Source organism: Mytilus trossulus, chromosome 14 (assembly GCF_036588685.1).
Source record: "Mytilus trossulus isolate FHL-02 chromosome 14, PNRI_Mtr1.1.1.hap1, whole genome shotgun sequence".
Classification (NCBI taxonomy): Eukaryota; Metazoa; Mollusca; class Bivalvia; order Mytilida; family Mytilidae; genus Mytilus; species Mytilus trossulus.
In genome coordinates, this window is record NC_086386.1 from 76,037,103 (window position 1) to 76,168,671 (window position 131,569).

The following is a 131,569-nucleotide window of genomic DNA, read 5'->3' on the forward strand; positions in this document are numbered from 1 at the left end:
CTGAGTCGTTCCACGCTTCGTTGTATAGTAAATTAGATCTTTAAGCATTGTCTATAAAATAATTTGATGTAGATTCAATTCATTGTTGTTTAAACTGCCGATGTTTGATTGGTCTAGCCGAGAGGGTGACATTCCCAAAAATTGTCACCTGCTCAGCCATGTAATAGAGTAAATTAACACCCTCGTATTACCTAATCAAAATATGAAATTTTAACATGAAGTATAATAATACTTTTATATTACACTTTTTTTATATCAGTTTTTAATATTCATTGCCTAAATTGTTCATTGTTCATATCAGTGTTTCCGTATATATTATGTTGCATTGCTCGTATGGTGTTTCCGTATATTTTACCCATTTGATCCGATAACACCCCATACAGCAATAAAATTATACTTTTATTGCCATTCATAACTTTTAACAGACCAATTAACAGACCGGGTTTTATACATCCGACCCATTAACAGACCAGATTTTACATACAGATTGATTTATGTCACCAAAATACAGATTTGTGTGTAGATTTTTCTCACAATGATATCAATTTGGGTGACAAACATAATGCCAGTCTTTTTTCGATGTTCAAAATATCACATGCAAGTAAATTCAACCAACGGGTTTTCTGTGTACATTTTGTGTGTGCGAAATGTGTATAAATTTATTGATGAGTAACACGCCTTTTCATTTTATAGATCGAATATCGAAGCTAGAAAAATAATAATTACACCACTGGATTCAGTACATTGAATTGTTTTGTAAGACATGAATAATTTTTATGATAAACATATATTTATAAAATAATACAATAAACATGCAGAATTTGCAATGATTTCCTCGATAATACCTGATTAACAGACTTTAGCCAACCCGATTAACAGACCAACCGCCGATATAGCCACATACTCAATATAGATTAACCGACCAATATCTCGGTTAGCCGAGTGTCGGCCGTGCCCTTGCACGGTCGGTTTAAAAAAGAGTATAGACGATACTGTTTTGTATCGAATATTTTAAGTGTCAAAAATGTTCTGCAAAATTTTAACTTGTATCTGATTTTGACATGAAAAGTCGAAAATTATCACATAAAGCAAATCAATTACAAATTTTGAATAATTTGCTATATTTATTTGTTACATCTGGTTTGTATTTGCCAATACTTTTTTTCTATAAGTGACAATAACCAATAGTTTTCGGTTAAATTGTTTCTGTTTAGCACAAACATGTCATTTATTTACTAAATGGATATTGTTAACTGCACAGCAGTGTAATTATTTGGTTTCGATTAAATGATCTCTTGTATTAAGCATGTCAGTAATTCATTAATTTCAGCCAAGTATTGCTCATTGAAATTATCGGAAGTAAACATAATGTGGGAGGACAATTGTTGAAGAATATTTAGGAACTTTACAAAAAAATGCATATGCAAAAGAACATGCATGAAAAAAAACATGTAAACAAATGTGACGTTCCTTGCGGAAGCCAGTGTCACCTTGGGCCAGAGTAACACAAAAGGATTCACGGATATAAAATCAAACAAATATTCAATTTCAATTGTTCGCTTATTCACTGTATCCATCTTATTGTAATAATAACAACTTGTATAACTAATAATAAGGATTTTGATAAATATTTGTTTAAATTTAACCCATATGATTCCAAACATCAGCTGGATCGTACTTGTATACGCATACGGTCCGACCGTACGCGTATGGTCTGACCGTACGAGTATATGTATACGGTCCGGACCGTACGTGTACGGTCCAAATACTCATACGGTCTGGAACATAGATATAATCTAAATTAAGACCTTTAAATATACTCCAAAAAAATCAACGATCAAAGTGTTCTGCACTTCCGAAAAGACGCAAATATATGGTCAATTTCTTTATTTCGGATATAACAATCTAAATAACGAAAATGATAATTTGATTTAACCTTAACAGTGTTTCAGCATGTCGATGCCATGGATCAAGGGAACATTTCAAAACACCCTGTTAAGTTATGACTTCAAGTTCGTTCAAAAGTATTTCTACTTTCTTAAAAAGTCCTTATTGATGAAATTTCGGGGATTTTCTTCCAAATATGCAAATTTCAAACCAAATTATCTCAAAAAGTAAGTCATGAAGGTACTTTTTTCGTTGCATATTTGCAAAGAACACATTGAAATTGACCTTCAATCAAAATTTTAAGAAAAAATTAACGAGGGATCTCTACTGTATCGTATGCCCTTACCGTTTCTCTTTTTCTCGAACGCGACCATATTTAGACGTATCCCCAAATGTGTACGTACATAACAATGCGATATGTTCCACGGTTTATCCATCTGAAGCACCTGAAATAGTCCTAGGTTTTTGGTGTGCATCTTTTTGTTCAGTCTTTTACTTTTTTATGTTGTGTTTAGTATAGACTGCGGTTGGCTTTTGGTCGTTATTGACTTTTATACAAGACATTGTCAGTACGTTTTCGAATTTTTTTTGTTTGTAATTGACTATCGTTTTTGGTATCTTCAGCAATTTTTGTAGTTGTTAAAGTACACAGCACTTTCGTTAAAACATTGTGTCAGTTGATTATGCCTAAACGCGATGAGTGTTTATATTTGTTGACTGGATTGGTTCTAACGGGAAGAAGAAATAAGATCATACTCTAAGCTGTCACACCACTCCAGCACTACTATACGGGAGAGCTTAGTTAAGGCGTGTTTCCGCTGGGTCGACGCCACTGCTGACGGACGTTTCGTCCCCGGGGTATCACCAGCTCAGTAGTCTACACATAGGTGTTGACATGAAAATCAATATCGTGGTCATTTTTATAAGTTTCCCGTTTACAAAACTTTGAATTTTTCGAAAACTATGGATTTTTAATCCCAGGAATAGATTACCTTAGCCGTATTCGACACAACTGTTTGAAGTTTTGGATCCTCAATGCTCTTCAACTTTGAACTTGCTTGGCTTTAAAAAATAATTTTAATATGAGCGTCACTGATGAGTCTTATGTAGACGAAACGCGCGTCTGGAGTACAAAATTATAATCCTGGTACTTTGATAACTAATTACCATTGAAATTTTACTATATGGTATAACCGTGTGACAAAGTTGAATCGATGGTAAATCGTACTTGCAGATAGAAATTTACACAGTCACATACAACAATGAATATGCGCTCTGTAATATTCCTGAAAGGCTTCTTTATAATTATTCCGACACACAAAATATTTAATTATTAAATCATTATAGGTCAAAGTTCAGTCTTCCACACGGAACATTGGCTCACACCGAAAAGCAAACTATTAAAGGCCCAGAATGACTAGTGTAAAACTACTCAAACAGGAAAACCAACGATATAACCTGCATTAAACTCCATATTGAACATCGGATTCCTGGCTTAGGACAGGTGCAAACAAATGCAGCGGGTAAATTCATTAAGTGGATCATCAACTGCTACATGTATGTTAACAGAATGTTTAATATAGAAAAAAATATTCGATAGTTATAAAAGCTATAGTCAATAGACAAGAAATCCCATCTAAAGAGACAATATGACAAGTCAAGACCCGAAGATAACTGTAACAGCTGAACGTACATGTGAAAAAAACCCAATTCTGTTGGGTTTTTTTGACAGTCTAGCAAAATAAACTGTCAGGGTGTTTTGAATATATATTTACTTCATAACAAGAATGTGTCCCAAGTACACGGATGCCCCATATGCACTATCATTTTCTATGTTCAGTGAACCATGAAAATGGGATAAAATCCCTAATTTGGCATTAAAATTAGAAAGATCGCATCATAGGAAACATGTTGACTAAGTTTCAAATTGATTGGACTTCAACTTCATCAAAAACTACCTCAACCAAAAACTTTAACCTGGAGTGGCTGGAACGGACGGACAAACGGACGAACGGACGAACGGATGACAGGACGCACAGACCAGAAAATGTAATGCCCATAAATGGGGCTTAATAAAAATACAAAATAAAATCCCTTTGGTTCTTCCATAAGCCTGGAAATATATAGTGAAAGTTAAAATACTATACACATGTTACATGTACATGACCGATGTATTCTTCGTACTATAACATAGTTTATTTATTGTATTATCATTGTTCTTTTACAGACTGCATCCTACAACCTATTAAACTCAATCCTTACAATGTCTATATTACATTAAGAAGAGCGCTTAAACATTTTACGAGGTTTTGCTAATGGTCTTAGAATTTCTGATATTCGTCTGCATAACCTTTAAAGTGAGATATAATCTTTGGCACACAATTATCATATGGAGACAGAGACATGTATTGACTAAAGAGGTTTTAAGATGTGAAATATGTACACGATATATATATTCTTGCAACGATTTATTGGCATGCAATGTTTTAGTTTAGTACATCAATTAGACATCAACAAATATCGTATAGACAAGAAAGGGTATGTTCTGTTCCTTAAATTCCGTAGCCGGGGCTGGGAATCTGCTAAATATAAGCATTCGATATCCACAAGACTTAATTAGTTAATGGCTTTGAACTAGCTGGCAGTAAATGCGAGTACTCTTACGTCTGTAGACTTATTATCTTTTTTTTTTGGGATGTACAAGTACCCGGTCACGTCCACTCTGTGTATTTGTTAGATGTTTTTCTATTTGTATCCATATGATGAGTTAAGCCTTTTTCAACTGATTTTTATAGTTCGTTCTTATGGTGTACTGTTCCAACACTGTCCCAGGTTAGGAGAGGGTTGGGACCCCGCCTATATATTTAACCCCGTCATATTCTCTACGTATGTATGTGCTTGTCACTAGCCAGGACCCTGTAATTCACTGGTTGTCATGTGTTGCTGTCTTTGTCTTTCGTTCTGATTTTTTGAAAATAAAATTAGGTCGTTATTTGTCTTGTTTGATTTTTTTTACATTTGTCATTCCGTGGCCTTTTGTACATGTAGTTGACTATACGGTATTGGCCTTGATGTTATTTTCCCGAGTCGACGTATTTTGTTTCGTAAGGACAAATTACTAATGACCACGAGAGACTCTATCTACGAATCAATAAAGAAGTGGGGCCAGAATTTATCTTCGGAATTTACTTCACTCGAAGCCAGTTTTAAAAAAAAACGTTCAATCTTCTTTAAATCGTTGCAAACACTGTTATTTACAAGAACATTGAAGTCAACAAATTTAATATCAGCCAAATTAAATTCTTGCAATCAAATCTGATAAACAGAATCACGTATTCTTGTTTGAGACAACATGATCATGATGTATTTCTGAAAATGTGACAATAATTATACATATAAGAGATAGGTAAAAATTAATAATTAAAATCGTTTAGCAAAAATTGAGTAATAATAATTCATAAAAACTAATAAATACGAAAACACATTCAGTACATGTACTATAAAAACTAAATGTTACTTTACAAATCCTTGTCAGATTATGAATACATGCCAAGAAATTCTCGCTAAAAATTCCGGTCGACCTACTGCGGCACCCATTAGAAGTTAAAGATTTGATCTTATTCAATAAATGAATTTATGACCTTCATGTACGTGTCGTTTAGAATACGGCAATATACCAAATGGTCAATATCACTGAATCATTCATGTAATTTGCTCCATGCCGGTTATTTGCAAAAATCAGTTCAACGGAGGCAATTTATTGGCATGGGAGAAAGGAAGAAAGACTATTTACAATTTGTCTTACATTTGATTTTCTCTCTTTTAATTTGATAAAAAAAATCTTTCAAATGAAGAATTCATAAGATAAAAATTTTCCCTTTGGACCACCTCTACCCCACCCACCTTTTTTTTTTTTTTTTGGCAAAGGATGCCGGGGTAATCCTCTCTGTGTTTGAATTATACACGAAATATACTGACCAACTTTAGAAACGCAACACTAGATTATTTTTGTGTTATTTTTGAATGAATGTGTCCCCGTCAAAAGCGATGACTGCATGTTACAAACGCCAAAATAATTGTCAGAAAGGTCAACAAATTCTGTCTGACATGTTTTGGGTTCTGTTTTACACTTTCTGGTTTTGCATTTGTTCAACCCATTAAATGGTTTTGGCAATTATGCGGTTGGAACTTGATGGCTTTTAAGGTTTTCCTTCGGTCGATTTTTGGCAATTCAGTTGATGGGAAACATTTATGGTATGAATCTGTACTCTATGGCACACGGCAATTTGATTAGCAGTTGACGTTGCGGCCGTAAACAGGGGGTCTCATTGGGGGGTTCCGATCCCGGATCCCGCTTACTGTTTTGTCAGATTCCCGTATCCCGCTTACACTATGTACGTAAGCAATTTTCATTTTTTTGTCATTTCCCGGGTCCCGCAAGACCTAATTTCCCGTTTTCACGACACAATAATTTGAATTTCACGTTTCGCGCTTACGAAAAATTGGCAATCCCGCGTCACGCTTAGACCCCAATGAGACCCACTAAACATGTCTGGCAAATGACGTTGCGTAATCAAATTCTGTTGACGTTTCATTGTCACTAAACGTTACGTTTATCTGTTCATTGATGGCCAGGAACAAATCTTGTCTACTTGTATCGTTGTCGGAAGGACAGTAAGACGAGTATCTGAAGTCATACAGTATGATTGCAGCACGTTTATGTTTTAATGTTTGCAGTATTCCTAAGGGGTAATTCAGTTTTTTGTTTCTCAGTCTTGGCAAAATATGGAGATGCAACATTTTTAAACTGGTTCAAGCGAGGCAAAGGATTGAAAGAACTGTTTCACAAAGCAAAACAACTGAAACAATCTTTCATGGTTCCAAAATTTCGTTTAAGAAATTCGTGCGACTTCAAAAATTCGGTATGTTCAATAACCACAGGTAAGTCAGATTTTGATTGTTTTTACGGAGAAAGAAGTATGTGAACATGCAAAGTAGTTGTAAGAAAATCAAACAAGAATTGTAAAAAAAAAATCAACAAAATGAGTGTTGCGTTTCTAAAGTCGTTCAGTATATTTGCCAATGCCCCTTTTTCTCTTCTATGAATTCTAACCCTGAGTTTTCTATCTGTTACATGCCAAGAAATCCTCGCTAAAAAATTCCGATCCTTACCTACGGCACCCAGCATTATAGTAGTTAAAGATTTGATTTCATTCAAGAAATTAATTTATGACCTTCATGTACGTGGCGTGTCATCCATGTAATTTGCTCCATGGGTATTTTCAGAATTTAAACGGAGGCAGTTTCTTGGCATGAATATAAAGCCACTTTCCCAGTCAGCAGACTAACAATGGGCCAACGTTGGCAAATGGTCGGCCCGTTGGTCGACCGTTGGTGTTGGCTTCACAACATTGGCCCAACGTTGGCAAATTGTCGGTTCGTTGGTCGCAAGTTTATGTTGGCTGCACAACATTTGCCCAACGTTGGCAAATTGTCGGTCCGTTGGTCGCAAGTTTATGTTGGCTGCACAACATTGGCCCAACGTTGGCATATTGTCGGAACATTGGTCGCACGTTGGTGTCGGCTGCACAACATTGGCCCAACGTTAGTCTGTTGTTGTAAATTCATATTATTATCTCATGTTGGTTATACATAATCGGGCAAATGTTGGCATTAACATAGGGCCGATATGAAATTTTGTTAATAGAATTGATAATATAATATTTTACGCTTTATTTCTCTTGGGAGGCGGATAATTTCGATTGCAGCAGTCTTTATGAAAAGTTAATGTTATACCGAAAGTGTTTATCAACTGAAATTACATTTACAACTCTATATGTTGGGCCAATGCTGGCCCAACATTGCGTGATCATATATTATACTCTATATATAAGTCAGGTAAGATGTATAGTACTGGAATATTATTACGGTAATAAAAAAAATATATATCGTAAACATAGATTGCCTGGTTAAAAATTAAAATTTATTGCAATCATTATTTATAATAACTTTATTCATACAGTGAAACATAATAATAGCAATTATATGCAGAGTGATATTTGATACAGCCAGTCTGTTAATCAAGCCCATTCTGATAAGGTTGACCATATGTTTGACAAATTTCAAAGATAGTTGCTATGGTAATTAAGTTTATAGGAAATCTGAATGTAATGGGATGGTCACTTTTGTGATTATTTCCTGTTGTGTATTTGTAAGAAAGCAGTGATAAGAAGAAAACAAAAAGAGAAAATCATGCCATCTGAGATTCAAAGAGAAAGATAGTAACATGTAAGTTGTAACTCTAAAAAATCTAATATATACGATTCAGAATGACAAATACATGTACAATATGATTTTTTAATCTGAGGAATGTTGTTAAAAATCAAAACATATATTAATTTCTATCATTTTATAATGCTGATCTTGAAGTTTATACGTTTCGGGCGAAATATTTTCTAGATTTTAAATCATTTCAATCCTATTAATTATCATGAAATGTTTGCCACTGAACATTAGTATCTTCAAACAAATGGTAAATTATATAAATCTATAACCACAACATGTATGATCATTACTGAAGTTAACTGAATAAAATTGTCTTAAGATGTACCTTATTCCGTAATGTTTCAAAAATGTGGTATAATGATTTCTACTTCATTAAAATATGAATGAATTTGTTAGTTTTATTGTATTTCTAAATCGCATGCAAACAGATACGATATATTTGTGAAATCATATACACACTTGAATGTGTAACAGTGTTTTTATATATCAAATATATAACTATTCATTAATACACATCTAAATTATTCTTTATATATCATGTATATTACGAATATATAAAGTATGATACACAATTCTGAAATAATAGTAATAAGGGTTTGTTATACCCACAAAACCGTCTAATACTAATGAATTTCTGACCATTAGACAAATAACCAATATAAAAAAATGGTCATTTAAGATTTTAGTTTGTATTAAATAGTGTTGAAACTATTTAGAATATACATTAATTTATATTACATATCTAGAAGGGAGATTACGCACGCATGATTTGACAAATACGCAATTCAAGTTTACTTATAACTTTATAATTTACAGAGTCGGTTAGAAAAAAACATATCTGTAAAGAGTCTTCGGATAAGGAGATAGATGATGCAGCTAAAGATTGGCGGCGCTTAAGCCTTGACAGAGAAGGTTGCAAGAAACAGAGAAGGGGAAAAAAAAAAGAATAACATATATAAATAATAATGACACTGTTGAAGTTCAAATTGAGGAGGACACTACTCGTGGTGACGACCAATGATATCAAATTTAAAATAAATAAAGTTTCATCTTCTGAATTATTTAATTTTCATTTTGGATCTGGAACCAATACAACTAAAATTACATCTCCGAAAAAACTATTTGTATGATCGCCTAGCCATAAGCCATACATCATTTGTTCTGTTAAAGAAATAAATGAAATTGATATGAAAAAAGAAGATGTGGTATGATTGCTAATGAGACAACTCTTTACAAGACACCAAATGACACAGAGTTTATCTGTTCGATCCATCAAACATTGCCAAAGAAATATCTTAGCGTCACACAATAAATAAAATTAAAGAGGCAAAGTTCATGAAAAAAACAAGGACAGTAACAACAATGGGTAATACAAAAATTCCGTTCCGGAGTATTTATCATATACAGCTCCTCATGCAGCATCCATTGTAATTTGGTTGAAACAATAGACCAAGGTATTGCCAATATAAAAATGAGAAATACCTACCTTGGACCAACATAGTGCCAACATAAGAAAAGATATTTCTACGTTGGTCCAACGTTGTGCCAACATGGATTTCGTTTTTCATACAATGGGCAGTGGCGTAGCTAGGTCATTTTTACGTGTACGCCCGAACCTTGATGAGGGGCCTGAATGAAAAAAAGAATCGTATAATAACAATATGTCACCCGACATCCGTCAGGACGACATAACTAATTTCAGCTGATCTATTTGATTGTTATCCATTATCTAATTTATCACAAATAATTCGAAATATATATATTTTTCCGTGTTTGGTTTCAATCAGATATTGATCAAAATTGATAAATGGTTTCATTTGTGTAGTACAACGGCAAATTCAAAAGGGACACTTAACTGAAATAATAAGCATATTTCTTACTGAATAAGATAAGAATGACCAAAAGAATGACAGAACAAAGAAATATAGAAATGATGCCCCCCCCAAAAAAAAAACCTCCCTGTTGTCCCCAATCCAGACCCTCATATATATCACTGTGACAGATAGTTTTGTTAAATATATTTAACTGGTTTTGTCTTCAAAAAGAATATTTTATTTGTACACAAAATGTTATTAATATATGTAATGGACGATATATACCATGCCTTCTCAGCCGAAGTCGTAATCTCATTTCAATGAAAAAGGTATTTGAAAGCTTGCCTCCCTGTCAATATGTTATTAAACGGTGACCAGGCCAGTCTGATTAAAATTTCGCCTGTCAGTATAAAACTGAAAAATGAACGATAACAAATGATACAGAAATTAACCATGAAAAAAAAAAATTCAAAAAAGTTTACTGACGAAGGTTTAAAAAAATAATTGATATGTAACAAATTTTAACCCAAGATTGTAAACTGATGCAAAAAAAAATCCTTTTATTCATAAAATACAGAACTCATCATATATAATTTCTTCATTTTGCTCTCAATACTCGTTTGGCAATAAACAGTTTTTGTCCAGCTACCGTAAAATTTTACGAAGGTTTGACAAAGTTATTGATTGGTATCTTCAAACTTTAACCACGTACCACGTAATGAACCTACATGTACATATAGTTATATTATTGACACCGCCGACGATATTTAGGACCGAAATGTCTCGCTTTCGCGACATAAATGTCAATAGCTCGACAAAAAATGCAAACCACATTTCAATCCATTGAGGAAAGACTTAGAAGATTGATGTACTGTTAACCAATTCTTTCATTTTTATTTAGATGAAAATATATTGTTTACCCAATTCAAGTGTACGCCCGGGCGTTTTGACGTAAACGTAGCTACGCGCATGATGGGCCAACGTTGGCTCTATGTATTGCACTTATACGTTGGGCCAACGTTAAAATACAACGATGGGCCAATGCAATGATGTACGTTGTGCCAATGTTGGGCCAACATACTCATGTTGTCTGGGTTTACATTGTCACAGTTTCCCTTTTCTTTTTCTTTTTTTAATATTTCCGTTTCGATCAATCATGTTTTGATTTCTTTATTTAATTTCTTTTGTTATATATTCTCAAATTAGTAGGATAAAAGATTATATTTGTATTTTATTCTATCAATTCATTTTTTAAAACATGTAACTTACAATACAAACGCGGCGAATTAAATTAAGTCCGTGTGTGTTGTTATCGTAAGAGTACTTTGGTAGTTAGATGGACTCTTGTTTGTCCAACGTTACCTCCCTTGGTAGCAACTTCCTTTTCCGTTTATTAACACATTGAAAGTGGGTTTAATTTTTATTTAAGTTATAATCTGTAGCCATCTGAACAAAATGTTCACCATACAAGTACTTTCTCCAAATAAAACAAAGCATAGACACAATATTTTTCAAAATATACTTTCTTTGTTGCCTGTTCAAATGGTGTAAACATCGAAAACCTGACATTCCAAGGCAACCTTTCACTGTTTACTACTCGGTATTGACGGCAAATTACTTACTTTTTTTTAACATTTTATATAACAACAATTGAGTTAGCCTGTGAAGGAATAATGAATATCAGCCGATGTACAATTTATGCAATGATATTCATCGTAATTCGTGAAATTACACTTTAAACGATGAAAGTTTTACTTTCAAATGTTAACTTCAATGAGTATTGCATCCCACACGAAACATCCTACATTGTATGAAATATTTGTCATGTGATTTTGAAGGCAACCATGTTTCATTTTCAAATTCTTGGATGTTTATTTGTTCTGAAAGGTCTCAAAGTGTAAACGTCCCAAGTTGATCCGACCCCAGGACCTTTGAAGAGTAAAATAAAGTTGAAGACTTTACATACATGGAAGACTTGATGACATATTTGTATCTGTGTAAAATTGTAATACATATCGATGAGAAAATTAGCTTGATACATATATGTACTGTTTGTAAGGTCAGAATTGTAAACGGAGAGAATGCCCCAGGATAAAAAGTCTTGAGAACAGAGTTAGAGAGTCGCAAATTTGAAAGGACCAAAAGTCTTTCTGCAGAGATTTTTTTCTTCCAACTCCAAACTTCCTAGGTTATTTGTAAAGGCGTTTTCACCTTAACCCTTTCAAAGCTATACATGGCATATGCCGCGATGGCATATGCCGCGATGGCATGCACTGTTCCCCACTGCTATTCGATGCCACGATGACCAAGGATTTTTCATAAGGACTCTTATACCATTCAGTTTTCATTTGGGTTCTCTCTAATTTTTCCTATTCAATCGTGGATATACAATGTCTTATTTGCACTTAATTCCGTTAAGTTTTCAATTTGTTTGCGGGCGTGACATAAAACAGCGAATCAAAGAATTCAACTTTATTTTTAACTAAATAAATAAATATAGGACAATGCTGTTGATTAAAAAATACTCCATTCAAGGATCATTTGCAATCATTATTATGTGAATCAAACTACATCTTATTTTTGTATAAGCAGATAAATGAGTCCATTCATGTATCATTAATTAGTTGACTTATATATTTATATTTTGTAGAAATGGCTCCCAGAAAAGGTGCTGGCAAGGGTGAGAAAAAGAAGAAGGTGACAAACGAGGTCATCACAAAAGAATGCACCATTAACATACACAAGAGAATCCATGGAATGTAAGTTGTCAAGTCGTATAACTGTGCTGTTGCAAATTTTAAAGGACTATGGATAATATCATGTCACTTTTTAGCTCACCTGACCTGAAAGGTCAAGTGAGCTTTTCTCATCACTTGGCGTCCGTCGTCCTGCGTCCGTCGTCCTGCGTCTGTCGTCCGTCGTCCGTAAACTTTTACAAAAATCTTCTCCTCTGAAACTACTGGACCAAATTCTACCAAACTTGGCCACAATCATCCTTGGGGTATCTAGTTTAAAAAATGTGTGGCGTGACCTGTCAAACCAACTAAGATGGCTGCCATGGCTAAAAATAGAACATAGGGGTAAAATGCAGTTTTTGGCTTATAACTCAAAAACCAAAGCATTTAGAGCAAATCTGACAAAGGGTCAAATTGTTGATCAGGTCAAGATCTATCTGCCCTGAAATTTTCAGAAGAATCAGACAACCTGTTGTTGGGTTGCTGCCCCTGAAATGGTTATTTTAAGGAAATTTTGCAGTTTTTGGTTATTATCTTGAATACTATTATAGATAGAGATAAACTGTAAACAGCAATAATGTTCAGCAAAGTAAGACCTACAAATAAGTCAACATGATCAAAATTGTCAGTCGACTCCTTAAGGAGTTATTGCCCTTTATAGTCAATTTTTATCAACTTTTCGTCATTTTTTGTAACTTTTCTAAAAATCTTCTTCTCTAAAACTGCTTTGCCAAATTTTACCAAACTTGTCCACAATTATCATTGTGGTTTATAGTTTAAAAAATGTGTCCGATGACTCAGCCTTCCAAACAAAATGGCCGACATGACTAAAATTAGAACATAGTGGTAAAATGCAGTTTTTGCTTTATACCTTTGAAACTAAGACATTTAGGGCAAATCTTTCAAGATTTTAATGTCCATCAGAATAAGATATATCCCCTCACAAATTTTCAGTTGAATCAGACAACCTGTTGTTGGGTTGCTGTCCTAAAATTGGTGATTTTAAGGAAATTTTGCAGTTTTTGGTTATTATCTTGAATACTATTATAGATAGAGATTAACTGTAAACAGCAATAATGTTTAGCAAAGTAAGATCTACAAATAAGTCAGCATGATCAAAATTGTTAGAGGACCCCTTAAGGAGTTATTGCCCTTTATAGTCAATATTTAAGAACTTTTTGTCATTTTTGTAACTTGAAAACTAAAACTACTTGGCCAAATTTAACCAAACTTGGCCACAATCATAATACAAGGGTATCTATTTTTAAAAAAAGTGTCTAATGACCCCTCCTACCAACGAAGATGGCCGACATCAGTAAACACATTAACAGGTGAGCGACACAGGCTCTTGAGAGCCTCTAGTTTGTGTGTGCATTCAAAATGAAAACAAATTTGTTCCTTAATACAGAGAAGAAGATGTGGTGTCCTTGCCAATGAGACAACTCTCCACAGTAGGCCAAAATGGCAAATGACACGGAAATTAATAACTATAGGACATCGCACAGCCTTCAACAATGAGCAAAGGCCATACCGCATATATATAGTAAAAGGCCCTGAAATGACAAATGTAAAACAATTCGAAAGTGAAAACCAACGTTCAAATTTATGTACAATTTTTTTTTTTAAACGAATATTTAACATAATTAACACCATCAAACGAGTCGACAATCACTGAATTTTGCGACAGGCACAAACATACAGAATGTTTCTGGTTAAAACATGCTACATCTAGCTGGATCCCAATCCTCCCTCTGACATGGAACATAGGTATAACAGTACTTTGTTGCTGAGGATTTTGTTAGAAAAGCAGACCATTTCATTGTTAGCTTTTTGTAAATATTTCCCAAAAAGCATTAATATATTAGATTCTGAAATGGTGTGTTAGGAAATGTGTTTGTCTTATATAAATGAAGAAATAGATAGCAAGATATTCAGTTTTCTTTTCACTTTCACTTTCTTGACCGCTTAAACTTATAATTTACTCAAATGTTTAGTCAGTTTCATTACTTGTGATTTCTCTGAAAAGTTTTACTAATGTAGGTTATTGTACTCAAGTTAAGTATTTTTAAACTGATATTCAAAACATAAATTAACTAAATCTTAATGAAAAAAGTAGTTGTATTGTGGTATTGTTGCTCATGAGTCAACTACCCAACAAATTATTGTTCACCATTAATATTCAGTCTTGAACAATAAGAAAAAATCTTTTTTGAGGTTCGGTTATAAAAAGCTTTGATATGTCAAAATGGGAAACAACATTTCATGGGGTGCCAGGCATATCAGACTGTTAGCAGAATTAAAGTAGTATCTGGAAGGCTGATAATATAAAATTTAGAAATATATTTTTATAGAAATATTTAAATTAATTATTTATTTTCAGTGGATTTAAAAAGAGGGCCCCCAGAGCCATCAAAGCTGTCAGACAATTTGCAGAGAAGATGATGGGAACCCCTGATATCAGAATTGACACAAGACTGAACAAACACTTGTGGTCTAAGGGAGTTAGGTATGCATAGACTAAAACAATCTTTTACATAGAACAGTCAGGGGTACTACTTAAACAAGTGATTTCAGAATCACTTCTTCAAGTGATTTTGGCTGTGAAATATTAAAAAAAATATCTTTAAATAGACACAGGCTTTTTAAAATTACTGAAACAAGTAATTTGAAAAGATCACTTCAATAAGTGTTTATAACTTTTCTTGATATTTTTCTCACAAGTTTGATTTTTTTATTGGTAAAAAGACTATATTTCCATTGAAAAAAACAACTATGTACTTCTAGAAACTGTTTTTTTTTTCATAAGCCTGTCAGTTTTTACAATTTATTTAAAATATGCATTTTCTGGAATAATTTGTAGATCAGGACAAAACTTTGAAGCATATTATTCTAACTCTGAAGAAAATCAATCGGGTTTCCTAATATTGTTGACCTTTGTCTGATAGTCAGAGTAGTTCATGTATATTTGATAACAGAACAATTCCATAGGGTACTTTTATAAGCTTTAGCGCGCTAACTTACTGCCCAAGCGCACTGGTGAAGTTAATATCCATAGAAAAAGGGATAATTGATCTATGTAGGAAAATTATAGAAAAGTTCGTGAAAATATGGGAAATGCCACAATCACTTAAATAGGTGATAACTGAATTTATCAAATCACTGAAATAGGTGATAATGAAATCACTTGTGTAAGTAGCACCCCTGACTGTAGAACACTTTTAATTGGAAAAGTAAAAATATTGATTTTTATGCCCTGACTTGGAACAGTGTGTTTTAAATAGTTGCACATCTTTTCAACTGAGTGTCAATCTTTTGGTTTCCAGAAGATATTCAAAGTGCCACATGTACCACTTCACAAATCTAATAGGAATTAAACACAATTTCATGATCCATAAATACAGGTTAATTTTGATGGTTGATGCTTTTTGCAATAATCCATTCCTTCAAAAATCATGTCCCTTAAAGTGTGACCTTTAAAATTGAGATTTGATATTTAGATGATAAATGAAGTACCCTTGACTTTAATTATAATCTTTATATATGAAGCAAACTGTCACGAATTTGTGAAATGCAGATCGAAAAGTTCTAACATTTCATTAACAACAATAGGTTATATGTTACATTTTTTTGGCCAAATTCATATTTACAACCTTAAAAGATCAGACAGAAATTATTTAGACATTGAAAATAACCCATTTAAATTTGACTATGTTTTCTTGTACATTACATTGTGTATAGATCTACGTCTTCTGGTTCTATTAAAAATACCTGTAAAATGTGTAATCCTGACAGATACATGTATGTGATCATGGGCAACAATCATAAGACAAATAATTTCAGTTGATTTTTGTTTTTCAGGAGCGTCCCCTTCAGAGTAAGAGTACGTCTGGCTAGAAAGAGAAACGACGATGAAGATTCTGTTCACAGACTGTACACACTCGTCACATTTGTACCTTGTGCATCATTTAAAGGTATGTATTGTGTGGTTTCCATAATGTGTACTGTACATCCCATGTTGGTCAATTTAAAAGTAACTTTTTACTCTGTTGAGAAACAATGAAACAAGGTAATTGCAGATTATTGTTTAAGTGGTAACCTTAGATTGTTGCATACATCTACGAGATTCCTGTATTTTGGTCTGATATCACAATGAGTACTGCTTGGTATATCTTCTTACTGCAGACAATGGTCATAAATATATGTTTTTGTTTATTTTTTCTTGAAAGAAATATGTCTGTAGTCATTATTAAAAGTAATATCAACAACAATCAGTTTATTTTATGACGGAAGAGATTGTATTGAATTTTCAACTTGTTTTAGTTACAGTTTTCCTCACATTTTCCAAGCAAATTAATATCTTATTTTATCGTACAAGAGTGAATGTGAAAAAAAACTACATTAACAAACAAATTTGACTACATAAATATTTTAGCATTGATTTCCAAAAATATTTACGTACTACTATTACACTAAAAGTAAAAAAAAAATAAACATACACATGGAGAGTTATCTCATTAGCACTCCTTCCACATTTTCTTACATCTACACACAATCATCATAATGAAACAAAACATTTACCTTAAGGTATTACATTTGTGATAGTAAATGTATGTTCAATGTGTGGAGAAATTTGTTTTGTTGACTGATTTTGTCTTTTCTTTCTTTGTAGGAACACATACTTTGAATGTGGACAGTGAATAGACTGTAATAAAGAAAAAATCAAAAAAAAAATGTTTGTTTTTGTACTAGCAATTTCCTTTTCAAATCAACACAAAGCCTAATGGGAGACAACACAATATTCCATGGCGATTATTTTTCATTTGATATTTTTAGACCATCTAAGGTTGATTCGTTTATTTTCATGTCATGATGTGTTCTAATTCTGGAGGATTGAGCGACCTGGATGATTCAGTCCCTCCCGGTTCATATTTCATTCCTGACCTTTAAATGGTAACATGCATATTGTGTGATTTAATTGATCATCCACAGTTCTGTCAGCATTTTCAAATGTCTTGAATATTGTATTGTTGCAAATTGGGATCTACAGCAATCACCCATCACTTTGATTTGCAGACAGACAAGTTATTAATTTCTCTGTTTTGTATAAGAAAATTTAAACAATAAGAAGTTTGATTTCTATTTTTTATTCAAATATTTGTCTCCATTTAGAATTAAGGATTGATAGATAGATCATTGGTGTTTAATTTCAAAAAAAGTATTCATGGTATGATTTCTAATGGGGAAATCTCCACGAGGGACTTAAAATCATATAAGTTACAACTATCAGTCACTTTCAGCACTAATGGTATACTGTAAATTCAGAAATTATTGCGTGCATTTATTATTGCGATTTTGTCATTTGAGACTAAAATGCAATTTTATTTTTTACGATTTTGAGAAAAATCCTGTTTAATTCATATAAAAAGTTTCTAAATGCGAGTTTAAATTATTGCGTTTACAACTCTCGCATTTCTCGCAATAATTTATGAATTTACAGTATCATAGTGCCTTGTTCAGTTGTTTGAGGAAGCAGAAGTTCCAATAAAGAATCACTTCTTAGATCTCAAGAGATATCTTGCATTGTACCCGACTATTTCTTAGTTCAATTGATAGGTGGTCCAAGGACACAGTTATCGTCCTTTGGTTTTCTTTGTCTACAAATATAGTCCCTAGTGTAAACAGTGTATAACTTGCATGTTTTATTTGATACGCTTTCCAAATTTATTTCTTGATATTAAATGCATGAAATATTAAGTTGGGGGTTGTAATTACATGTTTAAAAATTTTGGGTGCTGAATCTTTGTTAAGTGATTTGGTCCAGTTCAAAAAGGTCAAATTTTATCACGTCTGAAGCTGTCAAACTGATTTTAACACCCTCTTAACACAGAATTGTCAATATTTTGAGTTAGAGCTGGTAGAATTTTCTATAATTTTGATTTTATTTGTCTCACTGGTAGTACACTTTGCTGTAAGAATCTTTTTGAGAAAGAGCAGGTGTGATTTTTATACGACCGCAAATTTTGAAAAAATTTTCGTCGTATTTTGCTATCACGTTGGCGTCGTCATCCTCGTCGTAGTCGTCCGAATACTTTTAGTTTTCGCACTCTAACTTTAGTAAAAGTGAATATAAATCTATAAAATTTTATCACAAGGTTTATGACCACAAAAGGAAGGTTGGTATTGATTTTGGGAGTTTTGGTCCCAACATTTTAGGAATTAGGGGCCAAAAAGGGGCCAAAAAGGGCCCAAATAAGCATTTTCTTGGTTTTCGCACTATAACTTTAGTTTAAGTTAATAGAAATCTATGAAATTTTGACACAAGGTTTATGACCACTAAAGAAAGGTTGGGATTGATTTTGGGAGTTTTGATTTCAACAGTGTAGGAATTAGGGGCCACAAAAGGACCCAAATAAGCATTATTCTTGGTTTTCGCACAATAACTTTAGTTTAAGTAAATAGAAAATAATGAAATTTAAACACAATGTTTATGACCACAAAAGGAAGGTTGGTATTGATTTTGGGAGTTAAGGTCACAACAGTTTAGGAATTAGGGGCCAAAAAGGGACCCAAATAAGCATTTTTCTTGGTTTTCACACCATAACTTTAGTATAAGTAAATAGAAATCTATGAAATTTAAACTCAAGGTTTATGACCATAAAAGGAAGGTTGGTAATGATTTTGGGAGTTTTGGTCCCAACAGTTTAGGAATAAGGGGCCCAAAGGGTCCAAAATTAAACTTTGTTTGATTTCATCAAAATTGAATAATTGGGGTTCTTTGAATCTAACTGTGTATGTAGATTTTTAACTTTTGTCCCTTTTTCAAATTGGTCTACATTAAGGTCCAAAGGGTCCAAAATTAAACTTCGTTTGATTTTGACAAAAAATTAATCGTTTGGGTTCTTTGATATGCTGAATCTAAAAATGTACTTAGATTCTTGATTATCAGCCCAGTTTTCAAGTTGGTCCAAATCGGGGTCCAAAATTAAACTTTGTTTGATTTCATCAAAAATTGAATAAATGGGGTTCTTTGATAAGCCAAATCTAACTGTGTATGTAGATTCCTCATTTTTGGTCTTGTTTTCAAATTGGTCTACATTAAAGTCCAAAGGGTCCAAAATTAAACTTAGTTTGATTTTAACAAAAATTGAAATCATGGGGTTCTTTGATATGCTGAATCCAAACATGTACTTAGATTTTTGATTATGGGCCCAGTTTTCAAGTTGGTCCAAATCAGGATCTAAAATTATTATATTAAGTTTTGTGCAATAGCAAGTCTTTTCAATTGCACAGTATTGCGCAATGGCAAGAAATATCTTATTGCAAAATATTGTGAAATAGCAATTTTGTTTTTAATTAGAGTTATCTTTCTTTGTCCAGAATAGTAAGCTAGAAATATCTAATTGTAAGAATTTTTTTTATTTGGAGTTATCTTTCTTTGTCCAGAATCAACTTAAATCTTTGTTATATATACAATATACAATGTATATTCACTTTTTACTACCAACTGATAAATTAAAATAATCTTTACCATTCAGTGATAACAAGCAGTTTTTTTACATCTTAATATTTTATGATGTATTTAAATGAGTAGTTATTGTTGCAAACTCCATTAGAAATTTTAATTGAGATTAGTTTTGGAATAAGGGAAAGGGGGATGTGATTACAAAATTGGGTTCAATTTTCTCATTTGACAAATGTTTGAAATTTCATAAATAAAAAGAAAATTTCTTCAAACATTTTTTTGAGAGGATTAATATTCAACAGCATAGTGAATTGCTCTAAGAGAAAACAAAAAAATTAAGTTCATTAGAACACATTCATTCTGTGTCAGAAACCTATGCTGTGTCAACTATTTAATCACAATCCAAATTTAGAGCTGAATCCAGCTTGAATGTTGTGTCCATACTTGCCCCAACCGTTCAGGGTTCAACATCTGCGGTCGTATAAAGCTACGCCCTGCGGAGCATCTGGTTTTAATTTGAATTTATTGTTTAAAAGAAATGCATTACGAAATAACTGTGTTCTCGGGCCAGGTGAGGACTTGTGAAGAAAGGATAAGTTGACCTAAAACGGAGAAAGGAAATAGAGAATGTGTCGAAGCGACAACAACCAGACCATAGAGCTGACAACAACAGCCGAAGTCCACCAATGGGTCATTAATGTTGCGAGAAACTCCTGCATCCGGAGGTGTCCTTCAGCTGGTTCCTATAAAAATGTATACTAATACAGTGATTATGGACGTCATACTAAACTCCGAATTATACACAAGAAACTAAAATTAAAAATCATACAAGACTAGCAAAGGCATCGCATGTATATTAGAGGGAAATTTTAAAATGCTAAGTGCATATTGGTCAAAATGTCAAATGAATGAGACTCGAGTTTTGACATAGAGACTGTCATTTGCTAAAGAGAGGTAGTGAAAAGACCAATTAAATAAAAAACATATATTAAAATTACAAAAAGACAAAAAACCTGGATCAGGTGCTCAGAAAATATTTGGTACACATTAATGACACAGACGTAATAATGTTAATAGTCCATTACTGGAATTTAATTAAATTTTTTATCACACCTTCATGTACATATATAAATTAACAATGGGTTAACAAAATTTCTTCGTTTAAGTTGATGTGTGTGATGCGTTCAAATGCACCTATTAAATTATTATTGAATCAATATTGTTACCATAGTTCATCGAATTAAGTTTCCGTTCAATGTTGTATTACACTTGGCTTGTATATAAGAAATTGAATCCTCATATTTTGTTGGATGTTCTTTTAGTCCCATTGGTCTACCAATGAAGTCGAAGTTAGGTTTGCACTCCGTTTGTCATTCCAGCAAATCATATTTTCACTTTTTTCCATGCTTGAAGATATTGATTTTAAATTTGGTGTAATTGCAGACCAAGTTCGAATTTAGTTCCGTCTTGTAACTTTGTGCAGAGTTATGGTCCTTTAACTTGGAAAATTCAATTCTCATAAAATATAATCAGTTTCCAACATTTGTTGTCATTCTTCAAGATATTTTTATATTTTATTAAGAAATAATTCATGGTGTTTGAATATATCGTAATTTTACCTCGGGTTTGCCCTTGATGACAAATATTTTAGGCAGTGGCTATTTGACCGGCACCGGCTAAATAGCAAATTTGCTATTTGACAGGCACCGGCAATATAGCAAATTTGCTATTTAGCCGGCACTGAATAAAACGGTTCATTGATGTGATTAGCAGAGAATGAAAAATTAATAATAATTTAAAATCATTTTATCACAAAAATATGAAGCATTAGAAATATAGTACAATAAAAACAATATTGAAGATGTTCATAAATAAATAATTTATAACTTTACAATATCAATTAAGGTGGTATGGGAGTCTAAAATAAAAATGATAGAATTTGTTCATACTTTTCAAAAACGTAGTATCTATTGATATATGTTGAAATATATAATAAAAATGATAGGTCATCGCGCATTTTCTCAAGCTACAGGACGTGACAAAATGACACATTTTGTATGGATTATACAGGAAAAAACACCATTTTGTGATTAGAAACTAAACAAGATGATAGAATTGTTAAATACTTAAGGAAAAGATAACTTTCAGAAAATGCTTTGACAATATCAAAAGTCAAAATAGGGTCACCATACGTTTTTTCCGGCTAAAATGCAAAATAGGAAAATTCCATTTACAATCCTTTTAAAATGCACTGTTTTAGAGTAACCTCCCCTTAAAATGCCAATTTAATATTGTTAAAAACAACCAAAAATAATCAACATTTGCAAAAATATTAATATTCATAAGTTATATTTTTACAAATTGGTTCTTTTAAATGACAATTCACATTGAATATCTGCATTCCTGCATCAAATTTTGCTAACTCAGTAATAGAAAATCTGGACTTGGTTCTCTGTTTTTTACAATCCAAGATTGAGGAAGACACCCATACCACCTTAAAAGCATGAAAACACATTTGTATTCATTACTAAAATATATGTTTTTTTTCTAAAATACTTATAATTCTGTGATACATCATTACTCCGCATTACCAGATTTTGCTGAACACTTTCTGATTGCCTTACTAGTAAATTATTTGCGAACTGAACGAGACCTCAAGACAATTAGTGGTATATTTCAAAAGAGGACTCTGTTTCAGCATTCTTGAATGATTCACCTGAATATAGATATCAAGAGTTGGTGAAACCATATGCTTGTGCATATATCCTGAAACAGTTTTAACTACGGTCTGAAGTAAAACTGGAGCATGCAGAAAGAGAGCGGTGATAGAGAAATGAAATGGACAAATACAACAAGCAGTCATCGGTCTTCAAAAAAAGAGTACACGAAAAGCAATTGTTGACCATTTCATAAGAAAAGTTCCAAAGAAATCGGATTTCTTTTATTAGACGGTTTGTTGGAAGCGGTTTAGCAAAACATGCTACTAATAACAACATTTTAATAACCGAGGATCAAGTTGAAGCAAGGGTGACCTGAATTTTAAACTGCCTCTTGTTTGGACTCAATTGTAAACATTAATTTAATCAAAAAGTATTGTCGAAAAGATGCATGGGAAGCTATTAAGAGCGTTTATAAAGAGAAATAAAAGAATCCTATGCACACATGATGCAGATTCAAAGAAAGCCAGTGTAATGTGTAGTTCCTGTTTGGAGTGGCAACATTTATCTTGTGCTAAATTAAAACAACTTTCAAAGGCAAAGAACTGGTTTTGTAACAATGGCAAATGATGATGTGTCCTTTTCAAATTCGTAGCAAACAACTTTAAATATTGTCTTTTTTAAGATGACTTGTATGTAGTTTTACATAACACTATTCTTATAGCATGACAGGATATTAAAACCATAGATTTTACACAGATTTGGACATCAACTTTTTTATAATATTTTTGAAAAGAATATACATTGTATTTAAAAATGTATTATATACAAATGTGTTTTTATGCTTTTAATTAATATTATAAGTTTATAAATTATTTATTTATGAACATCTTCAATATATTTTTTTTTATTGTACTCAGTGTATTTTTAATCTTGCATGAAATTGTGATAAAATGATTTTAAACTATTATAAGCTTTTTTATTCTCTGCTAATCACATCAATGAACAGTTTTATTCAGTGCCGGCTAAATAGCAAATTTGCTTTTTTGCCGGTGCCGGTCAAATAGCAAATTTGCTATTTAGCCGGTGCCGGTCAAATAGCCACTGCCAATATTTTACCCTGGGCGATATTTCGATTCTAATAAAGACAAGTACGTAATTCTTTTGGATCGAAGCGCTCTAGGTGAAGGAAAATGTTTGCCGTTTCCATAAATAAACTAAACTATAAAATCGGTACAACGATTTCCCGAGGATAACATGAACTAATCAATATCCAAAAGGACAAATTGATTTATCCAAACAAACATCGTGTTAACTTATTCTACTTTAAAGGACCGTAACCGGTAGTGGACTATGTATTGCCATGCAATACTTGCAGAATTCTTGTATTTTCTGCTGTGTATCGACGAGTTCGGCCATATTCAACAGATTTTTATAGTGCATGTTTTACTGTTACACTATTTTTGCAGGGTGAGTTAGGCGCCTGTCTGTAATAAGGGGGTTTTGATTAATGCCGGTCATATCCGTGTTTAATGAGGGGGTCTTTAATATACTGTTGGTATATATTAGGTCGTTAGTTATATCAATTGAATTGCCAGTCTCATATTTCACATGTTGACTGGTGCCTTTTTTGGTCGACTATATGGTATGATGTTTTTCTATTTGTTGAAAGCCTTACATTGTCTTTAAATTGCGAACACCTTTTAATATTTTTTGTTTCGGTGTCTCAGGCAGTGGCAATCATACCACATGTCCTTATTCTTATATAATAAGCTTATATGATCGGGACCCAGCAGCTAACACGTTGCAAAGACGCCAACAACAAAAAACAATAAGCTAATACACATACAGAATAGTAACTAAAGTATAACATGTTCACTTTCTCGATACTAATCTAACTTAAATATATAAATACAGCCAGGGGTATACAAAATACATCTGATGACCGTGCGTCCTAATAACACCTCTGGAGCCATCCACATAGTGTGAGAAAAGCTGCCTTTTGTTTAAAACTACACATCTCCCTCTAGATGTCTTTCAACTATTTCATTAGTGTGGTTACTGTCTCATTGACTTATACAAAATTCACACGCTCGCCGTTTATTCATGCATCACTTAATTTTCCGAGTACACAGCTGACTGACAAAATAATATGTTATCCTTTAAATCTGATAGATCATGATAGCACTACCAGAGCCGTGGTTCAGGACGGTGGTTTATAGTGGTTAGCGCATTGGACTAAAAACACAAAAGTTCCTGGTTGGATTCCCGTTCTGGAATGAAAATTTCAAAAACTGGATTTTCGGCTATTCCTTGACACCATTTGCGAGTATGGTCTTGATGAGAAACGATGACAGTGAGTCCGTCGAAAGGGGACGCTAAATTGATGACACGTGTTAAGAGGAACAACCGATCTATCATGTCTATTGCGCGTAAATTACACCCATGTTGATTTCGAAAAAGAGTAGGCTAATGTCGCATCAAGGCAGTACTCGCACAAGCAAAGTGGAAAGGGATTAAAATAAGATGTAATAACTTGTTTCCTAATCCACTATATAGATAAATACTAAACTATCAGTTTTGTTGTGTATCAAATATAGCGGTTTGATTCTTCTATTCTAATATGACGTCCTTATTACGCTTTGTTAACAAAGCCGTGTTCTAATGAGCACAAACAATATGTTTGACACATGCGCACGGTCTTACTGTTTATATTAACGCTATTTCCATCGTTATCCTTTTAAATATTAACATTTAAGCAGCTAACATGAGCTTTTATTATATATTTTTATCCAACAACATATATTTGCCCTGCTCGTAGGTTTTAAAATTATCAAATATGAAATGTAATATATAGACTCCTCGGGAGGACACGGGAACGGCCAAACATTCTTACGGTATTTTCGTACGTTTCGACCTATAAATATATTGTATTTGTCATATAAGAATCGAAATAATTCCTTCATGTCATGCTCTATGCTCATTTTAACATGGGTAGGCATTATATTTGTCGATAGTTTACACTGAGCGTTAGCGAGGCGTAAAATGTGGTCAACTTGATATATTTCTTAAGTAGCAAAGAAATCTCGCATATTAAAGCAATTATATGGCAGCAAAGCTAAGGCACTTGTGACGAAGTTATTAACACATGCAGCGCCAAACATTAATTTCAATCAGTGTTATTCCACAGTCTATTTATTTCATCGTATTTGGCTTAGTTTACCAATTTATAAAGGTAGATCTTCGTGTTGCTGTTTAAATAATAGAGATTGCATGTGTTTTGTTTAATCTAATTTATTTGCTGTTCTACACTTAATAAATAGATCAGATACTGTACTAAAGAAAATGCCTTACAGCAACGCCATAAACAGTACAAGAGGACATATCTGAGGGTCGTGATTGGTATTCTACAACTCAGTTCTCTTTCTTATTATAAGCATTTTCTATATTCCTATTTAGCCCATTTCCTCTCCTTTTTATCTGTGTTCTCTTTATGTTTTAGCCATTCATTCTGTAAGTTTTAACTATTATTCTCAACTCTATAAGCATCTTTCAGACTGTCATATCTGTGTGTATGGCAAAGCAATGCAATTATCGAAATTCAAATTCTGTCGTCATGGTCTTCGTTACCGTCAAAGAATTTTATGAAACACTGGCGGAAGATTTTTTTAGGACATTGTCTGCATACATGAATCAGCATTTTTATGTAATATTTTTTTTTTCTGATAAGGGAACGGACCATTTAACTTCAAAGAGGGATGGGTTTCCCCAAAAAATATTCTAATTCCCAAATTCCATGAAAAATATATTCTAGCAGATGACAAACACAAATATATATTCTTATAATCCATGATTTTCCCCATATCTTTAATCCTGGTACTTTTGATAACTATTAGTAGTGTTAAATTTTCAGCGAAAAAAAGTTACTTGATTGATAGCGTCTAAAACACAATTAAAAATGTTGGCGCTTTGCGCATACAAATATTCTGAAAAAAATCAACACCCTCTTTTTTTTATTTATGATAAATTGTAAGCTAAACGTGTGTGCTTTGTTTGTTTTTGCATTTCGTCAATTCTTGATTTTATAGGCTTCTATTTTTTGTATTTTGTGCTCTTGGCATCTTACAATGTAGAGTCTTCTTACTCATTTCAAACAATAATAATACTTTCGATTAACATAATGTTAACAGAGACGATTATATGTCTCAGACTCTGATGTTAATTATGCCAAAAAGATATAAAAACTGGGATAAATTTCATTCGTTTCCGGGAAACCAATCATAGTTTTTCGGTTATTCATTTGTGTTTTGAAATGAATGAATCGTTTCCGGTTATTTACAAATGCAGACAATTTTTTAGATTTTAAGCAAGTGTATATATTCTTGGAGTGTTCTTGGAGTGTGTATATAGTTAGACTTTTAACCATATTACCCTCAAAAGAGGGGTGTTCCTAACAGAGGAAGCTTATACGAAGAAAAGAAAAAAAAGAAGACAATTTTCACTTTTTACCCCAAACAACTACAAATCAGTTCCAATTATTATGATTTCATAGCAGGTAATGAAAAATCACATAAGTAGATGAAATTAATGCATAATCTATACTAATACTCCTCATATCATATGAAATATCATAAATAATGACGAATAAACAAGCCAGAGCTCAGGGCAGAGGCAGAGACGTTCAGGGAACAGTTAAAATAATACATGTTCCTGTTTTACTCTACATTAATGTACATCATGTACATCTTCTTTCATGCATCATTAAACAGCTCACTAATAAAACTTCACGCTGATGATCTCCAAGGTTGAAAAAATCTACATCAATACCAAGGCCATTAATATGAGGCAGGCATAACCTGTAAATGGGGACGAAGTCTGTATGAATTATTTTTTTGTAACTTAAATATTTGTTAAAAAAAAGAAACGGAAATACCGTAACGTTTCCAATTTTGGTTCTGTCATGTCTGTTATTAGGGATTTTTTGTTGTGACGTTAGTTTAGTTATGACGTCATATGCAATGTAAACAAAGAAACGCTATCATCAGGTAACTTTTTGATAACAGGAATTTAAAAAAAAAAAATGAAATTGGTATTGCAGTCCTTCCTATTTATGCTAGACTGATAAATATATATTTTACTCAAAGATTCATACACACGAGACCGGAAAAAGGAAGTATATGGACCATAATTTGGTATTTTCGGCCTTTGGTTTTTTTTTTATCCTTTTTTATAAGTTCTAAAATTTTAACTTTTATTTTGTGGGTTGTGTTGGTGTTAGAATAGTATGAATGGAACAATTGAGTTTTTTCAAGAAAAAATTGATACATTTTGATTCACCGTTTACGTGACATGAAACCAAACAGGAAACCAATCTTTATTTTCTTTATTTTGCAGAATATAATTCAAAAGGCATAAATAAACACCATTACTAGTGTTACTTGCTTCATGTTAATATTTAAAATCTATTTTCAATGTTATATTAAAGTTTTTTTTAAACCTGACAGGAAACCATAAGAAACCGAAAGCATTTTTTTAGTTTTATTTTATTGCAAAATCTGCTTAAAATAATCTGAACAGTATACTTTTTCTTAAAATCAATCTAAAATGTAACAGTATTATAAAACTCCTAAATATGTGCTTGTTTTGAAAACAATTAGTACAATTTATTCAGAATTTTCCATATTTTCTCCATTGATACAGGATACCATAATCGTTGTACATGTATCTTGATGTTTAAGCAAAAAAAAATGTATTTATATTTGGTTTTGATATTCCAGTTATATACAATTTATTCCAAATCATTGGCAATGTAACATTCTTTAAATCCAGTAAAGAAAAAAACTTTTGACTTGGAATTAAAATCTTAAAAATAGGCACAATGTGATACTTTTGACCTGTACACCATCTACATGGTTTCCACATTTTAACCTACTTTAGTGGGCTAAAATCAATAAAGTACTTCCTTTCAAGTCATGCATGGTAAAAGTTTACTTCTCCTTTGACAAGTTTATTGCGTTTCTGATAAGTGTTTGCAGAACATGAATAAAAAATATTAATTAAAAACTGTGACAGGATTCCAACTTTGTACATTCTAAGTGTAACGGTATATTAACATGTATTTGTTATTAAATTATATTTATTCACCTAAAATATCCAGTAATATTTACTGCTGAAGTTAAATCAATCCAACGAGCATTGGTACAATGATAAGAGACGTAATTTCGATTGATTTTTCCAAGGACTTTTCACGTCATTATCGGGAAACGAAGTGTGTTCTAACGTCTGTCAAATATAAAATCGATTTTGTCAAGTCATTGGGCATTTATTTTCACCCAGGATCGTATGTAACATTATGCATATAGGAAAAATAACAGACCACCGGCACAATCTCTTTGACAATTGTATTTTTCTCTTTTAAACAAGACGAAACAAGTCTACAGATTATGTTTGCTAACATCCCGTTGGAAACAAAAACAATGTTTAGACCTAGTATTTTGTACATCCGGCCGTAATGGCGTTATCACATGTTAGTCACGTGTTTCACGTATGACCGGAAATGGTTAGAACTTAAGGACAAAAACAATTTTAATAAATAACTGGACTTCTGTTTCGTGTGAAATGTAACGCATAACGACAACGTAATTTTCTTACTTAATTTTACGAAGATCAAAACAAGAATGTAAATCATCTCGGATTTACCTGTTTGAACATCTCGAGAGAGTTCATATTTACATATTGTTTTTAAGAATTCTATTACAACAAAGCAGATTACATCATCTAAAAATTGCGTTATGAAATTGGACACAAAAATCACGCCACTGTTCTTACATCTGCTACATAAATACTTATAGTTCTCTGCATTTTCTTCTCACTATTCTTATTGGTCGATGTTCTTTGTTATTTGAAAGCAAAAGTTACGAATTTGCCGGTGACGATTATCTATAAATCAGTCAGCGTTATGCTCTTCGGAAGCAATAAGTAACGCGAGAAACGACACAAAAATACGGTTGTAGAATCTTTGAAATTCGTATATTTTAATTTTTTTTCTAGGGAAGAGTAGCATACACTTGTATGTTGATAAAAATAATGGCATCTTTAGATGTAGTTGCAACTTTTCTTACAGTAATTCATATTTTATCACTTTTCTATAGTTATAGGAAACGGAGCCCAATTTCAAATTATGGTCCATATTGTAGATTTCTGCGCAGGTCCAGGATTTCAAAACACGACAAAAAAAAAATTGAATGATTTTGAGTTCATTAATACATGTAATACAATGACAAATTCGGGAAATTTTCCCAGAATTTTTTTTTTATTGAATTTTCTACTGTTATTGGGGACTTCGTCCCCATAATAGTCCAAATAGGCCATTAACAGATATCTGATAAAAGATAGGTTTGTTTGCCTTAACCCTACATGTACATTGTACCTACCCAGAAAATAGCTGTAGACTCAAAATCTTTTATTGTTCTGAAGTTATTTTTTTTATTCAGATAGGCATCCATGTATGTCATGTATGTATGCACTGGTAAATGTCAAAATGAATGTCTCCGATATCTGAAGAACCCCTTGAAAGCTGCCAGGGTACAGTGGCACTCATGTACACTCCCTAACAGGATTATTGAAGATGTGTCACTAACATATGTTTATACGACAATTATGTTTACAAGGACAATCAATCCCTACCCAACACAAAGGGAGTGCTTGGACACCAGGCAGTCTGTTGCACAATGATGCATGAAGACTAATATGCTAATATTAAACATTAGATATTTTTTGTTTTGATGACAAAGATTATTTTATTTTTTTAAATTGGTCTTTAACATGTTTAACATGTTTAAACCTAGTTTTAAGCCAGAAGAGAGTAAAAACATTGTACATGTGGCCCAATGATGACTGATGTAGACACTGTCTACGATCATATATGATATCAAGTGTGTTTGCCCTGATTACATGTTCGCCCTGAGTTGGTTGGCCTTTAGAGTCTGTTCACACTGCATTAATTTTGTTTTGCCTACTTTTATAAAAAAAAATATCAATTATATTTTAAGCTTATTGATATCATGAATCAAGTGAGTTTAATAAACTTATAGGAAAGGTGTACTGACATACATAAGTAGTCCCTTAACACATTAGCTCCATGGAGCTTTCGTTAGTAGAAGCCATATTAACTATGTGTATCAGTGAGAAAAATGTAAAAGCATAAAAATATAGTATATATACCAATACACATAATTAACAGCGCCTGGTGATGTTTGATAGCCTGACCGGTTTTGGTCCATAAAGGACCTTCATCAGAGGCAGAATGGTGGATTAATGTTCGCACCCTATTTATATAGATATGGTAACCGGTGGTTGTGTTAACCGGCGGTTGAGTTAACCAGCGGTTGAGATAACCAGCGGTTGAGTTAACCGGTGGTTGAGTTAACCGGCGGTTAAGTTTACCGGCGGTTGAGTTAACTGGTGAAAAATCCCAGTGAAAAATCAATAGGCAATATAGGAAAGGTTATTGATTTTTCACTGGCATAAGAGCTCTAAGCGTAAGCCTAGCGATTACCTGAAATTGATGTATATATGTAATACCTACATTACAAACTTAAGGTGTTGAAAACTTTTTAACACCGAGGATTAATATTCATCTACCTTTGATCTTGAAAGGAGTACTAAAGGCTTAAGTGAAGCATTCTCAATAAGAACCCCCCCTAAACCAAATTTTGTTTGGTTAGGGGGGGGGGTAATAGTTTTGACTTGATGTTTTGGTGTATCACAAGCTAAAACGTCAAGACTGCATGACTACCATGAAATACTATTATTAGACTTGATATTTAGGTGTATCATAAGCCAAAGATCAAGACTGCATGACTACCATGAATTACTATTTCAAGACTTGATATACAGGTGTATCATAAGCCTGAGGTCAAGACTGCATGACTACTAGGAAGTACTATTTCAAGACTTGATATTTAGGTGTATCATAAGCCAAATATTAAGATCACATAACTACCATGAAATACTATTCCAAGACTTGATATTTAGGTGGATCATAAGCCAAAGATCAAGACTAAATGATTACTATGTACTTCTTAAATTATTAAAACACCCTTTATCAAATGCTAAAGCCCAAATATGGTTATATCAACAGGTCACATGTTTACCGTATAGTGTAAAAATGTTTACCGTAACATGTCAAAAAGTTTACTGTAACATGAACATTAGCTAAATATAGATAATTGTAACCATGGAAAATCCCACTGGGATTTTTCACCAGTTAACTCAACCGCCAGTAAACTCAACCGCCGGTTAACTCAACCGCCGGTAAACTCAACCGCCGGTTAACTCAACCGCTGGTTAAAACAACCGCCAGTTACCATATCTATATAAATAGGGTGCAAACATTATTCCACCATTCTGCCTCTGATGAAGGTCCTTTATGGACCGAAACTGGTCAGGCTATCAAACATCACCAGGCGCTGTTAATTATGTGTATTGGTATACATACAGTACAGCCTGTGACTTCCTCTTAGTAATGTCCACCCTCTTGCATGGTCAACATCCAATGGTGGACATCTATTGGGGTATTCAATCTTGAGATGTTGGCCATTTATTGGGGGTCATAAATCACAGGCAGATTTTTATCTAATTATGTTACCTGTTAAAATCAATCAGGGTTGAAGTTTTCAGCTGGTATGTTTCGTTAAAATTTACCTGTACAGGTAACTTAGGTTTCTTTTAAAATTGACATTTTACCTTTTTTTGAAAAGGTAGAATAAAATATTGATTTAGTCTGTTAATTTATTTTTATTTTTTTGTCTTTAATGTTATTTATTTTTTCATTTTTTAATTGTTTTTTTCTTTCTTTTTTATATATTTTGTTTCTTTCCTTTTTTTCTTAGTCTTTTAATTTCTTCTTAGTAAGAATCTTGAATAGAAATGGCAAAAAGTCAAAGATCAAGTTATTGACTAGCATTTGAAATAAACATACTTTTAATAATAACTAATAATCATGCAAGTGATATTTTAAATTAAAAAAAATGAAAATAATTAAACAATTTGGTTTCTTAACAAAATAAGATGATCATTTCAAACCTTTTACAATAAATTTTGATAACATCTAATATTATTCAGGAAAACGACAAGTACTACCATCATGACCATTATATGGTTTAGGAAAAAAATATTGTTTATCTAAATTTTCTTCAAATCTCAAAACAAAGAGTTGTGCACAAACAATCACTGAAAAGACTTATTTTCCAAAGGCCCACCTAGTTATCATCAAATTTTGATAAATGTTCATTAAAAATGCTAATCATAATGAAAAATGTTCTTATATATCTGAATCAAGTGAATCTGATGAACAGAAATTATTTAAAGAAATTGTCTTGAAACTTACATGACTTATTAAAATATTATATTATCTTCAGTTTGATTAATTTCTTTCAAAATTTGTCTCCAGAAAAAATAAAGTGCACTTCTAAAGATGGTGACACTTTAATAGTCTATTATTAAATCATTTTTTCAGTGTATTATATTGTCGATAGTGCTGGACTGGCATGATACATATTCTTGGTATACATTTACAAAGAATATTTCAATCAACCTAGGCCTTTTAGATAAAGTTAATAATTGCCATGATCATGATGATTGCAGGGACTTGAATGAATTAAGACTTTTAAAGTTATTAATAAAAAAAGAATTTACAGAAAAATCTAAAAATAAAAACTTAGGTAAACTTGATTGTATCAATTGGTAGAGAATTTTTGGTCATAATTTAGAAATAGAAAATAGTGGACAATATAAAATTCCTAGAAAGGATAGAATGTATAAAGTGTGCCTCTTGTAGGTCAATGAAGAACACCTATTGCTTGATTGTAAAATTAACAAAACAACTTTGAGATGATCCATTTGAAAATTATTTACCTTCTCATTAAAATGTCTCTAACCCAAGAAGAAAAAAAAAAGAAATGCTTAACCTCTAAATCATGGGTCATGTTTAAAATATCATATGACAATAAAAATTATATCAAATTTTGCTGTATTGAATATTTCTAATACTTATAAATATTTTATTCAGTAAAGAAATAATGAATTGCATAAATTTTATCTAGGTAAGTCTTAAAGACAATCTTAATCCTAGGTTAAACAATGTTGAATGCAGATCAGTCTATCTACAATAATAAACTATTTTGATTTTAGAAAATTAATTTGAGAAACACCTTGTCAATATATAGAAAAAGGCAGGCATTGTAAATGTTTGCAGTATATTTAAAAATGATATTCATTTATTCTTCACTACCAAAAAATAGACTTAATATAAAAATTAACTTAAATTGATCAAAAATTATTTAAAAGGCATAATATCAAAACTTATAGTCAGGAGACAACTATTTTTTAATTAAGCTGTTTGTTCAACTTGTTTTATCATTTTTGAATTTCTTGTCATCATGGTCATAATCACAGTTATTAAATTTGACAAACACATACATGTACATTTTACCTGAGACACCTGACCTGTAAGTTATATAATTTTAACACTTCAATGCATTCAAGATTTCTCTTTATCCTTGACTAGATTTTGATTAATACCTTGTGTATTAAAAAAGCAACATGGGGTATGATGATGGACGTATAGGGCCACCATGGTCAACATATTTTTTATGGCCACCATTAATAAGATAAAGTCACAGGTAGTACTGTACTATATTTTTATGAGTTTTATAAACTTATTTAGATTTTTAAATACATGTACATGTAGTATAAATTCTCGAAATTCATGGAAATACAGGGAAAGATTTTGAATTTACTGGGTTGTTCTGGAGCATTGATTGTTCACTATAATACCGTATAGCGGGTTATTTTCGCGGGGTGGAAATTTTCGCTTATTTTCGCGGACAGAACTTAATCGCCAAAATAAATTCCGCCAAATTAAAAGTGTACATACAAAGGTATTAATAAAAGTTTTTAATCCGCCAAAATAATAACCGCCAAAATAATAACCGCCAAAATAATAACCGCCAAAATAATAACCGCCAAAATAATAACCGCCAAAATATTTCGTATACCTTGTTCAATGAAAATCGCGAAATTTTACACCCGCGAAAATAACCCGCTATACGGTACATGTAATTGTCTTTAAGGAAGTTTGCTTGTCATGTTTTGGGATTTTTGTCAGATTTTCCGAATCCTCTGGTTTTATCCATTTGAATGCATTAAAAAATTTGCCCATTGACCCCCTTTTTAGCTCACCTGACCTGAAAGGTCCAGTGAACTTTTCTCATCACTTGGCGTCCGTCGTCCGTGAACTTTTACAAAAATCTTCTCCTCTGAAACTACTGGGCCAAATTTTACCAAACTTGGCCACAATCATCCTTGGGGTATCTAGTTTAAAAAATGTGTCCGGTGACCTGGCCATCCAACCAAGATGGCCGCCATGGCTAAAAATAGAACACAGGGGTAAAATATATATTTTGGCTTATATCTTTGAAACCAAAACATTTAGAGCAAATCTGACATGGGGTAAAATTGTTAATCAGGTCAAGATCTATCTGCCCTAGAATTTTCAGATGAATCGGACAACCCGTTGTTAGGTTGCTGCCCTAAAATTGGTTATTTTAAGGAAATTTTGCAGTTTTTGGTTATTATCTTGAATACTATTATAGATAGAGATAAACTGTAAACAGCAATAATGTTCAGCAAAGTAAAACCTACAAATAAGTTAACATGACCAAAATTGACAGTCAACCCCTTAAGGAGTTATTGCCCTTTATAGTAAATTTTTAACAAATTTTCGTCAGTTTTTGTAACTTGTACAAAAATCTTCTTCTCTGAAACCACATGGCCAAATTAAACCAAATTTGGCGATAATTATCATTGTGGTATATAGTTTGAAAAATGTGTCTGATGACTCCGCCTACCAAACAAAAAGGCCGACATGGCTAAAATTAGAACATAGTGGTAAAATTAAGTTTTTGATTTATATCTTTAAAACTAAGACATTTAGGGCAAATCTTTCAAGATTTAAATGTCCATCAGAATAAGATCTATCCACTCGCAAATTTTCAGATGAATCTGACAACTCGTTATTGGGTTGCTGCCCTAAAATTGGTAATTTTAAGGAAATTTTGCAGTTTTTGGTTATTATCTTGAATACTATTATAGATAGAGATAAACTGTAAACAGCAATTTTGTTCAGCAAAGTAGGATCTACAAATAAGTCAACATGATAAAAATTGTAAGAGTACCCCTTAAGGAGTTATTGCCCTTTATAGTCAATTTTGAACAAATTTTCGTCAGTTTTTGTAATTTGTACAAAAATCTTCTTCTCTGAAACTACATGGCCAAATTAAACCAAACTTGGCAATAATTATCATTGTGGTATATAGTTTGAAAAATGTGTCTGATGACACCGCCTACCAAACAAAATGGTCGACATGGCTAAAATTAGAACATAGTGGTAAAATGCAGTTTTTGATTTATATCTTTAAAACTAAGACATTTAGGGCAAATCTTTCAAGATTTAAATGTCCATCAGAATAAGATCTATCCCCTCGCAAATTTTCAGATGAATCTGACAACTCGTTATTGGGTTGCTGCCCTAAAATCGGTAATTTTAAGGAAATTTTGCAGTTTTTGGTTATTATCTTGAATACTATTATAGATAGAGATAAACTGTAAACAGCAATTTTGTTCAGCAAAGTAGGATCTACAAATAAGTCAACATGATAAAAATTGTAAGAGTACCCCTTAAGGAGTTATTGCCCTTTATAGTCAATTTTGAACAAATTTTCGTCATTTTTGTAACTTGTACAAAAATCTTCTTTTCTAAAACTATGAGCCATATTAAACTAAACGTGGCCACAATCATCACTATGGTATCTTTTTAAAAAAAGTGTCTAATGACCCCACCTACCAACCAAGATGACCGACATCAGTAAATACAGTAACAGGTGAGCGACACAGGCTCTTGAGAGCCTCTAGTTCTTTTTATAAATCTTTTACATGAGTAATGATAAGCCATCTGTTTAAAAGACTTATAAAATTTTAATTATTTTTTAATAGTTTTTGAGAACTTAAACTTGTCAATGATGAAGCTATGAAAAGTCAAGAGAGAATATTTTCCCGTCATAATTTCAATGGCTTATATCACGAACACATATACATTGACCTATATATATATATTTTAATCTTTTGATTCATTTATTTATCCCGGCCTTTATCAATATAAACTAGTGTTTTGAAAAGTTACTTATTTGGGAACTGAGGCTAAGCAAACTCCCTTATTTAAAGGGACACATGACATGCATGAAGTTAGCTGTGTCTAATTCCTGTTCACCGATTTTAATCAAACTCCCATATTTGATTCATAACAATTTAAAACATTTATCCAAACTATAAAAAGTAAAAACTATACAATTTTACAGGGCGCAGGCATAAAAATATGTAGATTTGTTTCATGTATATTTTAGTCTAGATGAGTTGATCTCTTAAGTCATCCATTGACCATATTTATAGCAATGTACACATAATTATGGATATAAATAGATGAAGCCAACTGGAGCGGTTGGATTTTACTGTGGTCTATTTAATTTCAAACTATAGATAAAAAAGTAAATGTTTATCATCATTTTTATCTGTATAAATTACTATGAGTTTTTGTGGATCACATCAGTTGATCACATGATTTACTTTTGTTTCACTTTCAATGTTGACAATGTGTTCCTTTGAAATAACAATACACATACAATTCACATTTTATCCATCTCAAGCTTATGGGTTAAATTGAAGTTAACATGAATACAGATTCAATGTGGTCGAATTATTCACTTGCAAGTGAATGATTCATAATCAATGTTTTTTAGCATTTTAGCTTATCTTGACACAATTGAATCATTGTGGCTGCTAAAAGCGAGTTATTATTTCACCAGGGACCACGCTGTTTTAACTGGCGACGAAATACCGCTGCTGGTGATGTTTCTGGCGCCAACGTTTTCATATGTAAAAATTTTCATTTCTTGACACTATCGATCTTCATTTTAATTGGTAAAAGTTAGAAAAATAAATTGTACAAAATTTTACCTGGCGACAAGTTTATGACTTCATTTACAACCCCAAGCTAATCACGTTACAACAGGTGTCATAATCTCATGCTGTTGTTATGTAGGTAATCCATTTATCGGGTGGGTCATGATCATTAATGATCATCCACATTAATTAATTCAAATGGAAATGGTCAGTCCAGATTTTGTCAATTACATTTGTTTAATTTTTTTTAATAATAAATATTGTAGCCTTACACATCTTCAAATATCCTTCAATGAAAAATAAAAAGTAAACATTTTGCAGTATAAATTTTACCTTTTGAAATCGAATGTTTGACATTGTTAATTTATTAAAATATTTATATCAAACGCAGTTGATTGATTGTAACAGAGAATACATATCATTGGTTTGAAAAATGATGTAACTTTGACCGCAGAAGCAGAGTTCATAAAATTAATGGGTCACAATATATTTTAGATTGTCTTGTTTTGATGACAAAGATTATTTTATTTTTTTAATGCAATTACAGACATTTTCATGAGTTGTCTACTCTTTTTTCCTTAATCTGTAATAACATATAATATATCATTAATATTTTATCTTTAGTGGGCACTTAAGAAGTCTTAAAACTTTGCACAGTAGTTTAATACTGTAAATTCAGAAATTAATGCAAGGTTTTTAGTATTGCGAAAAATGCGACTGAGTTGTAAACGCAATAATTTAAACTCGTACTTTGAAATATTTCATATGAATTTAACAGGATTTTTCTCAAAATCGTAAAAATTAAAATCTAAAAGTCTAAAATGAAAAAATCGCAATAATAAATGCACGCAATAATTTCTGAATTTACAGTATGTATATTACCTTGATATCTAATTTTCTAATTCCATTAATACAATTTTGATGAACCATAGTAAATCAATATATGAGACAAGGCCTTTAAGGGAAAACTAACCTGTAATAACAAGGCTTAAGTTATTACAGACATATGACATATTACACATGAGTGTAAATTCACATTGCGATAAGACATGTCACAGTACTTGTCTATCCCAAATTCATGTGTTTCGTTTTGATGTTATATTTGTTAATCTGGTGGGATTTTGTCTGATGCTCGGTCCGTTAATTGTTTCTGTGTGTGTTAAATTTGAGTGTTATGTCCTTGTTCTCCTCTTATATTAATGCGTTTTCCTCGGTTTTAGTTTGGTCCCGATTTTTTTTTTTCCCGTGGATTTATGAGTTTTGAACAGCGGTATAATACTGTTAAGTATACATAAAGAAAATTATAATAACAGTAAAACTTCAGTCAGAGCTCAGACATAAATAAGTCTGAATCTGCTTTTGACTCATAGAGGTTCATGAACTTATGAAAAATTTAAACAAAATAAAGGTTGTATAAATTGTCCCTTTGAAATATGTTACATACACAGTTTTTTTTATATGTAAGCCCTCAATATGACATGTATGTTATTTTCTCTAATAACTTATTTAAGTTAGACCCTTGACTGTTAATATAAAACAACTGAAGACCAAGTAACCTGGACCTACATCATGTACATGTATTTATTCTTATTAATACTTTTTTTTTACAATTTTGAAACAATTATTAACAGTTAAAATACCACTTACAACAAGATCCAGCTCAAAACTGAGTAATTAACATAACACAATAATTTTAGTCATTTCCTGATATAAATGTAGAAAATGGAATTAATTTATATTTTTTGATTTCAGAAATAATTTCACAGATCTGAATGGTGAAATAATATCAATAAACATAGGGTAAGTAAAATACACATCAAAGTTAGTTTTTTCAGATGTCAGTTAAACAAGTTAAGGTTGAACTATAGTTACAATACTACAGTAAACAGTAATTGAGGAATCTTAGTATGATGATTTTTTTTTTTAAAGTTTTACTGTAAATTCAGAATTTATTTTACTTGCATTTATTTATTAGGATTTTGACAAGAACCCTACATATAGTAGACAATAGGATTGAAAACATGCAAAAGATATATGATTTCAAAAACACTTTCAGTATAAGAGGGATAGAATATCACTTCACTGGAAAAAAATTACCCGTGAAATACCATGTCTGGAATAATATCACAAGAGGAAAGAATAAACCGTTACATACAAGCACTGTACTGCCTTCAACAATGAGGTAAACCCCAAACTCTACAGTTGGATATAAAAGGCCAAAGATGAAAAATATGAAGCCATAATATTCAATTGAACTGACAGGCTCTTGACTTGGGACAGACACATATAGAATGTGTGGGGTTAAACATTTTAGAAATGTGGTTCAAAAGTATGGATGTGTACATTTTTACAACCAAAATATATTTAAAACTTGGTATAAAAAGAAGGAAACAATTTGACAGAAAATAAAGTGCTCATTGTTGAAGGCTGTACAGTGACGTATAGTTGTTAACGATGTTTGTGTCATTTTGGTCTTTTGTGGATAGTTGTCTCATTGGCAATCATACCACATTTTCTTTTTTATATTATTTGAAATCTAATAAAGTCTAAGTGTGTATTGGGATGATTACTGTAACATATGACCCTAATATAACTTGTACGGTATATAGAACAGTGTTGTCCAAAGAAATTTAATTAAGCATCCTGGTAAGCATTTAAAATACAATGTACCATCTTTTTTCTAAAAATTATAGCATAACACCTATAACATACTTTATAGCGGGTTATTTTTGCAAGGCGTAAATTTTCGCGGATAGAACAAAATCGCCAAAATAATTTCCACAAAATTTTAAGTGTACATGCAAAAGTATGGTTAAATGTTTTGAATCCGGCAAAATTATAACTGCCAAAATATTTTGTAAACCTTATTTAATGAAAATTGTGAAACTGTAAAAAATAACAGGCTATAGATCTAGTCAGAGTAATCTATGAAATGAACAATTCATATAGCATCACATTATTATGAATGTTAAAAGGTCCTGGGGAGAACAGTGTTATATGATACTACATTATACTATTAAGTATTATACATAATGTTATATTATTAGTACATACAGTTATTATTGTGAAGGTTGTCCTTGTTAAAACAAAACAATCTTTCAAAAGATAAAATTTAAGGATTTTCAGTGTTTACAGGGGAGGTAATATTTTGACACCAGATTTCCCACAGCTTGGGAATTTTGATTTAACTACTGTATCTTTATGACAGAAGTCACCAAAGACAATTTTTTAGGGTAATAACTTTATCATGTTTATGTTTTATATGTGAAGATCTGCATTGTTGTATTACATGTATTATGAAATGAAAAGTTGATTTTAATTTTTTTTATTTGTAGGATTTATAAATCCAAAAGAAGAAATGACACTTTACTGTGTAAATGATTCATTCAGCTCCAAAATTCAGGATGCCATCTTGTCGGTTTGTTCAGAAAACTACTCATCACAGGGTATAGAGGTTGATGGTATTGTGTGTGTCACATTCAGAAACCCTGCCACCAATTGTGTTGTCCGGATACACAAAAGTCTTGGAAAAGAGCCAAATAAGGTTCAGGAACCAAAAAGCTGCCTGAATTATTATCAGGAAGAGAATTTAGATAAACAAGTGACACAGAGTACAATAGATAATAATAGACTTGATGCCCAGAATAAAAACAATGAACAAATGTATTTATATGAACATGGCGAAGAGAATGATCTTCATTTTTCTTCTGAACATGATGACCATGGTGAAAGAATGCATTTAATAGCTAGATTTCCAAGAAGTCATGGCCAATATTTTGAATCAAATCAAACTAATAACTCTGAAAAAGAAAGATTTCAAGATATTATCTCCCCTTATTCAAATTCTGAAACATTAACCAAATCTGAAAAACCTAGTAGTAGTAATGCCTGCAACATAGGTAAAGACAATCATATGATTAAGATTGAGAAGGAAGATTGGAATGGACCAGAAAAGTCTAGCATTATTAATAAGAAAAGTAATTTAGAGACAATCATTAATAGGTTTACCAGTGAAAATAATGCTATAATTAGGGATACTTTGGATACAGACGAAGAACACATGGATCAGGGACAGCATTTTGAATCTGATAATGAAATGTACTTTGTTGAGAATGACAATCAGGAATCAAACATGATTTACTATGAAGATGAGTCTGAAAGTGACAGTAGTAGGACTGCCAAATATGGTAATCCTGTTTGTATAGACCTCAGTGAAACTGATCCAGATCTTGTTGAAGTTCAGTCAGAAATAGAATCTCGTTTAAAAGAAGAAATGAACAGGACACATGCAAAATTCAAAATATATGACAATGTGCAGACATCATTTGAGACAAACATAACCAATTCCACCCCCTGTACCTCTCAGCAGACAAAACCTACTTTTAAACTAGAAAACGTAAACAGAACAAACACAAAATCTCTCTCTCAAATAAAACAATCCTTAAAAGGTTCTTTTGCGAAATCGAGATATCGACAACTTGGAAACAAGCCAATGCCAGTGTTGTCATTTGAACAAAAGAAAGTGTACTGTAAATTCTGTGGATTAGGGTTTACAAATTCTGGAAATAAAAATCGCCATGAGCGGTCAACCTGTGGTGCTGTAAAGTACAAATGTGAGTTTTGTGATTCGTTGTTTAGTCGTTCTGATAGTAGAGCAAGACACATGCTTTATTGCCACGGTCTTGCAATCAAGGACAGATTATCAAATATTTCACCTAAGAAATCGGGTGCGTTACCTAAGAATATTAAATTAGGACTATCTACTGCTTTAGTGACAGAAAGTCTGCCAAATTTTAAGAATTTTTCAGATCCTGAAATTCACTTCAAATCAAAAGATATTCAGAACTCTGATTCCCTTTTAGTGGTAGAATAATATAATTTTGTGTCAATTATGTCAATTTAGAATAGAAATGTCATTAAAAATAAAAAGTAATGCATTTTTTTTTTAACAGCAACTTGATTAGCTGTACATTTGGCAAAACGTTCAGTAATTTTTGGTCTGACATCAATACTTAAATTCAAAGTTTTTTGTTCTTTTTTTTGACGCTTACATTTTTTTTGATTTGAGCGTCACTGGTGAGCCTTATACAAAACGTGCGTCTGAATAAAATATAACTGTTAATAATAACAATTTAATCCTGGTATCAATGATGAGTTTATTAACATTATTTTTGTCAAATGTATAGAAAAGATATTGTATAAAGTTCTCGATCAATACAAACCCCAAACTTGTACAATAATCATTGTGATGTCTGTTTTAAATCTTCAAACTCGTCAGCAATATTTATTTATTGCACATGTAAACATGTAAACATGACTGCTTTAACTAAATTAGAAGGGAGGAGAAGGAAATTTGTACACAGTTGTTTTAGTTAGAGACTCAGTTGAGCCTGAATAGATCACCTGGCATAACTTTCAGTTTGCATAATTAAAACTATTAGCAATCTAATTTGAGATAGATATAGGAAGATGTGGTATGAGTGCCATTGAGACAACTCTCCATCCAAATAACAATTTAAAAAAAAAAGAAAAAAACAAGTAAACCATTATAGGTCAATGTACGGCCTTCAACACGGAGCCTTGACTCACACCAAACAACAAGCTATTAAAGGCCCCAAAATTACTAGTTTAAAACCATTTAAACGGGAAAACCAATGGTCTAATCTATATAAAAAACGAGAAACGAGAAACACATATATATTATTACATAAACAAATGACAACTACTGTACATCAGATTCCTGACTAAGACAGATGCAAACATTTGCAGCGGGATTAAATGTTTTAATGGATCCAAACCTTCTCCCTTTTTCTGAAACAATAGCATAACATAACAACATAGAATAACACACGATAAAATATCAATTGGCAGACTTAACTCAATCAAAAAACATAAATAATTAATACACAATGAACGCATAAATTTTATCTGCGATATCTGAATGCAAATGCAGAGATAATAAAATATTAGAGAACATTTATTACAATATTTTATGCTCAAAATGTGGTGAAATAAAAGAGGAGCGTTAAAAATCAGAGGGACATTCAATATAAGCCAGGACCATAATTCATCAATCAAGTTTCTTGTACAAGATGTCTCTCTCTTATCTATTTTCCAAATTTATATTCTTTTATAAAGTTTTGAAGGTAACTCTAAAGACTTACAATTGAAGAAGTTAGTAGACAATTACGCGTGCCCGATATGGTCCTGGTAAGAAAAAAGTAATTAGAATGTGCTGTTACAAAATTAGGGATATTATTTTTAATTAAAAAATTTACCTCATTCATGCAAAAAGAGGGGCGAAAGATATCAGAGGGACAATCAGTCTCTTAGATAGAAAATAAATTGAAAACACCATGGCTAAAAAAGAAAGAGACAGACAAGTAAAGGTACACTATACACAACACAGAAAACTAAAGACGTCACATGACAAACCCCACCTAAAAAAGAGGGTGATCTCTGGTGCTCAAGTTGGGAAAGCAGATCCTGCTCCATATTTGGCACCCGTCTTAGGCAATCACGATTGAAGTCGAGCGCACCTTGCTTGTGCGAAATTTGAACTCAAAAACCTCAACGTGACAAGGTGGTGATACAGTGGTTAAAACACTTGCACTATTCGGCCATCGAGGACCGGGCATTACTGCAGATAAGTCTTTTTCCAAAATGCTCTGCCGTAGCAGAAATAGGTATACCTATAATGTTAAGGGATAAAACTGGCTTATTTCGAAATCATGTGCAGTACAGTGCAGCAAACAATAACTGACTAGCTTTATGGTTGAGTATAAACTGGTTAAGGTTTATGTACCCTTCTGTAGCAATTTTAGAACGAACTTTTCAAACTTCAATTGTATTAAAACTACAGACATAATGAATAATATAGATAGACCATTGTGTACATATTCCAAGGGGAAACTTGATGCAAAGCATTATTTTTTTACTGTTTCATTGCATTAAATAGAAAAAATGAGGACTTTGTGGCAAATAAATCAAGATTTTTATAGAAAATCCACAGGCTTTATCCTTGTACTCTCATATTTGGCAATTCGATGACTGATGGATATGTGATTATTGCATGCAGTGCTAGCATTGATTTCCTTAAAATAAGTTTATAAATGTAGTTATTGGTTAAGACAAATATAAATGTGGCCATAATCAAGTACACCTTTTAAGGTGTGCTCGACTTTAGTGACTCAGCACGAATGTATGTGAAGTTAGCAGCCGGTTCGTTATTCGTTATTCGATATTCAATATCCAACCGGCTGCTAGCAGCCAGTTTGATATTCAAAATTAAGTGAAAAATCATAAGAAAATTAAATACTTGAAATCATAAAACGCATGATTTTCATAGTAAAAAGGACTGATTAGATACGTAGGAATCATAAAATGACCTTTTCAAGCTGTCGTAATTTCTCGTTGTCCTTGAATATAAACCCTTTTCCGTGCGACTTATTTGTCTGTATGTATCATAGAGTTTTGTCACAAAAACGACTTCAAAGATGTACTTTTGTGTATAATATTTCTTACGACAAAAAGAAAAACCAATAACTCCAGAAATATTTATAACTATAAATAGAAATATATATGGAAAGCCAAAAAAACAAAATTTCAGTCAAAAAATGTCAAAATTTTAGGACAAAGGGCACAGGGTGATGGTGAGAGCCCCCTGATCTCTCAATCTTTCTAATATTTAACAGACATTTAGTCAATAGGTAGATACAAACGTGACTAAAAGGACTTTAGGTACACTTTCGGTCTTCTATGTTTACGGAGCGCCCAAAGTGCCAGTTGGATATTCAAAATATATAGCGAAAACCTACCCGAGACCGCTAAAATGAGGTTGAGACCCCCCTGGTCTTTTAATGTCCATAAAATTCAACCAAATCATTGACCCTGTATATATAAAGATTGTATTAGATGGATTTTTCAGAAAAACGTCATCTTCAATATCTACGGAGGGCTAAGATTGTCACTTTTTAGCCGAAATAATCAGAATTTTAGGACAAAGGGCACAGGGCAATGGTGATGGCCCTCTAATCTCTCAATCTTTGTATTACTAAGCAGACATTCAGTTAATAGGTAGGCAGACATTATAACCTGATGTTGGAAGGGGGCAACTATCCCCACTTGGGGTTGTGAGAGATTAAACAAGCAGCTGACCACCGTCTTGACAAAGAGAGAGACCGATTGAGCTCGGCAAATTGTGAGCTATGGGATGAAAAAAACCAGGCGCACCGGTTATGATTACCACGAATTTTATATTTTTTGATATGGACGATAGGATCGAAAGATCAAAAGCTGGGTCTAAAACCATTTAATCGTGGATATTGGTTTTGGGTGAAACAAATTGATTTTATTTTGGATTGTTATAAAGATTAAGACATCGATCCAATAGCTATTAATAGCTGGAATTAGTTGTTGAAAACGTCAAAGCCCTGAGTGGTATTACCAAAATGAACCACCGCCGATGGTACTCCCGGATGAGGAAGGATCAGTTGGATCAGTTGATCGTAACGAAGACCAACATTTTTTTAGCGTTGTCCCAACCCTATACTAAGAAGGATATTATCACCCAAGCTAAACAGCATGAGTTGATAGAGGTTAGCAGGATGTAGAAAGATCGACTACTGGAGAAGTTACAGGAACAGATCAGAGAAGATAGGAAATCATTGGGGATAAAATTGAGGTACATCAACTGAAGAAAGCCTTTAAAGATGTATTTACTACCTGAAAGATGGATGTGCAGACCTTCCTTGAGGTCTCTCAGATGTCAAGGGTGGAACTTATAGACGATTGGGCATTGAAAGGATAACAAGTCAATGTGATGCTGCACTGTGAAGATTAACCCAACAGGTAAGATGGATGATGAGAACGTGGGATACTTTCACTCGGGAAACCAGATTTTCCCCTCAACCACGGACTTGCTTGAAACCCTTGAGAAGATGGATGAAAAGATCGGAGAGAAGATTGCACAGTGGACCTCTGAAAAAAGTGACTGGACATCGAAAGCAATTGTAAAATTTCAAGTCAATATTACCAACGACCGCTGGGTAGGTCACAGTACATTGATTAGCCAGCATGGATCAAATTCAAGAAGGCTGTAATCAATGTGAAAAATAACGACGAGGAGTGTTTCAAGTGGGCCATACTTTCGGCCTTGCAGGTAGACCCAAAAAAAAACGGACAGTGTTACACAGAGCTCAATCTGGTAAACCTTAAGGATATTAATTAAGTTGAGAAGACCAATTCCACCCTGGCGGTTAATGTATTTAGAATAGATGATAGTGAAGTATACCCGCTGCACATTTCAAACGTTGGTGAACAGAGGGAGAGAGAACCAAACTTACTGCTGATCGAAGGCTATATGTGCTTGAACCACGTTTATAACAAGGAAGTTCTGGAAACCAACAAAGAGTGTTGCGTCAACCACAAGGCAGTCATAATCAGAGCTGCCAAAAGAAGGGACATACCAGCTGACTTTTGTCAACAACACCCACCCGATGAGAGTCCCTTTCGTAGTGTACGCGGACTTTGAGTGCTTTGATTTACCGATAAGGTTGAAACAAAAAACGATAAGGTTCTGTAGCAATACACAGTTAGAAGTTTATAAGTGTCGCATTATGGCCATGGTGACTTTTTTAAATATGAAAGTTTTTGTACAATGAAATACTTAGTAGATTTTTAGATAATTAAAGAATAATATAGCCTCCTTAGTGGGGTTATATGAACATTTAGATTGTTTTAAGCATGTTTTATATGGTATTTATCTGTTTGACAGTCCGTATTTTTTCTATCCGTACCACCCATAGGTCCATAAATTATTGTAGTGTTTATCAACAAATATTTATCGCTCGACCTTTTCAATTCAATTTATGGAAAAACGAGCAAAAATGCATGTGTGTTTTTTTAACCTTTCGATAGATATATGCCTATAATTTCAGGAAAGGTACAACTGTTCAAACCAACGCTTAGGGGCGTTCAAACAAACGCTTACAGGTATTCAACCCTTCACTTAGGAAGGTTCACGTCAACGCTTTGAATAAATTAACGTTTATAAAGATTACAGACCCTAAACAGTGTGAGGCGCTCGCCTTGGAGTTGCAAGAGATCAAGCGGAAGATTCAAGCCAATAACATGCAGCATCGCCTCGAAAAGACCTTGTCGACTATCCAGATATCCTGAACAGTTGGGTCAAAATCTATCTGCTTCCGTGTTCAATCGCTGTCGATTGCAAAATATCCATGTCACCCTCAAAGGTGAACGCTACTCAGCCGTCGACTTTAATGCCGTTTTTTTCACAAAACAAGGTTGCCAGAGTGTTCAAGGAGGATGTAGACTCCAGAAAGAAATTCTACAACATTGACACCCTCCTCAGTAACGGTGGTGTCAACCCCTCTGATTTCATTGACATATAGCCGCTGTTTGTCATCGATGTAAGTCATCAGTCCGAGCGGACATCCAGATTCGAGCGGAATTCGAGCGTTATGTTCCCGCCAACACCGAAGCATTTGCACTTCCAATCTCCGTAGGAGTCCTATGCCTCCAGTTCGAATCGGTCGGTCAGTAGTTGAACGTCGTGTTTTAATAAATAAATGGACACCACTGTTGCAGCAAATCGTCCACAACACAGACCAAAAACAAGGGTTTTCCATCCTTGTCTCTGGAAACGACAGTCACATTTGTACTCGGTTCAACCCCCCTCGCCCAACTACAATTTAAGGAATTGAACACCAAATTGGGATTTAAGAGACAGCTCTACACATTTGATCGGGCAACACATGTTACAAAGAGGGTGAATACATTGTTAGCATCAGAAGAATCAACAGCATCCTGGTGAACAGTGGCATCATCAATAGCAGCTACATACACGGCACCCAACAGTCCACTATCTGAAGCTCCCCCCCCCCCCCCCCCCCCGCAATCGATCCTGGGATAAAGATCATTCAAACCCCCCAAAAATATGGTGAACTTACCCGTGATCTTGAGAACCATCAATCGCATGCAGGCATACCTCACCGATCCAGACGGCGATCCTCCACAATCTCCGCAGAGAACATTTCACCATCCGCTTCCATCTTCGCGAGGCATGAATAAATAGTCTATCGAAATACGGTTTGAACTTTATAAAAGGTCAATCTAAATATTACAGAGAGCAGACAAAAAAGGTTTCCCGGTCACCATTCGTTTATCACACACAAACCTGCAAGGTGAACACAAGATGTTGCTTACCCCGCGACTGATTGAAAAGATCACCAAGCTCCTACAAAATGATTCTAGTGGAAAAAAGCACTAACCAATTGAAGAAAAACATTCAAAAAGAAAGTGGATTCCTATCCATGTTAGCGGAAAGGGCAATGCGAGCCCGTCCTATGTTGGCGAACAAAACTCATGGCAGCATGAGGTGTTGGAGCCCTAAGTTGTCTGTGTGAAATAGAGATCAACAATGCATTTGGACCTGGATTTTACATCAAAAGGGGTGGTTGTGTGATCTGTGTGAAGGTGCGTGATAAAGGTCTGTATATTTTCCCTTCAACCTATAGTGACGGTTTGTATTTGAAACTAGGTCATCGATTCTACTAGGCCTAGGGTTCTGATCTGATCTGATCGGCAGCAAACAGTCCGTTCAAGAACATTCCACTTTTGATACAATCATTTATGTATATAAAATCTATACTTTGGTTGAATTTAATGGAGATTGAACGACCAGGGGGGTCTCACCCTCATTAAAGCGGTCTCAAGTAGCTTTTCACTAAATATTTTGAATATCCAACTGGCACTTTGGGCGCTCCGTAAACATACAAGACAGGAAGTCTACCCAAAATCCTTTTAGTCACATGTGTATCTACCTATTGACTAAATATCTGCATAATATTAGATAGATTGAGCAATTAGGGGGCTCTCACCATTGCCCTGTGCCCTTTGTCCTAAAATTTTGATAATTTTTAGCTGAAAAGTGACAATACAAGCCCTCCATAGATATCGAATATGACATTATTCTTGGCAATCCTTCTGACACAACCTTCATATATACAGAGTCTATGATTTTCTTAAATTTTGTGGACATTGAAAGACCAGGGGGTTCTCACCCTCATTTAAGCGGTCTCAGGTAGCTTTTCACTATATATTTTGAATATTCAACTGGCACTTTTGGCGCTCCGTAAACATAAAAGACAGGAAGTCTACCCAAATTCCTTTTAGTCAAGTGTGTAACTACCTATTGACTAAATGTCTGCATAATATTAGAAAGATTGAGCAATTAGGGGGCTCTCCCCATTGCCCAGTGCCCTTTGTCCTAAAATTTTGATAATTTTTAGCTGAAAAGTGACAATACAAGCCCTCCATAGATATCGAATATGACATTATTCTTGGCAATCCTTCTGACACAACCTTCATATATACAGTGTCTATGATTTTCTTAAATTTTGTGGACATTGAAAGACCAGGGGGGTCTCACCCTCATTTAAGCGGTCTCAGGTAGCTTTTCACTATATATTTTGAATATCCAACTGGCACTTTGGGCGCTCCGTAAACATAAAAGACAGAAAGTCTACCCGAATTCCTTTAGTCACGTGTGTATCTACATATTGACTAAATGTCTGCATAATATTAGAAAGATTGAGCAATTAGGGGGCTCTCACCATAGCCCTGTGCCCTTTGTCCTTAAATTTTGAAATTTTTTTAGCTGAAAAGTGACAATACAACCCCTCCATAGATATCGAATATGACATTATTCTGGGCAATCCTTCTGATACAACCTTTATATATACAGAGTCTATGATTTACTTAAATTTTGTGGACATTGAAAGACCAGGGAGGTCTCACCCTCATTTAAGAGGTCTCAGGTAGCTTTTCACTATATATTTTGAATATCCAACTGGCACTTTGGGCGCTCCGTAAACATAAAAGACAGAAAGTCTACCCGAATTTCTTTTAGTCACGTGTGTATCTTCATATTGACTAAATGTCTGCATCATATTAGAAAGATTGAGCAATTGAGGGGCTCTCACCATTGCCCAGTGCCCTTTGTCCTAAAATTTTGATAATTTTTAGCTGAAAAGTGACAATACAAGCCATCCATAGATATCGAATATGACATTATTCTTGGCAATCCTTCTGACACAACCTTCATATATACAGTGTCTATGATTTTCTTAAATTTTGTGGACATTGAAAGACCAGGGGGGTCTCACCCTCATTTAAGCGGTCTCAGGTAGCTTTTCACTATATATTTTGAATATCCAACTGGCACTTTGGGCGCTCCGTAAACATAAAAGACAGAAAGTCTACCCAAATTCCTTTAAGTCACGTGTGTATCTTCCTATTGACTAAATGTCTGCATAATATTAGAAAGATTGAGCAATTAGGGGGCTTTCACCATTGCCCTGTGCCCTTTGTCCTAAAATTTTGATTTTTTTTAGCTGAAAAGTGACAATACAACCTTTCCATAGATATCGAATATGACATTATTCTGGGCAATCCTTCTGATACAACCTTTATATATACAGAGTCTATGATTTACTAAAATTATGTGGACATTGAAAGACCAGGGAGGTCTCACCCTCATTTAAGCGGTCTCGGGTAGCTTTTAGCTATATATATTTGAATATCCAACTGGCACTTTGGGCGCTCCGTAAACATAAAAGACAGGAAGTCTACCCAAATTCCTTTTAGTCACGTGTGTATCTACCTATTGACTAAATGTCTGCATAATATTAGAAAGATTGAGCAATTAGGGGGCTCTCACCATTGCCCAGTGCCCTTTGTCCTAAAATTTTGATAATCTTTAGCTGAAAAGTGACAATACAAGCCCTCCATAGATATCGAATATGACATTATTCTTGACAATCCTTCTGACACAACCTTCATATATACAGAGTCTATGATTTTCTTAAATTTTGTGGACATTGAAAGACCAGGGGGGTCTCATTCTCATTTAAGAGGTCTCAGGTAGCTTTTCACTATATATTTTGAATATCCAACTGGCACTTTGGGCGCTCCGTAAACATAAAAGACAGGAAGTCTACCCAAATTCCTTTTAGTCACGTGTGTATCTACCTATTGACTACATGTCTGCATAATATTAGAAAGATTGAGCAATAAGGGGGCTCTCACCATTGCCCTGTGCCCTTTGTCCTAAAATTTTGATAATTTTTAGCTGAAAAGTGATAATACAAGCCCTCCATAGATATCGAATATGACATTATTCTTGGCAATCCTTCTCATACAACCTTCATATATACAGAGTCTATGATTTTCTTGAATTTTGTGGACATTGAAAGACCAGGGGGGTCTCACCCTCATTTAAGCGGTCTCAGGTAGCTTTTCACTATATATTTTGAATATCCAACTGGCACTTTGGGCGCTCCGTAAACATAAAAGACAGGAAGTCTACCCAAATTCCTTTGAATCACGTGTGTATCTACCTATTGACTGAATGTCTGCAAAATATTAGACAGATTGAGCAATTAGGGGGCTCTCACCATTGCCCTGTACTCTTTGTCCTAAAACTTTGATAATTTTTAGCTGAAAAGTGACAATACAAGCCCTCCATAGATATCGAATATGACATTATTCTTGGCAATCCTTCTGATACAACCTTTATATATACAGAGTCTATGATTTTCTTAAATTTTGTGGACATTGAAAGACCAGGGGGGTCTCACCCTCATTTAAGCGGTCTCAGGTAGCTTTTCACTGTATATTTCTTTTATGGGCTTTCCATAAATATTTCTATTTATAATCCTAATTGTTTTCTAGAGTAATCGGTTTTTGTTTTTGTTTTTAAGAAAAATCCTGTGTAAAAGTACTGTACCTCTTTGATTTTTTTTTATTGACAACAATCTATATTACATTTAGACAAATATGCAAATTAGAAAAGGGTTTATATTCGAGAACAACGAGAATTTGCGACAGCTTGAAGAGGTCATGAAACTATTTCCTACGTGTCTTATCAGTTCTTTTTACTATAAAAATCATCATGCTTTTAATGTTATTAAGTATTATTCTTTTTTTATTTTCAACTTAATTTTGAATATCCAACCGACTGCTAGCAGCCGGTTGGATATTGAATATCGAATATCGAATAACGAACCGGCTGCTAACTTCACACACATTCAGCACGAGGTGTTTTGGAATTTACAGATTGCTTAGAACTTTTTGTGAAAAAATAAACCCCAGCACATTATAGAAAATCAAGTGAGTAATTTATGTTTCAAATTTTATAACAAAAATCTCTTTATTAAAGGCTGTGGATTTTCTATAAAAATCTTGATTTATTTGCCACAAAGTCCCCTTTTTCCCTCAAAAGCAATGAAACAGTATAAAAAAATACTTTGTTTCAAGTTTCCCCTTGGAATATGTACTAATTGGCCTATCTCTATTATTCATTATATCTGTAGTTTTGATACAATTGAGGTTTGAAAAATTCGTACAAAAATGGCAACAGAAGGGTACATAAACCTTAAACACTATATGTTTAAGTCGTTTGAGTTTCTCCCTTATTACGTGAAACAGGATAATGATACGTGAAATATGGGGAATCGATTACTATACCGGTATGCCTGTCGGACAGGGGTCACATATGTCTTGTGTCTTATTTCATTGAAAAGTTAAAATTACATGACAATGCCGAAGGTCTACTATATTTTGAAAAATTGAGGCGTACATGTCTGTCCAGCAGTTTTTAGGCAGTTAAGCTGCCTTATGCGAGCACCCTGGGATTGGGTTCCCCCCTGGGATTTTTTTGAAAAAGTGCCATTGCTCTGATTTGGCAGGTCTGGTAGTTTCTTTATAACTAATTAGACATTTTTTCCCACTTTTTGTTATACAAAACTATAAATATAAGTACGATTACCTTAAATGATCGTCGATTTTCCCAAAAAAATTGATGAACCCCATTTGAATAAGTGCTAATTAAAAAGTTAAGCATAGCTTTTTATCGTCTGTGCTTTTGAGGAAGAAGTAAGTGAACTATTTTAAGAATAATTTCATCGCCGAAAATGTTTGTAATGAAGGCATTAAAATTTGCTAAATGGCATGAATGGCGCATGGATATTATTTTGCATCCTACTAAAGGTAAATATTTAAAAGCATTGACTTACTTCCTCTCTGTATAAGTCTTAGATTTGTAAGAATACTTGATTATTTTATTTCTACATTGTATGAATATATGTACTTTATTTAATTATTTAATGCAAGCTGATGTCATTATTTGTCATCGTGTCTCTCCGTACATGCTATATGTATCGTGTAAACCCCCAAACATTATATATACTCGATCAGGGCCGTTGCAATTTCAATGGGGACCTCATTTGAATACGTATTTATAGATTTTGTCGATGTCAATTAAGGTCATTTCATGATGATTTCCTTCATCGTCTTTTAGTTTAAAGTAAAATCACAAAAATACTGAACTTAGAGGAAAATCTAAAGTTGACATTGTTAATTAATTGCTTTAGACACAAACCTGTAAACTCATTCATGTAAGACGATACACCTGTACAATGTGACCTTTCACCTGGAAATATAGTTTCGTATACATAATTCCACTTCTTTCAGGTTTACACTTTCATTATTAATGGTTACAATTTAAAATTTAAAAATGTTAGGTCTTGATTTATTTAAGTCGATAAGTTAAGAGTTAAACACAAAAAGTCGGATACGAAAATTTTTGATAATTTAATCACAAATATTCAAAATGGCGCATCGTGGTTTTCTTGTACACAAGTGAATAACATTAAACGAAATCGATCTTGGGAAGATTTCACTAGGTTTTATCTTGACCAAAATGGTTTCACCATTGAAGGGTTTATCTTTTATTTATATTCAGGATTCAGGTACACTGTTAAGATACAATGACACAAATTTTACCAAATCCAAAACGAAGCGGACATTCGACCAAAGGCTGGTTTTTATGCAAATTACTAAGTCAACACTGTTAGATTGTTTATTTTATCTAAAAATAATAACAAAGAGTAGTGAAGAATACTTTTATTTCTAAAAAATACAAAGAGTTGTCAAGAAAAAATTATAACATTGACAACACATGATGTTTCTGTTTACTTGGCCAAACCTCAGAAAAAAAATGTCATGAAATCCTATAGTACTGCAAAGTCCGCACCCCATCCATCAATTTCATTTCCAGGGTGAAAAACCGCGGACTATACACCCCTTTCTACGTTATGTACAACATAAACAAACGACAGCTACCGAATTACAGGCTCCTGACAAAGGAACATACATAAATAATGTAGGTATATCTCATTACCAGAATATTTAGCCCACCCCCTTTGTCATGGTCTATTGCTTAAGTTTTTGATTAGGTCAGTTATTGAGGAACCACTAGTGAATGGTCAATGATATTTGGTGTGCAATTGGATAAACTTTGTCACTTTTAATTTCTTGGCTCACACCGAACCACAAGCTATATTAAAAGGGCCCAGAAATTACTAGTGTAAAACCATTCAAACTAGAAAACGAAAGGTTTTTTCAAAAGGGACAACTTATGAAAGGTCAATGGTATTTGGTTAGCAGTTGTATATTCCTCCATGCAGCTTGAAACTATTAACAAAACCTACATGTATGCTGCATATTAAGCTTTAAAAGACCAGGAATTACAAACATAACTTTTGAAAGTGGCGGGATTGGATAGTGAAAGTTTTAGGATACAAACATAATTTAATACTTGAGAAATAGGCAAGATAATATTTTCACCAATTTTTCAACAATATTCGTCTTAATTTCTGCCAAGTTTGCCTCCGCTTTTTTAGCTCACCTGGCCTAAAAGGCCATGTGAGCTTTTCTCATCACTTGGCGTCCGTCGTCGTCGTCGTCGTCTGTCGTCGTTAACAATTTTTCAAACATCTTCTCCTCTGAAAGTACTGAATGGATTTGGATGAAACTTAGCATGATTGTTCCTTAGAGTATCCTGCACAAAATGTGTGCTTCGATTGTTTATCCGTCAAAAAACATGGCCGCCGTTACTTAAAATAGAACATAGGGGTCAAATGCAGTTTTTGGCTTATATCTCAAAAACGAAAGCATTTAGAGCAAATCTGACATGGGGTAAAAATATTCATTAGCTCAAGATCTATCAGATCTGAAATTTTCAGAATGAATCAAACAAACCATTGTTGGGTTGCTGCCACTTAATTGGTAATTTTAATGAAATTTTGCAGTTTTTGGTCATTATCTAGAATATTATTATAGATAAAGATAAACTGTAAACAGCAAAAATGATCAGCAAAGTAAGATCTACAAATAAGTCAATATGATCAAAATCGTCAATTGACCCCTAAAGGGGTTATTGTCCTTTAATGACAATTTTTCACAATTTGTTCATCATATTTGCTAACTTTAAAAAATCTTCTCCTCTGAAACTACTTAATGGATTTGGATGAAACCTAGCATGATTGTTCCTTAGATAATCCTCCACAAAGTGTGTGCTTCGATTTTTGATCCGTCAAAACACATGGCCGCCGTTACTTAAAATAGAACATAGGGGTCAAATGCAGTTTTTGGCTTATATCTCAAAAACCAAAGCATTAAGAGCAAATCGTACAGGGGTAAAAATGTTCATTAGGTCAAGATCTATAAGCCCTGAAATTTTCAGATGAATCAAACAAACCATTGTTGGGTTGCTGCCACTTAATTGGTAATTTCATGGAAATTTTGCAGTTTTTGGTCATTATCTTGAATATTATTATAGATAAAGATAAACTGTAAACAGCAAAAATGATCAGCAAAGTAAGATCTACAAATAGGTTAATATGACCAAAATTGTCAACTGACAATTTTTCACAATTTGTTCATCATATTTGCTAACTTTAAAAAATCTTCTCTTCTGAAACTACTGAATGGATTTGGATGAAACTTAGCATGATTGTTCCTTAGATTATCCTGCGCAAAGTGTGTGCTTCGATTTTTTATTCATAAAAAAACATGGCCGCCGTTACTTAAAATAGAACATAGGGTTAAAATGCAGTTTTTGGCTTATATCTCAAAAATAAAAGCATTTAGAGGAAATCTGAGATGGGGTAAAAATGTTCATTAGGTCAATATCTATCAGCCCTGAAATTTTCAGATGAATCAAACAACCCATTGTTAGGTTGCTGCCACTTAATTGGTAATTTTAAGGAAATTTTGCAGTTTTTGGTCATTATCTTGAATATTATTATAGATACAGATAAACTGTAAATAGCAAAAATGTTAAGCAAAGTAAGATCTACAAATAAGTCAATTTGACCAAAATTGTCAATTGACCTCTCAAGGAGTTATTGCCCTTTAAAGACTTTTTTCACAATTTGTTCATCATGTTGACTTACTTTAAAAAATCTTCTCCTTTGAAACTGCTGTATCAATTTCAGCCAAACTTAGGGTAAATGAGTTTCAGAGTTTCAGAGTATCTAGTATAAATTTTATATTTCATTTCCTTGTATGTCAAGAAACATAGCTCCTATGGCTAAAATAGAACATAGGAGAAAATTTTTTTTTTTTTGCTTTTGAAGAAAATAGGACGATTCAAAGAATATTTAAATAAATTGAAAAGCCAAAATAATCATTGAGGAGAGATTAAACCAAAAAAATTCAGGTGAGCGATTCAGGCTCTTGAGAGCCTCTTGTTTTATTTAACTGCCTACAGCGCCTTTGGTGCTTTGATTATCTAACATTAATATCTGGTATGATTGCCATAGAAACAAATTTCAAAACATCTGAGGTGGAAGAAACCAATTGTGTGTCACTTAAACAATGAGTAATAAACCCAAAATCAAAGCAAGTATTGAAGGCCCCGACATGACAATATTAACAATTCAATCGAGAAGAAACTCACCCAAATAATAATGTTAGTACAAAAACCAGCGGAAACTACGAAATGAAGACAGTGACAAATGTAATTTCCCTTTAATATTGGTCCCAGGTAAAATTTGTATTGGTCTATTACCGACAAGGTTCAAGGTGATATTATGCTTGCATTTCGTCTGTCCTTCTGTCAATCAGTCCAGAACATGAATTTTCGTCACTTTTGTTCTTCGCGTTTGGACGTATATTGTTGGATATTTGGTGTAGAATTATTTATCCCGACCACTCACAGATCTATTTAAGTTTTCGTTCCGTTCTGATACTTTTGTGCAGAGTTGTGGTTCTTAGAATTAACTTGAAGATATTTATTTCATATTTGGTATATAGTTTTCCATAACTTGCAGATCACGTTGTACTTTTGTTCTGTTCGTACGAATTTGTATTGCAGAGTTATGGTCCGTAGGCTTAAAATAATCACGCCAATGATCTGTTTTCTGAGCTTTGTTTTCGTCGTTCTTGCAGATATCGATGTGATATTTGATAAATAGTTTTATCATGACAAATTTCAGATCACATTGTATGAATTAAATGTTTTACTTTACCTGTATCATATTTTACGAAATGTACTAGTACTTACAAGTATACAATTTATACCTACAAGTATACAATTGACACATTCCCCATTTCCTTTCACAATTTCAATTAATTACATAGCTTCTGGAAGTCATGTTTTGTTTTGGGGCAAGGAGTTGAGTAAAAAAACCTTCCTCACAATCACTAACTTGGTCAATAATACCTCTCAATTTACTTATATTTTACGAATACTAGTAAAGTCTTTACATTCGCCTGTCTAATCTTATCATTTAGTTTTAAGTTACTTTTTTTTTATTAAAAGTTAGCAAAAACCTGCTACTGTTGTTAAAGCAAGTATTTGTTCTGCACCTGTAGGAGCTAGGGTAATTAGTTTTTAATTTTACTTCAACATGTAAAAAAAAGTGCTGAATTTCTGCTTTGTAAATACGGTGTGATTATTAATTCATGTAACATGATGTAAGTATCCATTGAATTGTGTTTCATGTTTATGAATTGTTAAAAAATGCACACTCTACCAGCTTATACCGACATTGTACATATACAAACGATCCGTCTAGTCATATAACCTTTATTTTAAAGCTCTCTTTTCAACGATAACCTGTTATTACGAGTCGTCTTCTTCTTATCCCAATGTCGTGATACCTATATGCATTCTAAATCACAATTCGAATTTCCATGTAAAAGTTTTATGTTATCCATGTAATCATTTCGTGGATTTTTTGATAACCTTTGTCCAAAGTATGTTTACATCTTTCAATATTTTTTAAAATTTATTATAGCTGTACAAAAGCACGCGGATTTAATTCACGAATATAAAATTCTTTAGTTTCTATATTCTTACCTTTCAAAAAATCTAACTTGAACTTTATATATCTGTTTAAACAAAATACCAGGAAATATAAATTTAAATGTGTCTGTCAGTATTACGATACATTCTAATCCATACTGACTACTTATGTTTTCTATGTAATTTGCATTTATATATAAGTGCATGGGGTGTATAACAACTTAATTGTAAAATATACGTGATATATTGTATATATTCATATCTTCATATATACAGATAAATTTAGAATCCTCAGATTTTCACAGCAAAATGTGAACCCAGTGTTGTCCTGTCCCATTTGATAAAGTGTTTTATGGTTATAATTGTTATAGAATTGATGAATGACAGATACTGACCAGGTGACAACTATAAACGTATATATATATTTCGATAAAGGCAACAGTAGTATAATGCTGTTCAAAATTAATAAATCGATAGAGAAAAAACAAATCTGGGTTACAAACTAAAACTGCGGGATATATAAGAGAACTACGACATATCAGAGACACAACACCGAAATATACGCACACAAAAACAAACTATAATGTAACAATGGCCATTTTCCTGACTTTGTACAGGGCATTTTATGAAAAAATGATGGGTTGAACTTCATGTTACCAGTATAAGTAAACATAAGCAGCGTTCGCCTTGAATTCTAGAGGAAGACCCAAAGTGAAGGGAGGTGTAGTACAGATTTTAGTATAAGTTTGAACAATTAAAAGTTTAGGGGATAAACAAGTTGAAACCCTATACTTTAACCTTTGCAAACATAGAAATGCATACGAGCTTTCAATTCTATTATATATTTTTATAAAAGTGGTACAGTTTAAGTCCCAAAAGGAGTTCCTAGATAGGAAATAGCATTGTCTATATCTACAAAATTAAATCTATAAGTACTTAGATACATAAAGAGATATGTGACCAAATATAAAAAAAGAAAATGTGGTATGCTTGCCAATGAAACAACTATCCACTATATAAAGGAGACCTTATTATTGCTTTTTAGTATCAACATTCATACTTTGAAAGTTCTAGAAATTTCGTGAAGTTTAAAACTTTAATAAAATCAAATTATATTTCACATAATGCGGTGTTTCAATAGGATAGAATTTACATTTTAAAGATCCATTGTTATAGATTGTAGAAATTTGATGAAGTTATTATTCGGTACATAGGTGTTCATTCTTGCGTGTAGTTTAAACACTAAGACGGACCGGACTTCATTATAGAATATCACGATTTGAATTCTTGGAATTATCAATTAAAGAAAGAAGGTTTTTGAAAAGGATAGTAAATTTATTCCATTTATTCAATTAAGCAGTTTTTGTTCGGGGCAATATTATACCAACCATGGCACAAGCTGTGATCATACCCTCAGGCGCTCAGACATCAGTAATCAAATGTAAGTTATGTGAGAATAGCGGAGAATTTTTCTGTAAGGAATGTCCGTCTGCGTTATGTAAACCATGTCGAGAGAAACATGATATGCTGCTAGGGGGACATACAGTTGTAAACATCAAAACCATCGACAGATCTGCCTTCACGATCAGTTGTAATTCTCGGTGCAGCTCACATCTACAACCGTTCAAGCTTTATTGCAATCAATGCGAATTGTTAATTTGTTATGAGTGTGTTGCGGAAGACCATAATGGTCATAACTCTTCTCGTATAGAAAAAATTGTCGAAAAATTACGTGAATCTGCTGGCGGAAATGTCTCTCTTATCAAAGAGAGAATAGGGAAATTATCCGAAGTACTTGACAAAACTAAATCTAAGAAATTGCCCGAAAATGAAGTCGATTTACAGGCTACTACAAAGGATATCGATTCTACATTAAGATCTATCAATCAAGCTATAGATGTCAGAAAGGACATAAAAACGACAGAGTATGAAGATTTTAAGAAACTACAGGACTTGGACACAAAAAGGGAATTGCAAAGTCGGGAAAATATCCTGTCTGAGTATCGCAACCTCCTCAATAGCATTGAGAAAATGCTAGCAGAGGACCATGCAGTTACATTTTATATTTCATATAACAATCTGAAAAAAGATATTGATGATTTTGATGAAGATATGCTGAAAGATATTGATCTTCCAAACGTGCCAAAATTCGATTCTAAAAGCTTCGTAGAGGAAATTGTACACGCAATATGTGCGAGGTTTGAGCTGAGGTAAGCACTTCTGTTTTTCAATATCATTTCTTTAAAATAGATGCACATCTGTTTAATATCATTATACTATTTATGAGGTGATATTTTTTCTATGGATTTGCCCTGCATTTTCCTCTTCTTATAATTAATGCGTTTCCCTCAGTTTTAGTTTGTTACCCCGATTTTGTTTTTTGTCCATGGATTTATGAGGTTTGAACAGCAGTATACCACTGTTGCCTTTATTTTCCCTTCTCTTTCTCAATTAGATGCAGACGATTTTTTTTTGTCAAAGCTGGGTTTAATGAAAGGTAGTTGTTCGGGTCGACATACACCGACAGCTAATTGATATGTCTCAGTGAACAAAAAATTTATGAATATTTTTTCACCCCATCACAATTAAATTAACTATATTACGGTTTGAATTAAAAATTAAAGAGCATATAAGATTTGGAAATTTGATATACGGTAATATAAATATGAAATATTTATTTGTACAAATGTATATACAGAAGAAGGTAGAACCACGATCTAATATATCTAATTAACATTATGAAGGCAACATAATAGTTTCATCAAATAATTTGGATAGGTTACTTCTAGGAATTTGTTTGAGTTCAATTATTGGAACTGGCACCTTAGTTTAAATACAGGGAAACATATTTAGTGCGTTCTTAAATATCGTAAAATCGCAAGATTTAAAATCGTCTGTGACAGTGACACAAATATATACTATATATCCCGAAAGTCCATAAAATTTCGTTATAGAGTTCTCAATATGATTTCTTTAGAGACTAAACTTCACAAAATTTAATATGAGGGCCGGGAAAGCATGTATGATTTCTGGTAAACAACCTATAATAAAAGCCAGTAAAAGAATATTTCACGAAAATAAGTTTAATAAAATATAGATGTCTTCATTGTTTTGGCATTGTATTGATATATTTGTTGTGATTGTGTCTGTGTTTCTATAGTCTTAAAATAAGGGAAGTATTAAGTACACTCTAACAAAAAATATTACTTTTCTATAGACTATCAGGCCATGAGGATTCAGAAAAGGACAAACAAAGAATAGTTCAGTTAATGGAAGAAAATATAACTTTCCAACAGAACATCAGAGAATTGAAAACTATGTAAGTACAAAATGTATTTACCATTCTTAAGAAAAACATTTTCTACAAGCCGGGAATATTACATTATTTTGTTATTTTTTCGCTTGCTATATTTGAGCTTTCGATTCAGCAATATAAACTGTCCGTTTTGAATTTTCTTCTGATTTTAAAGTTTTTGTGGTTTTCAGCTTTTTGTTGTTTTTTTTCGCTTTGAAATAACGACATAAGCAAATTTTGCAATTGCTTACGACACAGTTATAAACTCAATTTTAAAGGAAAATCATGACTGTGTCTCACTATGTACTTTTCGAATACTCATATACTGTTTACATATTTTAACTGGATCCATGACCATAACGAGAAACTTCATTGATAAGATTATCCCGAAACACCTGTCTATGGATGGACTGGTCTACGATAGACAAATCTGCTAGACCCCGCCAGGTCAAGTGAAATTAATCAAGTAATAACTATCAAAGCAGTATTAGATGCCAACAGCATCTTGGTCACCATTGACAAACAACATTTACATGTGTATGTGACCCTGAAAAAATAGACAGTTTAAAGTACATTTTGCTTTACAACTATTTCTATGTGGCTTTGATGACCCTTTGAATCCAAATAAAGCATTACTTTTTGCGTTATCTTAATTGCGTTTGCAGATATTAAACAGAGTGATCTCTCATTCGAAATTTAATCGTTAATAATTTATTATCAGGCTATCAAGTACTTCCAATACACAACAACAAGAAGTTCATCAGCTGAAACAAGAACTAAGTAACATAAGGTATAATTGTGTAAATCTAAGCTTTTAAGATTCCGTTTATGGAGTTTTACATAGCGTCAAATCAATCAAACGGTCCACAATATACAAATTAACATAATATAGACAATAACATTAAAACGCACAAGTAAATTCAAGAGGAGAAAAATACAGCCTAGCTCATCATATCTTAACTGTTGATACACAAATATATAAATGCTGGAAAAAGACATTATTTGACAAAAGGGGAGGATATCATTATTTCTTTTTTCATAATGTTTTACTTTAAATTCATTTATCTGTATTAACAGCATCAGGCTAATATTTATTTATCTTTATAAATACATCAAAGTATACATTATACTCCAATATGTAAACTCCATCTAGAACAGCTGTTATCCAGGTTTTCAGATTGATCAGACACTAACATATTGGTTGCCGGTATTTACGAGTAATGTTTGCTTTGCACACAATTGTTTTGCCTGAATACAGGAGCACTTGGATATCCGTAGGAAAGGAATAACAAGAATGGATTAGCATATATATTTTGCACAATATAGGTGTCCCCCTAACTAATTCAGTAGTATATTAAGGGTTAAACTTTCAAGTAAACGAGTCATGTACTATTTTCTGATTGTGATGATATATCATCAGATAAAATTAACATTGGCTTATCTGCTCACTTAAATATCCGTTCACATAAAATATCCATACCAAAACAGAGAAGCTATTACTAAAGCACAGTTTTGATAGGAAATCTAATCATAATCGATTATAGATCAAAAGACAACTTACATATATATGAGCTGAATCAAGAAACGGAAGGTCTGACTCAGAAAATAAGAAATCTCGAAAAGCAAGTAGAAGATCTTAACAAAAGGTATCTATTATTTGACTTTGCAATTTGCATATATCACTTTTGTATATTTGTATCATACGCCGTCTTATGCACGTTCTCATTTTTGTATACACGATGAAATAAGTCGTATGCAGACGAAAATCGATTCTTTCGTTTTAAATCTGAATCCTTGTGTCTTTAATAAATGTTCACAACAACTGGTTCAATGACACTGGCTGTGCTTGAATAGTTCGTCCCTACAATTATCACCAGCTCATAAAATAAAAAGACAAACAGACAAATAATAGTATACAAGACACAACATAGAAAACTTAAGACTAAGCAACACGAACCCCACAAAAAACTGGGGGGTGATCTTAGATGCGCTGAAAGGATAAGCAGATCGTGCTCGACATGTGGCACCCGTCGTGTTGTTCATGTTATTAAAAACCTGATAAATTCTGGGTCAAAAGGAAGCGGAATGTAATTACGACATACGGAAAATATCCGATAGCATCTGTGAAACGTTCATTCCATAATGGGCAACCAACTAGTGATGGCGTCTGTAAAATGTACGAAGTGATGATTTCAACTTCACCATTTGAAACTCTTGGTTTAAAAGCTTCCTTGTGAGAAGTAACCTTATACATGTTGAATTGTTGAAAACACTTAGTTGTTCTACATAGATATAGGAAGATGTGGTGTGAGTGCCAATGAGACAACTCTCCATCCAAATAACAATTTAAAAATTAAACCATTATAGGTTAAAGTACGGCCTTCAACACGGAGCCTTGGCTCACACCGAACAACAAGCTATAAAGGGCCCCAAAATTACTAGTGTAAAACCATTCAAACGGGAAAACCAACGGTCTAATCTATATAAACAAAACGAGAAACGAGAAACACGTATATATTACATAAACAAACGACAACTACTGTACATCAGATTCCTGACTTAGGACAGGTGCAAACATTTGCAGCGGGATTAAACGTTTTAATGGGCCCAAACCTTCTCCCTTTTTCTGAAACAATAGCAAATACATGCATTTATAGTCGAGCCAGGTTTGATACAACCTTTTTGAAAGTTTTTATTTAAAATCGCTTAATTCAACTTCGAATATTGTTTTGCATTGTTACAGTTTTTATTCAAATGTCACTTATATGTCTAAATCGGACCTCTTGCGTTTATAACAACTAGCATGTCATCTGTTGTTGTCAACAACTAAATAAGCATGATTTCTTTAAAACTTTATCTTCTAATATGTTACCAGGCTTTCTACAAAGACAGTTGAACATCAACAGGAAATTCGTCATCTGAAAAATGAATTTAGTAGCAAAAGGTATTGTTTTGTCTTAAAGTTCGAATATTGCACACAACATTCATATTAATAAGCAATTTAACATATTTTCATTTTCTTAAAATCTATAGTTTATAAGATGTCAATCTCACATTGAAGAGGGAGAGACGAAATATACAAATGTGTTTATTAAAATTTGCTGTTACAACACCATCCAAAGATCTGATTCCTTGCCCAGCTTTGGCTCTACTAATTTGCCTTTTTAGTTAATATCTCTTTATTTGTTTTGATAATTTTTCGTATCGACGTCACTGAAAAAAAACACTGATTGTCGAAATGCGCAGCTAATGCAGAAAACTTGTAGTCCAGTCAAACTAAGTATTAACCTGAAACTAATTGCAAAACAAAATATTTAAGTTCTATTCTTTTGGCTTTAAGCCCTAACTATACACAGAAAAAAGTCCCATAAAAATATTACTTGAAGAAAAACTGAAAATCAGCATTTTTAATATCCTATGGAAATTAACATTGGAAGGGGAGATAATTCCGAAAAAAAATTGTCAGTTTTTAGTTGATTTTCTTAAAATATATGTATTTATGATATTTTGATGGGGTTATTAGTTCGTATTTGAATATATTATATAATATTCTGCTTAATGACATGTACATAACCGAAGTATTATCGGTATTTTTATTTTTTGTACATTTTTTATTAAAAAATTGCAAATTTGTGGCTTTGTGACCATTTTGAAAAAAATTATGTGAAATTTTGTATTGTTCATATCTGTATATTATATTTGTTCAGCATCTACCTTATTGCAAAAAACTTCAAACCACAAAAAGAAGAATATATGCGTAATTATTATTTTTTTTTAATTAAATTTGAGATTCTTTACACATGTTAAAGGGGCATTAGCTGTCAAATTCATGGTCACCGATTTGACTCAAAATATCATATCTGATTAATAACAATGTGAAACATTTTTCAAAACTATCAAAAGTCTAAAATAAACAGTTTACAGAGCATGGGGTAGATAATATATAGGATCGTTTCGTGTGTATTTTAGTCCAGACGCCATCTAATTAACTATCGATTTGACCTCACATGACCATATATTAAAGCGATGTTTACATAAATAAAGATATGAAAAGATTAAACTAATACGTGCAATTGGATTTTTATAGGTCTGTTAGATTTTATCTATATATTAAAAACTGATGTTTCTAACTGTTTTTAACCGTATAAGAATGCTTTTATGTGCATCGAATTAGTAATCAACTGATTTACCGTAGTTTTACTTTCATTGTTGACATTCTTTTTCTTTAAATAACCAGTACACGTACAATGCATGCGTTGTCAATCTCTAGCTAGGGGTTAAATTGAAGTTCACATGAATAAGAACTTAAAAATATCGACTCTTTCACTTGCAAGTGAATTACTAATTATCAAAGTTTCTTAGTGTAATTTGACAAAATTGAACCTTTTTGACTGCAAAAAGCGAATTGTTATTTCACTATTTCACTTTCACTATTGATTGGACAGTGAAAAATCAAACTTTAGATTTTTTATATATCTCGTAGCTAGTGCCCCTTTAGAAAATTCAATAAATGGTCAACTAATGAATTATTCAATCTATATTATAGCTTTATAAAAGATTTGAAAACACCTTTAAGGTTGTCTTTTACATACTCCAAAAACGGCTAAAATAACAAGAATCAATACATTCTGTTGAATAAAAGTGGTAAAGTTATAATTTTGTATCAATTTTTATTGATAGGTTTCTGCAATTTTTGAAGAGTAATCTCCCTTTTTCAATGCAAATCTCCATAGGAATTTTTTAATCCTGATTTTTTAGTCTTTCTTAAGTAAGATTTCCTGGGACTTTTTTCTTTGAATATTTAGGGTATAATACTAAAGATTTAAACTTAAAAATCTTCTGTTGCAATGACTATACGTTAGGGTCAAATTAATGCTAGATTGACTGGACTAATACAATAATACAACTATATGAGATATCTTATATAAGACATCATATAGATTATATAAATTATCCAACAAAAAATATTAGATATTTGATGAATTATTTAACTAAATATGTCTAATATATATTATTATGTAAAGAATACCATTGATCTCAAAAACTTAATAAGATACATTTTAGTTTAAACGTTATATAGATAAAAAGGTGAACAGATACTATCTGATATCATGCTAAGCACATAACATTTCTCGTAATTTATACTAGATAACTTATAAAAAGTTATGAGATATCTAATGAAGAAAGCGTTATAACATGTATATTAGAGTGTACGTATACTAGTATGCAATCTTTCATGTCTTATAATACAGATAAAGTATACTTTCTTGCATTCATGTGTATAGATACATGTATCGTATTATAACAAATATCCGTCTTATATTGACTTGGAATATTGGGAAATGCATATTTTGAATTATGCAACATATGAATAAACTCATCATAGATACCAGGACTAAATTTTGGATATACGGCAGACGCACGTTTCGTCTACAAAAGACAAACCAGTGACGCTCGAATCCAAAAAAGTTAAAAAGGCCAAATAAAATACAAAGTTGAAGAGTATACAGGACCAAAATTTCTAAAAGTTTTGCCAAATACAGCTAAGGTTAACTATGCCTGAATTAGAAAAGTCTTAGTTTTTCAAAAAATCAAATAAAGTGCAGTGTTTATAATTCAAACAACTCAAACAAACTAGTCATTAAAGATTGCATATTTTGGCGTTAATATTGAGTCACTGATAAGGTCTTTGCGTCGGAACTAAACACGTTTATTCTAAAAACAGTTGTTGGCATGACACGGGTTATGTTCTTCTCATATATGTTATGATGGTATGATACTAAACCCCTCACGGGAAGGATTGTGCCTGATGTTCATATGATGAAATCATAATCTTTCAGTCAGTTTAATTGAAGTCTGGAGCTGGCATGTCAGTTAACTGCTAGTAGTCTGTTGTTATTTATGTATTATTGTCATTTTGTTTATTTTCTTTGGTTACATCTTCTGACATCAGACTCGGACTTCTCTTGAACTGAATTTTAATGTGCGTATTGTTATGCTTTTACTTTTCTACACTGGTTAGAGGTATAGGGGGAGGGTTGAGATCTCACAAACATGTTTAACCCCGCCGCATTTTTGCGCCTGTCCCAAGTCAGGAGCCTCTGGCCTTTGTTAGTCTTGTATTATTTAAATTTTAGTTTCTTGTGTACAATTTGGAAATTAGTATGGCGTTCATTATCACTGAACTAGTATATATTTGTTTAGGGGCCAGCTGAAGGACGCCTCCGGGTGCGGGAATTTCTCGCTACATTGAAGACCTGTTGGTGACCTTCTGCTGTTGTGTTTTTTTTTATTTTGGTCGGGTTGTTGTCTCTTTGACACATTCTCCATTTCCATTCTCAATTTTATAGTTCCATAAACGGATGTTCTGTTTCATGTAAATAGTGACAAAGAGTTCATGCTGGCTATGGAACTATAAACATATTTTAGATTAGCCTTCTGATAAAAAAGATTACCTATAACTATGACGAAAGACACGAATGCAACCTGTGAATATTAGATGCACATGTTTATGCCTTATGATTAATTAAAATCGATTGAATCTGAAATCAAATCAAAATCTTTTACAGGACAAAAGAAAATGCTCAAATGTCAGAACTGAAAGAAAAACAAAACGAGTTCCGAGAACAAAAAATAAGAAAGCTTGAAGAGCAGGTGCAAGAACTCAATAAAAGGTATATTTTTCACGATTTTTTGCTATTTCACTTTTTTCTATAGTTCACTTTACTATTATTTATATAATAAAATCTCTATTTCCTTTATAAAATTAAAAGTGTGTATTTTCTAAAATTAAAATGTTAATTTCATATGCACCTTTTTTATAAATCGTAGTAACCTCTGCAAGTATTGTGCATTTAATGGATGTTTATCAACATTTGCTTTATACAAATTCACTGTAAATCATTTAATCGATTTTTTATCTTTACAAATTTGTTACCAGGCTTTCAAATGATACAGATGGACATCAACAGGAAATTCGTCAACTGAACCAAGAATTAAGTAGCACTAGGTATTGTGAAGTTTTATCTTTTACAGGTCGAGATTTCTAGATTTACTGACGTCAGAATATATTTGCATAGTAATTTCCCAAACACAAGGCCAATGATGGCCTTGAAAAACTGACCAATCGACTCAATGAACTACAATACATTGTGGGCAACTACTTGTTTACTATCACTTGAAAACACGTGTAATTAACACAAAAAGTGTCAACTAATAGTGTCTGGGATTCTCAATTTTGTTTTTGTTTTGCGAACATGTTTATTGTAAAATATATAACATAATTTTCAGTTTGCATGCTCAGATTAAAAAAGTATTGTTTACGGGCTTCACTATTCGACTTTCTTTTTCCCCTTGTAAAAGTATGTGAACAGGTTTGTTGTATTGTTTTGTATTGTACCTGTGCAATAATGTCACGGCGTGGAACAGTAAAATTTCAGATGAAGTGACCGGTGTCAAGTACGTAAATTTTTTGAGAGTTTTAAAACCTGTATAATGTCATTTTAAAAACATTTCTGCCTCAAAAATACTGGCACTGAAACACTTCTATCTGGATGTGTAAACTTTTTATCAGGACCTGAACTAAAAGTAAGAACATCATAATATTCACTCAGTATGCTTAAATTAAGTGCTTTAAAGGGGGAGGAATCGTGCTTGATATTCGAATGATTAAGACATAATCTGTCAATCAGTTAAATTGAGGTCTGGAGCTGGCATGTCAGTAAATTCTAGTAGTCCTTTGTTAATTTGTGTATTATTGTCATTTTGTTTAGTTTCTTTTGTTACATTTTCTGACATCGGACTTGAACTTCTCTTTAACTGAGTTTAATGTGCGTATATATATTCTGAATCATATTGGATGCCATATATTACATATTAATTTTTCTTAAACGTGCTTTGTATATAGAAAGAAGAAAATGAGAATGAGACATCCTTCCATCCAAGACACAATCTTGTAAAGAAAACAATTATAGGTTGAATGCGGAAAACTAAGCTATGACGGGACCAATAATTACTTGTGTAAAACAATCCGAACAAAAACACAACATGTCCGTGTCCATTAAACATGTTAAAAAAACTTCGCAGATACAAAAACAAAGTAAAAGTACAGTTGCATGCTTACTACCTTCAGAACAAGGGGAACAGTTTGAAGGTCCTAAATACGGAAAAAATCAATACTTATAAATTCTGTTAACACTGTTATGTATATAAATATTTCATATTAATGAAGAACCAAGTCTTCGCTTTTTTACAAATACAAAATTCAAGGATCACACATTTTTCTTTAACTATCTATACGAAAGTTGCTGCCCCCATGAATATTAGCACGACTGTTAAGACTAGTAAGTTTGGCTTATGGGTAACTGTGTTTTCACTGTGTTTTCACTGTGTTTTCACTTGTTTCGATGCTGTCTGGTGGACGAATTCATAAAATCTTCGTGTCATCACCAAACATATTCAGGGCTATATATCGGGTAATTCAAACACTTGTTTCTTCGCATATAAACAACTCTTCGTTAATCTGAAAAACTAAGCAAAATTGTTAATCCCGCATTGCACGAAAAAACGTGTTGTATTTCAGTAAATAACACATGTTCTTTGTTGAGGAGTCCATCATGCTAGGTAGCTATTTAGTGGATTGATAAAAAAACAAAACAGGTAAAAAAAAATTTGCGTAACACGTAAATAAACAACTTAATGTGCGAGGAAATAAGTATGCTAATTTATGCACTTCCATATAAGGTAGTGATCCCCGACCTGTTTAAAAACAAAGGGAAATTAAAAGGACTAAATCACACCATAGAAATATCTTAATAACACATTCTAAATACGAAAGCTGTTATAACCAAATTAAATACAGTTAATAATAACGATTTATTTCATTATTTGACCATATATTCCAGTTAAAATTTTACTGCATAGATTCTACTCTCAAGTCTCTTTAAGTTATATAATATGATTTACACCATTTACATTAAGATTTAATAATAGTTGTGTCATTTAACAAATCAATGAAATTTTAGCAGTTGGAATTGATTAAAGAGGGACGAAAGATACCAAAGGGACAGTCAAACTCTTAAATCCAAAACAAACTGACAACGCCATGGACAAAAATGAAAACAAAGACAAACAGAAAAACAATAGTAACATAACACAACATAGAAAACCAAAGAATAAACAACACAAACCCCAACAAAAACTAGGGGTGATCTCAGGTGCTCCCGAAGGGTAAGCAGATCCTGCTCCACATGTGGCACCCGTCGTGTTGCTTATGTGATTACAAATCCGGTAAATAGTCTTATTCGGTAGGTCATATTCATGAAGGGGAAGGGGATTGTAGTTACGACGTAAGAAACATATATATCCGATATCATTTGTGAAAAACGGTTATTCCATAACGGTCAACATACTCGTGATGGCGTCCGTAAAATTTACGAAGGGATGATTTCAACTGCACCATTTGGAACTTTTGGTTTAATAGCTTCCTTGTGATATCTTAAATATTGCGGGATATATAAATATGTCATTATGTATTTCGTAAATTGTTTTGTAATAAATTAGACTCTCAGTTTTTTCAATTTATATGTTTTCTCATAGCCAATTTTATATATTTTTTATATTGTTTTTATGGAGACATTTTTTCAATTGATCATCAAATCATTAGTCAATAAAATTTTTCATTTTTAAGATGTTTTTGTGAAAAGGAAATTATTATCCCTACTATTAAAATATTAAATGTGTATTTAAAGTATGCATGAACAAGCAAACCTGTTTTTAATGTCTCTAATCTTTCAAATATGGTGGCTTTTATTCAATCAAAGGGCCCCAACGATTTGATCCAACTAATTTTCTTCCACTAATTGTTTAAATTTTTTGACTTCAAATAAACTAGAAACTGAGATAATGAAAGCCTATCAAAACTGTAAAAGTAATTAGACATAAGAAGATGTGATATCAGTGCCAATGAGCCAACTCTCGATCCAAGTCACAATTTGTAAAAATAAACCATAAAAGGTCAAAGTACGGTTTTCAACATTATCTAAATACTTTGTCCCGCTAAAACTTGTATACAAGTTTAATTGTTGATTATAGACTGCTTTATACAAAAAAAAAAACTATCGTCTTCTAATACAGGGAAAACACAACTTGATAATATGCTTAAGTAGTGGAAAATATTACTCTTCTTTAAAACAAAAAGATCAACTACCCATCAACTTTAGAAATACATTTAAATTCAGAAAAGAAACCAGGTTCATATTTAAAGTACAATATATTATATTTCATAGCAATTTATAACATTATGGTAATACAGAATAATATCATAATCGCTTACAGATTAAAAGATAGTGCAAACATCTCAGAACTAACAAAACAAAAGGATGTTTTGGAACAGAAAACACGAAAGCTTGAAGAGGAAGTTCAAGATCTCAAAAATAGGTACGCTATATATATGCACAATATATTTTGACCATGTAATACATCAACATTAATTGAAATGTATCTTGTTTAAATTACAACTATTATATAACAAAGAAGTTTCCCCTCTGTCTTCCTGTATATCATACCTGATCTATATATCTCCCTCGCACATATTACCAATAAATCCAGTTATAGAGAATAGTTATCGCACTGTAAAAACTGCTAAAAAAAGGCAACCGTAGTATACCTCTGTTCAAAATTCAAAAATCAATAGAGAAAAAACAAATCCGGGTTACAAATTGAAACTGAGGGAAACGTATCAAATATAAAAGAACAACGACACAATAGAGACACAACACCGAAATGTAACACACACAGAAACGAACTATAATGTAACAATGGCCATTCTAAATAAAAGAAAAAGGTATATATTATTCCGTTTAATGTACCATTCTATTTACATCCTATCATTGTTTTGTTCTTTACATGGGTCCTAAACAATGAATAGCAATGTACATGACAGTCTCTTTTATAATCTCGTTTTAACAAATACAAGACTAGACCGTGACAATTAATCACAGTTTTTTTTTATATATACCTTTTTCTTTTAAAACATTTTGTATCCCATTGGTGTTAATTATGTCATAAAAACTTTATCTTAAACAATGTATTTGAAGGCTTTCAAACAATACAGATGGACATGTACAAGAAATTCATCAACTGAAACAAGAATTAAGTAGCACTAGGTATTGTATAGATTTGACCGTAACAGTAGTATTTGAAATCGGAAATGAAAAAAAGACTCATCAGTGACGCTCAAATTCAAGAAAAATGTAAAAATGTCTGAAAAGTGTACGAAGAAAAAAGTCGTGGCTAGCTTGAAAAAATATTTTTGTTAATGGCCAGCAGTTTTTTTCTTAAAAAGTATATAATAATGATGATTTGTGCTTAATTCATGCTTGTATCATAATTTGCACCACTCCCTAGATTTTGCTTGCTTATCTTCCACTAAACACAAAACTTTTGAATTATACATGTATATAGTATTACCTACCATTGAAACGTTACAATACATTCATAGAGAAGAATATATAATGAATATGAAAAAAGTCAAATCTTAGGTTGGTTAAATTAAGCTTCCTTTTATGTTCATACTGTATGAGAAATGATATGGAAATGAATTAATAATTGATCATCGCTGAAACAAGGTCAAACACAAAAAAACATGACCAATGGGTGTGAAGACATATTTAACGTGTCCAAGTGAAAATGACACCACAAAACTGTGTTTTCATATGTTGTTTCTAACCCTATCAAGAATCCGGAGGTTGTGGATGCTTTATCCTCTTTGCATGACAAATATGTCGTTGTTCCAGCCGATAAAGCCTTCAATAATATTGTCTTCATATGTAAAAAACATTATTTACAATGTCTCACTATAGAGCTTGGAATTGATATTCCAATGGGTACTAATTGTGCACCCCTGCTGGCGGATTTGTTTTTGTACTCGTATGAAGCAGAATTAATTCAAAACATTCTAAAAGACAAACAGAAAAATCACCTTGCTAAATTCTTTAATTTTACTTTCCGATATATTGATGATGTTCTATCATTGACTAACCCATACTTCAGCCAATACTTACATCTCATATATCCTAGTGAACTTGAAATTTAGGATACTACTGATACTAGAAGGACTGCTTCATACCTTGATCTTTTCCTCAATATTGACGTAGATGGACGACTTCACACGAAAATCTATGATAAACGGGACGATTTCAACTTCCCAATTATCAATTCCCCATTTCTCACTAGTAAAATACCCTCTGTCCCTTCGTATGGTGTTTACATATCACAATTGATACGTTATTCACGTGCTTGTTCACACTATACGGACTTCATATACAGGAGTGTGCTCCTAACGCAGAAACTGCTCCAACAAGGTCATGAGGAGGACAGATTAAAATTGACACTCTGTAAATTTTATGTACACCATCACGAATTGGTGGATCCATACGATGTGTATTTAATCAGACTAGCTAAGGACATTTTTACCACATGGTAGATTGTGGTTTGTCATTGTGTCGTCTAATCTTTTAATTACCAAACGTGACTTATTCCCGATTGTGACTGTTTTGCTGAATGTGAATTCGCATTACTATAAGACGTGTTACGGTACTTGTCTATCCCAAATTCATGTATTCAGTTTTAAAGTTTAATGTTATATTTGTAATTCTCATCGGATATTGTCAAATGTGTTGACGTCTTTTTTATTATATTTATGTGTTATGGAAAGGAAAATTAATCACCGCTTCATTTATTTGATTGAATTTTGTTCAACGTTTGAAGTTTGATTCATAACAAACTGGGCATATATATATTATAGTTCATTGCTAATAATAAGTATTGCAATATGCATTGTGTTTAAATGTAATATAAGTATTTAGTTCTAATATAATCTTAAATCTATCCTAATTCTATCTTACTTTTGAATTATAGTTTTTCATATGTGACGTCATTTTTGTGCTCTTTAAGAAATTTCATAAATTCAAATGTGACATATTTTTTGTGCCTTTTCGCCATCGTATGTAACGTCATTTTTATGATTTATAGTTTAAACATATTTATTTATAGTGGATTGGGAAACAAGTTTTGCAACTTATATTAATCCCTTTCCACTTTGCGGGTACGAGTGCTCCCTTGTAGCGGCATTAGCCTACTCTTTTTCGAAATCTACAAGGGTGTCTTTAACGTGCAAGAGATATGGCTCTCTCTTAACACGGGTCAGCCATTTATCTTCCCCTTCCGACGGACTATCATCGTTTCCTCAAGACCATACTCGCAAATGGTGTCAAGGGAGAGCCGAAAATTGAGTTCCTGAAATTTTCATCCAAGATAGGAATCGAACCAGAAACCTTTGTGCTAGTAGTCCGATGCACTAACCACTACACCACGGCTCTAATGATTTATTGCGTTGAGGCCTGGACTGAGTCGATTGTGTCTATTCTGTGTTGGTCTTAGCATTATGTATTCGGGTTAAGTTTTCTGTAATTAGTTAATAATTTAGTTTCATTATGTATATCTCTTTTATATTCATTTGATAAAATTTACTGTTTGCAATAGCATTAATTATTCTAAATAATTAGGATGTTCTTATCCCAAGCATAAAAACGCAGCCGTATTTGACACAACCTTTTTCAACTTTTGATCTTCAGTGCTGCACAACTTTGTACTTTTTTTCACTTTCGATATTTTATATCTGGGCGTCAGTGGTGAGTCTTGTGTGGACGAGGTGCATTTTTGGCGTATTGAATTTTAAACCTGATGCTTTTTGTTATCTATTTATCATGTGTTTCTTTGTCTAATATGTTCTCTTCTTTATTTGTATTGCAGTCCTGTAATATTATGTTGTTATTTCAATCTTATATTTAACATTGCTATTAAAGTGCGAGGTTTGGCATGCCCAAAACCAGGTTTAACCCACCATTTTGTCCTTTAAAAATGTCCTGTACCAAGTCAGGAAGATGGCCATTGTTAAATTATTGTTCGTTTCTGTGTGTGTTATATTTTAACGTTGCGTCGTTTGTTTTCTCTTATTTTGAGTATTAATTCACATTGCGATAAGACGTGTCACGGTACTTGTCTATACCAAATTCATGTATTTGGGTTTTATGTTATGTTTGTTATTCTCGTGGAATTTTGTCTTATGCTTAGTCCGTTTCTGTGTGTGTTACATTTCAGTGTTGTGTCGTTGTTCTCCTCTTATATTTAATGCCTTTCCCTCGGTTTTAGTTTGTTACCCCGATTTTGTTTTTTTTGTTCATGGATTTATGAGTTTTGAACAGCGGTATACTACTGTTGCCTTTATTTTGCACAACATAACATCAAATTATGTAATCAAGATGACAAGATAGCAAAAAAAAAAGGAAAATTTGAAACGATTTTCAATCTTATAAATGATCACTGCTCCCTAAAACAATCAGCATAAAAAAAAACCAAAAGGATCTATATATCGGGTTGTATAATGGTATTAACATATTAAACAACACATAAATAAGTAATTAAATCCAATAAATTACAGAACAAATGCAAAGGGACAAGTTTCACAACTGCAAAGCCAAAAGAACGAATTAGAACAAAAATCGAGAAACCTGGAAAAAGAAGTACAAGTCCTTAACAACAGGTACATTTATAATAGATTTTGTAACATATTGTTAAATATTTCCTTCTTGTGTGATTTTTGGAGTAAACATCAAATGAAATATCTCGTCATGGGTAAATATTTTTTTCTTTTGTTTGCTTTCAAACGCTGACATGTAATATACGTAATAAGTAATAAATGGAAGCGTCATGTATTTGCGAAACGGTTGTAAAAATCTCTTTATTTAGTTTTCCTGTCATGTACCAATACATATTGATTTGTCTGCTTCTTGTTTTTGTTATTGTTACTACAGCATTTAAACTGCATTTTTCATTCCGTTAACAAAAAAAAAAACAAAAACAAAAAAACAAACACGACCGCTCCTTGGATTTTTTATGACAAAAACAAAACAGAACAATTATTTATTTAGGTCGACTTTAATCGAATTTTTCAATTGGCTTTGGTTTTGATCTATAAACATCAAAACACAAGTGTATCTTTAATATTATTTATGTTTAACCAGTCTTTCAGGCACAGCAAGCACTCATCAACAGGAAGTAAATCGGCTGACAAAAGCACTAAATGACACTCGGTAATATTTAGTTTTAGCGTCACACATTCTATCTAACATTTCAGTGGTTTATAAAAGACAAACGAAAAAGGACATTGTCTACGTTCTCGCATCGCACATGACAAGCGAATGACGCTTCTCACGTTTTGAAAATCAAAGTAGTTTAAATAAAAGAAACTGCATATTTGATTAATCCAGATGTATTAGCAAACAAAGAATAAAAAGAAAGATGACAATCTTAAAAAAATTGATGAGATATGGAACTACACTTTTTTTGTACCATTTCCAATGCACAGTTTGAATGTTGATTTGTCATTAATTTGTAACATGGCATGCAACACCAAAATGTGGAATTAAGTGATTTATAATAGGTCTTTAAAGGTTTGATATGACACCGAATTTAAATGTTCTTTGACATATATCTTATTTGCAGAAAAAGACTGTTGAATATTTGCTTTAATACCATATTGCAACTATAATCATATAAAAAACATATCTTTTAATTGGTAATGAAGCTAACTAATGGCTGCAAACGTTCATAAAAATGGCGAAACTACGCTAAATCGAAAAAAATATTAGTAAATACTAGTATATTGTATAATTCTTGAAATTTACAGCACAGTCCCAAAAAAATAATATCATAAAAATACAAAATGCGAAAACATACCTTCTTTTTTGATCTTATGGTGTAAGATAAGAAAGAAAAACAACATGAAAGTCACGAAATTATGTATTATATTCATTATTGCCTATTTCATTTTGTAAAAATGCAAACAAGACAAACGTTATAAAAATTATATAATTGCAGAGGTGAATTAAGTGCTAAATTATTTGAGCTTACAAACCAAAATAAAGGAATGGAGCAGACAGCAAAGGAACGTGAAGAGCAAGTACAAAACCTAAATAATAGGTATGCATAATATATATAGTTAAGTAATCATGGTAATAGAAAGAAATGTTTCATATATTTTAAATTGTTTTACATCTCAAAGTAAAATTCCCAGTTTCCTTGTACCGATATATAAGCATTTTATCTTTATCAGAGTAAAGGTTTTGTAAAGTGAAAACGTTTAGGAATATTCGCTACTCTGTTCAAAAGAATAAAACAAATGAAATGTCCATGTTTTTTAAATAGAAGTAATTGAAGAGTCAGTTGGGAATGATTATCTCATATTTCATATATTTCACAATGACACGCTTGTATTTAAAAACCCAAAATACCTAGGATTTTATATGTTTTTTTAACCTATATGTGACAAAACTTTTATAAGGAAACAATGGAATATAAGACATCATTTGATTTATCATTAAATGAAAGGAGCATCCGAAACCGTTGGAATTTCTGAATTTTTGAAACGTTTTTCCCTTTACAAAAATGACTTTCAGAATATAAAAAAGGGTAAATTTGTCCTTGCTGATTGTTAAATATTTGAAAATGGGAAACACATATTGAATGGTCCTTTTATTCTACCATGTCTGCTTAGGAATTAAAATTTTCGAATCAATAACTTGGAAAGTCCGAGCTTCTTAATAATACAAGATAACCATAATAGTTTGGAAAGATGAAAATGAATTGATGCGATCATGTCAGTTATACTTATGTGAACAATATTGTTTTCCCTGAATAAAAAAAGACCCCATGGTGCTTTTAGAGAAGAAATATTCAAATTTTAATGACTCAACCATGTTTTGGATCTAGTCATATCTGGTTACTGATTAAATAAAGGAATTAATTGGATTGTCATATCTGACATATCTGTGTGATTAGAAAATTGCACTTTGACACTAGAGAATTGCATGTTCCTGATATATACTACTAGTATATTACAATTTCCGGATAGCATGTGACTAACAGCATACATTTCATATACAACATTATTTAAAAGGATTTACTGGGCTGAACAATCACAAACAGAGGCTCAAAGACAAATAGAAGGTTATAAACAAGAAGCTTCGAATGCCAACTCAACGATACAAACGTATCAGCAGCAGATTGCAGGTTACAAGCAAGAAGCGTCGAAGGCCAACTCAACGATACAAACGTATCAGCAGCAGATCGAAGGTTATCAAAGGCAAGTATTGCTCTTTATCATAATTCAAAGTGGTTCTACGAATAAAATACCATTAAACCTTTACTGATAAATTGAAGGACATATGCGCGGATAATGTCAGAACATGGACAACACGTGTGAGATTTTTTATAGATATGAAATCGAAATGAAAAAAAAATCGGACAATAATACTCATGTTACATTTATTCCAGAACAACAAATTCTGTTAAATGACTGTCCTATCTCCATAAAAAGTATTTGGTTTTACTTGAAAACAAATTCACATGTCATTTCAATCACCGCATATATTACTAGATATCAGTTAAAAGATGTATTTTATGATATAATAGAATGCCCACCTGAAAAATGATTACGTACTTACATGAAAATTGTGTAAAAAGAAATCAAGGATAGTTTTATTAAGTTTATAGTCCTTTGGAAGTTCAGCTCAGTTAAGATATCTTAACTTTTACATTTTATCAACTGTTATTTGGTACATCTTTGCAAACTTTTCAAAACGCTATTTTTGTTGTCAATCTGAGTTGAAAATCATGTGTCTTTCAATCCATAACAAAGTGTAACAATAAGGACGTAAAGAATTAAATAAACAGTAATTTAGATTTTTTATCTAAGAGTCACAGTCCTTGATTTAATAGATCTTTCGAATCAAGGTTACTTTCGTTACCCACTGTTGTGTTTTCTATGGCGTTCTTTTACTCTTATAACAATTCATTCAAGTTTCGAAGGAGTCACACAAGATTAATAAAAAAAACAGCTATCGTCATTACTCATCTACACATTTCTCTGTTGTGATTTTTCCTGACTTGGATATAACAAATTGGTATACATGTATGTTTCATATCTTTATTTATAGAAAAATTATCTTTTTCACAGAAGAGATGGTTTTAATGTTTCCATTATTATAAAGTCTCTAATATAATTTCAAAAGCTACGTCCTATGGAGTATCTATTTCCAGTTTACACGTCATTAATTGTTCTAAAAATGTTGCATTTCATGTGTTAATGACACATAAAAGGTTTTATGGACTCGTTCATGGTTCAATTGAGAGTATGGATATATATATATTGTCACTGATACCCGAAAAACATTCTGCACCGGGCCGTCATTTTCCCCTTAGTATCTGATGCTGCTTATTACAGGATTTGTAAGCTCCTATGATCAACAAGTCGGATGCTTTAATGTGATTAGAAACAACACAATACAATCTGGAGTTAAGGATGCTCAGTATTCTTATGTAAATGCAGGCCTCTGTTACCTATTGTTTGTGTGTTGGTCTTGCTTCGTTTCAGTCATGGTCAAAGTCAAGAGAGCTTAGCATAATCGCATTGTTTGTCCGTCTATCCGTCTGTTTCTAGTGTACGAAAAAAATGTTTTCTAATTACAACTTTGATGTTTCTTGCTTAATCAGACTGAAACATTTACAGATTGAAAATACTAGAATCGGAAACATATTTTTCAAGAACTACAACATGAAACTTTAGAGGCATCGATTCTTACAACAATAATACTTAAATACTTAAACTGTATTTTAATTCTTTTTTTTTTGTATTTTTAGACCGTATGTATGCAAATATATGTGCCCTAAATGCTGGTAGGTTTTGAAAACACACGTTTTTATTATAGTTATTTATTAGTCTAGTAATATACTGTAAGTGAATAGGAACTATCAACTACAGATTATTTGAATAAAGACTGACATTCCATTCGTAAACATATTACTAGTTTTAATTTTAATATAATACGACGTCGTTGTGTGCGATATGGTATTTTCGCTGATTATTATGTATTGTATTGCACACTGTTATTTCGAACGGAAGTCTATTCATATACAATTTATTTTACCTTTTTTTTTCTGTCTGACAACACGGTTATGATATATCATTAAAGAACTTTAAGAACTATATTACCATTAAGGTGAAATTCTTCTGTTTATGAATGTGTGGTTAAGTCTGAACAGATAATAATGCAATAACTTATTAGATAAGAATAAAAGCAAAAGTAATTTAAAAATTTCATAATTCAATATTGTTAAACTTCTGACTTCATAACGTAATAACACAGACGACTGTTTTTCTTATTATTTTATTTTTTATTTTAGCAACATGATGACTTCAAAGTGAGTTTTGTAGTAGCCAAAGAAGATTGTTTCCCTTAACAACCTTATCATGGTTTTTATTTATATTATGCTGTCAATTGGCAAATTATTGTTTAAGTTAATTTCTTACGTGACGCTGAAGAAACATTGCAATTGTAATTGCTTCCAATTTTAGCTTATATATCAAGGTAAAACATCTAGACATTTTCTATCTGGAATTGTCGGCACTCTTAAGGTGGTATGGGTGTCTTCCCCCATCTTGGATTGTAAAAAACAGAGAACCAAAGGTCAAGATTTTCTATCAAGTTTGCAAAATTTGATGAAAGAATGCAAATATTTAATGTTAAATTTCATTTAAAATAATCAATTAATAAGAATATAACTTATAAATATTAATATTTTTGCAAATAATGATTATTTTTGGTTGTTTAGAAAAATAAAAATAATCGGCATTTTAAGGGGAGGTAACTCTAAAACAGCATTTTCTGAAGAATTTTACATGGAATTTTCCTATTTTGTATTTTAGCTTGAAAAAACGTACGGTGATCCTATCTTTTCTTTTGGTATTCTCAAAGCATTGTCTGAAAGCTATCTTTTCCTTAAGTATTTTACAATTCTATCATTTTGTGTAGTTTCTAATCACAAAATGGTGTTTTTTTCTGTGTAATAAATACAAAATGTGTCATTTTGTCACGTCCTGTAGCTTGCAAAAATGCGCGGTGACCTATCATTTTTATTATATTTTTCAACATATATCAATAGATACTACGTTTTGGCAAAGTATGAACAAATTCTTTCATTTTTATTTTAGACTCCCATTCCACCTTAAGCCATTTACTTTAAATTTCAATGTTAAGGCGATGCATGTTATAGCTGACATTGGTATTCGTTTTGCTTTTAATTTCAAAGCCGTTCGGTGAAATTATTTTGTTACATCCAAGTCATTTAGATTCTGTTTGATAATCGTCTCATTGGATATCATACGATATTTTCTTGTTAGTAAGCTGGTATTTTGTAAGAAAGTTTGATAAGGTTCTGGGTGTATAAGCTAGTATTTTGATTATTCTGCCGAATGTATGTAGTAATCTCTAGCTGCTCCGCAAATAAAAAGTTACAACTATTATCGATATAGCCAAATGCATAAATTAAAAAATATTCATTAATCGATACGATTATTTTTTGTCAAATTTTAACTGTACGATTGAAGTAAACGAAGCTAGTTCCAGAAAATAAGCATGCTTATTGTGTCTTTAATTCAGTTAAAGGATGTGTGAAACTTTCATTGAAGAGTAATTTGAACCAAGTTGTATATTCTTATGAATGGAGAAATCGATAATAAATGTGAATAGTTGATTACGATTTATGAATAGTCGAAATCATTTAGATAATTAGAAGTGAAGTTTCCTAACGATATTGTTCTGTAACATTTTTGTTGTTTGTCAATTTCAGCGTTTCTCAAGGGATGCCACCAACACCGTAAGTACCAGTAGATGCATTATTTTTGTTTAACAAACACAGTTATATATTTAATCAAAGTTTAATAGTTTGGAATACATTTGAATGCCTTAATGAACAAAATGATATCACCTGATATTCAGTTTGAATGAGAATTTATCCGTTATAGTTTATTTTCTGACTAATGAATTGTTATGCTACTTTACAAATGTCCAAGTGAATGTCCAATTTGAATGATATGATTTTTTCTTAAAACCGTCGTCTTAATCTGTTATACGTCACCTCGGTATAAAGGATGAAATAATACATTGAAAATATTTTGTGGTAACTTACATACACGTCTTTTTGGAATAAGTTAAAAGAAAGATAATCCATTTTTGTATGACATCACTTCGAGTTAAATCTTATTACCATCATATGAACCAACTCATTATGCAAAGATATGTATAATGCACATCTGGTTATTATCTAGCAGTCACAATATGTCTCTTAGTATAAAATTTTGGAGATATGCATCTCCATTATGTAGTAAATGCTTTTTGCCAAATCAGCAAACAATTAATCATTACCTCAATTAAAAAAAAACAGTATTTTTTTTTTATCAGAGCCAGTAAAATCGCAATGCATAGTTATTTTGTTTTATAACAATTGAGATTCTTCTTTGTTTGTTTTCAGGCAAATTATGGGGTAAGTATTTTTAAAAAATTGCTAAAACATGAACAAAAATAAAAATGAAAATGATTTTAAAGATATCTATTTATTATAGATTGCATACATGGTATCATAATCAAATGATTATGTACGAGAAAGCATACAGGTCAGCAGTTAGTCATTTTGATTTACTCCATAATATAGAAATCATATTTCGATATGATCGTTTTGCAATTTGGACCTCTATGACCTTAACCAGGGTTTCCGCTGGCGGTCGCCATTTTCGCAATTTGCGAAAAAATAATAATTGTGGCGATTAAAATTCGTCATTGGCGAGAGAATTTGGCGAAAGAAATATATATAACGATTTATTTTCAGCCATCTTGTTTATTTACTTTTTTCGAGTTTCTCTGACTTTACCGATCAGACAATACTCGGAATTCACCTTGAACTCGTTAAGATTTTGACAGAAAATCAATAATCAGCTGATTGCATTTATAGCTATTTTCAGCTACCGACATCAAAGGACTAATTAATAAAAGTGTTGATTGTATGATATGGTTAAATGGCTTCTGTCAAATGTCACAAAGGGATTTATAACCGCGTTGCGACGCACGTGTTAGAAGCAAAATTGTTTACGCTTCCTCGCCTTCTTTTGATGATAGTCCAGAAAAGAACTGTTGTTATGACGAAAAATGTTCAAAAGCAAGGAAGGTCTCTGATTTAAATCTTTACCATTTAACTTTCATTTAGATCTTTGATTTGAGTGGGTACTTTAAAGTTGTTTCACTGACACACGTGATTCAAGCATATAGTTTGACTTTTTTACGAAGGTTAGAAGTAGAAAAGAAAACTGTCGTTATGAAAAAATCTATTCAAAAGGTTGGCATGAGAATAACCCTTCAATGTAATGACTACACTTTGCAAGAGGGATCAACTTCAAGTGATAAGGTGTTTTGTTTTGTTGTAAAAACCACTTCTTTTTTAAGGAGGAAAGGGGGGGCTGGAAAAAAAAAAATAAAAAAAAAAAAATATTTGTGTTACTTGGCGAAAAAAATGATAAAGTGGCGAAAAATATATTGTTTTGGCGAAAGGGGTGGCGAAAAAAATAATTGACCCCGGGGAAACCCTGACCTTAACAGTTCATCAATTTATAAATAGGGATACAGACATTATGTGGAAGTAATCATCATAACAAAACAGAGTGGATGCATTGTAAAATACTTTTTTTCGAAAATTCAATTTACGTCTACTTTTACATATTTGAAACTAGCATAATATATAAACAACTAAGATTTGATAGGCCTTCAAATGTTTAAACACATCGTTTTGGTATAATATGATTGTCCACGTCACGAACAACTACATACATGTATGAAACATTCTTGATCAATGACCTATACACTAATTGTCCGCATACGAAGAAAAGATTTCATGTTTGCAAATAGTAATAAGAGAATTTTCATAAGTTTTCGATAGAATCACACAAGTTAAAATGGTCATGATGATACTTTTCGTTACTACCCATTACTTTGATGTTATAATCAACCTATATTAATTATTTTAGGATGTGTATGTGTGGGTGAGTAAATTCAATATTATTTACCAATAGAAAATGTACACTTGTTTAAAAACATTAAAAGGCGCAAAATACACGTCTTCAATTTGCTATTTGAAAATTGAAAGCATTTAAAATTCAGGGATGTATCTCACTCATTTACATTGTTGATTCCTTTTCCGGGTTTTACTTTATGTTTTGTACTCTATAGTTTGGTCTCGAGCTTCAATGATGAGACCCTGTCTGTCGAAATGTGTATGTAGCCCCTACCTAGGTCAAAACAATTGATACCGCAAATGTTAGTAGTATTGAATTTGAAGAACATGTCACTCAAATAATTTTTAAGTATATGCTTCATACAAATCCAAATGTTTGATTTTTATTTATAATCATATAATTACAGATTATCAATGGCTTTTCAAACGAGAGATTGTTTCTCAGGTACAATCTCATCGAGTGTCAACAGCCGGGATATTAATGGTAGCCAAGAAACATCCACTAATTTGAAAGACCATTGATAATCTGTGAATCGTTTTATTTGCTATAACGTTGTTGATGTTTACATTGACAACGACACGCATACCCGTAGTTCTGACGACACTTTTCTATGTCAAGCCAGAAGCATGAGACCAATAATACCACAAAAATAAAGATCAACGAAAAAATACTCAAAATAGTGATTACATTTATAATGATTCAAATTGTTTCGTATGAACCAAGAAGCATGATAAATATAATATAGATCTTGCTACACATTGTCGACTTTGCATTTAATGGTGGATTATTTTTATCTGAATATTTTTTTTGTCGTATCACATGCCCTTAGCTGATGACAAAAAAAAAGAAACATCCATTATGTACGCCTAAAAAAACAAGTGGTTTATAATCAAGGGTCTCTCCCTACATACAGGTATACACAGAAGTGCCGCTGATATGAATAACTTTTTTTAGGATGGAGTAGGGGCATTAAGGCCTGGATTTGGCCCCAAAAAAAAATAATGTTTGATATCTATTTCAAATTGGCACATAATGTTAAGAAATGCATAGGTTAAAAAAATATAAAAGAAAAACATAGCTATTTTTCCTGATGGCGTCATAATTACGTCATAATATGTTCTTTTTTTTTTTTAAAATGATGAAAAATACAGATTTTATGCAGGTTTCCATCTTTATTTCTGTTTTGAAAACATCGTGCGCAGGCAAGAAACAACAAAATAATTTAAGAGAAGCTTTATTATTACTATTGACATGATCCCACCAAATATAAAAATGTTTCTTGGTTGCGCTGATACCTTTTCAATCTAAAATATATATAAAATTTGGTGAAAAACAAGGAAAATCACGAAATTTTACAAAATATGCAAATTAATCAGGATTTGTTGCCATGGAAACTTGTTTAATGTCAATTTTTTTTTATCTGAGTACCTTGTACTTTAGTACGGTTTTCAGTTATTTAAGAATACATGATAACTTTTAAATTTGCAGTAATGTTTGGGCCAGATAAGGGCCTTATTGCCCCTACTCCTATCAATGGGATACAACTTTCGAGTTCGATGCATTTTCATCAACAACTTTGGGTTTAGTGAACATCATTTGTACGGTTAGTGGCATCGTCACTTCCCTTGAGCTAGTAGATAGAAAACAATGATGCTTAATTGCAAATTTTATTCCGCAAATTGAATTCTCATAATCAACAATTGCCACTGCTGTCATAAGGGAATTATGATTAAGTACCTACAGAACAAAAAAAATATGTTTAGTTTATCGTTCACTTTGACGATCACGAAGACGCATGATGAACGTTAATAGTACAGGGATGCAGGCGATTCCCTCTATCTGGCAAATGACGTCATAAAGACGCGCATTATTGACAATTTTTTTCCCGGTGAAGGACAAACTCGAAAGTGGTATATTGGTAGGAATGTATATGTCAATATGTCAAACATGCTCATGTCCTGTTAAGATTTATACAAAGAAGATGTTGTATGATTGCCAATGAGACAACTCCTCACAAGAGACCAGATGACACAAAAATTAACTACTATAGGTCACCGTACGGCTTTCAACAATGAGAAAAGCCCATACCGCATACCTACAAAAGGACCCGAAATGACAAATGTAAAACAATGCAAACGAGAAAACTAAATGCCTTATTTATGTATGTCTGTGTTCTGACCTTTTGTATCTTATAATATGATTCACGGGTCCCATGTGGTCTCCTTTAAATATAAGATCTCATGGTTTGTAAATATGTATATACATGAATTGTGATTTCGTAAAACTAATTCTAGTATATCATAAGGACTGACGTGGGAACCCACACTTTTAGGTTGAGACTCCACTTCCCCTTGTTTAATATTAACTTAGATAGAACGTTTTGCCACAAAAAATGATCATCTTATATCATACTAGAACACACCCGTGACATTGCGGGTCCGTGACTGAATTAAAGTATAACTATGCGTAAGCCTTATTTTAGTATTGGTATTGTCATCTGATCAAGTCATGCCGATTATAAGATGCACAGTTTTCTCTGCTTTCAAAATCTTTCAGTTTGAATCCTTCAACCTGGAACTTACCAATTATTGGTAATATTAATTATTTGGACAACAAAAGGTCTTGGAATATAGTGTTGTTTAATCAAGATCTTGGAATGGAGTATTTTTTAATCAAGAGCATTGTCCTATATTTATTAATTTAGTTATAAATAAAGTTGAATTCTTTGATTCGATGTTTAATCACCCCTAGTTTTTGGTGGGGTTCTTGTTGTTTATTCTTTAGTTTTCTATGTTGTGTCATGTGTACTATTGTTTTTCTGTTTGTCTTTTTCATTTTTAGCCATGGCTTTGTCAGTTTGTTTTAGATTTACGAGTTTGACTGTCCCTTTGGTATCTTTGGTCCCTCTTTTAATGTCATGCCCCCTAACAAATTTTAAATTGTACCGATACACCTTATTTCAAATCCAGATTTTTACTATTCGTATTGTCATCTTAGAAAGTCGTACTGCTTAAACTACTGTATTAGGTTACAATTTGACAATGATTGAAATAAGTAGTGTCAACACTGTAAATAGGACCCTTGTATATAACAAAATACGAAATACACCGTTTGGTGGTGCGCCTGTCAGATTAGAAACGTACAGATAAGGTCATAGGTAACAGGTTAACATTCTATTGTTATCGGTATTGGATTCGACCCCATAATTTGTTAATTATTGACAATATTAATTATGTTGAAAACAAAAGGGTCTGGAGTAGTGTAATTTTAATCAACACCATTGTCCTATATTGGATATATATAAAATTGAATTCTTTGATTTGTCGATTTTACCCCATCATGCTCATGACGGCTGACAAATATGACCTCGTTATTTTAGTATTGTAGATTAGTTATATTGATGTCTCTTATTTTTTTCTGTTAAATGAGATTTATGTCTTTTCAGAGTTGGTCTCCATATTTACTGTGGTTCATCGATGTAAAAAAGATGGAGAAGCAAAAATAAAAGCTATATTACGAATAGTTTGAACAATTCATACCTAACAACAATCAATTATATTATGCATCTTTTGTTAAGTCTGTACTTCATATTTCAACTATTTCGACAGAAAATAATAGTAGTGTGCAGAATCTCTACAATAATATTTAATAAATTTACTGTACAAATATTGTGATATATTCTAATGATTTTTTATTCTTTTTCCAGCTTGTAGTTTAAATGGTTAAAATATAGTTGAAATATTATTTCATGTGTAATCCATATAAAATATCTGGTTCGTTCATAATGAAATAAATGAGAGTTATATAACACCTTTAATAGCCAAGTTGTAAATTTAATCAAAATTGTTGAAACTATACTCTATACGCTTTGTTACAAAGTGTCACCTATCATGAATTACGATATGACAGGATATTTCACCATTCATTTGCTAATGTGCATTTCGTTTACGGTCTTGTATATTTCTCCGTATTACTTATATAAATATATATTAATTATTTTTACATGCACTTAATTCTTATCTTGATATATCACAAATGTCTTTTTAAATTCTATACCTGATGCATGATCCGCTTTACATGTTTAACGAAGTCATTATGAGGTTATTGTAGATGTTATTTCAAGATATATTTTTAACAATTTAGTGCTCTATTTTATTGACTCGTCAATTTCAATTTCAATGAACATACACTTGATTGATTTTTTAAAATTTATTGTCAGCAATTACAGTTGCTTTTTCAAATGGAAACATTATTGTTTGTTTATAAATCAATCGAACAAATTACGTATCTCGTTCGTAATAAAAAGAAATAGAAGATTACCATTACCATATTAATTATAGGAATACTCAGTGGACAAGGTACGATAAGGCCTGTCTTGGCCCCCCATATTGTGTAATTTTTCAAATTTTGGTTTGTAAGCTTCTTATCACATTAATATATTTCCCTAGGTTTGCAATTTGTTTGGATAAACTTCAAAACCATTAATTTCAGAATATGGGTGAGGTGAGAGGGCTAAAAGGGCAACAATAACGCCAAAAGTATGAAAAATAACGAGTTTTGCCATTGTTTCTTAAAATTAAATAGTATGTGCCTACGTGACCCGGAGAAAATTATGGTGATTTAGACAGCAATAACAGTCCTCATGACAATGGAATAAAAACTATCCTTCGTCACGTTGATGCAAGCACTTAAAAAATAGAAAAATGGTTCTACAGAACACATGCAAAGTGAATAAAAATTACAATATTTGAATAATAACAGAAAGTTTACCCCCTCACCTCGCCCAGTTGTTAGAATTAGTGGTTTTGAAATTCAGCCAAACAAACTTCAAACCTTAGGGATAATTTAACATACTAAATAGATTTCCAAACAGAATTTGAAAAATGAGAAAATAGGGGGGGCCAAAAACGGGACTTGTCGTACATTGTAGTCCATGAAAGTTCTTCGTTCATAGAAGTGCAAACAATGTTTATAACCTTTTTAAACGGAACAAACGCTATCGGTTGTAAATATTCTTTGGTAGCTTTAATTTGTGCAATATTTTTTTTGTGGGGCAAATTCAAGAGAGCACAATAATATTCAAAATGAAAAAAAAACCATTGATAATAATTAACATAAAACTAAATACAAATACTTCACCAATAAGGACAGTAATAAATTATAAAATGAGATGTTCAAGTTACTACCTTAATAACCAATAGGAATGATTCAGATGATGTGATTTTATGTATTAAATACACAATTCATGCAATGTAGAGATAGGTACATAAATATAAAGATAATCCCTTTTTAGCGAAGGTACTGAAACACATAATTACTTAAATATTTAAAAAAAAAAGTTATCAGCTGTGTACTGAAATATATTCCAGAATTCATAATAATTGTAATATAATCGACATTATCTTCGAAAGTTTTACTGAAACACGTTAAATCTAGAAAAAGAAATATACTTCTAGGTAAATCGAAAGGGAGTCCCTAACTAATTTGCAAAGTCGAAATCTCAAACACATCACGCGAATGGATAACAATGGTGATATTTCTGACTTGGTACTTGTATTTTTCTTTTAAAAATACGTAGAAAATGGTGGAGTCATCATTATTTTGATATCCCCTGTGTTCATTACACAGATGATGGTTGATATATTAAAGACCCAGTCATAAATCTCGATACTGGGCACAAGAGACTGTTGGGAGACATGATTTGTTGTTAAGTAAGTCTGAAATATTAGAATATAACATTTAAAGGAGGTATGTGTGTCTTTCGCCATCTTCGATTGAAAAAACCAGAGAACTTAAGGTCCAGATTTTCAATCAAGTTAGCAAACTTGATACATAACTGCAGATAACTAATATGAATTTTCCTATTTTACAATTTTTCTAGATTGTATATGTTTTTTAATTAGTATTTTAAAGGGAGGTAACTCTGAATAGTGAATTTCTGAAGGAATATACAAGGAATTTTCCGATTTTGTACTCTAGCCGGAAATATACGTATGGAGATCCTATCTTTTCTTTTAATATTCTCAAATCAATTTAAAAAGCTATCTTTTTTATATTTACAATTCTATCATTTAGTTTTAGCTCCTGGTCACATAATAATGATTTTCTTGAATAATCCATACAAACTGTGTCATTTTTTCACAATCTGCAGATTGAGAAAATGCGCGGTGACCTATCATTATTTATTATATTTTTGATCATACATCAGGATATACTACGTTTTGGCCAACAATATCAATCACTTTTTATTTAGACCCCAATATACAACCTTAATACTTTTTGTCAGAGTTTGGAATGAGGCTACAAATATTGAGACACCAACAATCATATAATCAAAAGTATTCTATCATTCCCCTTTTAGAGAAGCTTCTGAATCAAGAATTACTATAAGTCTATTGTTCCAAGATTGGATTTAAATCATTTTAAAAGTCATCATCTGTGTACTGATATATATTCAAGAATTTATGATACACGTAATATACAATCGAAGTTATCTCTCTCAAAAGTTTAACTGAAGTTATTTTGTTATCTTTTGTGTACTCAGATGATGATTTATATATTCAAGATCTAGTCACACTTGTGAAAACTTGGAACAGGAGACCCTCAGATACTTGTTTTGGTTTAGTACGTTTATAACGTAGAAATGTAATTGAACTTAAAATGATTTACATACATCTCTCTGTCTTTCAAAACTGTCATAAAAACAGTACTTCTTATATCTGTATTATTACCCTGTTTAGGTTTTTGGAAATACGAGACTGTACAACGATCATACTTCCACCTTCTATAGAATTTACTGATCTGCCGTTAGTATGGCTATTCAATCTTCATAAGGTATTTCAACAAGGATTCAAACAAAAGTTCGAATATATTGGTAATGATCACTACGCCTTTTTGGTGGTAATTACGGACTTTTGGCAATGATACAACATATCCTAATGTTAAAATTCCTTTTTTAAATATCTGACTTATCTAATAGCTGTTATGATTATTTATTTCTATTCTCCCAAACATGAAATGGCCTTTTTTTAAACTAACATTTTGTATAGTAACAATCATTTTACCATCTGTATTTCATCTGCGATGATTTTTCAATCATTTATTTGACGTAACATGCAATTCAAATTATCCTTGCACAAACAAGGTCCTATTGACTTATATAACAAACGATGCAATTTCCTATTAAGCATATTTTAACAAATAATGCGATGCAGTTTTGTGCACATTACTGTTATACTCAGAAATTCACATAAACCTATCGATTCAATTACACAGATCATTTGTATACTTTGTGATAATATGCACCATAAAGACTTAACGATTCTTCGAAGCAAGGTTAAATACCACTTGTGTTCTCTGATAAGCTTCCTAAAATCTTTGCCATTTCTACCAGACACAGAGTCGAAGTTTGGCTTCATAGTAAGTATTTTGAACATTGGTAAGTACGGTTTTGTTAAAAAATAATTTCTACAAACAAATAAATAATTTCACAACGAGTATTTACAAAGGTATTGCTTTCATTATACCAAGTTGATTTCATTTGAATTCTTATTTCATAAATAACCATCTTTGATTTCGGCTGAATTTCAGAATTCTGAAAGATGAATAAAGGCAACAGTAGTATACCGCTGTTCAAAACTCATAAATCCATTAACAAAAACATATTTAATCACGATTTATCATATGTTATTTAATGTAACTTATTCCATTGCCGTAAAACTTTTTGAATCTTCCAGTATATAGACATAAGTGTTAATTGTCTGTTTTTTCTACCAGCTTAACGCTTAGTTAGAAGATACTTTTGGGGATGCACATTCAATATCCTATTTATTTAGGTATTTGTTTTTCAATTGTTTTATCCAGGTCTCGGTTGTATTTATACTTCAGTAGGACGATATAGTAGACCGCTTATATACAGGACTCAAATCTATGGTGGGTTCTAAATCTTTGGCTGATTCCAAATTTATGGCAAATGTGGCAGATTTTTACAAAAATGTTTTAACAAACCTACTTCATTGCAAGTTTTTAAATTTCCTAATCTGATTTTTGTTGTTTCCAAATCTTTGGCAAATATTTGGCAATGGAAAACAATGCATATTCGATCAATGACTCGTTTAAAAAAGTGAAAATGTACGACAACGTAAATGATAAATTGATATACCTTAATACAGGTCGGTTTCGAGATCGAAATGATGTGCCCGTAAAAATAAACATTTTCTTATTTGAGGATGGTACCTGTCTTTTTTTACTTTAGCAGATTGTCCATTTTTTGAAGTTGATGTTCCTTTAGCAACATCTTACCATGTTATTTTGCATCCAAAATCGCTATGTTCGTTTACAAGTTTACAAAATGTCAACACCTATATTTTGGTACTGCGCAGTGTCATGTGTTTATCATGACTGCATTTATACATTTTGTCATTGTGTTATTGTGCTTTTATTTCTGCAAGTGATGTTCATAATCGTTGTCAATATAATGGAGTTGAATGCTAGCTACAAAACAAACTTTATCCACAATTTCCTTCATCAGAAATGCATGAACCAAGTCAGGAATTTGACTCCATTTTTCCTCGATTCCGTTTAGTTTTTATAAAAGAACAGAATACAACTACTAAACGTTTATTTGAATAAGCCTTTCCTACTTAAATTATATGTCTTATACACGTTCTCCACGAGCTGGCTTTTAACCTATCTTATTTCTGGAAATGTATATGAGGTAAGATAATAGTTGTTATTGGCTTTGGGCAACTCTAAGATCTATACTTAGAGTCTCTTTTTGGTTTGAGGCAAATACAAATTTCCTGCCTCGTTTGGTCTGTGATTTTCTGCTTGTATCGATCTGATGAATTAAGTCACTATCAAAAGATCATTGGACATGTTGTAGTGTAATAATTATATATAAAAAAGAAGATGTGGTATGATTGCCAATGAGACAACTATCCACAAAAGACCAAATGACACAAACATTAACAATTATAGGTCACCGTACGGCCTTCAACAATGAACAAAGCCCATACCGCATATGGTCAGCTATAAAAGGCCCCGATAAGACAATGTAAAACAATTCAAGCGAGAAAACTAACGGCCTAATTTTTGTAAAACAATTAACGGAAAACAAACATGTAACACATAAACAAACGACAACCACTGGATTACAGACTCCTGACTTGGGACAGGCACATACATAATAATTTGCCTATCATGATTGCGACATCTGTAATGCAATGATTGTCGTGTATTCATAGCTGTCATATTTGTTTTTCGAACATGGTTATGTTGTTATATATATGTTTCAGCCCAGTAGTTTTTTACTATAGAATTGATTTACATTGTTTATGTCGGGGCCTTTTATAGCCGTCTAAACAATATTGTTTTTTTTTATTGTTGAAGGCTGTTGAGTTGTCTATGATTGCTTACATTATTTGAATATTTGATTGATAGTTGTCTCATTGGTTAGTATACTCCCTGTTTTATAGCCATTCTTATGTATTATTTTGCACGTTTTTCTCCTAGTTTCTTATATGCATAGTATGTATTCTAAAGTGTCCAAGGTATCAATAAATAGTTATCATAGGTACCTGTAGCCCCTTTTTCAAAAAAAAGTATAATTCCGTATTTTTTGGTACAAATGGCTACATTCTTATAATTTAATACGCCAGACGCGCGTTTCATAAATATTAGACTCAGCAATGATGCTCAGATCAAAAAAGTAACTCTAACTTTTAAAGATTTAATTTGTAAGCTAAGGTGGTTATGCATATTAGAATGATAAAAAGATTCAACGGAATCCAGAAATATAATCAGGGATGTTATGGCGTTGATTGACAATTTAGTATTGTAGTAAAGTCAAGAAAACAAACTAACTGCTTGCTAATGTTAATGTTTTGCAATAAAATACCTCAGGAACTAAACGATGGAATAATTTTATCTTATCTGATGAAAACTGACATACAAATTATTGATGCACTAATCTACTAAGTTATTATGTTCATTGCAGCTGCATGCTAATCATAAGTGATTATTTACATGATATGGGTCGCGTCCAAACTGCTTAAGTTAAACATGTTTAAAAACTGATGAAATTATTTGTTATGCATTTAATTCTCTAATAAGTCGAAAGTTTAAGGTGTTCACGAAATTGTAGCAATGCAAGTGTTATTTATTTTCAAAAAGATTGTATATCCTAATATAATATTGTCCATACGAATATGACTAACATAATAACATACAATAAAATAAAAATGGGATGACAGTATCTGCCATTTTTTTTTGTTTTATTAAAACGTCAGTTTAATCTTCGACCTTTTTACCTTCAAAATGAAAATTAAAATATTTTTCTAGATAAACGCATTCCGTTTTATCGACTGCTTTTGAGTTAAATATACACTTTCATTTAAGTGCGACACATATTCGCAATAAGGATTCTTTTGCAATATGGGCTAATTTATTGGGGGTGTTGGCATGACTTGTAGTCAGGTTTGAATTTGTACAGTATTCCAACTCCACTCGCTGCTATCGGCAATCTTAATTGATAATTAACTATGTTTTAGATCAATTTCTGTTGCCTCAACAACAATTTCACATTCAAAGTCTGGTTCACAGTTTGCATATTTCGAAATGTCACTATCAGTGTTTGAGAACACTGTGTAAACTATAAATTTTTAATGATATACATTTTCAACAAATCTTTTAGCGTGAGAAGTGACTGTAAGGACAATTGAATTGATACAAACACTCGTTGGCGGATTTAATCTGATGTCACCTTTTTTTTTTATGAAAACTATAACAGTGAGATAGCGCACAATTGTTTTTTTAAATTGGAAATTCATGACACACACGAAAAAAGTCAGAAACGTAGTGTGTGAGTTAGGATGATCACAGCTATCTGTACAGAGCCATAAGTCAACAACATAAAACTTTTCAATCTTTTATGTGTATATAAAAATCGTTATCAAAATAAATAACGATATATCTAGACGTGTTGACTATGAAGAATGTTTATGAAAAGACAAAAATGACAGAAAACTAATTGATTGTTCTGTTTAAGATTGAAATAGTGTATATCTATTTTAAATCTGAATATTAGAAGAATCATATTTAAGTGCTTTTAAAAGTTGAGTCATATATTTTCCATTCTCTGAAAACCGACCGATTATCACTTTCTCGTCCCATATAAAGACAAGGAATGTAGATATATCTTAAACATTTCCAAAACAAATGCTTTTCTTTTATGTTTTCTATTTAAAAGTATGTACAAACGTTTAAAATAGTTCAAATGAGTGACCAAAATTCATATTAAAATATAAAAAAGGTAACTACCAATAAAAGCAATCCCAAACGTTCGTCGAATTCAATTATCGTAAATATCACATATGTAATATACATGGTTTGAAACAATAAAGTACAATATATGATTGTTGTAATCAAGTGGTTTAAACTTTTGTTGAATTGTATGTACATGTGATATATGCTTACAAAGAAATACGTCATACGGTATATCGTTATTTTATTACAGACTATTGTTTGCATATGAAAAGGTATCAATTGAATATTTTACAAGATATATAAAACATTTAAACGTTTATTTTACAGGTTGGGAAGTCTATCAATTTCTAAACTACTCCTTTTCCAAGAAATCAGTTAATTCTCAAAAAGTGTACTCTGGTTATATAGACTTTACTTAATTCCAAGAATTCTCCTCTTGATGCATATATAAAAACACACCTTTCAATTACCCTAATCAGCATTTGAACACGGATAGGAGCAGTACTGTTTTGATCCATTTATAATTTATCCTTTTGTAGTAAACATAGCATTACGAAACCATGGCTGAAACTATCAGCATAGTATTACCTCCAACAAACGAGACATCAGCCATCAATTGCAACTTATTTGAGAATACAGGAGAGTTGTTCTGCAAAGAATGTCCGTCTGCGTTAGGCAAACCATGGCAAGATGAATCCAATAAATTGTTGTCTCTGTAAGTATTCTTGTCTTTTTCTAGCAAATATAATTGATTCGAGATTATTTGGTTCATCTAGACCTTTATTGGTTAATGTAGTGGCAACTTTAATCATTTCTAAGTTTTGAAAATCACAATTGACAAGTATATCCCGTTTGTCGACCCTACATATCCCGAATGAATTTATCAAATGCATTTGTTAAAAGTTAAGGAAAGGTATTATTTTGACTATTTCATTAATTGTGACTGTTTATTTAACGCATCATGTAAATATAACGGAATTTGAAGAGACTGTTATTAAAGAGAGAGGGCGAGCGCTATATAACCAGGTTTAATCCACCATTTTCTACATTTGAAAATGCCTGTACCAAGTCAGGAATATGACAGTTCTTGTCTATTCGTTTTTGATGCGTTTTGTTATTTGATTTTGCTATGTGATTATGGACTTTCCGTTTTGATTTTCCTCTGAGTTCAGTATTTTGTGATTTTACTTTTTACATATAACAAACCGAGAGATAATGTATACACAGTGACGACCATATGTGTTTTACGAGATAGGAGTCATTTCTATAAATGCATTGGAATGTTTATGTAAAAATTTTGTATTCGAAATAAATAAAAGAAGTTGGTAAGACAATCTAAAACCCCGTTAGGTACCAGATAACTTGAAACTTTAAAATTCATAAAATAAGGGGCAGGAAAATTGATTTTCTCGGTAAAGCATGGATTAATCAGTTAATAAATCATCATCAATAAACTTAAATGACTAGACAAATTTCTCATTGTTAATCATAAGATAAAATTGATTTTTTTGTCTCTAGCTACAATGAGTTCGACGTTTCCTTTGAAGTTGATGTAATATATTATTGATATTGAAACCATGTTTTAATTACAAAGGATGTAATTTTATTTGGCTTAACATATTCAAAAGAATTGTTAGCACATTTGAAATGCAATAATAGTATATATATCTAAGAATTCTTAGTGAATACATTATTTGTGTAGATTAACCAACCAAGAAGAGCTGAATGAGAAGGAAAGAGAAAGACAGAAGTTAACTGGGGAAAATTATGCTCTCAAACAGCGCATAAGCGATCTGGAAACTAGGTATATATTTACTTCAAACAAGTTATATTGTGAAATAATAAATTAAAACTTATCCGAAGGAAAATCACATTTTGACAATAAGAAAATTATCAACATTTTCAATACATTTCTCTTAAAGTTTTGAAAAGCCCACTAAATATATTTATAGTAGAAATGATAGTATTTAAATCTATGTGTACTTAGTTAATATATTATTTGTGTAGACTCAACAACCAAGAAGAGCTGAATGAGAAGGAAAGAGAAAGACAGAAGTTAACTGAGGAAAATGATGCTCTCAAACTGCGCATAAGAGAATTGGAAAATAGGTATGTATTTACTCTTATATATCATCACGAACACGTATTGGAAGGAAAACATATTTCATCATGAAGAAAATAAGATATAATAAGTAGTTCTTTTAAGGCCTTTGAAACAAGACAAAAGTAGAACTGAAGGTAACCCAGTGCTATGGATCAGAAAACAGTTCATATTATATAATACTCTTCTGTTGAAATATATGATAAAGCGTATAATACATGGCACAATCCGTATCACATGCCGTATCACCCTCGACCAATATCATACCTCGGGCCTACAGGCCCTTGGGCTGATATTGATGTCTCGGAATGATACGACATATGATACGGATTTTGCCATGTATTATTCTCTATTTATCACATATAAGCAAATTACTATATTTACTACTAAACATATGATAAATGTCATTATTTATGTTATACAAATGATAAACACACATACACATAAACATGAATATACTATAGAAGTCGTACACAGGAGCTATATATTCTATCCGATTTGAAGTATTTGTTCACCTGCCTTGGCCTGATTTGTAAATTAATTTCGTGGGATACACATACTGTTAACGCACTATTTTTTTTAACTCGTTAAGGATTCAACAATTTCATTTGTTTCTTTATATTGCTTTGTATCTTCTAGCGGATTAATGAATTAATAAGAATTGGAGATAGGTTAACTATTGCTTGCTTTATCATCGACGATCTATTCGTCACACTCCTCTGTTTCTGTTTCCTTAAACATAACACTACGGAAAAGTGGCTTATCATTCCCTCCTGAAAAAACGTCAAATAGAACCACATGCTTTATAAAAGATAAGTTATATGTTAAAACTACTCTAATCAATAACGTAAGTAAGATCTTAAAATGTAAACAGTTTAATCGAAATTTTCTTATCAGGCTATCAAATAATACTGAGAGTTATTGACAGAAAGTTCGAACACAAACTTAGACCTTTTTTATGATTTAAAGATTTTATTCAATGTTTACTTCAATTTACCTTTCCTACTTGACTGTTTAGAATGAAATTAAAAACCTCGTTTAATTGTCGTAAAGTACAAAAGAAACAAAATGACGGTTCAACCTACCTTATACATGTAAACAAAATGTCTACGCAATACTTTCAAGGGAAGACGAAAATATACAACGTCGAATTTCTGTTTGAAAAAGATGTGTTGCATTCAAGTTTAAAGCACATAATAAATGAAAATTAACGTTATTTGTTGTAATAAATGGTTCATTTCAAAAACAAAATGAGATAGTAATGTTGAGAGATTAACATAAATTATAAATATGCGTAGAAAAAGAAGCTTTAAATGCGAAATTCACATATTGTCAATTGTCCCTTATTTGCTGCAGTATATTTACCACCGACCCATCGAAATAATCAGAAAAAAATATCTGGAATGAACGCGCGTGGCAAACAGGTAATTTGTTCTTAGTTGGGCTCGAAACTTGTTTTCTATGAACATATTGAAATTAAAAACAAATCAATAGAGATTTGTAAAAAAACAACGCCTATATGCAAGTAACACATTGAAATAGTTCTCTTGATCATGTTTTCTTTGAAAGATGTGACGATTCTCTAACGAACTTACCTTATTTTCAATGATATTGATAGAAATTGATGACAACGTGAGGATGCAAATTTTTTTGGATCAGTTTCCTAAAAATAAACCAAAAAATATTGCTGATAAATCCGTATTCAGTTTACATATTTCTTTAATGGAGATGATTCTTACACGTGGTTAGCATGTTGTTCATACATTAAAAGAAAGAAAAAAAAACGACGACCTTTAAAATTAAACAGAGAAGACATCATGAAAAGCCATTTCGTTTTGCACAAGATTTGGTGGAAGAATCTGTTTCTCTAATGATTTTTAGACGGTATGCAGACAATCTAAATCCTTATTTTTGAACAGCCCACAAAAGATGTGTTTTTTCTATGCGACGTCATCAGGCATGGTCGCCTTTTTTCATGACGTCACAATGGGAATTTCAGAGGAAAGCAAGAACATTTTGACGTTATAATCGAGTTTTGACCAATGAACAACTGAGATCAAACGAAACACACGTTGATTAAATAGAAATAATCAACAGGTCAGGAAAGGAATAAATCGAGTAAGAATTAGAGAAAACGATTTATCTTACACTCTGCTGTCTCCAGAGTTGATTTCTAATGATTATTAAATTTAGATGGATCATTGTCAAAAGTATGGACGAAGTGTGGATATATTGTAACAAATCTATTGATAATAATGTACATTTTGTAATTTGAATAAAGGTTTAAGTAAAATATCAATCCAATATGAAATTTGCGTGAAATCGACGAGTCTGGGTTTGACGGTCTTCTTTTTCCCCTTTAAATGCAAAAAAAACAACATGAAATAATTCTTTTACATGAATCATATCAGTATCGAAACACATCTACGTCATAGAACAACATTGAATACTTGACCCTAGACGATCATTAATAATTAATTATTGCGGATTAACTGAAAAACTACAAGCATTGTTTTACAGTTTGAGACTAAACAGTTCGACTTGTAAAATGGGGCAAACTAGTTACTTTGATTTTTCCTTTGTAATCGTAGTTTTTATGTGGTACTTATAAAATCATAATTGATACTGATTTAAACTATTTTATAATAAAGAAAAAAACTTATAACTGACATCGAATAAGGTCCATTTGAAACATTATGTCGATTACTGCATTGTATTTCTAGTTTAACGAATCAAGAAGAGGCACTAGAGAAACAGAGAAGAATAGAAACATTAACCGAAGAATATAATGCTCTCCAACAACACTTAAGCGAATTGAACACTATGTAAATATGTTAATAATTCCAACAGGCTTGATTACCCTATTATAAATCAACCCTTATCATAAATTGACGAATCTAAGCATTTCCGCATTTTTTGTCCTTATTCGGAGATTATGTAGATTGAAACAACAAAGACAAGCAATATGCGGATACTTAACTTGTTTTATTATTTTATTATAAGAAACCAAGAGACGATTTTTACTTTTTTATTCATTTGCATTCCATCTTAGATAGATAATTAATGTACTTAAAAGGCTTACCAATCCAAATAAAAGAGCAAATATGTTCTATAAATTTTGTAACTGAAACTGCCACAAATTTGTTCATGTAATTAGGAATAGAACATTCTGAATAAAAAAAAGATGGAATACTCTTTCGCAGTGTTCAAATCTTGTAATTGTTGGCTGTCAGAAGTCTAACATTATGTCTCTTATTAAATCAACATGATAAACATTCATAATTTTTAAACAAAGACAAAAAATTACATAAGAAGATCAAAACAAAAATCAATATAGTCATAAAGTGATGAAATTATATTCAGTAACAGAACGAAGGATAATGCACATGAATCAGAACTAAGAATACAAAAAGAAGACCTGGAACAGAAAATACGAGGGCTTGAAGAACAAGTAGAGGAGTTCGAAAACAGGTACAAATATAATTTGTTTATTTTGCATAGATTTTTGCAATCAATGTTTTAAAATATATCAATTAAAATACAAATCTCGTTATAACATAATTGAGGGGAAACACACATGGAATTAAGTGAACAATTCATTTGATAAAATGGAGCTTGATTGTTTTCTTCAGATTTATCAAATGCATCATTTGCATCTCATAACGAATTACATATAATGTTCCGATGGCTTAAGGATTCATACTTGAGTATTTCACATATTAGTACAAAAACACACGAAGACGAGTGAACTATTCAAGTTATAAAGTCTATAAAGAAAAAAAAAGTATTATATTTTTTTCTGACTTGCTGAATGAATCTCATAATGTATTCACCTTTTATGTTATAATGTCTATCAATAATGTGCATTTCCTACTTGCCAAAAAATAAAACCATGCTTACTGTTTTACAATCCCTTCTGAATCTAAAATTGAGGAAAAGAAACACTATTTAATAATTTCGTTCTGACAAACGTAATAAAGATTACCTTCATTTACGAAGAATAAGTTCAAATGTAGATACTATTGCGGTCGATTGTGTTTAGTGAGACTGACCTCAAATGAAAACAACACATTAAAGATGATCAACACTGTTTAATCGATATTATATCTTATATATTTTTTGTCAGGCTTTCAGGCACAACAGAAAAACACCAACAAGTAGTGCGTAGACTGACCCAAGAACTTGACAACACTCAGTAATTATTACTTTGCTTAACTGACCCAGTTTTATATTATAGATCTGTAATTGTGTAAACTTCCCACTCACATACACCATTTTAATATCCACAATATACAAAATACCCCATACGTCATTAAAATATACATCATATATCGATCCGCTGTCATCTTATATTTGATTTTATTATATGATTAAAAAACCCACAATGTCAAGTGTTTATATATCGGTCGTCATCTGTGACAGTTATTTTATAGAATTAACGATCAATCAATTTATGATCACGTCCCTCATATTTAAACTTATCATATAACTGGAAACCTTTGGTTCAATTGTTTTCCTTGGAACTAGGTCAAGTCTGTTCTTATACATGATTTCTGTGATATCAACTGAGAGATATCAGTGTGATATAGGCGAAGTATTTCATCATTTGTTTTGATGATCGTAAAAGAACAACGAACAAAAATCATTTCTACAAAAAAAATATTACATAGTCTTATTAAATGTCAATTTGCTTATTGTTTGATACTCAAAAGCAATCAGTTTTAGAAAACTGTGTTTAATTGTTTTAAAAATATATTAAAAAGTCAGTCCTACCATGTAAATGTAAACGCAGCATACTACATTATCTGTAGTTAGTTTAACCTTTTTCTAACAACCTTTCAAGTTACCAAACACGAACGCAATCATGATGTTGTACTTTATTTTTAAATATATCGTAGTGCATTTGTTTACCTGAGCTATTGTATTTGTATTTATAGGGTATGTTACGCTGTAAATTTAACCTAGTATTTAGAGTATCTTACTATCTACTACAAGCCGTCCATATATATGCTTTCAAGTACGATTTCAATGTTTAGAAAAGATAACGCTAAGTGATTGTTCAGTCCTTAAATTTTTATTTTTCAGAGTTGTGTCTTGTAAGAAACGTGATTTTAAACTGGACTTGCAAAATCATCGGTATTTAGATAAATGTTATGGTAACACATTAAGTGACATGAACAAAAAATAATGTATTGGACCACGAGATGAGGATTCATTCAAACTCATAAGTCAATGACAAACGTACAGAACATGGTAAAAATATAAGAAAAAGCAAACACCAGTCTACAAACGCAACACAGATGACTAAATATACATTTCAGAAAAAAACCAAAACTGTTGTTCCATTTTTTGTTATTTTTAAAGCAGTGACCTTCATCACTTTTGTTTTGTTAAGAATATGAACTTACGATACACGCAAAGTAGCACACTAGTTATAGAGATCAGAAATGTATTGCGGCCGTAAATCAATTCAAATTTAAAAATTTAAAAAAAAAAAGAAAAAAAGTTTTGAAAATACCCCAAGAGTTTGACTAGCTTAATATTAATACAACACATTAGATAATAATCAGACGTAAATAGGCAACTTAAATAGTGACTAAAAACACAAATCGAGTCTTAATAAACATTCCCCATTTCCATTCTCAATTTTATGAGATATTTCATGTTGAGTGGTTGTGAAGATTGCTCAGCAAAATACATTTAACTTTCATGTTTAATCGATTTCTTTATCTTGGTTAAGTTATGTTGTATACATTCCTCGCAGATAAGATGGATAAATATATTAGATAATGCAGTTTTAAAAGGTTCTCTAAAAGTATCTTGCCCCAAATTAAAAAAAAATATATGATACAAAACAAATAAATAAATATATCGAAAAAACAAGCATTTCTTATTGAACAAAAAGTTAATCAAGTTAATTAAAGATAACGATGATTTTAAGGTAAGATGTATCAAGGATTGGCAAATAAGGGGGGAAATAACTTGTTCCATAATAACTTATCTTTCTTAAAATATTTTGCCGTAGTAAGCTAAACTCTTTATTTACTACAACAAAATACACATGCGCTACTCATATTTATAGTTGCTCTGTATAACTATAAAAAATCAAAAAAGAATTTAACATTTTAAGCATAATCTATTCTAGCATTTCAATAGTTGAACAATCACTAGAGAGCAAAATAAAAGAGATTGTCGATAATGAGCAAAAAATGAAAAAAGTCGACATTATGAAAGAAACGTTAGAAACGAAGACAGAAAATTATGAGAACACAATACTGACAGCCAACAAGAAGATAGAAACATATAAAAAAGAGATCGAAAAATATCAGAAGTAAGTTATGACATACTATGTATTGACGCATATTCGAATTAATATTGACGAGGACAAATGCTTATTTCAACAACAAAACCTTTTACGTGTCTCACCAAAAGTAATTGACTTCCATCGATACAACTTTCTTTGTTTTTTCTTTGATATTTAATTTCGATGTTTTACTGTTCAATATATACAAATGAAATTGTACTTTTGGGCATTTTAATCTATGCTTTGCCTGTACTCACTAAATCCACGTAATCATAAAAAAGAAAATGTGGTAAGAGACCAAAATGACACAGAAATTAACAACTATAGGTCACCGTATGGCCTTCAACAACGAGCAAAGCCTATACCGCAAAAGTTGATTTCCCTCAAATACTAATAGTTTTTTAATTAGAAAAATAGAAATTAAAAAATAGCATACTCTTGAGTAATTTGTAAATCATCCGGATCATAGGCTTTCGTTATTAGCAATCTGTGTATTTTTAAGTTATAGAAACATAAAAAAAAAGAAAAATAAGAAGATGTGGTATTGCCAACACAACTTTCCAGAAGAGACCAAAATGACACAGACATTTACAGCTATAGGTCACCGTACGGTCTCCAACAATGAGCAAACCCATACCGGATAGTCAGCTATAAAAGGCCCCTAATAACAATGTAAAACAATTCAAACGAGAAAACTAACGGCCTAATCATGTAATTCATTAATCAAAAAAGAACCGAAAAACAAATATGTAACGCATAAACAAACGACAACTACTGAATTACATGCTCCCGATCTAGGACAGGCACCCACATAGAGAATGTGGCGGTGTAAAACATGTAAGCGAATCCAAACCTCCCATAAACTGGGACCATGGTGTAACTTTACAGTACAGTTGAAAAAGGCTTAAGTCGTCAGATGGATAAAAATACAAATAGTTACAAATAGATGGACGTGGACGGCACTAAAGCATATTTACGCAAGTTAACAATCTATCAAGAAAAAAAAGATTGGTCCTATCATTAAGATTTAAATTAAACGAAGGCAGTGAATAAATACAACCAATGTCATGATTTGCATATTTCGTTGTCTCTTGAACTGCACGACGATGAATAACAATTGACTTGAGTAGACTGTTAAGCAGATTAAAGTTATTGCATACGTCCAAAGTTATTACGCTGGCTTAAACATTTCTTGGTAAACTATGAATGTATTGCACATTTGATTACATAAATTCATGAACAGATCTTATAATGAGCTGTGATTGTAAAATAGCTACACATATTGTATCTTAATTCCATTTCAAAATGTATATTTTGATTTCAGGCCCATTGAATGCAGCTATTTATGCACGTCTTGTTCCAGGTAAGCTATACACACTACAATCATATAAGCATCATAGCAATGTGATGTTTTGTTATTCTAACACCCGCAACTAAATCAAATAGAGCAAAGGGTACGATCTGGCTAAGTGGTGATTATGTAAATGAATGGTTGCCTTAAAAACTATCATGAATATCGAAACAAGTGTTTATCTAATTCTAAACACTACTGTTCATTGATGACAAATACTACGTCGCAAAGTAGAAGTATCTAAAAATTGTTCTTGAGTTCGAAATGTATAAAACGGCTTTGTATAATTTCTAAAAACAAACACTGAGCAAAAATGATATGTTACGGAAATAGATACGTTTTCGTATTTAAATTAAAATCATTGATGCGTTGTTACTATGTGCAACAAATTTTCATGAAAATATTTATTTTGCTTGATTTTTTCAGCTATATTGAAAAAAGAAGGTGAGTGTAATGAATATTTCTGTAATAAAGCCAGCATACAGTTATTTGATTTAAATCCGCTGTTTAATCGTTTGCAAATCATATTTAGTTTTCTTTTTAGACAGATCACTGTCTAGTGTAATGCATATGTCAATATCTAGTATACTTTATATCGGAGACATACATATATATATATATATATATATATGTTTCATAAAACCTATTTTAAATTTTTCTGAATTGACATGATGAAATAAAACTGTTTCGACTAGATGTATAAAAGGACATGTGGTATGATTGCCAATGAGACAACTCTCCAAAATGTAAGACCAAAATGACACAAAAATTTAGAACTATAGGTCACCGTACGGCCTACAACAATCAACAAAGCCCATACCGCATAGGCAGTTATAAAATGCCCCGAAATTATTTTTTTAGTTTGCATCCAGCTGACGTTGAAGAAAGTACTTATTAAAGATATTGAGATAAAATAAAGTTGATAAATACATTTTTCATTGTCAATATGTAAGTTAATGAACAAAATGATTCGTAAAAAAATGTTAACAAAACTTTCTTTTGCAATTTTAGCTTTCCACAAGGGCAAGCACCTCTTCCGTAAGTGTCAAATATAAGCGTTAAAGATGACTTTTTTCTCTCTCTGAAATTATAATATAAACGGAAATGCAGTTACTGTCTGTAATCACCACAGTTGTGATACTTATCGTTTCAAACAAGAGGAAAAAAAGTGTCAGCACCAGATTAATGTGAATTGTTTCGTGTCAGCATGAAACGTTTTGTCAATTTTTAATTTGAACTTTTATCGAAATTAACTCTTTTGTGTCAAACTGTTCCCATAAGGTAAACAAAAAATCAATTGATGTATAAAAAAAATAGTTACCGTGTTTTATTCCACATGTAGTTGAGTGATTGAACTCGATAAATTAAAGAAGATTCAATAATTCATTGTAACTTACATTAAGCAATTTTGTATGTAGAATCAAGATAACAGATACAACTATACGACACGTTTTATTTCAGAATTTCATTGAAATAAGTGCAACATATTTATATTTTTTTTCAGGGAAGTCGTCGAGTAAGTTTGATTTTACGTAGTGTACCAACTGAACTATTGTATTTATAGATTTATAAAACGTACAAATTCAGAAATGTTCAATTTAGTATTCAATTGAAATGATCGTTAATCATTAACCGTGTAAAATACATTTGGCGGGTCCTGAAAGTCTTTAAAAATATCACGTTGTAAATATACAAGAAGATGTCATTTTCTTTTGATGATGTTATAGTAAGGTATTTAGTAAGATATAAAATCTCAGTAAAAATAAAACGTTGTATACTCAAACTCAACCGACCAGCCGTTTGTGATCAAAAGTTTCACCAGTATGGTTTCAAATCAAGTTCTTTTTTGTAAACAGTTAATTTATTTAAATGACCATATCGATGATAATGCATGTCAACACAGAAGTGCTGACTTCTGGTCTGGTGATGCTCGTGTGAACCTGTAAATCATACCATATCTTCTTATCTATAAAGGCATTACTTGTCTTTATCAGATAGCGGTTGAAATATGACGGTAATGCAATTCATATGGTAATTTACATTATCATCTCTTTTCGAAATTCATTTGATGATGTGACATTAACTGGCTGTTTCATTGGCATAAAAAAAAAGTAAAATCACAAAAATTGCATATTGCCCTTTCCAAAAACTCATGTACTTAATCATGAAATGTAAAGTAAAATAATTTAGTTAGTTTTCATGAAATAATCATCATATAGCTTTTTATTCTCCTTAATCGTGAGTATTTGAAGATATATTTAAATTATATACAATGCAAATTATCATCAGCGCTTAACTAGAGTGATTAAGAATGTATACAAGACTTATGTTTAAAGAAGAAATAATCCGTATTTGGTTGTAATTTAAATCAAATACAGGATTCCAGAGTCAGTTTGTAGAAAGTCCTATACCAATTTCTTCTATTTCAATGTATAAATATTAGTTTTTCATTGTATTTGTTTTGTTGAATTTAACATTATTTCTTCTTATTAGTAATTGCCGGTGTGGGTAAGTAGATAAAAAGAGTTAACATTTCAACACTTCACAATTGTAAAAAGTGCATTACCACATCACTTCACGAATAAGTATTATTAGCATATTTGTGTTCAACATGACATTAAACATTTTGAAATAGCCAAAAGAAGGTTATACTAACTGATTTTTAACATTTAAAGAAAATGACTTGAATTAACACCTGATTGACTGAACCGAGCGTTGAATTAACTATAATTGAGATTATTAACTTGTTGAGGTTATTGGAATGTTATTTAGAAAATAAATAGTGCAAGCTATCGCTATCACTGGGGCAAAAAAAAATCACGAATATTCTGTCTTCCCATGTTAAAACTACAATAAAATATAGCTTGTTTCAAATATCTCGATTCTGATAAGAACAATTAAGGTAAATTCTATGTCCGATGTGTTTTAGTGTAGAGCGCATCTGTAGGAACCTCTCTTTTTTGTTTGTAAACAAGCAAATAAGTGGAAATGTGATTGTGTAGAGGGAGGAGTTTTGAATAGCCAGCGTGAACGGTAGTCTTATGTCGGTCAAATATGTCAATTTTGAGTTGCAGCACATTACAGTCATTAATTAGAAATAACATGTACATCATTTAAGAGTTTGGGAGTGTTTTAAATTAATGAATTTTAAAATTGCGTTCCAATTTAATAAAATTAATTATTCTGCAGAATTCAATATACGCAATTACAATTTATTTTAATTGTATTTAGAGCATGTTTTTTTTCACAAAGCGAACGAAACACGTCGTATTAGAATTAGATATATTAGATATATACACTTACAACTATCAACAATTGATTTTGTGAGCAGCTACTATGAATACGAATGGACTTTTCTTAATAAATTATCTTGAAAATGATACATTTTACCGTAAACGATTTCAAATATGATACACGTTTTTTTTAATTACATGTAGAGGCATATAATTTATAACATTTTGTTATAGGTTTACTGTAAACAAGTTAAGTTGTTAATTCTTGGTTATATTCAAAGATTTTGAATAATGATTTGAATTGATTATATGTTATTATTGGTCTAGTGACCGAATATAACACTAAAACTATTTTTACATTTTCGGATCGTTGATGACTCTTTTTAGTATGAATAAAGATGAATAACTTAAAGTTTAAAGTTTAAATTTATATCAAAGTAAAAGCATACAGTTTGGAGAAATATTATTTGTAATTGTTTATTTTATAGATTTAACAAATCATTCAGATACATTGGTGTAGAATCATAGAAGATGAAGATAACTTTAAGCAACGTTAACTGGAAAAATTCTGAAAGTATAGGATATTACATCCTAGTATGTTGATTGTTAATCCGCACTTGAACCTTGATCAACTGTTACATTTCATTCATTGCAATATTCGCTGTAGAATTTAAATAATATAATTATCCCAGTTAAGAAAACAACTCCATTTTTCATCGAACACCTTAAATGTCATATTATACAATATAATTATCCCAGTTAAGAAAATAACTCCATTTTTCATCGAACACCTAAAATGTCATATTATACTTTATAGTTATATATCCGGATCATAAATATATTTACTATGAAAGGAGATTGAAAGTAGATGCTGGAAGATGTGGTGTAAGTGCCAATGAGACAACTCTCCATCCAAATAACAGTTAATAAAAAGTAAATTATTGTAAGTCAATGTACGGCCTTCAACACTGATTACACCGAATAATAAGCTAAAAATGGTCCCACAATTACAAGTGTAAAATGGGAAAACCAACGGTCTAATCTTTATAAATAACGAGAAACGAGAAACACGTATAAATTATATAAATAAACGACAACTACTGTACATCAGATTCCCGACTTAGGACAGAAGCAAAAGGTCTAGACGTTACATAGAAACTGTTATACTTGAAGCATGAAACTATGTTGAAAAAAAATACCTTACATGTATTTAAAACCTTACGGTATCCAATTGGCTCAATTACAATTGTAAAATTACTCAAAATAATTTTCACGTATACTTTTAAGTGTGTTGTATATATATTTGAATACAGAGTACATTTTCGTCCTTTTTATAAGAATTGTTTATAAGTTCAAATATATCAACACATAAAATACATGATTGAAACTTTCGGAATAACCTTGATATATATTGGCAATTTAATGATGGGAACAATTATACGTATAATGATACTGATGTCTTATAGTTTTAAATGCTTTAAATTTTAAAACAGTAGTCTGACTAACTATGATGATAATAATGAAGAAAAAAATGAGACTACTACTTCAGGTCTACTTAAGGTTAATTGCAATCCATATTATAGTTAAACTTATATACTTTTCGTATGCATAGCTGTAACTCTTCAAATGTATAACATATTAATAAAATAAATAATAACTAAACCGAAACTCGTGTTTAAGGCCATCTACTTTTGTTTGTGGTACATTTGTTGCCACAAAACCCACGAGAAGATACATTGAACAGTTTAAGATATAAAAAATTTAGAACCAGTTTTGCATCACCAAAAGTAAAATACGACTAAGAATCCATATTTTATAATATTCAAGGCAAAAAACCGAAACAAAGTTTGTATAAACGTTGATAGACAAAAAAAAATTCAAAAAGAACCAAAACATATTTTTTTTAAAGTTGAGCCGGAACCGGAGCAAAAAAATTAATATAAAAAAGAAGATGTTCTATAACTGCCAATGAGACAACTATCCACAAAAGACCAAAATGACAAAGACATTAACAACTATAGGTCATCGAAAGGCCTTCAATAATGAGCAAAGCCCATACCGCTTAGTCAGCTATAAAAGGCCCGATAAGACCATGTTAAACGATTCAAACGAGAAAACAAACGGCCTAATTTAAGTAAAAAAAAAATGAACGAAAAACAAAAAAGTAACACATAAACAAACGACAACAACTGAATTACAGGATCCTGACTTGGGACAGTCAAATACATAAATAATGTGGTGGGGTTAAACATGATAGCGGGATCCCAACACTCCCCCTAACTGTGGACAGTGGTATAACAGTACAAAATCCATTTAGTGGCGAAATAAGTTCATTGGATGTTGATTGTAATGATAAATATTTGAATCTGATTTTTTAAGTTATTACTGCTTTAATCTAGAAGTCAGAAAATGCTAGTAATTTCTTTTGGGGTAATTTATCAATTTTGTCTCTATAATATCATTTTAATAGAATTAACTAGTTAAATGTGTTTGATTATAGTTATCAAAGATCTACATAAGACTAATGAGTGACGCTAGTATCAAAATATTTATAAAGCCAAACAAATACAAAGTTGAAGAGCATTGAGGAAAAAAAATTCCAAAATGTTATACCAAATGCGGCTAAGGTAATATATGCGTGGGATAAGAAAATCCTTAGGTTTCGAAAAATTCAAAGTTTTGTAGACAGGAAATTTATAATAATGACCACATTATTGATATTTATGTCAACACCGAAGTGTTGACTACTGGGCTGGTGATACCCTCAGGGACGAAACGTCCACCAGCAGTGGCATCGACCCAGTGGTGTAACTAGATATCAACATAGGTTCAACATATAATTGTAATAACTAAACTAAATAAAACGTATCATCAACTACAAAACAAATGCATTATTATAATGTTGTTTTTTTTTATGAAATCGCTGTTTGTTTAGAGTGTTTACTTGAAGTATAATATAACAAAAACTATTAAACGAGCATTGCATTTAATCTACAGAAAATATATTAAGACATGCTAGAAATATCCTTTTAACTCGATCATTTTGAACTAAGTTTTTGAGGACATAAACTTACGAATGCTATACAAAAAGCTGACATTTATTTTATATTTTTTCTTTTCGAAAACAGTTCTTGATTCAGTTTCAGGCCACAGTATTTCAAAAAGTTCATAGTTAGATGAAACATGTAAAACGAATTATTAAGATCGATAATCACTTAAATCTTAAAAAATAAAAGTTTTATGTCTCAAGCTAATTACTATGTATATCACTTTGCATTAATACTAGTATATGATAGTTATCAAAGGTACCAGGATTATAATTTAGTACGCCAGACGCGCGTTTCGTCTACATAAGACTCATCAGTGACGCTCATATCAAAATATTTATAAAGCCAAAGTTTTGTAAACAGGAAATTAATAAAAATGACCACATTATTGATATTTATGTCAACACCGAAGTGTTGACTACTGGGCTGGTGATATCCTAGGAGACGAAACGTCCACCAGCAGTGGCATCGACCCAGTGGTGTAAATAGTTATCAAAGGTACCCGGATTATGATTTAGTACGTCTTCATAAGACTCATCATATCAAAATATTTATAAAGTTAAACAAATACAAAGTTGAAGAGCATTGAGGATCAAAAATTCAAAATTTGTTGTGCCAAATACGGCTAAGATAATCTATGCCTGGGATAAGAAATTCCTTAGGTTTTCGAAAAATTCAAAGTTTTTGATTTTGTCATTTGATAAAAGATTTTTCTGTTTTTTTTTCAATTTCCTTGGAGTTCGTTTTTTTTCTTTCTACATTGTGCTAACTTGGTGTAAAAGAGGGACGAAAGATACCAAAGGGACAGTCAAACTCGTAAATTTAAAACAAACTGACAACGCCATGGCTAAAAATGAAAAAGACAAACTGAAAAACAATAGTACACATGACACAACATAGAAAACTAAAGAATAAACAACACGAACCCCACCAAAAACTAGGGGTGATCTCAGGTGCTCCGGAAGGGTAAGCAGATCCTGCTCCACATGCGGCACCCGTCGTGTTGCTTATGTGATTACAAATCCGGTAAATAGTCTAATTCGGTAGTTCAATTCATGAAAGGGAAGGGGATTGTAGTTACGACGTAAGGAACATATCCGATATCATTTGTGAAACGGTTATTCCATAACGGTCAACCAACTCGTGATGACGTCCATAAAATTTACGAAGGAATGATTTCAACTTCACCATTTGGAACTCTGGGTTTAATAGCTTCCTTGTGAGCAGTAACCCTCTATTCAGAAAATCATGATAGGAAATGCAAGCACGGGAATATCGTATCAATTGGGAGATATATACCCCGTATGCAGGTGCTGCTGGAATGTTGCTACTCAGAAATGGAAAGTTCACGATTGGAAAGCTGAAATCATCTTTTTTGTCGTAAAGTTTTGTCTTCAACCGACCCTCATTGTCAATTTCTAGATGTAAGTCAAGATATGAAGCCGACTTAACTGTATCTGTAGTATCCTTTATCTCCAATAAAGATGCGATCCACATAGTCACCAAATTTTGAATTGTTTAGTGAAAGAACGTCATCTATATAGCGGAAAGTAGAGTTAAAGGATATTGCTAACTTCTTATCTTTCTTCCTAAGAAGTTCCTGCATGAAGTCAGCCTCATAATAATGAAGAAACAAGAAGCAAGTAGAGGGGCACAGTTTGTTCCCATTGGGATGCCGACAGTCTGTTGAAAAACACGTCTTCCGAACGTAACAAATATGTTGTCAATCAAGAAATCAAGCATCTTGATAATATCGGTTTCAGATAATTTTTTGTTTGAATCAGAATGATTCTTTACAAAGTATGATTTATCCCTCCCTAAGACAAGATACTTGTAACTACGTTGGCCATTTTTTTTTATGAAGCAAAGAAATACCAACTCTTTTAATTTGTCTTTTAGTTTGGAATGTGGAATACTTGTGTAAGGAGTAGAAAAGTCAAATGTTTTAATACTGTTACAAGATGAAAGAGAGTTAGATTGTATGTACTCTAAAAGATCTTTGGAATTTTTAAGAATCCACATCTGATTCACGCCACCTCTAGAATAGGCAGTTTCACAATAACTTTGAAGCCCGTCTTTGATTGCTGATAAAATGGATGTTAATAATTGAGAAAGGGGTTTCATGGAGCACTTGGAAGACCCAGCAATATACCGTTGTTTGTAAGGACACTTATGTAGTTAAGGTATCCAATACAGTGATGGAAGATCCAGTTCTTCATCTGTGGTTGAAATACCAAAGGAACAAAGAACAGACCTATGATTATCCAGGATTTCCTCTTTGGTTAGTGCCGTGAGGGTATATGTTGGGTTCCAAGGGTATTGTCTATACCTAATTCGTTTATCAAGCAATTAATGTAATGACTTTTACAGATAAAAACGATGTTATTTGGGGCTTTGTCTGCGAGGACAACAATTGGTGTAAATGTAAATAGAAGTATACCAGAAATTGATTTATTCAGAACTCAAATCATAAACAATTATTATTTTCTGTTCGGAATGAAGGTTTCGGTCAGGTTTTCTTTGATACATATTTACCATCCAATTCAATATGAGTTAAAATTTTGATGTTTTTCTTTACTTATGCTGAAAGTTATCTAGATGTTCGTTTGTCTTTGTTACTTCCGACCTGCATTATATTCTTACACGTATCAATTCACTAACAAGAAAACAAAAATGAAATAAAGATTATTCTTAACTTCTCATTTTTCTAATTAATTTTGATGGAAATATTTTTTTTCTGTAAACATCTTTGAACATATTAAGGGTCGTTACAAGTTAAACTGTTTCGACGCCATATTTGAAGTTCGCTTTGTTTGAATGCGAAAGGATGTGTCGGTCTCCGAACGGTGAACTTTGTGGATATCTAACTAATTTTGTCTGAGCGTCACTGATGAGTCTTATATAGACAAAACGCACGCCTAGCGTATTTAATTATAGCCTGTCAATCTCAATATAATCTCAATTAAACTGTCATTTTTATCAATTGACTTTTTAGTAAAAGTATGAACTGTTGAAATTTTTTTTTTACCCCAGGCATTGATTACTACAGCCGTATTTGGCACATCGGTATTGAATTCTGGTTCCTAAATGCTCTTCAACTTTAGATTTGTTTGGATTCTGATCTGAGCGTCACTGCTGAGTATTATGAAGACGAAACACGCGTCTGATGCACTAAATTATAGGTCCATATATAAAAAAGAAGATGTGGTATGATTGCCATTGAGACAAATGTCCATAAGATACCAAAATGACACATAAATTAACATTTACAGGTCACTGTACGGCCTTCAACAATGAGCAAATCTCATACCACATAATCAGCTATAAAAAGCTCCGAAATTACAATGTAAAACAATTCAAACAAGAAAGTTAACGGCCTTATTTGTGTACAAAAATAAACGAAAAACAAATATGTAACTTATAGATAAACGACAACCACTGAACTACAGGCTCATAGTACCCTTGATACATATTAACATTTGACGCTTTTTGGCCTGAGTGGTACATCTACAGCAATTCAAAATAGATGTAGCGAGTTCCACACTCCAGTGAGGTGCGTTTTCTCAATTGACATGGATTGTTCATTTTCTTCTTACTGTTTTCTCTGATCATTAGGAATTTCTTCTCTTATACAACATTAACAAACTGTTTGCAATGATACAAGGTAAAATATTAAAAAAAAAGATGTTCAACTGAATCACTAACAAAGGCGTCGTTATTTTTTTCATGTTAAAACTCTGCTATGGTCGTCGACATAAATAATTAAATTTTGCGATTTTTTTAAATGTTATCTATTTCAATCGATCATTCTCCTTGCTACCTTTGATCTTCTTGCTGCAATGATATTGGAATAACTCTGAAGGTTTTTATTTCATTCGATAACTTAATTAGTTTATTTTCTCTTCAAATATCCTGTCAAATAGATAATCACAAACGAAGCACGAATATATCAGCTAAACACGACACAGTTTTGATCTGGCTGACATATATACTTACTTAAAACCAAAAACTGATAAAGGCATTCACCTGATTTTGGACAGAATGACTTTAACATTTTGTAAGTTTGATTTATTTCAGTTCATGACAAATCTGCATTTGCCGCAGAACATATGTTGCAAAATTATTAGACAATTCAAAGTAATACATATAGTTTACATAGAGGCAATACTTGTTTGTTGTATGGTGTTTCTTTTAAATTTCATCTTTGATAAACATATTTTTGAATGATTTTCTTGTGTAAGCCATACATTATCTTGTTTGTTCATGGCAAATGTAATTTATTATTGTAAAGTATATTGTAAACTTCGTTTCGTCTAAAAAAAAAACACATTATCTAAAAATACCTTTTTTGGGGAACATTCCGATCTATAATCTTGACATCTAATTAAATATAGTTCATACAAACTTTGAACCTTACAGTTCTATAACGTCCATTATCACTGAACTAGTTAACATATTTGTTTAGGGGCCAGTTGAAGGACACCTTCGGTGCGGCAGTTTTTTGCTGCATTGGAGATCAATTGGTGGCCTTCGACTGTTGTCTCCTCTATGGTCGGGTTGTTGTCTCTTGCAAAGTTTTGAATTTTTTGAAATACTAAGGCTTTTCTACCTCAGGCATATATTACCTGAGCTGTATTTAGGCAAAACTTTAAGGAATTTGGTCCTCAATGCTCTTCAACTTCGTTCTTTATTAGGCCTTTTTATTTTTTTTTGAATTGGAGCGTCACTGATGAGTCTTTTGTAGACGAAACGCACGTCTGGCGTATATACTAAATTTAGTCCTGGTATCTATGATGAGTTTATTTGACACATTTCCAAATTTCCATTCTCAATTTTATCAATGTTATGAAATTTCTCTATTCGAGACAGTTTAGTTAAGATACTTTTAGCGTGAGGCTTGCTTATTTTTAAATTAATACAAATTGTAGTGCTGAGATAGGAGAAATATCAGACAGAATGTAAAAGTACCACAGGCATCTTGATCATTAATTAGGGGTGTTATCTAAATGTTACCCTTACGGAACATAGAAAGTACATTACAATAACCCCTAGAACCTTCGACCCAGCAACAAACTTTCCCGTCAAACGTCTAACTCCAGATTACTCTTTTTCAAGCGTAAACCATGCATTGATACAATGAGATTCTACCTATTTGTAATCTTAATGACGAATAAACACTACAATGACATCTCGATTTAAAATCAGTCTTTAAAAACAATTTTTGAATCATTGTATTTTATAGATTTCTTGATGGCTTCATTAATCATCAACCGGCCGCGGCCTTAAAAGTGACCGTGTTGATGAACAGTTTTATTTAAAAACAGACATATTGCAGTGTATATAAAGTACGAATCCAGCTAGGTCATTTTTCACTATCATATGAGAGTATGTCTATTGTAGAATAAAGGATCATGGGAAAACTGTATTTGTTTACGTTTTGAAAATACCAAAATAATTGATTTGAAAGTTAGATTCAACATTTTTTCATTGTGGTATGTCTTTTTAATGTACAAACATATAATTAAAGTTCAAATAAGAGTTATAAAAGCAACATAATATAGCATATCGATGATTAAAAGCGACCCATTTTAAATATAGATGCGATGTATTATCACTATTAATGCAAACATTTCTGATGTAGATTTTTCGAAGATGCGAGGAATTTTTATTGTAGATTATGCGATGAACAGACTTGCAACAAATGAAAAAACTTAGTTGATGACTTGAGTATTTATGAACATTTTTCAAATTGAAATACAAACTCATCGTATTATGAAAACTAACATTTGAAGTGTACTATAGGTAAGGCTCTCCAACATGAACTAAAACTTCCGGTTAACCGGTTAATGGGTCGAACGACTATACGAGTAACCGGTTAGGCAAATTTGTACGATTTGAAATCACTCATATTAATATAAAAAAGAAGATGTGGTTTGATTGCCAATGAGACAACTATCCACAAAAGACCAAAATGACACAAACATTAACAACTATAGGTCACCGTACGGCCTTCAACAATGAGCAAACCCCATACCGCATAGTCAGCTTTCAAAGGCCCCGATAAGACAATGTAAAACAATTCAAACGACAAAACTAACGGCCTTACTTATGTAAAAAAATGAACGAAAAACAAATATGCCCATTATAAATATATCTGAAAAGAAGTGTGTTTTTGTCCCTTTTTTATCCGTTTTGTTTCAGGTTGAGTCATTGATAGACACATTAAGAAGATGTCATATGTGAAAATGAGACAACTCTCCATCCGAGTCACAATTTATAAAAGTAGACCATTATTAGTCAAAATATGGTCTTCACTTGGCACTGCACAAGGTCATGTTTTTTTCTGGCTGTTGATGACGTCTTTACTCTAAATCCATTGCATGTGCAGGATTGATTGTTTAGTCTTAGATGCATGATTTTTTATTAGTTGTCAGTGGCTTTGACCTAGCTGTCAGATAACTTCGAGTACTCTCAGATCTGTTCATTTTGTCTTTTTGTATCGGAATGTATAAGTACCCGGTTACGTCCACTTGTACTTTTTGTCGATCTGATGAGTTAAGCCTTTTTCAACTGATTTTTATAGTTCGTTCTTATGTTGTACTGTAATACCACTGTCCCAGGTTAGAGGGAGGGTTGGGATCCTGCTAACATGTTTAACCCCGCCACATTATTTATGTATGTGCCTGTATGTGCCAGGAGCCTGTAATTCGGTGGTTGTCGTTTGTTTATGTGTTACATATTTTTTTCCTTCATTTTTTTACACAAATAAGGCCGTCAGTTTTCTCGTTTGAATTGTTTTACATTGCCTTATTGAGGCCTTTTGTAGCTGACTAAGCGGTATGGGCTTTGCTCATTGTTGAAGGCCGTATGGTGACCTATAATTTTTAATGTTTTTGTCATTTTGGTCTTTTGTGGATAGTTGTCTCATTGGCAATCATACCACATCTTCTTTTTTATATATATTCAACATGGAGTCCTGGCTCGCACCGAACAACAAGTTATAAAGGGACCCAGTGAACAATCTTTCAAACGGGAAACCCAACTATTTAATCTATATCAAGATGTACGTAATTGGTGATGAAGCGTCATGGAAATGGATAAATAAAACCAAGGATAAGATCTCTACAATTTACAAGAAATTAAATGGAATACATTCAAAATAAATGTTATTTCTAATGAATTTATAAGAGTGTTAAATCGAACTTTCCTCCACAAGTTAAACTTGATCAAATCCTTCTTTTATTTTTTTTATAATTGTTTGAGCAAGTTTTTAATAGATAAAAAAAAATAAAAAATACTATTATAATAGTGAAAATGCACCGCTTATACAATACTAGTGAATCGCTCTACAGCGAAAATGAAAGTATGGTATCATTATTCGACAGTAAACATGACTCGCATAAAGAAAGCATCATAGTGGAATTTAGTTCAATATGAAGGAACTGAATGACAAAATATAACCTACGTTATACAACTTTAATAATTGTGTTGAAATAAATATTTTTCTGCAAAAACATATTACCTACTATAGTGGAGCGGCGGAGAGGACAATTTTAGAAATTTAAATTACCTAAATACCTCATGGGATTTTAATAGCTCATTGGAAAGCTGAAATCCTGTACTTTTTGAAAATATGTGTCGTCAATATCAAATCTGGTACAATAATATCGAAAATCAAGGTCAAAGGTCATCACTTTAAAAAATCCTACTTTCATCTAGAGAAACAATACCATTGATATTTTTCAAAATTGATAATCTATTCAATAAATTATACGAGTAGTATTATGTAGAAAAACGTTAGTTCATACAAAATCTTTTTCATATTTGCACATGACGTCAGAACAACGTTTTATTTAACTTTTTTAAAGATAGTCCATGTTACATACAAATGTTAATACCTAATGGAAAACAGGAACATATTAACATTGATAATTGACATCGACAAATAGCATTTCTTGAATACTTTCATAGTTGAAAAGTTTTCAAAGAGTATCTGAAATGCATAGCTAATAAATCAAACCAAATATGAAGCCATGAAAAAATTCGTTTCAGTTTTCAAGGATTCGACGTGTCACTGAGTTTTCTTAAAATGAATTCAAACTATCTCAATACAAGATACCTTTTTATTCAATATAGTTAATGGAGTTTGATATATTACTCAATTAGTGCAAGCGTGTTGTAGAACATATTCCTAAAATTGAGACATGACCGTTATGGTATCTATAATGAGTTTATTTTCATACCAAATGAAACGTCGAAAACATTATAGCAAATTAAAATAAAGTTGCCAAATATTACAAGAACTATTTTCATGGTATTTCATTACAACTACCTACATTTTGACATAAATCAGTGCAAGGAAGACCCTGCTCCTTACAAACACGTGTTTCCTATCATGTTTTCCCCCTTACATGCACTAATTAGATCTTGTAGAAAGTCCGATGCCATTTGTCCCTCGAAGAAAACTAGCTCTAACGTGTCATGTTGCGCAGTTTTCCAACAAAAGCACATGGGGAGCCATTACCTCGGTTGACTAGATTTGCCGCCAACCAAACTTTGCTTTGTCACATTGTACGTAGTACGTGATGCTTAAATACGAATTCACATGCCGAAAGCTTTTCGGTTGAATTGTTTTACACTGTCTTATCGGGGCCTTTTATAGCTGACTGCGGTATGGCCATTTGGGCTTTGCTCATTGTTGAAGGCCGTAAGGTGACCTAAGGCTACATGATTACCTAAACGGCTTGGGTTTGTCCTAAAGAGGTTGAATACCGACTTTTAACCGATTCCAAAAAAAAAAAACTTGAAGTGAAGTCACACCAACCCAGAGCATAAACGACCGGCATAATAAGACTTTAAATGGAGTAATTATGTTATTACAATTTGACACCAGGCACTCTGCGAAAGTAGCATATTTTCTCTGAATGTCATGCGAAATATTCATCGATACTGAAGAAAATGTTTCAAAAGACTTTGTCAAGAGACAAGTAACAAAACTTATCAAATAGGTTAACAACATTGCTTCTGACATTTCCAACGATATGCATTTGTACTTGGTTATTTGCACGATAATAATCCCTAGATTTATAAAAAAAAATCCATTTTTTGTCATAAAATTGAGGCTGCTTCATAAAGTACATGCATACCGATTTGTCGTTGGTTTTGGTGGAGCTACATGTACTTAAGTCGGCTTTTATCTCAACCATTTTTAATTAGGCTTTGGTGTTATTCGATGTCTCCATCCGCTAGCAAATACAATGCTAGATTTATATTGTCCTTGTTGAGCAAAAAAGGCAATGTCATCCCCGTAGTACATCTCAAGTTTAGCGTTATGTTAAGAGGAACTACAGTATGTCTTACTTATTTCATCTTTATTTTATCAAGTAAAAAAGACTGATACCTTGTCAAAAGTGTTGATTAAACAAGTTAGAGAATTTTGGTCAAGAATAAGGTCATTTTTGGCATCTAGCGGGACCCGTTTTAACGAGATTGTTAAATTGTCCATGTAATTGAAATAAAAAAAACCAAATCAAACACACCTGAAAACCAAACAAACCCTAAAATGAAATTCACTTTCCCAGTTCAATTCAACAAAAACGAGTATACAACAATACCAAACAACATAAATTAATCACAAGGCTTTGGAAATTATAAAATGAACAAGAAATATGCTTAAAAATGACCACAAATGACCTTCGCTAAATTGCTGAATGTGTGAATATAACTAGAAACCACAACAATGTCGGTAAATCTGTGACAAATATTCGGACTTGAAATCTGGATAAAAAGCAGATATTTAGTCAAATATTTACATTTTTAGGAATTAACTTAAAAAAGTAAATCGGGTCGATTGAAGTATTATACGGCGGCTTCATTGTTCTGCCTTTAAAATATACCTATACTGCACGTGCAAATAATGCTAGATGAAAAACGATGATTTTTACAGTGTTATTTTCAACCATTTTCAGATGCCTTAAGCATTAAATTTAGGACTTTTTGGAAATGCCCTACATTGTATGAAGTTCACGAATAACTTTATTTACCAATTTCATTCAAAAATTATTTTTTAGAACGGTTTTGTTGTGAAATTTGACTACTGAATCGGCAGTGGGGTATTCGGTGCAAGTTGGGTAACGTCAGTAAAGGCTATTTTTAACGTCATTTGTACCACATTTGATATAGACGACAAATATTTTTCTAAAGCTGAATAATCGATAAACATTTTAAGACCTTAAAATTCCATGAGGTATTTAGGTAATTTAAAATCGTTAACTAAGCGACTTTTTCAACATTCGCCGCTCCACTACTACATGTAGTTTTTAAATCACCTGCACGATCTGTTCGTGAAATGTCCTACATATTCACCTATTTCGCTATATATTTCACAGCTAGATGGCTTTAGGCGCGATAAAACCCCGTTTGCGTTTTACATTGTTTTACTAGTATTATTTATTTCTTAACATATACATTTTAATTAATTTTCTTCATTTTCTTCATAAATAAAAAAACACATCGTCTGTTTATTTAACATCCATTCGTAAATTTTACGGACGCCATCACGAGTTGGTTGACCGTTATGGAATAACCGTTTAACAAATGATATCGGATATGTTCCTTACGTCGTAACTACAATCCCCTTCCATTTCATGAATTGGACCTATCAAATTAGACTATTTACCGGATTTGTAATCACATAAGCAACACGACGGGTGCCGCATGTGGAGCAGGATCTGCTTACCCTTCCGGAGCACCTGAGACACCCCTAGTTTTTGGTGGGGTTCGTGTTGTTTATTCTTTAGTTTTCTATGTTGTGTCATGTGTACTATTGTTTTTCTGTTTGTCTTTTTCATTTTTACCCATGGCGTTGTCAGTTTGTTTTAGATTTACGAGTTTGACTGCCCCTTTGGTATCTTTCGTCCCTCTTTTATCATTCTACATCAGAAATTTCTGGCATGTACAGTGAAAATGATATTTTAGGATCCACACTTTACATACACTGTATTGTACTTAATCAGTATTTATTTACAATTTTCAATATGGTTTTAATGCGTTTGATCTTTCTCAATAAAAACAATGTTATAAAATTGCATTTAGTGTTAATATAAAGCTCTTCAAGTCATTACCTCGAATTATTTGTAATAAATTTTAAATGTCTCTCACTACGCTATACGTTTTTGCAAATAAATTAATATGACGCTATTGTTTTCTATAATGTTATAAACCTTTGATTATTCATGTTGTAACCTTCAATAACAAATATGTCAAATGGATTAGTTCAATATAGGCGAGTGACTTATTTCAAAAAGACGCTTAGTTAACGACTTTAACGCACCCACCTAACACACGGCTGTATTATATATCATTCGAAAGCTGTTAATCTGTACTTTCTGTTTTGCCCGGTCGTAAAAAAATCGTACGGTGCAATTTTTGTTAAATCAAGGTCAAAGGTCATGAAAAAACATTCCAATTTTTGAGATTACTAAATAAAACGCCATTTTCTAATTCTTGTACCATAAAATTTTTCAAAAGATCATATAAACTTTATGGAACATGATACATAATTTCCAAATCAAACAACAAATACGAGATTCGATGCGCAAAATTTCCCGAAAATTGAAATTTATCACAAATCCTTAAAAATGAAATATTATTCAAAAAGTAAAAAATATCTTGGGGAATCGATATTTGTATGCTAAAAAATAGATCAATGTATATGTTTTAGGTCAAGGAATATTTGTTTTGTAATTTTAAGATGCAATTATAAATTATTGTTCATGGAACAGCCTTCTATTGAAGTGTTTGCAGTTGCCCAAAAATCTACCATCTGCAAAAAGCGATCATTTTGTTAATCTATGTTAAAATAGCACATCGCTAATTGTGAATATCAGGGAGGAGAATGATTTTCCATAATAAAAGAAGGGGTATTTAAAGTAAGAAAAGAATATATGCGAGGTAATTGAGGTTAAAATATGTTTTTTGTACGAAGTCAAACTTTTTTACTTTTTGTAATCATGTTTAAATGCAAACATTACTTTGCGACTAAATCGTAGGCAACATTGAAATAAGTAACCTTGTTTAGAAACACTTGGTTGTCTTAAAGTGGGATGTAAACGAACTAAATAAAATGCGGCTGCTTCTTATTTAGTTTAAAATCGTGTTATAGTAAGTCATAATAAATGTGTTTAGAAGTTAAATCGCTTTAATTATTTGAATAAAAAATGCTTTGAGTATTTTCTACATAAGCTTTAAAAATACAAATGCATGTCGTTGTGTATGTAAAACACTATAAGCAGTTGTGAAAAAAACAAAATGAAAAAGTTAAATACCCTTCCTGACCTCATAAGATCATTCGCTGTTTTAGGAGTGTTCGTTTTCATGGTATGCTGTGTTTTTTGGACTGTTGTTCGTCTCTTGGACTTTAATTTTATTTTGTTCATGGTTTTAATTAACTTTATTTGATTCATGGTTTGAGATGTTGATTGTCCCTTTGGTATTATTTTACTTTAAAGACATTACCTTGCAGTAATGAAAATCGGCCAAAAAACACCTCAAAGTAAAGTGAAGAAGATTAACGAAATAAGACAAATATCCGCGAAAATAACTTAATTTGCTCCCGGTGATATATATATAGAACCAAATCTTTATCATGATGCATTTACCTACACTGATCTATAATTGTTAAACCTTTTACTACTTGAATAGTGACGAAATATAGCAAAGGGACATCAAACTAATAATTAAAAACGAACTGACAAAGCCGGGCAAAAAACAAACAAGACAAGCAACAGTATACAATACACAACATATAAAACTACAGATTGAGTAACACAACCCCCCCAAAAAAGATTCTGAGTGAACTTAGGGGCCCCCAAAGGGTAGGCAGATCATGTTCTACATGTGACACCCGTCTTAGTTTAAACATATTTATTTATAGTGGATTGGGAAACAAGTTTTGCAACTTAAATTATTCGCTTTCCACTTTGCGGGTGCGAGTGCTGCCTTGTAGCGGCATTAGCCTGCTCTTTTTCGAAATCTACAAAGGTGTGTTTAAGGTGCAAGATATATGGCTTTCCCTTAACACGTGTCAGCCATTTTTCGTCCCCTTCTGACTGACTTTCATCGTTTCCTCAAGACCATACTCACAAATGTTGTCAAGGAAGAGCCGAAAATTCAGTCCCTGAAATTTTCATCACGGAACGGGAATCGAACCAGGAACCTTTGTGTTAGTAGTCCGATGCACTAACCACTACACCACGGCTCTCTTTTACCCGTCTTGTGGCTCATGTATTTCCTAACTCGGTGCAAAGCCTTATTCGGTTGGTGACATTCATGGCAGAATTGACGGCAATTTAGTTATGTCGATGGAACTTATCAGTCGTCATCTGGCGAAACAGATATTTCATAATTGTCAACCAACTCGTAGTGGCGTCCATGAAATTTTCAAAGGGATGATTTCAACTTTGCATTTGAACTCTGGTTTAAAACATGTTTAAACCACCATTTTTCTTCAAATGTCCTGTACCAAGTCAGGCATATGGCAGTTGGTTTCGAATAATCTGTTTCTTTGTATGTTGGCGTTTGTTTTTGTAGCAGTTCTGTGTTTCTGTTATATTTGTTGTGATCCTCTTATAGTTGATGCGTTTTCCTAGTTTTTGCTTTGTGACCCGGATTTATTTCCGTTACTACTAAATCAATTGATGACCATTGAATAGTGGTATACTATAGTTGCCTTCATTTCAGAGGAGTTGAGGCTCAATGAAATCGGTCTCCTCCTTTAGTAGTATAGATATGCAGGCGTTGCTATAATGTTGTTACATAGAAATGAAAAGTTTATACTTTGGTAGTAAGGGGTGTTTTTATGGGTTGTTTTATGCTCATCTCTTTTGTCGTAAAACTTGTTCTCAACCAAACCTCATCATCGATTTCAAGATACGTGATAGAGTAAACTCTATTTGTTGAGTCTTTTATTTTCAATTTCAATGAAAAATACGAGTCCAACATTGTCACAAATTTTACACTATTCAGTGAGATGACATCATCTATATAATGGAAAGTGAAGTTTCAAGATAATGTTAGCTTCTTGTCAGTCGTCATCTGAAACTTTTGCATGAAGTCATTCTCGTATGAAAAATGAACTAGTCATTCAAGATATTCAGGAAGTCTAGTTGTAACTAGAATCGTTGCGTATTAATGGATATTTTTTCTTCAAAATTATTCTTATTTGATGAATTAATGCATGTAAACAATAAACAACACAATTTAAGCAATCAAGTAGTCAATTTTTTATAATGTGTTTACTAGTTTTTGAAATTCTTTGAAATTTCAATTTTCATCAATTTATTTTCTATTTATTTTGGTCTAGATTTTCAATTCACATTAAATAAATAAAAGGTCTTTTCATTACATCAATATTTATAATGAAGCTACAAATCAAACAATTAGAAAAGTCGAAATATGTTTATTTCAGTCTGGTAGTTACAATGCAGATTGCAATCTCTTGGTTCCACCCCCTTTATTTCAAGCAATAAGATGATTCGCGCACATATTTTTTTACTCTAAATTTTTCAGATTCTTAAGAATTTGTTTATTAAATCTTATATTGACCACATACAATGTTTAAATAGGAAGAAATGCTTAAAAGCTTTTTTGTCGCAGATGGCGGTATTTTGGGCAGATGTATGAGTTGTTATGATTTGCTGTTTGATTAGAAGTAAGCATAATTTTAGGAACTTTTATGATGTCAAAAACTTCTTTGATAGTCATTACAGGGTTTTACTTAGTTTTGATTGATTAGCATTTGCATCGGAAAGAAAAATTTGGGTTTTCACATATTTTGTCAACTTTTATTCGAATTTCAGGAAACATGTGCTCTCTGTCAAACATGTCAAAAACACGCTTTAAATATAAAAAAATGCATTTGAATAATGACTGTGAATCTCTCTGCTAAAAAATTGAATTGTTTGCATATGTGAATTTAGTATATAAAAGTCATATTATGCAATCAGGCTGAAATCTTAGAAAATATGCACTTATTCGTCCTTGACCTTTGATCTTGATTTGACGGAAATTGCACCGTACGATTTTTTTACGACCGGGCAAAACAGATAGTACAGATGTGTAGCTTTCAAATGATATATAATTTAGCCGTGTGTTAGGTAGGTGCATTAAAAATTTTATTTTATGGTTAAAGTCACTCGCCTAGTTGTTCTCCTCTTATATTTAATGCGTTTCCCCCGGTTTTAGTCTGTTATCCCGATTTTGTTTTGTGTCCATGGATACATGAGTTTTGAACAGCGGTATACTACTGTTGCCTTTTTTCGAGTGTTTTTTAAGATATATAAACAACAAAACCTAAAAGTGTGTGAAAACAGACTGTCTTAACATTGATGTCAACAGAATATGAATGATATGTACTTTCATGTGAATTAAGTGTGATTGTAAGCATCTGCTTGTTGATATACATTCAATTTCGATGTCATATGAAAGGATATGTTATACTGATTTAAAAACAACAGTTTCATTTTGTGTATCTACATTACAGGAAACTGTTTGGCTAATCATGCACAATTTACAACTGCAGACAGACAAAATGATGGACGTCGAAAGGATCAAAACTGTGTGAATGTTTTAGGAGGGCCATGGTGATATCCCATCGATTGTGGTTTATCAGGCCTAAATGGACCAACTGTAACAATTGGATGGGGCTTGCTTTATGGTAATAGTTGGCATGGATTTTTCAAAAATTTTTCGAGCTCCAAAATGATGATACGAAAGGCATAAAATAAACATACGTAAATCATGTGTTATTGTATCAAGTATCAATGTAACTGACATAAAAAGAAATATTTCGAGTCCAAATTGAAACTAAATGCAATAGTTCTTCTCGAAGAGCTTTTCGGCTTTCATCGCTAATACGAAAATGGCATAAAATACTAGCAGATATAATTAATCGGTATCTTGTAATAGCATTGCTTTATTCGTTGTTCTTAAGCAATACCAGAACAGTGCCAAAATCATTGGTTTTTACCTGCATCCTGTTGATATTTGCATTTACTAGTAATGTTTCGAGCACTGCGTTTTTTCTGTAATTATAACCAATGCAATTTCTTAATGAAATCCAAATCTTTTCAATTTTTACTTTACAGAAGTGAAACACGACTTTGAATACTTTGCACTTGTTTGGCTTTATAACTATTTTGGTCCGAGCGTCACTTACCAGTTTTATGTATATGTTGTGTACAAGATGTAAGTTTGTACAAATTATAATTTTTACAGGATTTATATACAAGTTATAAGTTTTTTGATACACACCTTCTGGCACCAGGGGATACAAATGTATCTTTTAAAATGTATCGGTTTAATTTCTTTAATTCAAATTTAAATATTTCAACATAACATTTAGTGCTATTCTCATTGCCCTAAAACTAGAATTAAAGATACCTGAATGGTTTAAAATCTAATTTTATTTTTCTCCTTATACAAAAATCAAATACATAAGAGAGTCTTTTTGTGTTCTTATAATCAATGCTCAGTAATTAGAATGTACCAAGTAGTTATGGAAATATGACAGAAATATGCAAGACAAGACCGTGTGCTTGCATCATTTATTTTTGTTTAGATGTAAAACACTGACAACTTGTACAAAATATCTGTACAAATTATAATTTGTACAACACTACATATTGTACACAGCATATATAAAATGCGCGTCTGGCGTATTAATTTATAATCCAAGTATTTTTGATAACTATGATTAAACCACATATTTTGCGAGCAAGTATGCATTATATTTCCGATGAACTACTAATGAATCATAAATAAGGTCTTTGACGTTAAGTTTACTGTTCATTAAAATCGTTGTTGGTGCACTTTAAATGCAATATTGAAGTTTCCCTTTAAACTATATGTTTATGAGTCTTTGATAATAAATATATTTTGGTGAGTGTATTAAGACAAACTAGCGCCTTGTGTATTATTTTAAATATCAAATTCCGTCCAAATATATACCTGTAGTAAAACTAACATAACGCCTGTGTGATTCTGTGAGTGTCGTATATATCTTTTAACTGCGAAATTGATGATTTTGTTAAACCGTACAAACATATAGTTAAAATTATTTTCTGATAAATGGTTAAACGGATAAATCTATAGATTTGGACCAACTTGTCAACTCTAGCAACGTTTTCAGCACTTACATACATCTATATGATATATATTTTCAAACTGAACATATATTTCATAATAATTACTCCTATTTAGATTGCGTTGATAAGCACCACTGTATATGGCGGGCGTGGGGAAGAGGGGATGGAAAGAGGGGAGTTAGGGACGGGTGTACAACCGTTATACAAATTTCGGGATTGGTCATTTTTAGGCACAAGATTTCGGGATTGGTCATTTCTAAGCTCAAAATTTCGGGATTGATCCTTTCGTGATCCGGAATTTTTTTTTTCGAATTTCGGGATGTCGGGATTAAATTTTTTTAATAATTTTCGACCTCGGGATTTAATGTTTTAAGCAAGGTATCTTACACAATGACCACGTATATCTTTCATTTATCTTATTTACAATCCAATTGATATGCTTGAATTTAAACGAAATCGTTTATTTATACGCATTTTAACTATTTCATCATAAGGTTCATATTATAACAACTGCTAACACTACAAAAGTCAAAAGTCTGAAAAGACCAGTTTTTGTCTGAATTTGCATAAATTTTTACTTGACATTCTTAATTTGTCTGCATAATTTTTGAAAATACTTGACATAGTATTAGTTTGTCTAAAAAGGTTCTTGATTTTTCTTGACAAGTGTCTTGACAGTATTTACATTGTCTTAAAATTGCTCGACAATTCCTGTATCTGATAAGAGTCTGGATTAGTCTCGACCAATTATTGACTGTCTTAAATTTGTCTCGATCTGTCTTGACATATTCTTGACATTCTTAATAATGTCTGAATTTGTCTTGACATATTCTTGACATTCTTAATAATGTCTGAATATGTCTTGAAACATTCTTGACAGTATTAAATATGTCTTGACACTATCTCAACAGTATAAATTTCGCCTGAACGGTTTATGAAATCTTTTGGGTTTGTGTGGCTTAAAAAGAGGAGGGGGGCTTTCGTGTTGGTCAAATAATTTGTTCTCGTCTTGATTCAAACACTATATTTTAAGAACAACCCCAAAACATTTTTGTTTTATATGTGGGTGTTGAGTTTTATAATTTTTTATCAACAAAAATTTGTGATAACGGGCTCCTTCCTGAAAAGATTTTTTTATAGATCTATATTATGTATGTTTGTTTGAGACCAATGAAATTATTGATTAAAAATTATAAAATTCAACACTCAAATTTGAACAGTAAATAGAAATCATTGATGGGACCCGTTATGAATACTTGTTTTATTATTATTCTTGGAGTAGATAATAATTTTCCTTTAATCTTTGGAATGATTATGGCAGGTCAACTGATAAGCTGTATGGCTGATTGCAGGTAAATCAGTAATTTCTATTTGACAGTTGCGTGTATTTTGTGTGTGTTATAACTTAATTTCATGGGGAACATCCTGTGCATGTATAATACTTAATATATATATTCCAACATATGACATTACACAAATTTTTCTTCTGTTAAATAAATGATTTTATATCATAATAATTTGCTATTTATATAAACCACATTTGTGTACAATAATTAGTTACCATATTAACATTGGATATTATGAATGTAGAGTGAAATATGTCTACAATATGATTGGTTTTAATAATTTAGTTAATAATTAAGATTTAGGAATAAAAAGTGGTATTTTTTACAAAAAAAAACACATTTAAATTGTTTTATATCAACACACCCTCATTTAAATTATTTTATACATTCGATTTCGTAGCCAAATTTGCATTTGTGAAACTATTTAAATACCCAAATTTTCAATTATTTTACATGCCCAGCTTACATATTTGTTGTAAGGCATGTAACT

At 32.0% G+C, this 131,569-nt stretch overlaps 4 protein-coding genes and 1 long non-coding RNA gene across 6 annotated transcripts; all 5 read left to right on the top strand.

Annotated features, from left to right (window-relative positions):
* The first annotated feature begins 11,291 nt into the window (after window positions 1-11,291).
* On the top strand, window positions 11,292-17,558 carry LOC134695746 (large ribosomal subunit protein eL31-like). Of its 2 annotated transcripts, none has more exons than XM_063557150.1 (5): window positions 11,292-11,393; window positions 12,637-12,745; window positions 15,102-15,227; window positions 16,580-16,692; window positions 17,391-17,558. In XM_063557150.1, the coding sequence occupies exons 2-5, from the start codon at window positions 12,639-12,641 to the stop codon at window positions 17,420-17,422; spliced, it is 378 nt and encodes a 125-aa protein (XP_063413220.1). In that variant the 5' UTR covers window positions 11,292-11,393; window positions 12,637-12,638; the 3' UTR covers window positions 17,423-17,558. The 2 variants fall into 2 exon arrangements, with proteins under 2 accessions (XP_063413220.1, XP_063413221.1); XM_063557151.1 differs by lacking the exon at window positions 11,292-11,393 and adding an exon at window positions 11,577-11,586.
* A 9,644-nt stretch (window positions 17,559-27,202) lies between these two features.
* LOC134696236 (uncharacterized) lies at window positions 27,203-42,731 on the top strand. The gene is made up of 3 exons (XM_063557920.1): window positions 27,203-27,395; window positions 39,611-39,658; window positions 41,194-42,731. The coding sequence occupies exon 3, from the start codon at window positions 41,217-41,219 to the stop codon at window positions 42,729-42,731; it is 1,515 nt and encodes a 504-aa protein (XP_063413990.1). The 5' UTR covers window positions 27,203-27,395; window positions 39,611-39,658; window positions 41,194-41,216.
* Window positions 42,732-44,456: 1,725 nt separating this feature from the next.
* Window positions 44,457-79,880, top strand: LOC134698072 (putative leucine-rich repeat-containing protein DDB_G0290503). The gene is made up of 14 exons (XM_063560362.1): window positions 44,457-44,544; window positions 62,251-62,352; window positions 63,050-63,118; window positions 63,873-63,974; window positions 65,204-65,272; window positions 68,898-69,002; window positions 69,269-69,337; window positions 72,664-72,765; window positions 73,425-73,493; window positions 76,829-76,930; window positions 77,412-77,480; window positions 78,268-78,369; window positions 79,346-79,531; window positions 79,826-79,880. The coding sequence occupies exons 1-14, from the start codon at window positions 44,522-44,524 to the stop codon at window positions 79,878-79,880; spliced, it is 1,224 nt and encodes a 407-aa protein (XP_063416432.1). The 5' UTR covers window positions 44,457-44,521.
* A 1,205-nt stretch (window positions 79,881-81,085) lies between these two features.
* Window positions 81,086-88,915, top strand: LOC134695912 (uncharacterized). Its single transcript, XR_010102862.1, has 6 exons — window positions 81,086-81,123; window positions 81,631-81,648; window positions 83,077-83,103; window positions 83,758-83,769; window positions 85,301-85,315; window positions 88,734-88,915. It is a non-coding gene; the product is annotated as an uncharacterized LOC134695912 (long non-coding RNA).
* Window positions 88,916-97,062: 8,147 nt separating this feature from the next.
* Window positions 97,063-110,070, top strand: LOC134698073 (forkhead-associated domain-containing protein 1-like). The gene is made up of 13 exons (XM_063560364.1): window positions 97,063-97,268; window positions 98,256-98,357; window positions 98,561-98,662; window positions 101,378-101,479; window positions 102,018-102,125; window positions 102,781-102,849; window positions 103,740-103,790; window positions 104,800-104,985; window positions 106,283-106,321; window positions 106,736-106,753; window positions 107,321-107,347; window positions 107,814-107,825; window positions 110,031-110,070. The coding sequence occupies exons 1-13, from the start codon at window positions 97,114-97,116 to the stop codon at window positions 110,068-110,070; spliced, it is 1,011 nt and encodes a 336-aa protein (XP_063416434.1). The 5' UTR covers window positions 97,063-97,113.
* The last annotated feature ends 21,499 nt before the right edge of the window (window positions 110,071-131,569 follow it).

Coding starts and splice junctions, on each gene's coding strand:
- LOC134696236 (XM_063557920.1), top strand. CDS start 41,217: ATGACACTTTACTGTGTAAATGATTCATTCAGCTCCAAAATTCAGGAT.
- LOC134695746 (XM_063557150.1), top strand. CDS start 12,639: ATGGCTCCCAGAAAAGGTGCTGGCAAGGGTGAGAAAAAGAAGAAGGTG. Junction 12,746..15,101: donor CACAAGAGAATCCATGGAAT/GTAAGTTGTCAA, acceptor ATTTATTTTCAG/TGGATTTAAAAAGAGGGCCC. Junction 15,228..16,579: donor TTGTGGTCTAAGGGAGTTAG/GTATGCATAGAC, acceptor TTTGTTTTTCAG/GAGCGTCCCCTTCAGAGTAA.
- LOC134698073 (XM_063560364.1), top strand. CDS start 97,114: ATGGCTGAAACTATCAGCATAGTATTACCTCCAACAAACGAGACATCA. Junction 101,480..102,017: donor TTAAGCGAATTGAACACTAT/GTAAATATGTTA, acceptor AATTATATTCAG/TAACAGAACGAAGGATAATG. Junction 103,791..104,799: donor CTGGACTTGCAAAATCATCG/GTATTTAGATAA, acceptor AATCTATTCTAG/CATTTCAATAGTTGAACAAT.
- LOC134698072 (XM_063560362.1), top strand. CDS start 44,522: ATGCTCTGCCGTAGCAGAAATAG. Junction 62,353..63,049: donor ATCAGAGAATTGAAAACTAT/GTAAGTACAAAA, acceptor ATTTATTATCAG/GCTATCAAGTACTTCCAATA. Junction 78,370..79,345: donor GTACAAAACCTAAATAATAG/GTATGCATAATA, acceptor ATTATTTAAAAG/GATTTACTGGGCTGAACAAT.